The sequence below is a fragment of the Oncorhynchus mykiss genome, chromosome 5 (assembly GCF_057628025.1).
Source record: "Oncorhynchus mykiss isolate SJ-2025 chromosome 5, ASM5762802v1, whole genome shotgun sequence".
Lineage (NCBI taxonomy): Eukaryota > Metazoa > Chordata > Actinopteri > Salmoniformes > Salmonidae > Oncorhynchus > Oncorhynchus mykiss.
Window position 1 is genome coordinate 29070845 of NC_143026.1, and position 144179 is coordinate 29215023.

Below are 144179 nucleotides of genomic sequence, written 5' to 3' on the forward strand. Positions count from 1 at the left end.
TATTCAATTGTTTAGTAGCTACTATCTTGTATCATTGCTACAACTCCCGTACGGGCTCGGGAGAGACGAAGGTTGAAAGTCATGCATCCTCCGATACACAACCCAACCAAGCCGCACTGCTTCTTAACACAGCGCGCATCCAACCCAGCCAATGTGTCGGAGGAAACACTGTGCACCTGGCGTGCACTGCGCCCGGCCCGCCACAGGAGTCGCTGGTGCGTGATGAGACAAGGATACCGGCCAACCCCTCCCTAACGCTAGGCCAATTGTGCGTCGCCCCACGGACCTCCCGGTCACGGACAGTTACGACAGAGCCTGGGCGCGAACCCAGAGTCTCTGGTGGCACAGCTGGTGCTGCAGTACAGCGCCCTTGATCACTGCGCCACCCGGGAGGCCTTCTTTCCTTTAACTGGAACTGTCAGCTAAGTGGTGATGGATAATGGTGAGTGGTCAAGAGTTAATTCAGTTATATTGTGTGTCATGTGTGTGCGCTAGTAGGTCGGAATGAACTTTTGAACCTGCTTTGTCTTGGTTGAGAGGAGGAGATTCATTCTAGAACCAATGACGTCATATTTTGTATATAAACTGTTGCTTGTGGTTACATGGCAGCGCGCTCTGAGAATAAATACTACTATCTATTTTATGCAAATAGGAATCTTAAAATTCTTATAAAATAGACTGAGTGATTTAATGAATGTGTAATTAATAGTAATTATGAAATTCCAATGACACGAGCCTACCAGACGAGCTAAACTACTTCTATGCTCGCTTCGAGGCCAATAACACTGAAACATGCATGAGAGCACCAGCTGTTCCCGGAAGACTGTGTGATCACACTCTCCGCAGCTGATGTGAGTAAGACCTTAAAACACGTCAACATTCACAAAGCCGCAGGGCCAGACAGATTACCAGGATGTGTACTGCGAGCATACACTGACCAACTGGCAAGTGTCTTCACTGACATTTTCAACCTCTACCTGTCCGAGTCTGTCCGAGTCTGTATTTTCATGTCCGGATGAAAAGCATGCCAAAATTCAACTGCCTGCTACTCTTCCCCAGAAGATAAGATATGCATATTATTATTCGTGAGCACAACCAGCCGTTTCTCTACAGAGACATCTAATCATTCACAAGATAAATAAACTCAAGAACTAAACTCAGCAAAAAAAGAAATGTCCATTTTTCAGGACCCTGTCTTTCAAAGATAATTTGTAAAAATCCAAATGATCTTCACTGATCTTCATTGTAAAGGGTTTAAACACTGTTTCCCATGCTTGTTCAATGAACCATAAACAATTAATGAACATGCACCTGTGGAACGGTCGTTAAGACACTAACAACTTGCAGACGGTAGGCAATTAAGGTCACAGTTATGAAAACTTAGCACACTAAAGAGGCCTTTCTACTGACTCTGAAAAACACCAAAATAAAGATGCCCAGGGTCCCTGCCCATCTGTGTGAACGTGCATTAGGCATGCTGCAAGGAGGCATGAGGACTGCAGATGTGGCCAGGGTAATAAATTGCAATGTCTGTACTGTGAGACGCCTACGACAGCGCTACAGGAAGACAGGACGGACAGCTGATCATCCTCGCAGTGGCAGACCACGTCTGCACAGGATCGGTACATCCGAATATCACAAATGCCGGACAGGTACAGGATGGCAGCAACAACTGCCCGAGTTACACCAGGAACACACAATCCCTCCACCAGTGCTCAGACTGTCCGCAATAGGCTGAGAGAGGCTGGACCGAGGGCTTGTAGGCAGGCCTGTTGTAAGGCAGGTCCTCACCAGACATCACCGGCAACAACGTCATCTATGGGCACAAACCCATCATTGCTGGACCAGACAGGACTGGCAAAAAGTGCTATTCACTGAGTCACGGTTTTGTCTCACCAGGGGTGATGGTCGGGTTCGCATTTATCGTCGAATGAATGAGCGTTACACTGAGGCCTGTAATCTGGAGCGGGATCGATTTGGAGGTGGAGGGTCCGTCAAGGTCTGGGGCGGTGTGTCACAGCATCATCAAACTGAGCTTGTTGTCATTGCAGGCAATCTCAATGCTGTGCGTTACAGGAAGACATCCTCCTCCCTCATGTGGTACCCTTCCTGCAGGCTCATCCTGACATGACCCTCCAACATGACAATGCCACCAGCCATACATCTCGGTCTGTGTGTGATTTCCTGCAAGACAGGAATGTCAGTGTTCTGCCATGGCCAGCGAAGAGCCCGGATCTCAATCCCATTGAGCACATCTGGGACCTGTTGGATTGGAGGGTGAGGGCTAGGGCCATTCCCCCCAGAAATGTCCGGGAACTTGCAGGTGCCTTGGTGGAAGAGTGGGGTAATATCTCACAGAAAGAATTGGCAAATCTGGTGCAGTCCATGAGGAGATGCACTGCAGTACTTAATGCAGCTGGTGGCCACACCAGATACTGACTGTTACTTTTGATTTTGACCCCACCCCCCTTTGTTAAGGGACACCTTATTCCATTTCTGTTAGTCACATGTCTGAGGAACTTGTTCAGTTTGTCTCAGTTGTTGAATCTTGATATGTTCATACAAATATTTACACATGTTAAGTTTGCTGAAAATAAACGCAGTTGACAGTGAGAGGACATTTCTGTTTTTGCTGCGTTTATGTAGGACGCTGGGCTGAAGGGAGTTGTAGTTTTATTAAGCAAATATTCAACCTAGTTTGCACATAAAGTGGTAATTACCTACAATTACCATAATCAATTGCGACAGTTTTTTCCGGCTCAGGCAGAGATGGATACATTTTTATGCCTCGATACACACAGACCACATAGACCTGAGAGAGGAATGTACACAGTGGTTGTTTTAGTATGTAAATCTTGGTGGGGCAAAGTGTAATTGTTTTATGCATGACAGCAAAGCCACTACACTACATAACACATTAATTGAACTATAACGGAGACAACAGAACAAAAAAGAACCCTTGCAAAGTAAACTAAAATTACATGGGTCTATTACTGAAACAAAACAAATATTTGAATGGGTAGAGACTGTCACTGGCAAACATGGTTACAGACCCATCAACATTAAATAGTATCCTGTCCTGGTGAAGAAAAGCACATGCGCTCATTTATGCAGCAGCTTACAAAACATTTTTGGACTCACCGTTGTTGTGCTGTGCTCACTTGAACAGGAAGGTGGTGCGGCGGTCCTTCTTGTGGGCAAATTTTGTCATCAAAGGTGCTTTCAAGACAACTGGGAACTCTAAAAAAACAAGGTTGAATCAAAACGTCAGCAATCTTCAGGTCAGATCTCTAGAAAGAGGCCTGAGTTCCGGGTTTGGAATTCTGAGTTGGATTCCCAAACGTATTTTCCCAGTCGAAGCTAGTATTTTTCAGAGTTCCCAGTTGTCAGTATGGCCAAGTCTGAGATTTCCCAGGTCCGAGTTTCCAGTTGTTTTGAATGCGGTAGAAGTCATGCTGGATTGACAGCATGGCCAATGTATTCAACCTTTTCTGGCCCATGGTGTTGCGAGTGAATTTTTATCCTTTTAAGCTTGGAAAAGAGACCCTTTCAGACATATGTTTTACATCCTTAAATCCAGACTTGGACCATCGAATAGCAGGCAGGAGAAGCAAAACAGTGATTGCTTTGCAATGCTTGCATTTAGCCACTGATTCCTTCCAAACCACCCATTGTTGAATTTGCGATTACCGACTGTGTAATGTGTATGTCCAATGGCCAATGAGCCCCGATACCTTTATCTATAATTTATCTTCATATGTCAAGGATTGAAAAGGATTTGCCAGTAGATTGTCAACGTGATTCATGATGATGACTGCTTGCCTAGCTAAGATTTTGAAAGTAACATGATCAGTCCAATCAAAACTATGGTAGATTTGACGCCATTTTATCTGTGGCCAATGACCTTGAGCCTTCTTGGTTGGGCACTTCTAATGTAAATCTATGGCAGCGACCAAGGGGGCTTTAACTGCCTAGCTCTCCCTGTAGATTTTGCGGTGATGTAGTGTCCCCACTAAACGGTAAACAGTTTCGTGAGTGACAGAACCATGAGCCAATCAAAGCGCAAATAAAGATTACCAACGCCTACGCTCTGTACACTCAGAGGAAGGCCCAAAAAATTGTCAAAGACTCCAGTCACCCAAGTCATAGACTGTTCTCTCTGCTACTGCATGGCAAGCGGTACCGGAGCGCCAAGTCTAGCTCCAAAATGCTCCTTAAGCTCCTTAACAGCTTCTACCCCCAAGCCATAAGACTGCTGAACGATAAATCAAATGGCCACCCGGACTATTTGCATTGACCCCCCCCCCCCCCCTTAGTGCTCAAGGTAAGTGTTGCATTCGGCGCATGTGACAAATTTGATTTGATTAGTATTTCGCTGTCTGCCCCATGACCACAGAAAGCAATGAGCTTGGCTGAAACACCTGCATTTTGGACCTGCCTTACTCAAGAAAGAGAACATGTTTGTATGCGGCTTTATGAATTATTAATAACATTTATATATTTTTTACATTGTTTGCAAACTGATATGTGACATGAATTAATGCAAAAATAACATGCAAAACAGGTGATTTACATTAATTTATTAATTTTTGCTGAACTGGTGGGGCTCAAAACAGGTGACAGTGAAAGCATGCCATATCTTTGTCAGACAGTCCTGCAGCAGCATGACTAAATACAGAACAGTATGGGGAGTAGGCTATAGAGATAACGTTGTCTGGCTGTTTGGCTCCTACTGCCTGAGCAGAGATGAGATGATGACTAAGGAATTCTAAATAATTGTATTATTTACTATTTTTCTATTGATGTTTACTCAACGTGGACCTGACAGTTACAATAGAATATTTTCAACGTTTTGGCAATTCAATTTTCACTATTTTTGGCTTTTGAATTACCATTAAAAAATGTATGTCATTATTTCATTTAACTAGGTTAGTCAGTTATTAAGAACAAATTCTTATTTACAATGAAGGCCAAAAAACAGTGCCTTGTTCAGGAGCAGAACGACAGATTTCTACCTTGTCTACTCGGGGATTCGATATAGCAACCTTTCGGTTACTGGCCCAACGAAAATACTCGAAACCGAAATAGTAAACCGTGATGTTTGTTTTAATCGAACCGAAACAACTTAAAAAGGACTAATCGCTCAGTACTACTGCAAAGGTGTCAATTTCCTCAACTTGATTTTAATAGCGAGAAGGTGGGGAAAATATGCATACTTTACGCCCATTCTGCTGCAAAACGTTTCTTAAACGGAAGCAAATAGAATGAAACGGGGAGGGATCTACCTGAATTTGTCCAATAGAAATATGTTTTGCTCTGTTTGCTTCAAGTTTGGTTCTTAAACGGTAAACGGTTTCGTAATGATTACAGCCCTGGGGTGAAAAACAGACTGCTTTAAAAAAATATATATATATTTATTTTTTTAAATGTATTTATTTTATTAACAACAAATTAATACAGGAAGTACATGTGGGAACACAAGTATATATAAATAATATACAATGGACAATAGGGCTAGGGGGTACAATATCACATTATACAAGGACCTTAAGGGACATGCATATACTTACAATTCTAACAGCTTTTTTGTTAGTAGATCATTTAGCCGTCTTAATAATTAAATACAGTTCAATTTATTTTTGTAGGGTACGAAAATGTGGTTTTCTGTTTGTAAATTTACATTTGTCAATATGAAATTTGGCAAAAAGAATAATGAAATTAATTACATAAAAATGTTTCCGCTTATTTCTATTGTATGTAAAGAATCCAAACAGTACATCTCTCCACAATATTGTAAGATCTTCATAAATGTGTTCAATTATAAACCTACTGATGTCATATAGTGGTTGGCAGGATAATATTTATGAATAATTTTAAAGGAAACTTTCTTAATTTTGTTAACAAGTAGGTATGTGTGTGGCAACATCCAAACTTTTTTCCAACAGATATTATCAATAAATCCATTCCAATAAGGCATGACATAAGGTATACAACATCCTGCTGAAACAAGGTTCGTATCGCTCTGTTGTTGAATGGATCAAAAGAGAAACAAATCTTTCCTACTGATGAGTCAACAGGGTCAATAGAAGGTAGGCTCTGAGGGTCAGGTCTTGACACGTTCCTGAATAACATAGCAACACCTGAGGGAATGGCATCTAAAACAATTGCAAAATCTTTAGGTGTTACAGGGACCTTGTAAAGAGATAATAATTCTTTATAACTGAGTAAAAGACCCTCTGCATTTACCAGTTGGCTCACCAATAGGATATTATTTCGGAACCAATATTCTAAAAACAGAGAGGTATTTTTATACAATATATCCCGATTATTCCATATATAATATCTGTGTGGAGAAAAATTGTGTTTATAAATTAAGGACCATGACAAGAAAACCTGCCGATGAAAAGCAGAAAGTTTCACTGGAACTTTGTCAATATTATAATTGCAAAACAACATGAAGTTAAGGCCACCAAAAGAAGAGAAGACATGATGAGGAATAACATTCCAGATAGAAGTGGGTCTTCTTAGGAATTGTTTTATCCAATTGATCTTAAAAGTATTATTTAAAGTAGTAAAGTCCAGAAAATTCAGTCCACCATTCTCATGAGTGTTCATTACAACAGTTTTCCTAATGTAATGGGTACGGTTTCTCCAAAGAAAGTTGAAAAGCATCTGGTCTATGTCCTTGCTTATTTTACTGTCAAGATATAAAGATAGAGCACCATATGTTAGTCTAGAGATACCTTCAGCCTTGGTTATTAGGACTCTACCTTTTAAAGATAAGTCCCTCTGTAGCCATTGATTTAATTTCTTCTGTTTTTTTTTAATAAGAGGGTTAAAATTTTGTAAGCCTCTAGACTTCTGATCCTTTGTAATGGTTATGCCTAAATATGTAAGTTCTTCTTTTACTGGAATACCATAATATGAAGGTGTCACACAATCTTTGACAACTATGAGTTCACATTTATTAATGTTAAGATATAGACCAGACGCTTTGGAAAAGGATTGTATCACATTGATCGATATGGGAATTTGGTTAGCGTCTTTCAGAAAAAGTGTAGTATCGTCAGCCAGCTGGCTTATAATAATTTCTTTACCGGCTTGTACAGGACTATTATTTAAAGAATTTGCAAGAAGTTGGGTGATTAATGAAAACAGGTACGGAGAGATAGGACATCCTTGCCTAATTCCTCTCTTTAACTCAAATCTAGGTGAGGTGCCATATTTCAATTTGATAGAGCTGTTACCATTTGCATAGAGAGTCTTAATAGCCTTACAGAAAAAATCCCCAAAGCCAAGTCTCTCAAGGGAGTGGAAGAGAAACTGATGCTCTACTGTGTCAAATGCTTTATAAAAATCTAAAAATAATATGAAGCTATCCTCAGTTATTAGGTCTGAGTAGTCAAGTACGTCTAATACTAGTCTGACATTGTTAGAAATATGTCTGTTCCTCATGAAGCCAGACTGTGTTTCATCAAATAGGAAGGGAGCTACTTGTTCAGAAAATAATTTGTAAAATTCTGATGTAATTCCATCAACACCTGGTGATTTATTGTTCTTTAGATGTTTGATAGACTCTATAATCTCTTCCACTTTGATGGGTTCATCACACTGTTTAGATTATATATCACTGATAGAGTGAACATTATTCAGTGAGTTAAAAACCATATCTGTGGATTCCTGACAATACGTTGAGCTATACAATTTTCTGTAAAAATTGCTACAGTATTTAGCGATACATTTTTGGTCATCTGTAATAACACCATCAATGTTTAACTTATGGATAATGTTATTTTTAGAGTGAAGAAATAGGATGAATTCTGTTCTCCCTCCTCAATCCATTTTTTCCTAGATCTAATAAAGGCTCCTTCTGCTTTTAATTTATATATATTATCCAGTTTATTTTGTAACTCAATTAGTTCCATCTTCTCCTCCCCCAAGAGGTCGGCTGGGGACCTCTGAGAAAGGGAAGTTATCTTAATGATCACCTTTTCCTCCTCAGCTCTTCTGGTCTTAGCAAGATTACTACCATATTTTCTAAGATATTTGGACACCTCAAATTTAAAGAGCTCCCAGTTCTTGCAATAAGATTTTTCTTCACAAGCCATTTCCCAAAAGTGTGAGAGCAGATTTTTAACGTCAAATTTAACTATATCATTATTTAATAATGAGCAATTTAGCTTCCAGTAGGATGCTCTACCAAAGTTCGTATCAGGGGTAAATATTTTGATATCAATGTAAATAGCCCTAAGGTCTGTGAGGGGAGTAGTACCAATATTTGTAGTAACACACTCACTATCAATACATTTGGATATCAGCCCAAAATCTATTCTGGATTGTCTGGAACCTGTTTTGTTACTCCAAGTGAATGATCTTTTGGCCGGAAACCTCTCTCTCCATATATCAGTAAGATCAAACTTTTCCATAATAAGTATTAAACCCAAATTCTGATTGGTTGGCCTACCTGGGGGCCATCTATCAGTTATCTATTGTAATGTTAAAGTCCCCTCCTATCAATAATAATGAATTGGGAAATGTACATTTAGATAACCAATGAAGTATATGTTTCTCTATAGATTCAAGCAACTCATCATTCTCATGTTTGGTGTTGTACCCGTAGAAGTTTACAGTAATGAGCGTAATGTCATTGTAACTGATCACAAGACAAATAAAGTGACCAAAGGGGTCACATTCAGAGTGTAGAATATTACCACCAAAGGTATTTTTCATTGTAGTGACACCGGCGGAGCGTTCAGATCCATGGGAAAGCCAAATATCGTTGCCCCACTGTGACCTCCAGAAGTTGGCATCAGCCAAAATTGAGTGAGACTCTTGAAAAAAGCAAAAATCTGTTCGAAATTGTTTAGCAAATAAAAATAAGGCCTTGCGCTTCACATTGTTTCGTAACCCCCTAGCATTAAGAGATAATATAGACAAAGACAAAACAACAAAGATTATATAAAAGTATAAACTGTAGTAGGATGAGTCAAAGACGTAGTAGCAGTGAACGTAAACGATAAGGAACCGAGATCTGCACCATTTATGTCAATTTAAAGTGAAAATAGCTTATTCCATAACCTTTGAGCTAGACGTTATCTGGCTTTGAAATTCAACTCAACTGGAAATTATGTTCAAGACCAAACCAAGGGTTCTTGTAGTAAGAGAGACTAAAAACCCTCTTTAGTGTAATCAGGAGCTATTCTGAGAAATAAAACAACAAATAATAATTTAGATGAAAGGGTACCTACTATTTTAAGTACATATGAAAACTGAAAAACAGACTGCTTCAACCCGATTGACTGAATGCTACACGCAACATCCGGGACTAGCAAGCCAAAATATTTTTTTTGCATCGACCTATCACTTCTGAAATTTGTTGGTATTTTGGTCCATTAGTATTAGTATTTTGAAAAGGTAAACATAAAAATGTCAAACTTGATGAAAGTGTTTATTTTCTGTAGTTTATCATACTACCATCATCCACATTTGAATGAATTTTTACCACTTTAAAATGAACATACATCAATCATTTCAAAGCTCACTATATTCATGGGTGTACTTCAGTGTACTTGTCTTTAACTGCCATTTCCCGAAAGTCAAACTCTTCCCACACGCCATCTCATCTTCCTCAGCTGCAGAAGCATATGCATTCACTTATCTTTTGTGTGGTTAAGCCATACAAAATTGATTCACTGTGTAATGGATTTTCCCCCCAGAAAAGTGAGGCGAGCGAGCAAAAAAAATACAATTATATAAAAATAAAAAAATCATTCAGTAGGTGGAATAATGGTACTTTACCACATTGTCCTAGGCTATATGGACATGAACAATAGGCGAAATGTTCAATTGTAGACTGATTTTCAGATTATTAATATTAATACACAAATTAACATTATTCACATAGAATATTGCATTCTATTATACATCCTATCATATTCATAAATGATTTTTTTTAAAGTGATTAATGTATTTATCAGTTCATTAATCTACTTAATTGTATAGCCTAACAAATTCAAGAATGATTGACAATAAATAATTGTAATCAAATTGAAACGTTGATGCATAATAATGAGTTAATTACCTGAATGCATCTCTATAGCCTAGGCGTTAACAAAATATCCATACAAATATGATTAGGACTCTCACAGACTAGGCTATAGACTATAAATACATAGACTATAAATACAAAAAATACATCAATCCAGCCATAGACTATAACCTTTAATCGTCCAAAAACGTTTATACTGTTTATAACATGTACAATTAGAAGCATCAATCTATATTGAGCAAACGTGACTAAATTCGAGCCCAGTAACTTTGCTCACCGCATCCTCCTTCGATTGTCTCGTCTGGCTGCCACGTAAAGCACCCACCTGCTGATCTGCACGAAGTGTGTGCGTTCATAAGTTATGAATCGCAATCATTTTGAGTTCAATTTGATTGTCCAAAATACTATCAGCTTACACTGCGTCTTTGCTGATGAATGTCCTGATCTCTGGCCCTTCAATTTGTTAAATTACATTATTGTTTTGTCTATTAATCGCTTCTAATAGTTCTGAAAATGATGCAATAACTATGAATTTAACCAACTGTTTGTTTATAATGAGGGACGTCCCACGTTTAACCTGGTAAATAAATAGTAGGAATCTGGCTTCAACCATGACTGCACACACGCTCGCCTGCATGTGCGAGCGTGTGTGTTTCATTGTCCAATTCGAGGCTCGAAAATGATCTGAGCGCGTGTCGGAGGTTGTTTAATCTTTTGGGCATCAACATGGGAAATCCTCAAGGGACAGTGCATTATAAACAAAGAGTCGCACATTCTGACCCACAAATAACACATCTGATTATTTTTTCCGGTGTGTGGAGAAAAGTGATGCGGGGCACCAGTTAAACAGTAATTCAACTTTGTCCTGCCTTATCCTTAGAAACAGTATGTTCTCCATATTTGCCCAGAGGGAATTGTTGATATGTTGTAATTATTTGATTCTAGATGCATTGTATGTATGTCTTAAGTATTTTACAGATAGAAAAATTAAAAAGTATATATCCACAATCTGCTCTGGACAAGTCTGGTCCTGTTGTGCCTTAACAAAATGGAACTACCATTTTTATTCTAAACTTCTAACTTCTAAATTTAGACCTTGGAGACACCCTATGATCAGTGGGCCAGACTCCTGTTCCTGCTGAACTGAGCCAGTGTTTTAGTAGAACTGTTATCAGCTCAGAAGGTAAAGGAGACCAGGTCCTGGACTTCTGGACATCACACTAGAAAGAGGAATCAAAGTCGAACAGCCTGTAATGCACAGCACAGGGTAAGTTAAGGACAAATGCAATACTCTGTTAAACTGCATGACATAGATTCAACTTAGAAATGTTGCATCATTCTTAGCAGCTCATAGAATTACGTTTTGATTGCTTAGTTGACTAATTTGTTCCATGATAACCTATTTGTTTTTACAATGACAGTTATTTACATTCCTCCCATTCAAAACTGACCTGTTTTTACTCAGCATCAGTTATCATATTTAACTCAATCCTACAAAGAAGAAATGTTATTTCCCCAGCAATTTCCATGTGATACATCACAAACATTTCAGAGTAATTTCTGTTATATTTTACTCAGTCTCTGATCAGGTAAAGAACTTAGCAACTGTGAACAAATTGAAAACACTCCCTGTTCACGAGTCAACTAAACTCAGCACCTGGCCAGAAAGAGTAGCTAAACACACACACACAGCTTGGAAATTTCTTGTGTTAGTTGAGTCTCCTCCAGCTACTGTCACAGACGTCAAGTCCATGGCATTGTGGTAATCCCTGGCAATGTGATTTTCATCTTCAGTCACAAATCAACATGCCAGAGACCCTCACAGCCACAATAAAGGAGAACTCCACACTGCTTTAACATCAGAAAAACCTTACTCTCCTCTTTTGCTTCTGTCCTTCCTCTCCTTCTATATCTTCTTCCTCTCTCACATTCCTTTTCCCTTGCCTCCCTTCACTCTCCCGGTTTAACTTGAGGTATCTCCCTCATTAACTGCTACGCTTATATCAGGAACTCTCAAGAGCTCGGAGGAAGTTTTGGTCTGAAATATAAAAATATTATATGCTACCAATATCGGATGTTAATGATTAGCCTGTGGTTTTATGTCAAAGACCCTGTAATCTCACAGCAGGTGTGAGGAAAATCAACTGCAGGTTATAAAAGTGTTGATTAGTCTAAGAAACAACTCAGAACACACAGTACACACACATCTCTCAACGTCAGCAAGACAAAGGAGCTGATCGTGGACTACACGAAATGGAAGGCCGAGCACACCCCCATTCACATCGGCGGGGCTGTAGTGGAGCGGATTGAGAGCTTCAAGTTCCTCAGTGTCCACATCACTAAGGATCTATCATGGTTCAAACACACCAACACATTCGTGAAGAGGGCACAACAATGCTTCCTCCCCTTCAGGAGGCTGAAAAGATTTGGCATGGGCCGTCAGATCCTCAAAAAGTTATTCAGCTGCACCATTGAAAGCATCTTGACTGGCTGCATCACCGCGTGGTATGGCAACTTCTTGGCATCCGACCGCAAGGCGCTACAGAGGGTAGTGTGATCGGCCCAATACATTACTGGGGCCAAGCTCCCTGCCATGCAGGACCTCTATACCAGGCAGTGTCAGAGGAAGACTGTTCTCTCTGCTACCGGACAGCAAGCCGTACCGATGCAATAAGTCTGTAACCAACAGGATCCTGAACAGCTTCTACCCCCAAGCCATAAGATTGTTAAATAGTTAGTTAAATAGTTAACCAAATAGCTACCCGGACTATCTGCACTGACTCATTTTGCACTAACTTTTTTGACTCATCACATAAGCTGCTGCTACTGTTTACTATCTGTCACTTTATTCCTAGTTATACAGTGCCTTGCGAAAGTATTCGGCCCCCTTGAACTTTGCGACCTTTTGCCACATTTCAGGCTTCAAACACAAAGACATAAAACTGTATTTTTTTTGTGAAGAATCAACAACAAGTGGGACACAATCATGAAGTGGAACGACATTTATTGGATATTTCTAACATTTTTAACAAATCAAAAACTGAAAAATTGGGCGTGCAAAATTATTCAGCCCCTTTACTTTCAGTGCAGCAAACTCTCTCCAGAAGTTCAGTGAGGATCTCTGAATGATCCAATGTTGACCTAAATGACTAATGATGATAAATACAATCCACCTGTGTGTAATCAAGTCTCCGTATAAATGCACCTGCACTGTGATAGTCTCAGAGGTCCGTTAAAAGCGCAGAGAGCATCATGAAGAACAAGGAACACACCAGGCAGGTCCGAGATACTGTTGTGAAGAAGTTTAAAGCCGGATTTGGATACAAAAAGATTTCCCAAGCTTTAAACATCCCAAGGAGCACTGTGCAAGCGATAATATTGAAATGGAAGGAGTATCAGACCACTGCAAATCTACCAAGACCTGGCCGTCCCTCTAAACTTTCAGCTCATACAAGGAGAAGACTGATCAGAGATGCAGCCAAGAGGCCCATGATCACTCTGGATGAACTGCAGAGATCTACAGCTGAGGTGGGAGACTGTCCATAGGACAACAATCAGTCGTAAATTGCACAAATCTGGCCTTTATGGAAGAGTGGCAAGAAGAAAGCCATTTCTTAAAGATATCCATAAAAAGTGTTGTTTAAAGTTTGCCACAAGCCACCTGGGAGACACACCAAACATGTGGAAGAAGGTGCTCTGGTCAGATGAAACCAAAATTGAACTTTTTGGCAACAATGCAAAATGTTATGTTTGGCGTAAAAGCAACACAGCTGAACACACCATCCCCACTGTCAAACATGGTGGTGGCAGCATCATGGTTTGGGCCTGCTTTTCTTCAGCAGGGACAGGGAAGATGGTTAAAATTGATGGGAAGATGGATGGAGCCAAATACAGGACCATTCTGGAAGAAAACCTGATGGAGTCTGCAAAAGACCTGAGACTGGGACGGAGATTTGTCTTCCAACAAGACAATGATCCAAAACATAAAGCAAAATCTACAATGGAATGGTTCAAAATTAAACATATCCAGGTGTTAGAATGGCCAAGTCAAAGTCCAGACCTGAATCCAATCAAGAATCTGTGGAAAGAACTGAAAACTGCTGTTCACAAATGCTCTCCATCCAACCTCACTGAGCTCGAGCTGTTTTGCAAGGAGGAATGGGAAAAAATGTCAGTCTCTCGATGTGCAAAACTGGTAGAGGCATACCCCAAGCGACTTACAGCTGTAATCGCAGCAAAAGGTGGCGCTACAAAGTATTAACTTAAGGGGGCTGAATAATTTTGCACGCCCAATTTTTCAGTTTTTGATTTGTTAAAAAAGTTTGAAATATCCAATAAATGTCGTTCACTTCATGATTGTGTCCCACTTGTTGTTGATTCTTCACAAAAAAATACAGTTTTATATCTTTATGTTTGAAGCCTGAAATGTGGCAAAAGGTCGCAAAGTTCAAGGGGGCCGAATACTTTCGCAAGTTACTGTATGTCCCTACAGTTGAAGTCGAAAGTTTACATACACTTAGGTTGGAGTCATAAAAACTTGTTTTTCAACCACTCCACAAATTTCTTGTTAACAAACTATGGTTTTAGCAAGTCGGTTAGGACATCTACTTTGTGCATGACACAAGTCATTTTTCCAACAATTGTTTACAGACAGATTATTTCACTTACAATTCACTGTATCACAATTCCAGTGGGTCAGAAGTTTACATACACTAAGTTGACTAAGCAAAGGACCTTGTGAAGATGCTGGAGGAAACAGGTACAAAAGTATCTATATCCACAGTAAAACAAGTCCTATATCGACATAACCTGAAAGGACGCTCAGCAAGGAAGAATCCACTGCTCCAAAATTGGCATAAAAAAGCCAGACTACGGTTTGCAACTGCACATGGGGACAAAGATTGTACTTTTTGGAGAAATGTCACCATCCCAACTGTGAAGCACGGGGGTGGCAGCATCATGTTGTAGGGGGTGCTTTGGAGCAGGAGGGACTGGTGACTTCACAAAATAGATGGCATCATGAGGTAGGAAAATTATGTGGATATATTGAAGCAACATCTCAAAACATCAGTTAAAGTTAAAGCTTGGTCGCAAATGGGTCTTCCAAATGGACAATGACCCCAAGCATACTTCCAAAGTTGTGGCAAAATGGCTTAAGGACGACAAAGTCAAGGTATTGGAGTGGCCATCACAAAGCGCTGACCTCAATCCTATAGAAATTTGTGGGCAGAACTAAAAAAGCGTGTGCGAGCAAGGAGGCCTACTAACCTGACTCAGTTACACCAGCTCAGTCAGGAGAAATGGGCCAAAATTCACCCAACTTATTGTGGGAAGCTTGTGGAAGGCTACCCGAAACGTTTGACCCAAGTTAAACAAATTAAAGGCAATGCTACCAAATACTAATTGAGTGTATGTAAACTTCTGACCCACTGGGAATGTGATGAAAGAAATAAAAGCTGAAATAAATCATTCTCTCTACTATTATTTTTACATTTAACATTCTTAAAATAAAGTGGTGATCCTAACTGACCTAAGACAGGGAATTTCTACTAGGATTGTATGTCAGGAATTGTGAAAAACGGAGTTTAAATTTGGCTAAGGTGTATGTAAACTTCCGATTTCAACTGTATCTATCTCAATTAACTCATACCACTGCACATCTGATATCCCTTGTATATAGCCAAGTTATCGTTACTCATTATGTATTTATTACTACTTTTATTATTAGGTGTTTTACTTTTCTATTATTTCTCTATTTTATTTGTCTCTACATTGTTGGGAAGGGCCCGTAAGTAAGCATTTCACTGTTAGTCCATACCTGTTTTTTACGAAGCATGTGACTAATACAATGTAATTTTATTTGACATACTAGTCCAGAAATAGTGTTGTTCAAAACATCAAAACGTACCAGCAATATCTCCAGAATTGTATCCAGCCAAACCCCCATGTGCCTATCTCAATTCCCATGTGAGCCGAGATGCTGCATGACCTGTCAGAGCAGCCGTAGGCAGAGACCCTGGCTCTCTCCTTGCACTTTTATTGGTCCTGAAGGAGGACTCTGTGCCACCTCCAGAATGTAATAACAAGCATACACCCCTCGTGATAACGCATGTCCCCAGCAGGAGGTCATATAGCTGCTGGAGAGGGGGGGGGGGGGGGGGTAGAGAGAGAAGAGCAGTAAAGGCAGGTTTGACAATGTAAAGGTGTACACACATACACAAACACACACACATGCGCAAACACACTTTTTTAGAATGGTTATTCTGATGAGAACAGTGCAGAGGCTTTGGTGGCACATCACCATGTGGGTTAGGTCTGATAGAAATCTCAATGGGTGTAATCATGTCATTATTTGTCTGGGCCTCAAACTGATTAGGAATACATTTCAAACACTCCTTCCGTGCTTTACAGGCTAGTGTCCGGACAATTATACGCTGGAAACACAGTTGTGTATATGTAACACAGGAAGTTGGTGGCAACTTAATTGGGGAGGACGGGCTCTTGGTAATGGCTGGAGCGTATTTTCACCTTTCATTCAGAACCTAAAATGAACCTAACTTCAAAAGCCTGGAAAATAATACATATTTTCAAAGTAATTTTGCTTACTGGGTACATGTTGCATTTGGATATCGAATAGTTTCAAGCTGTCTCACTTTTATAAAACATCTGAAAGGGATTCATATTGGAGTTGGAAAAAAGTCATTTTTGTTGTTCATCTATGAACATCAACAATAACTGGTGCCAACAGTGAATAAATAAACTCAGCAGCCAATCTGAGGATTTATGTTCTGTGACAGCACACTCCACAGCTGCCTAGCAAACCTGTCACTCATCCCAGCTGCTCATGTCACGTAAATAATATGCCTCATAAATTCACAGCTCTCACTAACTTAGTCTAATTGAGCAACCTACATGAAATAATACTATAGTAAACCATGGTATAAATACTATAGTACTCACTGTAGTGTTTTTGTATAAATACTATAGTAAAAGAAAACTGTAGTATACACTATAGTAACTAATGTAGTGTTTTTGCAGATCGTAGTATACTGTAGTATTTACAGTAGTGTTTTTGCGGACTGTACTGTATTGTAGTGTTTACTACGTTTGATCCCAAAGTCTTGAATAATTAACTTATTTTTGACACAATTGTCTGGAAAACCTCAATGCTTCAGGAAGCTTTGTTTCCCTATCACTAGTATTTATTGTAGTGTTTTTGTGGACTGTAGTATACTGTAGTATTTACTATAATGTTTTGTTTTATTATCTTTCACATAGGTGTGTAGGCTTTCTCCTTGAGAAAACCTACTGGAGGGTCCAGTCAGAGCTGCACTGGGGGCAGGGAGATCGAGCCACCAAGGCAACGTGAGGGGGAGTGTGATCAGAGAGATTACAGTAATACCACCCCTCTCTCAATCTCTCTCTCTTGTTGGAACACTAACCCTTATTCTCCAACTGTCACGACTTCCACCAAAGGTGGCTCGTCTCCCTGTTCTGGCGGCGCTCGGCGGTCATCGTCGCGGGCCTACTAGCTGCCACCGATCCCTTTTCTTTTTCGTTTGGCTTTGTCTGTCTTGTGTTCACCTGTGTCTAGTTTAGGATAATTGGTGGGGTATTTAATCTCGCCCTACCCGCTAGGTTTTGTGCGGGATTGTATGTGTTACTGTCGTTGGCTTGGGTTGCGGTTTTCCCTGTTATGTAGGTTTATTTCACGGGACTGTTTTTCCCGCACGTTAGTTTAGTCAGAGGAATGTGTTCCTCCATTTTTGACTAGACTGCGTTCCTGTTTTCTAGTGGCTGCTTTTTGTGGTCCTGTACCTCTTTTGTTGGTGGACCAGTAAATAAAATGCCCTTCTTGAAATTCTTGCTCTCCTGCGCCTGACTCCACACCCACCTCTCCTAGGGAGATATTGACAGAATCCAGCACCAAAAAATCATGGAGTCAGCAGGAGCGGATGCGCCCTCCCCGTCCATGGAGGAGCGTGTCCTCCAGCATACCGCCGTTTTACAGTCTGGGGACGGCTATGGATCAAGTGATGGCGAGAATGGAGAGATGGGAGAGGAGCGGCCTCCCTACCCTGTCTTCGGCCACTCTCCAACCTGCACCACCACCATCTCCGGCGGCGTCTGGACCCAGCGGGATTCGGCTTGCGCTCCTGAGGGAGTACGATGGGATGGCTGCCGGGTGCAAGGGGTTCCTGCTCCAGCTGGAGCTTTACCTGGCAACCGTTCACCCGACTCCCTCGGGAGGGGAGAGTGTCAACGTCCTCGTCTGCTGCCTTTCGGGCAAAGCCCTGGAGTGGGCCAACGCGATCTGGGAGGGTCCAGACTCGGTGAGGGACCATTAAAGGAGGTGCAGCGTTTTTTAGGGTTTGCCAATTACTACCGGAGGTAGTAGGGGGGGGGGGGGGGGTACTGTCACGACTTCCACCGAAGGTGGCTCCTCTCCCTGTTCGGGCGTTGCTCGGCGGTCATCGTCGCCGGCCTACTAGCTGCCACCGATCCCTTTTCTTTTTCATTTAGTTTTGTCTGTCTTGTGTTCACCTGTGTCTAGTTTAGACTAATCAATGGGGTATTTAATCTCGCCCTACCTTCTAGGTTTTGTGCGGGATTGTATGTGTTACTGTCGTTGGCTTGGGTTGCGTTTTTCCCTGTTATGCAGGTTTCTTTCACGGGACTGTTTTTCCCGCACGTTAGTTTAGTCAGAGGTGTGTTTTCTAGTGGCTGCTTTTTGTGGTCCTGTACCTGTTTTGTTGGTGGACCAGTAAATAAAACGCCCTTCTTGAAATTCTTGCTCTCCTGCGCCTGACTCCACACCCACCTCTCCTAGGGAGATTTTGACACCAACCCTTCCTCCTCTATCCATCCAATCATACATAATCAAGGAATACCACTTCTCTCCTTCCAAATCTACATAATTTTGTCCTCAGATCTCGACCCCTTCCACTTGAACAGCACACTACGATCTGTGTTTCTCCCTTTGCCTCAACACAGAAAATCACTCTGTAGCATGAACCGCTCTCAAACAGACAGGCAGACAGACGCATGTACACATACACCGTTTTAGCACAAAAGCTTGTGTGGCCCCTCTGACTCTGTGCTGAGCCATTGATTATTGTAAAAGCACAAACGGGGACCTATTCAGTTCCTGTGAGGCTGACTCACTGAATTAATCGATTTTCTGTGTTTTCAACTGACTGCATGGAATCTGACAATCTCCACCCCCACCTAAAGAGAGTCAAGATTGAGAAGTGAACAGAATCTAAATACATCACTGAAGTTGATGATGACTTACTCTACAAGGAACACATTCATACCTTTTGGGGACTTTTCTCTCCCCAATACATTTTCTGGAAAAAAAATTCTTAAATAAAATAAGCAAACAATACTCACCTTCAGAATCACATCCATAAGACTTGCACATAGAGAGATGGAGATAGAGACGGAGACCGAGAGAAAACCTAATTGTAAATCAAATACAGTCACCAGAGGTGGAGCCAAGTCAATCCAGTTCACAGTTTAACTCCAGGGAGACATCATTGCCTAATGATCTGATATTTTCCCACTCCTCAAAAAAATATATACTGTACCAGTCAAAAGTTTGGAGACACCTACTCATTCAAGGCTTTATCTTTATTTTTGACTATTTTCTACATTGTAGAATAATAGTAAAGACATCAAATCTATGAAATAACACATGTGGAATCATGTATATTTGAGATTCTTTAAAGTTGCCACCCTCTGCCTTGATTACAGCTTTGCACACTCGTGGCATTCTCTCAACCAGCTTCATTAGGTAGTCACCTGGAATGCATTTCAATTACCAGGTGTGCCTAATATGTGGAATTTCTTTCCTTAATGCGTTTGAGCCAATCAGTTGTTTTGTGACAAGGTAGGGTTGGTATACAGAAGATAGCCCTATTTGGTAAAAGACCATGTCCATATTATGGCAAGAACAGCTCAAACAAGCAAAGAGAAACAACAGTCCAGCATTACTTTAAGACATGAAGGTCAGTCAATTCGGAAAATTTCAAGAACTTTTAAAGTTTCTTCAAGTGCAGTTGCAAAAACCGTCAAGCGCAATATTGAAACTGGCTCTCATGAGGACCGCCACAGGAAAGGAAGACCCAGACTTACCTCTGCTGCAAAGGATAAGTTCATTAGAGTTAACTGCACCTCAGATTGCAGCCCAAATAAATGCTTCACAGAGTTCAAGTAACAGACACATGTCAACATCAACTGTTCAGATGAGACTGCGTGAATCAGGCTTTCATGGTTGAATTGCTGCAAAGAAACCACTACTAAAGGACACCAATAAGAAAAAGAGACTTGCATGGGCCAAGAAACACGAGCAATGGACATTACACCGGTGGAAATCTGTCATTTGGTCTGTTGAGTCCAAATTTGAGATTTTTGGTTCCAACCGCTGCGTCTTTGTGAAACGCAGAGTAGGTGAACGGATGATCTCTGCATGTGTGGTTCCCATCATCCATCGTGCTTTGCTGGTGACACTGTCAATGATTTATTTAGAATTCAAGGCACACTTAACCTGCATGGCTACCACAGCATTCTGCAGCGATATGCCATCCCATCTGGTTTGTGCTTAATAGGACTATAATTTGCTTTTCAACAGGACAATGACCCAAAACACACCTCCAGGCTGTGTAAGGGCTATTTGACCAAGAATGAGAGTGATGGAGTGCTGCATCAGATGACCTGGCCTCCACAATTACCCGACCTCAACCAATTCAGATGGTTTGGGACAAGTTGGACCACAGAGTGAAGGAAAAGCAGCCAACAACTACTCAGCATATTTGGGAACTCCTTCAAGACTGTTGGAAAAAGCATTCCTCATGAAGCTGGATGAGAGAATGCCAAGAGTGTGCAAAGCTGTCATCAAGGCAAAAGGTGGCTACTTTGAAGAATCTCAAATATATATACGATATACGTATATATTTTGATTTAGAACATTGGTTACTACTGATTCCATATGTGTTATGTCATAGTTTTGATGTCTTCACTATTATTCTACAACATAGAAAATAGTAAAAATAAAGAAAAACCGTTGAATGAGTAGGTGTGTCCAAACGTTTGACTGGTGCTGTATATATACACTGCCATTCAAAAGTTTGGAGTCACTTAGAAATGTCCTTGTTTTTGAAAGACAAGCACATTTTTTGTTCATTTAAAATAACATCAAAATGATCAGAAATACAGTGTAGACATTGTTAATGTTGTAAATGACTATTGTAGCTAGAAATGGCAAATTTTTTATGGAATATCTACATAGGTGTATAGAGGCCTATTATCAGCAACCATCACTCATGTGTTCCAATGGCACGTTGTGTTAGCTAATCCAAATTTATAATTTTACTGTACAAATGCATGATATTAGAGTAGGTTTGTTTCATCTCATCTTTTTCCCAGTATAAGTTTGTCTCGTCTAATAGCCCACTGTGGTCCACTAAGAGTCCGATCCTATTCCTTAGTGTAGCATGTAGTGTAACCTGGTCACTCTCCCTCACAACTGTAATATGAGCCTGTCCATAATCAGAGCACTTTCTCCCAGCAGCTCCATTCCCTGCCGTCTGCCCCCTTGGATCCTACCGTTTATCCAATAATCACACAATCACATTGACTTATCAAAACCATTGGCGTCTTTCCTGATTGATGTCACTGCATGTGGCAGCGGAGAAAAGACCATGCTGAATTGTTATACTCAGAAAATAATTCTAGACTTACCCTTGATTTGTCTATTAGCACTTTGTCTCCTGATAATTATTCCCTTATAGTAAATAACATCTGGATTGCATGTTCACTGTTTCCGTCTGCAGCCGAATGCCACAGAAAGAAGGGGTGGTAAGAGACTGAATCGTTCTATCCTCTATAAATCAGGTTTTATGAGTTGACATTGTGTAATTTCTGTGTTACTCTTACTTCACAACAATTCAAAGAGCGGTTTGTTGGTCTGTCCCCCAGTGACACAAAGCAGCTCTTCAGCACTGCTGTGTGTGTGGGAAGCAATGTTCTCTCTCTCTCAGGTGTAACATTTAAAAGGTTTTCATACAATCTTTTGAGCTTTAAAATGCTCGAAATCAGAAATATCCAAACTGTCAAGTCCTTTAAGTACAGTCTTTTATTCTCTCACCAGATCTTAAATTTACAACACCTACTATGACACACTTCTTAGGCGTCAGTATGCAAATTAAATACTGTAGTATTTACTATAGTTAAAAAGTGTCGTGTTTTTGCAGATTGTATTGTTTTTGCAGACATTACTTTAGTATTTACTACAGTGTTGTTTTGCAGATTATACTGTAGTATTTACTACAGTATTCTACAACATTCTATATAGTAAGTACTACACATGTTAGAGATTTACAGTGTGTAGTATAGTATTCTATAGTATACTACAGAATTTTATAGTAAGTAGCCAACTGTCATATTATATTGTAAAATGTATACTTTCTCACGTGGGGATGCTGAGCGTCAGAGTATAGTAGGCCTAGGTTATTATGATTCTGAACCAATTGCACCCCCTACTGACTAGGCTACACCTATACAACTCACAGTTCTGAACAAAAAATGATAATGGTTTATGGCTAATTATAGGCTACAGTCATCTCCCTGTCATAACCAACACAAAAAAATATATAGTAGTCTAATATTTAACACTTTTGTTTTGTGCATTTACTAAATAACAACTCATAATATGCCTATTGGTTGCAGGCTATTTGACTTCAATTCCATGGGAGTACCGGAATGCATTTAACTATAGGTTAAGTGTTTCAATTGATTTGTTCATTAGAGAACAGCTTCGAATATGTAGGCACCAACCTCCGGGTTGTAGGCCTAGGCTACTTAAAGGTACGTGACAGTAGGCGGAGAATGGCACGGAAGCACCGAGGATGCTCGCACGTCACTGATTACCACAAGCCTTCAGACGAGCCAGAAACGATGAAGCCTGGTTGCAAAGTTACTTGTCTTTTCATTTAAACACGGCGATAATATTCAAGGTAAGGACAAACATATTTTATAAGCGAAAAGACTGTGTTGTCTTGTCAACAATTACTTTTGCCAACTTGTCACCACCTGAAGATGTCGGTCATATTGTTGGTGCCGCCACCTGCCGACGTTTTGGGCGTCAATGGAATACGTTAACTTTTTTTTGTTTCATAAAACAACTTTTCTTGACAGTCGAAGTTCGCACTCAATCACTTCTCTTTGGCAGTTGTTGGTAAAGCCTATTCAAGCAGTCTTAGTAGGATTTTACTTGATCTTTGTAACGCAAACTATTGATGATGACACAAGACGCTGACTTGCTAACTTGCCGCGTTCAAAACAACTGAACTCGGAAATCTCCGAATGCCGACTTCAGTTTGCTCAAGACAACTGAACTCTGAAAAAACGAGCTCCGACTGGTAAAAGTCGAACATGGCCCTCTTTCTAGAGCTCCGACCTGAAGATCACTGACGTAATGATTTCACCTCGTTTTCTTTCAGAGTTCCCAGTTGTCTTGAAAGCACCATTGGCCGTAACAACAGGAGGAAATACATCTGGTTTGTCACTTCCCCATAACCTGACAGAAGGAACTAACTACACGTTGTAGAAGAACATAGGCTACCTACAATTGTTCACCTGTTCATGCATCATTATGACAGTTATGAATATGATTAGCCTGTGATAAAAGTATACACAATTCAGTAACCGGAGTTGTTGACCTGCACATGATATCATGTAATAACAGAACATGATGCCTGTACTATTTTGGCTCTGACTGCATTTCAGCATTCAGGCATAAGATACACAGTAAACCAGATATTTCTATGAACTTCTACTTGATTAGAATAGTCCCCATGGACCGCTCTTAATAGGCTTGCTTTCAGAGATTTCTTTGTTCAAATTTGGCAGGGTTCCTCCCTCTGATTAATCTGCTCTCCTGCCACCTATCCTACAATTCTTCCAGTCCATTGTTTGCTTAGGTGATCTCGTGCCTTATTTGCGTAATTTATTTTGTCCTCGCCCTCTCCACACACCAAATATTAACTTTGGAAAATGTTTATTGCATCCCCTCTCCGTCACTCATAAAGAGACATTGTCCCACGTGGCTGACTTGGTAGAGCATGGTGCTTGCAATGCCAGGGTTGTGGGTTTGATTCCCATGTGGGACCAGTATGAAAATGTATGCACTCAATACTGTAAGTCGCTCTGGATAAGAGCTTCTGCTGAATGTGTGTACCATATTTGTCTACAGCATGGTCAACGAATCTTCAGCTCACATAACAGAGAACCCTAGTACTAGCATTACACATCAACTCCTGAATGGCATTCAATCTAGCCTGACCAAGCACCACTTTTCTTTGCATCATTGTTTTTGATGGGGAGAGCCTTTCACGACTGGTCAACTCTGGACACTCAACTTATTCTAAGTAGAATAGCAATGACTACTCAAAAGTTGCTTGTGTTTACTCACGTTATGTTGTACATAATGTAATCCAGAGACAGGGTTATGAAGAGTAATTTGAGGGCAGAACAGGAAAACTACCACACTATAACTGATGCCCTTACCATAACCCCAACACTCAAATCCTAAATCTGACTATAGGTTCCACTGTAGTCCTGCTTCTGCATTGACATGATTTGGTTCTGGCGCATTATTTTATGCATTTAACAAGTTAACCAGTTTGAACTGAAACCCCATCATAATGAAGTGTTACCATTCACAGTACGTGAGCCCAGTACAGTGACAAACAAGCAGGGAACGTGAGCTATAATAAACCCATACCCACTAGGCAAAGGCATCTATTCAACATCGGTTTAGCGTAATTTCATTGAAATGACATCGCAACAACATTGATTCAACCAGTGTGTGCCCAGTGGGTATGAAACCGTCTGCTTTAGCTCTGATCACAATGATTGAGAATACAATGATTGTATTCTCAATCTCATCAGACCTCTCCAAAGAATAAAACACTGCGAACACAGTTTTGCACTTTGAAGCAGGTCCATTAGATGCATATTTGATGATGGGCCCCAGTCAACTTTATGAACATGGAGATGCTTGCCTGAGGCAGTCACTTATGTCAGCTCCTTGAGAATGTGAGTGGTTCATGGGTTGGTATGAGGCTAGCAGATGAATTGCATTCACATTGAAAACATGATAAAGCAGCACAATAAAATAAAAATTGTCATTTTTCTCAACACAATGTGGGTGTGTAAAATAATTATTTTCCAAGATAGGTGCGTATGGCTCTCAATCTGGGTAGTGCTGTGTTGTGAGGAACTGTGGGGCAGAAAGGGTCTATAACTCTACTCTGCTGACTGGACCCCTCAACACAACCCTTGATCCCAATTAAGGAGGGTTGAAAAACCAGTGGAAGCTAAATCTCCCCCAGGGACATTCCAAGAAGTCTGAAATTCAAAGCTCTTTCAATTAGGCTACCTCTGCCCAAAGAACCAAAACAACAAGTAGCTCCAGAGGTAAAGTTGCTTAGTGAAGTGGACATTGTTATATGGGCCTAATCATGATTTTAAGGTTATAGTTGTCAACATATAGGCAGAGACTTTAAATAATGAATTTCAGAATTCTTGGAATGTTCCTGGGGGAGATTTAGCCTCCACTGGTTTTTCAATCCTCCTTAATTGGGATCAAGGGTTGTGTTGAAGGGTCCAGTCAGCAGAGTAGAGTTATAGACCCTTTCTGCCCCACAGTTCCTCACAGCACAGCACAGCACTACCCAGAGAGGTGTGTATGTCTCTCTCTCATTCTAGACTACAAGATGCCATAGGTATTGGACATTATCAGAAACTATGGAACATACGCAGAAGAGTTTGGAGTATACTGTGTGGCTGGGAATGGAAGATTGTTTGTTATGGAAAAAGCCTTTTTCAGAGCTGAATAATATTCTCACAGTGAAGCCTCAGATGGATTTAGTTCTGGTGTACTTCTTTTGACTATTGATGTTGGCGTTAGGAGATATTTCAGATTTTTGGTCACCTGAATACTCTTGACTTTGTTTATATTTGCTACAGTACAATGTGTTTTCAGCAAGCTGATTGCAGAAACCTTCATTTTGTCAATGGTGTTTAGAAGATAAACTTCATGGCGAGTGGGATAGTAGATACAAACATCTGTATGGTGGTATACAGTGCTCAGAATGTTCTGGACTTGACTATCTCCTCTAGGAAGTGTGTAACTGGGATATGCAGTAATTGCAAAATATTTGCTGTAGATTCAACCCTCATATCACACAATTTTATTGTGTCATGGAATAGGAACTCTCCTGTTTCTTGTTTTTATGCTTAACAAAAGAACCAGAATGATTGCCTAGGGAGTTTTTCCTAGCCACTGTGCAATTGCCTCTTAGGTGGCATTGCTTGCGCTTTTAGAATTTTAGTCTGGATATCTGGAAAGCAATTTGACAACTTCTGAATAAAATAATTCGATTTTTATCATACATTTGATTGATGGTTAATAATGATATACCAGAACCATGATTATAATACATCTATTAGTACATCATGTTAAAGGGTGAAAAGGTGTATACTTGAACTTGCTTCTAAATTAATTGATGTTCTTTCTATCCAAAGGATGGCAACAACAACCACTGAAAGTGGAGGAACCAGTGGGTCAAAAGATTACAAAAAGGTATGGAGTCTTTGGGACCTGATAGTTTATTTATACTGCATAGCACATGTACAAATCCTGTATAAAGACCTTCTGAGAATGAACATGGTCCTATTGGTGAACTGAGCTCCAAGAAGAATAACTGCTATTCCTCTGAAATATTGGTCAATTCTTTGTCCTCACGAGACTAGAGTTGGTGGAGTGTTATAACGGTGCTCAGTCTGTTTGTGCTTGAAATCAAATGTTATTTGTCACGTGCTTTGTAAACAGCGTGTCAACTAACTGTGAAATGCTTACTTCGGGCCCTTCCCAACAGTGCAGAGAAATAATATTAAAGTTAATAACGAGGAATAAATGGACAATGAGTAACTAACTTTGTTATATACACAGGGTACCAGTACCAAGTCGATCTGCAGAGGTAGATATGTATAGTACAAGGGTAGGGATAAAGTGGCTAGGAAACAGGATAGATAATAAGCAGCAGTGTATGTGATGAGTCAGAACAGTTGGTGCAATGGGGGGGTCAATGCAGATAGTCCAGTCCAGGTAGCTATTTAGATAACTATTTAGCAATCGTATGGCTAGATGCTGTCCAGGGTCCTGTTGGATCCAGAGCAGCCAATGACGTGACTAGGTAGATCATCCACTGTGAGGATTTTTTTTTGGAATTTCCATCAGTTCAGGATTAACAACTCCGTGGCCTTGTGGTTAATGTCCACCCTGAGATTGGAAGTTGGGTTATAATGGTTAAGGTTCCAGAGGAAACATCATTTCTGTACATCTGATATGTCGGGACCACCTTCAGCTTTAACTGATTTGGGCTTTTCCATCCTATACCAATGTAGGTAGCCAAACACCTTTTGTAGCGTGAAGCAGCTTGAAGTACAAGTACACCCCCTGGACAGTACGCTAATCTATCGCAGGGCCTTACTTACTCCATCCCCCTAACGCGGAGTGCCAAGCAGATATGCAACAGGTCCCATTTTTACAGTCTTTGGTATGACTCTGCCAGGGATCATACTTCCAATCACATGGTGGACACTAACCACAAAGCCACTGAGTTGGTGATCCTGAACTGATGGAAAGGCAGAAACAATCTTCAGGGCAGTCAGCGTGCCTTGTGTGACTGAATGTAATCATGTTATCCGCCGCTCTAGAACCAACAAAACCCTGAACAGCTAGAGAACCACACAACTTTACCAAGTTTGTATTTTTATCTGTTTTAAAACAGAAACGGAAAAAAGTTCCAAAATAAATCTGCAACGGCAGCCATAAGACTGCTACATAGTCCAGGTAGCTATTTGGTTAACTATCTACATTAACTCTCCCTTCCATTGCACCAACTCTTTTGACTCATCACACACTCTGCTGCTACTGCTTATTATCTATCCTGGTTTATATGTACTGTATCTACCTCAATTACCTCTGCACATTGGACTTTTCACTGGTACCCTGTGAGAACATGTCTGTGTGGTCCCAGCCCACAGCGGCTGCCCTGAAAGGAGCCATCCAGCTGGGCATTGGGTACGCAGTGGGGAACCTGACATCCAAGCCTGACAGAGATGTACTCATGCAGGACTTCTACATGGTGGAGAGTGTCTTCCTACCCAGGTATAGTACACAGCACACAGCACACAGCACACATCACTAGTTAGTGACACTAATACAGCACAAACCCTCCCTGTAAAAGAAGCATATCTAAACCGCATTGGTCAAATTTTCCCATTGACACAGAAGTCCCTTTCACTACAAGTGTTAACTACAACATTTAGCGTGACCCTCTAAGCGTCACTGAAAGACGCACATCTGTTGTGGCATCTGTTAGGCACTGCGTGTCACCCAACTGATGCTTAGTGTACACTTCAATAACTTCCTTGCATCACTCAGTCAATATTCTCTGTTGCAAATATACATATTTTCAGTCCTAAATTAGTGTTTGTATATAGGTGTTGTACTAACACTAATCTGTTTGTGTCGTCAGTGAGGGGAGCAACATGACACCAGCACACCACTTCCCAGACTTCCGTCTCAAAACCTACGCCCCTCTCGCCTTCCGCTACTTCCGAGAGCTCTTTGGCATCAAAGCAGATGACTACCTGGTTAGTGTGGAAAGCCCTTCACAGAAAACACTCCTACATACCATGTTCACTGATAATGCAGCATACAATCGTGTAGTAATTCACCCTGTTGTCCATGATGTATCAATAAGAGCACAATTTAGTTTTGTTTGTTTGATACATCCTTGTTGCATTCCTGTCTATATGAATGTGTGATAATAGCTCATCCTGTATGAATTCCAGTACTCCATCTGTAACGAACCTCTGATTGAGCTGTCCAACCCCGGGGCCAGCAGTTCCTGGTTCTACCTGACCAGCGACGATGAGTTCATCATTAAGACTGTGCAACATAAAGAAGCTGAATTCCTGCAGAAACTCCTTCCTGGTTACTACATGGTGAGCCTCTCCCTTTACACAAACACCATTCCTGGCTCCATAAATGGGGCAATTCTTTATCTTTAGTACTTTCAGAAAATTCCAATTCATAGATTGTAAAGTATAATTTAAAGAGACATTTCGGAACATCTTTTTTAAACCTCCCTCTTTGGGCAATTTGTAGTTCATGCATGCATAATATGAGAATTACTGTCTTACTTCAATTAGCCATGAAATCCCTAGTTTGAAAGCAACTGTTTTCTGGAAGTTGTGTGGTGCTATTTTGAGTACTGCAAGTTTGGCCCACATGGGCCAGCTCCTTAGCAATTCGATTTCCAGCCAATGAGCTTCAGCCCCTCGCCATTTGAGTGACAGCTAGCAAGATGCACATCGAGCAGTCGCACAGTGAAAGGAGGCTGGCTCAGGCCTGCCGAGTGTTATCCAAAGAGGTTGCAGGGCAGGCTCAATGGCTTAGTGACACAGCAAATAGCAAGAGCAGTGACGTACTGCACATAGTGCCTTCAGAAAGTATTCAGACCCCTTTTCCACATGTTGTTAGGTTACAGCCTTATTCTAAAATGAATTAAATAAAAAAACATCTACACCACACAATCTACACAATACCCCATAATGACAAAGCAAAAACAGGTTTTGAATTTTTTGCTAATTTATTAAAATAAACAGATCACATTTACATAAGTATTCAGACCCTTTACTCAGTACTTTGAAACATCTTTGGCAGTGATTACAGCCTTGAGTCTTCTTGGGTATGACGCAACAAGCTTGGCACACCTGTATTTGGGGAGTTTCTCCCTTCTCTGCAGATCCCCTCAAGCTCTGTTTGGTTGGATGGGGAGCGTTGTGCAGCAACTATTTTCAGGTCTCTCCCGAGATGTTCGATCGGGTTCAAGTCCGGGCTCTGGCTGGGCCACTCAAGGACATTGAAACTTGTCCCTAAGCCAATCCTGCATTGTTTTTGCTCTGTACTGTTGGAAGATGAACCATCGCCCCATTCTGAGGTCCTGAGCGCTCTGGAGCAGGTTTTCAACAAGGATCTCTAGTTTGCTCTGTTCATCTTTGCTTCAATCCTGACTAGTCTCCCAGTCTTTGCCACTGAAAGATGCTTTGCATTCAGGCCACAAAGTTCAATCTTGGTTACATCAGACCAGAGAGTCTTGTTTTTATGGTCTGAGATTCCTCAGGTGCCTTTTGGCAAACTCCAAATGGACTGACTCCTCTGCCTTTTATTGAGGAGTGGCTTCCGTCTGGCCACTCTACCATAAAGGCCTGATTGGTGGAGTGCTGCAGAGATGGTTGTCCTTCTGGTTCTCCCATCTCCACAGAGGAACTCTGTCAGAGTGACCATCGGGATCTTGGTCACCTCCCTGACCGAGGCCCTTCTCCACTGATTGCTCAGTTTGGCCGGCAGCCTGCTCTAGGAAGAGTCTTGGTGGTTCCAAACGTCTTCCATTGAGTGATTAAATAGGCTGTGTTCTTGGGGACCTACAATGCTGTATACATTTTTTTGGTACCCTTCCCCAGATCTGTGCCTCAACACAATCCTGTCTCGGAGCTCTAAGGACAATTCCTTCGACCTCATGGCTTGGTTTTTGCTCAGACACTGTCAACTGTGGGACCTTATATAGACAGGTGTGTGCCTTTCCAAATCATGTCCAATCAATTGAATTTATCACAGGTGGACTCCAAGCTGTAGAAACTTCTAAAGGATGATCAATGGAAACAGGATTCACCTGAGCTCAATTTGCAGTCTCATAGTAAAGGGTCTGAATACTTATGTAAATAAGGTATTCATATGCAAAAAATGTCTAAACTGTTTTCGCTTTGTCATTATGGGGTATTGTGTGTAGATTGCTGATGTTATTTTTATTTAATTCATTTTAGAATAAGTCTGTAACAAAATGTGGAAAAAGTAAAGGGGTCTGAATACTTTCTGAAGGCACTGTATATGAGAGACCTGTTTTTGCTCGTTACTTTCAGAACTACTTGCTAAAGATTATGCAAATCTTCCAGAAAGTCTATTTTATTTAAGTGTTAGTAACACACTTGATCATATTCTCAAATATGACCGTTTATCTGTTTTTCCCTCTGTCAGAATCTGAATCAGAACCCGAGGACACTGCTACCTAAGTTCTATGGCCTTTACTGCATCCAGTGTGCCGGGGTCAACATCCGTCTGGTGGTGATGAACAACGTGTTGCCCAGGGCCCTTAAGATGCACTACAAATATGACCTGAAAGGCTCCACCTACAAACGACACGCCTCGCGCAAGGAGCGTGCCAAGTCCTCGCCCACTTTCAAGGACCTGGACTTCCAGGAGATGCTCGAGGGCCTGCACTTTGATGGCGACACGTACAGTGCCTTGATGAAGACTCTGCAGAGGGATTGCAGGGTGAGGCCACTCACAGTAGATTCCCTTACATATTGGTATTGCATATTCAAAACAAGAAGGCTAGTCAAATTGGTGTGACAGGAAAATAGTAGTTCCTTCAGTAGCATTTGGTTGGCTATATCGCTGATGTCACTGAACTTTGAACCCTCATTGTCGATTAATATTATGAAAGGATGACGGGCCTCTCCTCCACCTTAAGCTCTTCTGAATGATCTCATTAGTACTGTATGTTTGATTACTGGGAAAGCACAGTAGACCCCTCAACAGGGATTACTTTCAAGAACAGCCCAGAGCAGAACACCTGACTCATTACAAGGCTTAGGGACTGGACTGCGGCAGAATAACAGTCACCCAACCCAATGTGGTATGTAGGCAGCAACACAGTATAAGCCTACAGTAAATGTGCACTGAAAAGGCCTTTGTTTAGAGGAGTTACAGCTTCACATCAGTGTTTGGTCAGAAGACTGGAGGTTTGAGTATGTTTGGTTTGATAATCCAGCTCTTCCTTTTACAGCTTTCAGCATGGGTGGTTTTCAAAGGTCACGTGGAGATGCCAATTAAGAGGATTGTTTATTAAGTGGGAACAAAATGTGGTCATGTTTGTGCTTTGTTCACATGTAGGACCAGGAGTCCTTGACCAGAAGCATGTTGCGGCCCTTTTATGTTCCTGACATATTAATGTGTGTGGTTATGTCTCGGTCAGGTCCTGGAGAGCTTTAAGATCATGGACTACAGTCTCCTGCTAGGGGTGCATGTTCTGGACAAGAGTCTGGAAAGGGGGGCCAGGGGGGACAGTAAGCGCCTCAACAGCCAGAGGGTCCTCTACTCCACCGCCCTGGAGTCCATCCAAGGGGAAGGCGATGGCAAGGTTGCAGAGCCAGTGGCAGACGATGACACGTGAGCGAAGATTCCCCTTAAGGCCCTTAAACCAATGACATATCACTGAATACACAATGAGTCATTGTAAACGTTAGTACATTGCATTATTCACAACATGATTCAGTCATACACTGCATAACAAATGTGTTTTTGATATTATCAGAATGGGTGGAATTCCAGCAAAACACAAAGATGAGAAGTTGTTGATCTTCTTGGGGATCATTGATATCCTACAGTCCTACAGGTAAGAGCTTTTCGTGGAACCACTGTTGGCACTGCCATCAAGAAAAACACATCTATGTCACGTAACATCTGAGCTTCTTTTCAAGGTTAATTAAGAAAATGGAGCACTCCTGGAAGGCCCTTGTACACGATGGGGTAGGTTAGTATGCATGTGTGATTGTGTTCATATTCCATTTGTCATAGTGGCCTGACACCTGTTTGTGTTTCAGGACACCGTGTCAGTTCACAGGCCCGGTTTCTATGCAGACAGATTTCTTAATTTCATGGGTGGCACTGTATTCAAAAAGATCCATCGTAAGTGACTGACTCACACACGCACTCAACTGGTTGCCTAATGTCCTTTATCATATTTTCTCATTCATTTGCTTAGTCATTTCACTAATGCTCCCTTTCCCTCAGCTCTAAGAGGAGCATCCTCTAAGAGGAAGAGGAGCTCCATCCATGCGATGAGGTCAGCCTCCCAAGAGGTGCTGTCCCCCCAAAAGGAGGAGAAGGATGAGAGGAAGGCCCAAAGCATGGAGTGCCTGGACAGACCATGTAGTCACCCTTTATAAACTACACAATCTATTGGGCCTGTACACAAACACACTTCTCACATCATGCAATCTCTGCTTTATCTGTTCTTTATTTCTCTGTTTTGTTCAACAGTAAGTTCCTCCAAGCACCCTGACCTAGTCACTCTCCCTAAAAGTATAAAGCAGGCTGTTTCCTTCTCCTCCTCCGCTCTTCAGACTATCAAGAAAGACCTTGAGGAGCACCTGGAGAATAGGTACAATGTCAACTGTTCATATAATGTTTACACTTCAACACCCTGATTGTACACTGCCCCACTTTATATACACCTCATCCCTTCCTTAACCACCTTAGCACCCATACACAGTACCTTTCAAGGCTCATCCCTTGCTGGAATCAACTGTTTTTTCTGTAAGACCGTGATGGAGTTATTGTTTCTCTTCCCACTGTCTTCCCAGTGCCTCTTGTATGACTGTGGCCCTGGATGACACTGTCCCCTTTCCCCCTACCCAGGGCAGCCCAGACTCTGTACATGATGTCTACTTGGTGGGTGTACAAGATACAATATGTATTTAGTTAGTCAGAAATTGCTTAATAGAATATGTATTTTTCCATTCTCTATAACCACCGCTTGTTTTCTCTATCATAAATATTCCATGCCCTTTGAAGTCACTCATAGGGCCCAGTCGGTATTAGATACTACGTCATGACCTTGTTTACCTACGCGGTTACCTAGGTTATCGCATTGGCTCACAGCAAAAACACAATTTTCTTGTCTGTTTTAGTCAATTACAAAACTACATTTAAGAAAAATACAACATGTCTAAAGATTATTTTTCAACATTTTGCCTGCTCCCTAGCGTTCTCACTACTTAGAGAAAATGTAATATTGTAAGGCTTCCCTCATGCCCCTTTTCATGACGATGCTATCAGCCACTTGAGTGAGTGCTAGCTTACTACCGACCGGAACATTAAGCTAGCCAAGACCAACAACAAACAAACAGACTATACAACTTTGCGGCATGCTTTGTCAAGTTCTTACCCAAAATCTCATCTGACGCAAGCTAAATTGCATTTCGCTACACTCGCATTAACATCTGCTAACCATGTGTATGTGACAAATAAAATTTGATTTGATTAGCTATCTGAAAATACATGATCAATTGATGTTTACTGATCATGAAAAGCATGCAGTGACTTGCTGTATAACTCTGATAGAGGTAAATCTGCTCAATTGGAATAACAAATGTGTAGTTCAATAGGTAGCTAAAACCAAAAATTAAACGGCACATGGTTGTCAATGGTTTTAGCGAAGCTGGGGGTCTCCTATAACCTATTCCTGAAAATATATATATATATTTTTTTTTTGTGTCACTGACATCAGCATCACTTTTGTTCTTCTCTGCCCAATCCTGTGTGAAATCACTACCAAACAAATAATCAATGAAGTCATCCAACAATGCTCCTCTGTTACATCACTGATACTCAACCTCTGCATTCTAGTGAAGACTGGTGGCAGAAGATGACAAGTCCCATCCAACAGCACCACAAAATAGACGATGACCTCTAAGCATCAACTGCACAACAAATGCTATCATGACAGCACTCCTCTACAAACTGTATTGCCTTTTAATGTTGTGACCTGCACTATGAAGCTGCTTTCTCCTGCTACAGTACACTTTGCTGCTACTGTAACATCAGAGACAGCCCTAAGGTTTTGAGATGGAGACTAAGGCTGTTACAAAGGCAGCCCAATTCTAATATTTTTTTCACTAATTGGTCTTTTGACCAATCAGGTCAGCTCTGAACAATATCTGATGTGATTGCTCGAAAAACGAATTAGTAGAAAAAATATCAGAGTTGGTCTTTTTGTGTAAACGCAGCCCTTGAGGAGCATGTCAAATCACTTCTATTCATTGCTTCTCTAACAGAGATCTGTATTTGTATGCACATCCATGTGATTATTTTCTATTGACATCACTAATAATATAGTTCAATTCTCTGAGGCTGGATCCCTGGAAGATACATTTCATCAGGTTTTTATTTGAAGCATACTAAAAAAAAGTATATACATGCACAGAGACACTTTTTTTTTTGCAGAAATGAAGATAAATAATCTAAAGTAGGACCAGAAAATATTGCATTGGGCAAATGCTTCATTTACATGACATACCTCTGAGTCCTCAAATCAACCCATCAAGTCACTTCACAATCAGTGCAGCAGACCTTGGACACCAGGGGACACAAAGTAGAGGACATACAGGAGTTGCCAATCAATGTTCAATGACTTGGTCAAGATTTTAAAACAATGCCATGGTGAAGGAATACCATCCAAGGCGTATGTCATGTAGCTAACGCTTTGTGAATATACCATATCAATTGTCTTCCTTTCATGATCACACAGTTCATTATATATTTCATGTAGCTGTTGTCCTATTAATGATCAGTCATGATTATACATTTTCTTTGTAAAATTATGTATTTAAGATAATTAAATGTACAGTTGGCCTAGTGTATGTTATATTTATAGAAAATACTAATTGGCTCAGTTTATACAGGAAGCTTAATTTTGTTTCTGATGCTAAATTATTGACAAAATACCTAATCTGATTGATGAAAAGACCAGTTATTGGGCAAGAATCTGAATTGGACAGCCTGTCTGGATGATGCCAAAATAAAATCAGATTTTATGCAATAACGTGTTTTCATCTCTAAATTCTTCAGCCCTAAAAGGGCAGCGTAATCATTTCCATAAATGATCCGTAGGTGGCATAATGTGAATAGAATTACTAATCTTTCATTCATCTTCCAGGATTGTTATGAGTAGATGCAAATGCTATCAAAATTCCATATAGAAGAGGCTTTTTCAGTAAAAACTGAACGTAGAAAGTAACTTGAGTTTTTAAAAGGAGAACTGCTTTTGCAGTAAATCGATCAACTGTTTACAGCCTCAATCTGATTACTTATTTGAAATAATCATAAATCTTTGATTGGAAAACTGTTGGTGGAAGTCAATTGAGTGTTGTGCAATATCACCCATAGGGTAGTATTTTCCAAATGGTGAGTGAGATGGTGGTCAAGACCCCTGGTGATTCACACCCAAGTCCTCCTGGGTCACGGCTTAAGACTGGGCTGTTGTGGCTTAAAACATTGTTTTGATTATCTGGAGATGTATAGGCAAATTCAAAAGGTTTTAGGTGGATCACAGTTTGGAGCCCACTAAACCTACACATCAGGTAATCTCGCTATTACTCTCCTATGGATATTGTCGGACATAGTGCTGTCAATGTACCCTGTTTAAATACAATCAAGCCATGCATGCAGTGGTGTCATGCCCAAAGGGGGGCACAAGGGTACATGCCCCCTCAGATTTTCAATGTTAAATTAATTACTAAACTACAGTATATTTAAGGCCATGTTTTATCATAATTATTGATAGAAATTTGTGCAGTATTTTGTGGTTGGGTAGTAAATAGGATGCTATGATATATGCCTGTATTATGATCCCATGGACTGTTGCAATTTGGATGCTGTATCCTAAATATGTTAGTGCAGTAGTAGCGGTGTGTGAGTAAAGTCAATGGGGAAGCCAAGCCAAGAAAAAAGCCAAATTACGTAAGTTTACAAGTCGGAAGTTTACATACACTTAGGTTGGAGTCATTAACTCGCTTTTCAACCTTGTTAACAATGTTTTTGGCAAGTCGGTTAGGACATCTAGTTGTGCATGACACAAGTAATTTTTCCAACAATTGTTTACAGACATTATTTCACTTACAATTCACTGTATCACAATTCCAGTGGGTCAGAAGTTTACATACACTAAGTTGACTGCCTTTTCTGGAATTTTCCAAGCTCTTTTAGTTATGGTTTTAGAAGTTTCCGATAGGCTGATTGACATCATTTGAGTCAATTGGAGGTGTACCTGTGGATGTATTTCAAGGCCTACCTTCAAACTCAGTGCCTCTTTGCTTGACATCATGAGAAAATCAAAAGAAATCAGCCAAGACCTCAGAAAAAAAATGGTCTACCTCCACAAGTCTGGTTCATCCTTGGGAGCAATTTCTAAATGCCTAAAAGTACCACGTTCATCTGTACAAACAGTAGTACTCAAGTATAAACACCATGGGACCACGCAGCCATCATACCACTCAAGAAGGAGACGTGTTCTGTCTCCTAGAGGTGAAGAAGCCACTGCTTCTTCCTTGCTGAAAATTATGTGGATATATTGAAGCAACATCTCAAGACATCAGTCAGGAAGTTAAAGCTTGGTTGTAAATGGGTCTTCCAAATGGACAATGACCCCAAGCATACTTCCAAAGTTGTGGCAAAATGGCTTAAGGACAACAAAGTCAAGGTATTGGAGTGGCCATCACAAAGCGCTGACCTCAATCCTATAGAAATTTGTGGGCAGAACTGAAAAAGCGTGTGTGAGCAAGGAGGCCTACAAACCTGACTCAGTTACACCACCAGCTCTGTCAAGCGGAATGGGCCAAAATTCACCCAACTTATTGTGGGAAGCTTGTGGAAGGCTACCCAAAACATTTGACCCAAGTTAAACAATTTAAAGGCAATGCTCCCAAATACTAATTGAGTGTATGTAAACTTCTGACCCACTGGGAATGTGATGAAAGAAATAAAATCAGAAATAAATCACTCTACTATTTTTCTGACATTTCACATTCCCAAGGTCGAGACAATAAGATGGTGTCAGAATAAATTTAACCACACCTTTGTTTAATCACAAAACTGCAGAGCAACATTGTCCGGTGGAGTCTACAAAGCATATTGCAATTAAGAAACAGTTACATGACCTAAGGCATGGTCAATCAAGTTAATATTTACAACATTTTGGACTACAAAACAACTATTGATTTAGAACACCGTAGAGTTAACGCAAGAAACCAATAAAAATAAGCTGCCTCCACTATTCCAGCACCATTTAAACATCAAATCACCTATGCTTACTCTAATACAGGGACAAAATATTCCAAAAACTATTTAGTCCAACGTATGCTAAATATCGTGTGGCTGTCCATGGTACTGATTTATGTGCGTGTAAGTAGAAAACACATGTAGAAAAAGTAGAAAAAACACTCCCCCTACTCGTCGAGAAACACCAATGCCATCCTGCTCTCTGTCATGTTGCCGAAACGGTCTATGACTCTGTCATACAGTACAAGCTTTTAGTTTTTGTTGTCCTAGGCTACCTGGCTAAAATGCTTGCTCGCTAGCCTAACTTCCTTTCATGGGCAACGATTAGCCAGCTAGTTAACATTAGCCTACTACATCTATCTACATTTTGAACTTCCATCCTTTCTGGTCAGAGGCTATGAATATGGTTGGATCAGAATCACTGTTATAATCTTTGGCCAGTATGGAGAATTAAGTAAAAGTCCAAATCCCCATTTCCACCCATGGCTAATTTAGGAAAGGGCTCATTTTAGCTAGCTAGCCACCGGGGGACAACAACACAACAAGATGCAACAATTCAACTATCTTTTTCTGTCAATGAAGAGTGGCTTGATGTGAAGCCAAATCAAAACTTTTTTGACACTTTTCACAGTTGATCACTCAGTTTAGCTCAACACTGATTGGCTATTATTGTATAATTATTTATTATCAAGGGAGGCCAAATGCTCACTGGCTTCCCTTACATTCAATGCTACGGACGGCAATAATATAATTATATTTTTGTCCAGACAGCATCAAATAGATGGGCTACACATATTGAAGACAGTGGGGTGCTGTTTTAGGGGTGCTGTTTTGTTCGCTTGGATGCTTTCTCTGGTGAGATACATTCAGCCTCTTGCTAAAAGAGGCAAAATTGTATATTTTTTTCCTGGTAAATTGTTTGGGGAAGCCTGGCTTCTCTTAGCATCCTTGAATACACACCATTGTAGTACAGTATATTGAGATGTGTGATTTACAAAAGTCAGAATGACACCCTTAACAAAATGACAATTTAACAGGTAAAGAGGTATGCTTAGATAACATATGCAGAAAATATACACTTTTTTTGTATATAGAATTACAGTAGGCACAATGTTTATGGCTCTAGATTGCAGGAAAAAGCTGTTTCATCCTTACATACTTTGTGTCCCCTCTAAAATAATGGGTGCATTACAACCCCGAGTGCATGATTTTTATATGCAAAAAAACAAAAGCTGACATCTTGGGAACATAGCGTGCTGTATGCATTGTTTCAACTTTCCTGTGCATTACTTGATTCTCAACAACCCAAGTCAATGACTCGAGTAACAAAATAATAGTACAAGTCCTAACACATCCAGCTCAGGATGTGATTCAATTGAAGCCCTTATAACAATTGTCATGCTCATTTAGCACACTGAACTGGGTGCTATTTAAGCCATACATAGGTCTTCTGTCTGATAGACATTGGATATGCCACAGGGTCCTCCTCTTACATGACAAGTCAAACCAACTAGGCAGGTATTCAAATTGTAGCCTATTGATAAAAGGTAGGGGTTGGAGTGTGCTCATGGTTAAGTATAATTGGTTGTAGAGGATGTTTCCTTTCATGTTCCACTTCCCAGGTATGATTCATACAGTTTAAGTGTGGATTACTTTGAATTCAAAGGAGTGAGTAGTAGAGATGAGCGAATAGGCTTTCCCCCACCTCACAAATATGTATGAGCTGACATTCAGTTTCTGTACAATTCACTGGAGAGTGGACATCAAACGGAAAGTGGGCCATAAGTAAACATTTGTGGTGTGACTCATGACCTTAGTCGAAACTAGGGTGAAATCTTTACTCCAAACACAAAAACAAGCGTTTATATTGGTCATGTTCAGCAAACAGGGCGGGACCTACCTGAATCTGTCAAATAGAAACGTTAGTTTTCGTTTGGTGTAAGGATTACACCCCTGAACTCACCCACCTACGCTCATGTGGAAGTTTACGGCAGCGTGTGCGACTCACCTTCAGTTTCAACGCCACGCCCATACCTGCAGAAACCAGGAAATATACAGCTTTGATGGAAGACGAACTGCTTATTTTGTTACTTCAAAACTCACATTCTGTTGGTGGACTATCATATTCGGTATTTAATTGTGCATTTCCATAATAAACTATAAAATATCCAGAACTTCCAGTAGGTAAGTCAAACTTCGAAACTGACATGTCCTTTTGTAACCTAGCCTACTGTCTGCTTGCTTCTTTTGCCTTATTTGGGCATTGACCATTCTTTGCAGTAGCCTCTGTTGCTCTTATTTAGTAGACCTCTCATGCGCTTAATTCATAAGAAAAACAAAGTTTCTGAAAATAGAGTACAGTTATAACTGACCAGGCTTGGGCGGCTTCAAAGTTTGTCCTTTGTAGCCCACAGCGAAGTGCTATTCTGTTACAATAACGTTACGATTTGTCCTACATTCTGAGGTCTCAATGTTGTTGACCCTTCCCGCTCTAATAGTTGATGTATTTATCCACTCTGGCTTTTCTGTTTGGGCAACCAAAACCTATTTAATCTTTAAATAATGTATAACTTATGACCTTTTGGGGTTCACAACAAAGCTGTGAAACATTTTTGTTGTTGTTGACATAGTCAAATAACTCAAGCATAGATTGATAACTTTAAAAAAAAAATAACTACAGGACATGAGTAACTTTGGTAAAAAATATTGCCACTGCTATAGGTGGCGCTGTTTATAGGCAGACTTGCTTAAACCCTCAACTTGAAACTTTTGTATTTCAGTGTCTTTCCTCATGCGGAACAAATTTGCCAAATAATTTCCCCATAAGGTCTGTCAGGAAAGATTTTCCTCCATCTTGGAAAACGTTTGAAAACCTTATCATTAACCATTAGCCTAAATAACAACAAATTAGGTATTGATAAATCAAAAATCTGATTTCAGACATTACCATGATGAACCATGTTAAGTGTAGCATTGATATCTTAAAAAAACAAGGAAACTATCAACAATTCACTTTTTTGCCAATGTAAAACCTAATGCTTAATAAAAAATAAAAAAAGTATTCATATTTTTTGTTGGAGTAAAATTCACTCCAAATGTGTCAGATTCACTCCAGATGTGGTTTTTGGGCTCATCACAATAGTCCCTAAAGATTTTCCAAAAAATAAAGTTGATGCATTCAAAGATGGCAATGCTGTGCAGCGATGCTCCCCATCCATCCTGGCAAACATTTCTAAAAAACTGTTTTTGCTTTGTCCATTCTGAGTTATGTGTAGATTTATGAAGGGAGACATGTCAAAGGAAAAATTATGACCCCCCCTTAGAATCCCGAACTATCCCTAGCATTGTTGCTAATTAGGCCATGTTGGCCTATGTGAAAGCATTTTAGACCATGGTCTAAGCAAAAGTCATAAGCACAAGTATAGGCCCATGATTTCATTCTGGTACCATCATTCTGTTACCGGGTGTTGATTCACTTCACTTACTGTAGTTCAATAACCAAAATAGATTTTTTTCTAACTCAGTATCATTATAGCTGATGCCCCATTCTTTCTGCAGACATCTTTTAATTTTAATTCGGGGGTAATGTATTGTGTCATTTAGGAGTCACTTTTATTGTAAATAAGAAAATATGTTTCTAAAGCCTTCTATATTGATGTGGATACTACCATGATTACGGTAATATCTTGAATGAATCATGAATAATAATGAGTGGCAAAGTTCCAAGACATGCTAACCTTACCTTTATTGGTAATGGTTAGAGGTTAGCATGTCTTTGGGTTATGATCTTTGACCCTTTGACTTTCTCATTCATCATTATTGATGAGTTAAGGATTATCCAAATCATGTTAGCATCCACATTAATGTAAACATTTTTAGAAACCTTCTGTTCTTATTTACAATAAGTGACTCCAAAATTACACAATACATTATTTACCTTAAATATCTATTGGGCAGAAAATAATCAGAAACGCAACCAAAACAAACTGCAAATGCATTCAAGTTTGTAGTCAAAAGCTTGATGTAGTCATTACGTGCTAGGAGTATGGGACCAAACCAACTTTTAACTATTTTATTTCTAAGAATCATTGCGGGTGTCAGTAATGTTGACTACATTTTTTTTTTTTATCCGCAAAAAGGATGTCTTTATTGAACACACTGTGTAAACCTAAACAGTGCAGGTTGGGAAAAGTATGTGATCCCTTGGATTTAATAACAGGTTGACCCTCCTTTGGCAGCAATACACTCAACCAAATGTTTTCTGTAGTTGCGGATCAGACCTGCACAACAGTCAGGAGGAATTTTGGACCATTCCTCTTTATAAAACTGTTTTAGTTCCACAATATTCTTGGGATATCTGGTGTGAACTGTCTCTTGAGGTCATGCCACAGCATCTCAAATCGGGATGAGGTCAGGACTCTGACTGGGCCACTCCAGAAGGCGCATTTTCAGCTGTTGAAGCCATTTTATTGTTTATTTACTTCTGTGTTTTGGGTCGTTATCCTGTTGCATCACATAACTTCTGGTGCGCTTCAATAGGAGGACAAATAGCCTTACATTCTCCTGAAAAATGTCTTGATAAACTTGGGAATTCATTTTTCCGTTGAGGATAGCAAGCTCTCTAGACCGTGAGGCAGCAAAGAAGCCCCAAACCATGATGCTCCCTCCACCATAGTTTACAGTTGGGTTGAGGTTTTGATGTTGTGCTGTGCCTTTTTTTTCTCCACACATAGTGTTGTTTTGTGTTCCTTCCAAACAACACAACTTTAGTTTCATCTGTCCACAGAATATTTTGTCAGTAGTGCTGTGGAACATGCAGGTGTTCTTTTGCAAACTTAAAAAATGCAGCAACGCGCTTTTTTTGGACAGCAGGGGCTTCTTCCATGGTGTCCCCTCATGAACACCATTCTTGTTTAGTGTTTTACGTGCTGTAGACTCATCAACAGAGATGTTAGCATGTTCCAGAGATTTCTGTATGTCTTTAGCTGACACTAGGATTCTTCTTAACCTCATTGAGCATTATGCGCTGCGCTCTTGCAGTCATCTTTGCAGGACGGCCACTACTTGGGAGCAACAGTGCTGAACTTTCTCCATTTATAGAAAATTTGTCTTACCATGGACAGACTTTTTTTTAGAGATACTTTTGTAACCCTTTCCAACTTTATGCAAGGCAACAATTCTTCTTGTTTGAGGCATGGTTCACATTAGCAATGGTTCTTGTGAATAGTAAAGTCAAATTGAGTGTTTTTTTATTGGGCAGGGCAGCTCTAACCAACATCTCCAATCTCGTCTCAATGATTGTACTCCAGATTAGCTGACTCCTGAATCCAATTAGCTTTTGGAGAAGTAATTCGCTTAGGGGTGCACATACTTTTTCCAACCTACACTGTGAATGTTTTTATGATGTACTCAATATAGACAAACTGTGTTTGTCTATTGTTGTGACTTAGATGAAGACCAGATCAAATTTGGTCAAATTCATGCAGAAATCCAGGTAATTCCAAAGGATTCATATACTTTTTCTTTGCACTGTGTGTATATGTAGGTACACAGTACCAGTCAAAAGTTTGGATACACCTACTTGATAGAATGCAAAGGGTGGCTACTTTGAAGAATGTCAAATCTAAAATATATTTTGATTTCTTTAACTTTTTTTGGGGTTACTACATGATATCATGTGTTATTTCATAGTTTTGATATCTTCACTATTCTTTTATAATATGTAAAATAAAAACCCTTGAATGAGTAGGTGTCAACTTTTGACTGGTAATGTATAGAAGACAGAAGTTTTAAGGGGGGAAATGTCCACCAAAGCTGTTTCCAGAGAATTGAATGTTCATTTATCTAACATAATTCTTTGAGAATTTGGCAGAGCGTCCAAGACAACATGTAACCACTCCAGCCCAGGACCTCCATCTGGCTTCTTCACCTGCGGGATCATCTGAGACCAGCCACCTGGACAGCTGATGAAACTGTGGGTTTGCACAACCGAAGAATTTCTGCACAAACTGTCAAAAACTGTCCTGGGAAGCTCATCTGCGTGCTCGTCGTCCTCACCAGTCTCTTGACCTACTTCAGTAGACATGCTCCCCTTCGATGGCCACTGGCACACTGGAGAAGTGTGCTCTTCACAGATGAAACCGGGAAGATGGCAGACAGTGTGTATGGTGTCGTCTGGGTGTGCAGTTTGATGTCAACGTTGTGAAGAAGAGTGCCCCATGGTGGAGGTGTGGTTATGGTATGGGCAGGCATAAGCTATGGACAAAGAAAACAATTGCATTTTATCAATGGCAATTTGAATGCACAGAGATACCGTGACGAGATCCTGAGGCCCATTGTTGTGCCATTAATCTGCCGCCATCACCTCATGTTTCAGCATGATAATGCACGGCCCCATGTCACAAGGCTCTGTACACAATTCCTGGAAGCAGAAAATGACCCAGTTCTTCCATGGCCTGCATACTCACCAGACATGTCACCCATTGAGCATGTTTGGAATGCTCTGGAACAATGTGTATGCCAGCGTGCTTCTGCCAATATCCAGCAACTTTGCACAGACATTGAAGAGGAGTGAGACAACATTCCACAGCCCGATCAACTCTATGCGAAGGAGCTGCATCGCGCTGCATTAGGCAAATGGTGGTCACACCAAATACTGACTGGTTTTCTGATCCATGCCCCTACACTTTTTAAGGTACAGCATCTCTGACCAACAGGTGCATATATGTATTCCCAGTCATGTGAAATCCATAGATTAGGGCTTGATTAATTTATTTCAGTTGACTGATTTCCTTCTATAAACCATACCTCAGTAAAATCTTTGACATTGTTGCATGCTGCGTCTTATATTTTTGTTCAGTATTTTCATACTGAAGTTGGAATAATATTGTGAAATGTATGATATTTTTTTTTTAATGGAAGACATTTTTTAAAGGACAGCCTGAAGATTCAGACTGTTTTGGTGGGATTTAATTTTGGCCTGCCTACTAAATTTGTTAATAGACCAATAAGAAAGATACAGTATTTCCAAACCTGCCAATAACAGCTAGTGTTCAGTTTCCCCCTCCCCACTCAGACCATTCCCAAACAGTCCTACCAAACAGTCTGTTCTTGCTTGAGAAATTGCTCTTTGCTAAGAAGCTATTTCTGAACATTTTAATTTAAAACAATCACCGTAAGGTACTTAATTGTTACCCAGAAATTATTTGATATTGAGATTTAAAAATATAACCATATCCGCATTGGAGTAGGGTCCTAGAAAATCTGCGTTGTGGCAAAAGAGGATGGAATCATGGAATCCAGATATTTAAACGGAATTCAACAGTATTCAAAAATGTATTGAACTTATTAGGAAATCAAATAAATGTATTAAACTTATTTGTGAGTGACATGGCTCTTCGTCTGGCATACTGTATGCATTCCATAGGGACAATGCATAATCAAGTGAAAGCCGATTGAGAAAAACACAACAATAATACTGAAAGTGGTAATTGGTGAGAGACAAGGTCGCAATAAAAACAGACTACTTACGTAAAGCCATAAAGAACATGCAGAATAGGCACTGTGACTAAAACGTTAACTAGTATAAATAAATGTAGCAACCCAAACACCCATCACCACAAGAGACTTTGCATCACAATCCTCTAGTCAAATTGCATCACTTTGCAGCTTAGGAGATGCTGTTTTGATTTGAGGGAAATGTTATTTGATGTAAAAACATATTCTCATTCCCCCTGTTGTGGTGTCACTGCTTTTCAGATGCCCATAAAGGCTTATCTTAAACCAGTTTAATGCTGAATTCAGTGATTACATCACGTAGAAGACATATTGTGATATTTGGGACAGCATGGTGGAGGGGTGAGTGTGTGTGTGTGTTGTAATGTGCCATGACACGGGTCCAGCTGGTGAGATTTACAGTAAAAGACTGAACGAGGCCACAGGATTAATGCTTTTGTTCTGCTGACATCCACGCTCAACAAGAGAGAAGTGAGACACTTGTGTGCATGTGCCACTGACTACATGGATTAATACTAGAAATGTATTTTATGAGATGTTTTTGATTCTATGGGACCATGCCTTATTTATTAAGATGTTGTTCTGGGAGGTAGTGAGGGTTTTAGATTATAATCCTAGTCATCAATCAGCACAGTGGAAGCATCCTACATGCTCTTTGTCCCTATGTCCCTAATGCCCTTTAGGCGGTGCCTGCTGCCTGGATGATGCACAATGCATAGCCATTAAAGTTATTCCATTCTGTAGTGTTTTTGTTACCTAACTGGGTATAAATAGTCTGTTATTTATGGGTTTGCTGCTGGTTTGGGGCCCTTAGAGTTTTAAGGGATTTCTGTGCCCTGCTCTTTCACAGTAAAATCTCCTGCTCTCATGGCCCAGCCATATAGAGAGCAGTAATCCAGACATGCGAACTGCTGGGATATAATTCCTATCCAGAGGTTTGTATTGGCTGGCAGCTCTCCAGCTGCATTTATTTATTTCCCCCCTCACGGGACATGGCTGCATGCTGTCAGAGGGTGAGAGGTAATGTGGATGTTGAAGTGAATGGTCTGCTAGATGGAGAATATTTTTTTGGGGGATGGAAGAGGGTATGGTGTGATGATGGAAAGTTGAGTGTGTGAGATGATGATGGAGGCTCTGGGTTTTAATGGGGACTAAACCTACATAGGGATTTTGGGAAAATGGGGTGGTGTACATACATGATCTGTCAGGGCTTCGTACCACAATTATCCCGACGGCAGCAGCAGTGTTTTCATTAGTGTAATGTTTAGAGATCTCCAGAGTTATGTAACAGTGACGCGCTGTCATCCCCTCTGGGCCTGCCCACCGCCAGTAGCATGACTGTTGTCCATTTAGTTTCTCTGAGGGGAAAAAAAACATCTGTCAGAGCCGACGGTAGGGGACACAGGGCTCGTGATTGAGAACGTAGTAGCAAGTAGGCAGGGCTCAGTGGGTTCAGTGTAGTGTGTATGATGGCAGTGAGCACAGTGGTGGCAGAGAGGATTAGAAGTCAGGGCTGATTTTCAGAATATTGCGGAGGGAAGTGAGATGGTAGTGGAGCCGTTGTGAGTAGCATGGGGTTTATGTAATGCAGTTGCAAGTGGAGAAACAGCCGAGGGTTCAAATATGAAGTTTAAGAAGTTCATTACCATCATGCAGGCGGCCATGGGGATCGTCCCCCTCAACAAACGAGAGCTCCTACCACCTGGGAGGAAACTTTGGAGACCCCCAGGGTGAGTTAAGCTGAGGTGTGCATATGAGCTTGTATGCATGAAATGAATGTTTGTCTGTCTGTATGTAGCTGTTGGTCTATTCAAGTACAAGCATCTACTGTACCTCTACAATATTTGAATCCTATGCACAAGTATTCAAAATGTTGCCAATATCGCTAGGCGACTCAAACATTATTTGGAATGTATGTTTCTGCTTTGCTCACCAGATGGTACTAGCCTACATGCTACAGCATGAGCATGTTTGTTGCCATTATTTACTGCTCAGGTCATAGATGCTGCATTTTGATTGTGACTCTGCTATTGGAGCACAGCAGATGAATGAATGTAGCAGAGGTCCTTCCTGTGAGTAGCATGGCTCTCCTTTGCTGGACCAATCCAGCACACAATCACTATTGAACCATTCTTTAGTCCATGGCCGCTACTGTATTTATCGTTGCAAATAAAATTTGCAATGTATTGCCACTCAAGCGGTTACTAAGTTGTCAAGGAAGGTTATTTTGTTTGCGTGTGTATATTTATGTGACCCCCCCCCCCCCCACACTCACTGAGGTTGATGTTGTGGATCAATTATTCAGTGTACACAACATTGCTCTTAGTAATTCTCCCAAGGTACAGGAATTCCACTTTGTACATGAATGTGTTCTCAGTTTGAAGATGTCCTAATTGTGTGGGTCTCATGCTGACAGAAGCTTGTCAAGAAGCTTGACAAGATGTGTCTTGTCTATCACTTCCCTGCTCAGCTATAACACGGCTAGGGCAGGGGAATGGGGAGTTCGTTGGGAAGGATAAGTCAAACAACACAAGCTGAGCATTTGGTCAAAGATCACAGCAAGGTCAATCACTTTATTTATTACTATTCTGACATGAGGTCAAATGGCTGCAGAGCAAATGTTTGGCTCAAGCGCAAACAGATTACAGCTGTGTTGAGGCCTTAAGTTTGTGTGTGCGCATGCCTGTGCATCAGACTGCCTTTGCATGTGTGAGTGTTTGTTTGTGTGGTTGTGACCAGGGCAAGGCTTTGTTTTGTTATGGATTGGTATTTGAACCAATAACTTTCACTGTGTTAATGTTTCACTTCAATGGCCCGTCAGCGTTTTAATTCTCTAATGTGGAATGAAATTCATTTCATACAGTTTCTACTCATTTCAGCTGACATTTTACCAATAACAATAATTTATATGAAGTTGAACTCTATTCCTAATGTCGAGTAATGGTTATCTAAAGCCCTGCTGTCTTTCCCAATAGGGACACACCCAGTACTGACCAGTCCAACACTGATCTGTTCAGGTCCAGCTGCTCCTGGGATAGGTTCTACTGGACCAAGGAAGCCCAGTACCTGTGTCTCCGTCGACTCTCTACACCCAGCTACTCTGCTATTCTGAGGGTACCTCATCCTTTCTGCCTACTTTGTATTCTTTACCCATCCTATTCTGCCCTAACACTGTGAGCGTGTGTGGTTGGACATATGATTAACAGTGGGGCAAAAAAGTATTTAGTCAGCCACCAATTGTGCAAGTTCTCCCACTTAAAAAGATGAGAGGCCTGTAATTTTCATCATAGGTACACTTCAAAAAAAAAAAAAAAATCCAGAAAATCACTTTGTAGGATTTTTAATGAATTTATTTGCAAATTATGGTGGAAAATAAGTATTTGGTCACCTACAAACAAGCACGATTTCTGGCTCTCATAGACCTGTAACTTCTTCTTTAAGAGGCTCATCTGTCCTCTACTCGTTACCTGTATTAATGGCACCTGTTTGAACTTGTTATCAGTATAAAAGACACCTGTCCACAACCTCAAACAGTCACACTCCAAACTCCACTATGGCCAAGACCAAAGAGCTGTCAAAGGACACCAGAAACTAAATTGTAGACCTGCACCAGTCTGAGAAGACTGAATCTGCAATAGGTAAGCAGCTTGGTTTGAAGAAATCAACTGTGGGAGCAATTATTATGAAATAGAAGACATACAAGACCACTGATAATCTCCCTCTGGGGCTCCACGCAAGATCTAACCCCGTGGGGTCAAAATGATCACAAGAACTGTGAACAAAAATCCCAAAACCACACAGGGGGACTTAGTGAATGACCTGCACAGAGCTGGGACCAAAGTAACAAAGCCTACCATCAGTAACACACTACGCCGCCAGGGACTCAAATCCTGCAGTGCCAGACGTGTCCCCCTGCTTAAGCCAGTACATGTCCAGGCCCGTCTGAAGTTTGCTAGAGAGCATTTGGATGATCCAGAAGAAGATTGGGAGAATGTTATATGGTCAGATGAAACCAAAATATAACTTTTTGGTAAAAACTCAAATCGTCGTGTTTGGAGGACCAAGAATGCTGAGTTGCATCCAAAGAACACCATACCTACTGTGAAGCATGGGGGTGGAAACATCATGCTTTGGGGCTGTTTTTCTGCAAAGGGACCAGGACGAATGATCCGTGTAAAGGAAAGAATGAATGGAGCCATATATTTTGAGATTTTGAGTGAAAACCTCCTTCCATCAGCAAGGGCATTGAAGATGAAACGTGGCTGGGTCTTTCAGCATGACAATGATCCCAAACACACCGCCCGGGCAACGAAGGAGTGGCTTCGTAAGAAGCATTTCAATGTCCTGGAGTGGCCTAGCCAGTCTCCAGATCGCAACCCCATAGAAAATCTTTGGAGGGAGTTGAAAGTCTGTGTTGCCCAGCAACAGCCCCAAAACATCACTGCTCTAGAGGAGATCTGCATGGAGGAATGGGCCAAAATACCAGTAACAGTGTGTGAAAACCTTGTGAAGACTTACAGAAAACATTTGACCTCTGTCATTGCCAACAAAGGGTATATAACAAAGTATTGAGAAACTTTTGTTATTGACCAAATACTTATTTTCCACCATAATTTTGCAAATAAATTCATTAAAAATCCTACAATGTGATTTTTCTGGATTTTTTTTCTCTCATTTTGTCTGTCATAGTTGAAGTGTACCTATGATGAAAATTACAGGCCTCTCATCTTTTTAAGTGGGAGAACTTGCACAATTGGTGGCTGACTAAATACTTTTTTTTGCCCCACTGTATATGGTGCCATGTGATCTAGTCTAAACAGGAAATCCAGAATGGTTTTGCGTCAGTTGGAAAAGCTCTGAAGGATATCTATTGCCTTAGATCTTCCTTCAGTTATTCATGTTCCCCATTCACAAAGTGTATGTATCCAAGGCCTTTGTCCCATTGCCCTATTTGGTAGTTGCTGGTTCTCTCCCCTCCCCCAATGCAAATTTAACCAGGAAGACAGGACTCATCCATAGAAGCGGTTCAAAGAGAACTCCGTGTGAGAGATTCAGGCCAACCATCACAACACGTATTGTTGTGCTACACTGAATAAAAATATAAACGCAACATGTAAAGTGTTGGTCCCATGTTTCATGAGCTGAAATATACGTCCAAGAGATGTTCCATACACACAAAAAGCTTATTTCTCTCAAATTGTGTGCCTAAATTTGTTTACATCCCTGTTAGTGAGCATTTCTCCTTTGCCAATATAATCCATCCACCTGACAGGTGTAACGTATCAAGAAGCTGATTAAACAGCGTGATCATTTCACAGGTGCACCAACTGGGGAGCCAGGCCCAGCCAATCAGAATGAGTTTTTTCCCCCACAAAAGGGCTTTATTATAGACAGAAAAACTCCTCAGCATCCCTCCCACCTCTCATCAGACAATCCTGCAGGTGAAGAAGCTGGATGTGGAGGTTCTGGGCTGGCGTGGTTACACGTGGTCTGTGGTTGTTAAGCTGGTTGGACGTAATGCCAAATTCTCTAAAATAGAAGTTGGAGGCAGCTTATGGTAGAGAAATTAACACAATTCTCTGGCAACAGCTCTGGTGGACTTTCCTGCAGTCAACATGCCAATTGCACGCTCCCTCAACTTGAGACATCTGTGGCATTGTGGTGTGTGACAAAACAGCACATTTTAGTGGCCTTTTGTTGTCCCCAGCACACACACAAGGTGCACCTGTGTAATGATCATGCTGTTTAATCAATTTCTTGACATATGCCACACCTGTCGGGTGGATGGATTATCTTGGCAAAGGAGAAAAGCTTACTTGGTAAAATATCCCTTACACAGCCTGGAGGTGTGTTGGGTCATTGTCCTGTTGAAAAACAAATGATAGACCCACTAGTCCGAACCAGATCGTATGGCGTATTGCTGCAGAATGCATTGGGAGCCGTGCTGGTTAAGTGTGCCTTGAATTCTAACTAAATCAGTGTCACCAGCAAAGCACCCCCACACATTAAACACCTTCTCCATGGTTTATCACACACACAGAGATCATCCGTTCACCCACACTGCCTCTCACAAAGACACGGCGGTTGGAACCAAATATCCAATTTGGACTCCAGACCAAAGGACAAATTTCCACCGGTCTAATGTCCATTGCTTGTGTTTCTAGGCCCAAGCAAGTCTCTTTTTATTGCTGTCTTTTTTAGTAGTATTTTCTTTGCAGCAATTCAACCATGAAGGTCTGATGTATCTGTTACTTGAACTCTGCGACGCATTTATTTGGCCTGCAATTTCTGAGGCTGGTAACTCTAATGAACTAATGTAACTCCTGGGTCTTCCTTTCCTGTGGCGGTCCTCATAGCGCCTGATGATTTTTGCGACTGCACTTGAAGAAATGTTCAAAGTTCTTTATTTTTCAGATTGACTGACCTTCATGTATTAAAGTAATGATGGACTGTCATTTCTCTTTGCTTATTCGAGCTGTTCTTGCCATAATATGGACTTAGTTCTATTTGGTAAAAGACCATCATCTGTATACGATCCCTACACAACTGATTGGCTCAAACGCATTAAGGAAAGAAATTCCACAAATTAACTTTTAACGAGGCACACCTGTAAATTCAAATACTTTCCAGGTGACTACCTCCATGAAGCTGGTTTAGAGAATGCCGAGTGTGCAAAGCTGTCATCAAGGCAAAGGGTGGCTACTTTGAAGAATCTCAAATATAAAATAGACTTTTATTTGTTTAGCACTTTTTTGGTTACTACATGATGATTCCATATGTGTTATTTCATAGTTTGTATGCCTTCACTGTTATTCTACAATGTAGAAAATAGCAAAAAACAAAGAGAAACCATGGAATGATTAGGTGTTCCCAAACTTTTGTGTGTGTGTGATGCAGAAATCGCTCCGCCATTTCCTGGTTGCTAAAATTTGAATAGTTCACCTAATTTCAGTTTGTGACAAAACAAGCAGCAAGTATAGTGTAGAGCAGCCAAACTCAACTGGCGGTCCAGTCCTGGCCCAGAGAATAGTCAATCCGGATGGGATAACATATTGCATTTTGTTATATAAAAGTCAATACATTATTTTTTGACAGCATTAAAAAAAATCTACCGGGCGCAGCGGCCTCTTCAACCTCTCACTCTCTCTCTGTTGCCAACTCTCCAGTAAGGAAAGTAGCTATTGACTGTCCTAAAAGTTGCTTGAAGTTGCTAAATGACGCCATCACCTAATTTGCATAATTGGCCATGTGCATGAAATTGTGATGGACGCTGTTAGGCGAGAGGAATAATGTTGTGGGAGAGACAAAAAATGAGTAAAAAAACACCCTAAATATGTTTAGAACTACAAATGAACTTTCTTCTGTTGATTCTTGTTCTTTTTTTATGTCACAATTCCACCCCTCCTCCTTTATCTGGGCTTGGGACCGGCAAAAGTGACCCAAAAGAGACACTTTGGCGGAGTTACTTAGTTTATTTTATTTTTTATTTTTCTTAATTTGGTTTTTAACCTTATGGTCCACTTAGGAGCCTACAACAAGTCACAGTAAAACATGACATTTTTTTATATATTTTTTGTATACAATCTAAATGGACCAAAAAGAGACAATAGAAAAAAATGGCAATGGCAATGTGAGAAAATGATGGTAAGTAACTAGTCTGGCCCTGATTCAGGTTAATTTTTAAATTTTTTATGTAAGCCAGAGTGGGATCAGCCAGCGGCGGCTTCTCCCATGCGCGATTCATTTGCAGTCTGGACGCGGAGGGGTGAACATCTCCTGCTCTGACTGCAGCTGGGAGGGACTGCTGCGTGAGGACTGGGCCGCCTGTGAGTGCTTTGGGACGGGGGTGGGGCCCACTGCAGCACCCGCTGCTTGTTGAGAAGAGTAAGAACGATACGTGCTTTCAAGTCAGTCTCCAATAACACCAGAAAAAGTCGCTAGATTTGTCGCTAGTCGCTTTTCTGAAAATGTGCCCGCTAGTGGTCTGAATAGTCGCTAAATATAGAGACAGTCGCTAAGTTGGCAACACTGCTCTCTCGATTGAAGCAACGCCCACCTCTACTAGTGCCGACTAATCCAATCGCGTGGCCACGTTTTACACAATCACATGAATTCAAATATCCTTTGTGTAACCTTGGGACAAGCAGGCAGAAAGAAGCAGATTTGACCGCAGTTCAACTGTAAATATGACATAAGGAGCTTTGTTACCAGTATCTTTGTTTAATATGGCTTGTTAAATAAAAAATTAAGTTAAACCATATTCAAAGACGAGTGGACGGAATAGTATTCATTCATTCTCCCTGCAACTAGCACAAAACCAATGTGTCCGTAGCTCTTGTGAAAAGTGTCAATGTTAACAGATTACCAGAGTAATTTACTCAAATCCCACACCAAAGTCCTTGTCCCTGACAGCCCAACAACATGCAATGGAGTGTTCACTGAGGATAGCTTGGGTTTTGGGAGAAAAACAACTTTTCCAGATGCTGAGATGGTAAAAGAATGCATGTGTGAAGTTGCTGACACTTTGCTTGAAGGTAAACTAAAAGATGAGCTCATGGAAAAGATCAAACTGATCCCAATGTCAGATTCCACAACAATGCGGAGAACAGAAATTTTACCTGAAGATTTAATTTAACAACTTGAGGCCATTCAGAGTTAAATGCATGGTGCATTCTGAATGCCCTCCTGTCGTGTAATCTGACAGTGGGATCTGTTTGATCTTTTCCATGAGTTTATCTTTTAGTTTACCTTCAAGCAAATGTTTTTGCATAGACAAATATGCAACCACTTTTGTTCTTCGGCATGTTTACATTCTAAATGAGTTGCAATTCAAATTCTTAGTCTCATTTAATGTACAGACCTGTTTGTTGCTATGCTGTACCACAGCGCCAATAAAGGACGATATCCATCAAGACCTTTGCCACCAAGGAAATTTGTCACTGGACCTTCTGAAATAGGAGTTGAGTACCCCTGGTGTAAAGCATCATTGTACTATCTAAACCATTGTGAAATTACTTTTCCATAACTACAAATATTGTATTTTCAGCTGTTTGACGCTTGTGTACAAAACTGATAGTAAAAAACAAAACTTAAACATGCGAACATTGAAGAGATGCCACTTCTTAGACTTGCTTTCTGTAATGACAGATCTATACCTCATATTTCTATGTGAATGTGGTTGCTTTCAGTAATCTGGAAGGATCCATTTTGCCAGAAAATGTACAGCATTCCAAGCAAAAATTAATGCGTGTTTACATTTTTTTTTGTAAAAGTAAAATGCACATTTGAGCATTGCATCAGTTATTTGATTCTTTGTTCAAGCAATGGACTGCAATTGCTCTACATATTTGTCGAGATGAAAATATCGAGACCACTTAGATTACCCCATCTTGAATTGGTACATCCTAATACGGTCTTCCCTTGCAGCGCTCTCAGACTCACTCAATTTGCTGGGTTGTTTTACTGATAATTTAAAAAAAACATGGGAAAAAATGTTAAATATGATATTGGATAGGCTGCATGTTACTTTTAACAATAGTCGTTGTCGAATTTCCTTTGTTTGAATCACAAGAAAAGTGGTCTCTGGTTTGAAAGTGCATGATGCCCGTAAATGGAGGGAGACTCTTCAGTCTTAGCAGATATGAGACACATTATTTCAAAGTAAGTAAAACTAGCGATTCTAAGGTCCATTATAAATGATTCCTTATTGTTTAATGATCTTGTTGCGATGTTAATTTCGCTGACACACACTAGAGAACAAATGTTTTACAAAGTTTCAAGTCTGTCACGGGACCCTTACTGGAACGTTTCCACCTGCTGCTGCTAACGTTACATAGTATCACGAAGGAATGAGTTCACTCGTCGCAACCATCAAAAGACTGCCTGTCAACTTTTGCATGCCAAGCCATGTTGTGATATTCCGTATGAAATGAAGATATTACTTAATATGGTGTTTGAAGTCATTGCACAATGGGAAATCAAAGGAATAATTTAGTAAAAAAATAATTAATGATTGCGTCTGAGCAAGGGTGGCAATATTTGGGAGTAAATATCCCCCCCCCAAAAAAATAAATCCTACTAGTGGTTTTAATGGATTGCTGTTGGTAGAAGTTACCTACCCTGAGGTGATATACAGCGTAGTTATGATCCTTTTTTAATGTTCCCGTGTATTTAATAGACAGTGCGTAGTCACTCCATGTAATGTGGCTGTACTGCAAGTAGAGGGCGTACTACAACCAAACAATCTAGAGTGGATTAGACTGATGGCTAGGATGGCTACCCTTCAGATAAAACCACAGTACTTCTCGGCCATAATGGGAACTATAGATTTTCATTGCCCGACTTCTAGCTGTCGTGTGTAGATTCGTTTTTTTTAGTATGGTTGGTTCCCTTGCTTGTGCTCTCTTTGCAGTTATGTGTCTGTGTTTATGATTGACAGCGCTGCATGCACTTTTTTGTTTTTGTCTGAGTGAGATTAAAGGATCTGTTCTTCTAAGCCACATCCTATGAGGGTAGCTCAGTGTTATTTCAGCCATTTCAATGTAGAAATGCTCATTCTCATCAGAGAAACTGTGTTCTCGTGTAATTCTCTCAGGAAGCCAAGACTCAGCCAGCTGACCTGCCAGTGAACTAAATGACATCACACAGCAGAAAAAGCCAATTTGACTCACTGTGCCACTGGGCTTGCCTGTACCCTGTTCTCATCACTGTTCAGGAGAGACAGATGTACAGTAGGAGCAAGCATATTATACACACTTGGTTCTCTCTCTGCCTCAATACTCAATACCACTGTCCTACCACTAGGATGTAGCACCACTCTCACCGACAGCTGGTCAGGAAGGATTTGTTAGGAGTGGTTTTAAGATGCTGTACTGTGGGAGATGGAATACGTGTGTGGTAAATGTTGGTATTTTTGGTGAGCTCCTGTCCTGTAAAATGTTCCCTCGCTGATCCAGAAGCTGGATACATTTTTCATAATGCTGGCTACTTCAAATATTTGGGAATGCACTGTTGCACTGCCCAACATTCCATCTCTCTGCCTGGAGGTATACATACTACAGACCCCCAGACTCCCACGCTCTGGTCTGCTAACTAGTATCCACACTGATTCCAATTATCTTGTCTCTTTTTTTTATCATGGTGGATTTTGCAATATCCTCCATCACGTGTGTGGCTATATCCTAATTCCTCACACTCAATCACAAGTGATTTACAATGTAGTTCTACTAGTCTGTAGAATACCTGTGTGTCAATCAATATATGCTCATTCTATATTGAGTCATAGCAATAGTCAAGGGGTTTATTCACTAGGAACCAAACACAGAGGACTAGCCTGTACTTTCCCAATAGGAAACGTTAATTTTCGCTGCAAAAGGTTTTCTGTTGCACAACGTTTTGCCACAGTTTGCTAGTGTGCACTAATGAATACACCCCAGTCCTCCCTTACCACTCCTTATCTGTCCTGTGAGTCCAAACTTCTAAAAGTGGATTATGATCTGTCCCATCCTCTGTCAGCCAGAGTGATGCCCCCATTTCCAAAAGCCTGGGCTGGAGATGTCAGCAGCACAGGGATTCGGCTCCACTTAATTTTAAGTAAAAAAAAAAAAAAAGTTATTCAAACCTGCGCTCTCAGATTGGCTGTGTGTGCCCCCGTGTGTTTTTTAAAGTATGTGGTAAAAGCGTTTGTTTTTCTGTATGTGTGAGTATTTGGGTTAAATGCTTACACACACAATTGCATACTCATTTGTATGTGTGTGCGATTTAGGTCGGTGCATTATTTTGTGTGTGTATTTTAATCATCAGCATGGTTGTGCGATTGTGTAAACACAGTCTGTGGATGGTGGGATTTGCGCTGAATGTAGGCCAGCAGAATCCAGCTTATGTCAAAGCTAGGCAGGCCAAAGCAGGGTGTTGCAGTTACCGCTGGTGCTGCTGTGGAAATGGAGGAGGTAGAGTCGTAGCAGCGCATCAGAGGAGGTAGAGGAGCAGAGGAGAAACCATGAAGACGGTCCTTCACCAGCACAGGAAATGGATCCACACCTACAAGGCCACTCCCATCCTCAAGGGGCTTGTGAGTGACTCCAGCTTGGCTCTAGATAGTTAGACAGGTGGTCTTTGGGTGGAAAGGTAAGAAGGTAGACAGGCAGTTGTGACAAGTGTTTTATGAAGGGTGTAGTAGTTTCAGTGAGTGAAGTTGGTAAAAATGTGCGTCAGTGGTTATTTTGGTAGAGTTCTGTTTTCAACTGGTGGTATGGGGTCTGTGTTGTAAGGCTGACGGTGTGTGGAATAAGTAGTCCATGTGTGATGCTGGTTAGTAGACTGATAACTCACACAATTCTTCCACTGCTCTGTCGTTTGCTACATACAGTGCCTTGCGAAAGTATTCGGCCCCCTTTAACTTTGCGACCTTTTGCCACATTTCAGGCTTCAAACATAAATATATAAAACTGTATTTTTTTGTGAAGAATCAACAACAAGTGGGACACAATCATGAAGTGGAACGACATTTATTGGATATTTCAAACTTTTTTAACAAATCAAAAACTGAAAAATTGGACGTGCAAAATTATTCAGCCCCCTTAAGTTAATACTTTGTAGAGCCACCTTTTGCTGCGATTACAGCTGTAAGTCGCTTGGGGTATGTCTCTATCAGTTTTGCACATCGAGAGACTGAAATGTTTTCCCATTCCTCCTTGCAAAACAGCTCGAGCTCAGTGAGGTTGGATGGAGAGCCTTTGTGAACAGCAGTTTTCAGTTCTTTCCACAGATTCTCGATTGGATTCAGGTCTGGACTTTGACTTGGCCATTCTAACACCTGGATATGTTTATTTTTGAACCATTCCATTGTAGATTTTGCTTTATGTTTTGGATCATTGTCTTGTTGGAAGACAAATCTCCGTCCCAGTCTCAGGTCTTTTGCAGACTCCATCAGGTTTTCTTCCAGAATGGTCCTGTATTTGGCTCCATCCATCTTCCCATCAATTTTAACCATCTTCCCTGTCCTTGCTGAAGAAAAGCAGGCCCAAACCATGATGCTGCCACCACCATGTTTGACAGTGTTCAGGGTGATGAGCTGTGTTGCTTTTACGCCAAACATAACGTTTTGCATTGTTGCCAAAAAGTTCAATTTTGGTTTCATCTGACCAGAGCACCTTCTTCCACATGTTTGGTGTGTCTCCCAGGTGGCTTGTGGCAAACTTTAAATGACACTTTTATGGATATCTTTAAGAAATGGCTTTCTTCTTGCCACTCTTCCATAAAGGCCAGATTTGTGCAATATACAACTGATTGTTGTCCTATGGACAGAGTCTCCCACCTCAGCTGTAGATCTCTGCAGTTCATCCAGAGTGATCATGGGCCTCTTGGCTGCATCTCTGATCAGTCTTCTCCTTGTATGAGCTGAAAGTTTAGAGGGACGGCCAGGTCTTGGTAGATTTGCAGTGGTCTGATACTCCTTCCATTTCAATATTATCGCTTGCACAGTGCTCCTTGGGATGCTTGGGAAATCTTTTTGTATCCAAATCCGGCTTTCTTCACAACAGTATCTCGGACCTGCCTGGTGTGTTCCTTGTTCTTCATGATGCTCTCTGCGCTTTTAACGGACCTCTGAGACTATCACAGTGAAGGTGTATTTATACGGAGACTTGATTACACACAGGTGGATTGTATTTATCATCATTAGTCATTTAGGTCAACATTGGATCATTCAGAAATCCTCACTGAACTTCTGGAGAGAGTTTGCTGCACTGAAAGTAAAGGGGCTGAATAATTTTGCACGCCCAATTTTTCAGTTTTTGATTTGTTAAAAAAGTTTGAAATATCCAATAAATGTTCTACTTCATGATTGTGTCCCACTTGTTGTTGATTCTTCACAAAAAAATACAGTTTTATATCTTTATGTTTGAAGCCTGAAATGTGGCAAAAGGTCGCAAAGTTAAAGGGGGCCGAATACTTTCGCAAGGCACTGTATTTTAGTCAGAGACTGCCATCATTGAAGTTGTTTGTGGCATGGGGGGGGGGGGGGCCTTGTACAAAAGTAATCAGTGATCGGATTGTCTCTAACCAAGTATCAAAGCCAATGACACATTTTCAAACTGCCACTTTACCCACGTGTGTTCTGGCTCTGGCCCAACCCCTCGGTTTCGGGACCAATCGGACGGCTCCTTATGTGTTCACATTCTGTGACGGGTCGGGGAGGTATTCCGATCTAGACTCATTATGGAGAAGGAACTCTTCCGTGGGCGTGGCGTAGCGTTTGGCGGGTGCAAGGAGTCTGGTTAGCCAGGCAAAGTGATTAGTTGGTGTGTACTGTACTATGTGCTCAGAGAGCATGTGTTGGAAACATAAGAGTTTGTTTGTGCCAGGTATAGTACTGTTATCTTTTGTGTTGGCTATATGAGATTTGGAGTACGATGTTTTGATGTATTCTATTGGCATGGTCATTCAAGATTAATCTGACTCTGTATGTCTTGTTGAAATGAGAAACAAATGGTTAATATATCCTGTTCTAACCCTTATTATGGAATGTGCCCTTCTCCCAAAGAGCCCAGTCATGGAGGAAACCATGTGGGAGCAGTATACTGTGACACTGCAGAGGGTGAGTCTAGTTTTGCAATACACACACCGTACTGGATTACTACACAATACAATATATTGCTTGCCATTACTGCAACCATAACACCCTTTACTCCAACCATATCACATTTCAGTGCATAACATTACCCTTCTTGTAGGGTTATAGCCAAACCAGATATTAATTATAATTTCCATCTACAGCTACACCACCAGATTACAATGCAATATACTGTAGATCCTTTTAAGCTCTGTTTCTTTCAAAACATGTGCTATAATATCAACCCCAGGGGTACGTAGAGTGCCGTCGAGGGTACGCCAAATAAAAATGTGATCCACATAAAATTAAAATCTTCACATTTTGAAACAGTCCATTTATGTTTTCCAACGGGGCTAAACATTTGGGTGAGGTTTTTTTCTCGCCTGAATAGCCTCGTTTCACTGCCCAAAATTAAACCATCTAGTGTTCAGCAAAATCACAACACAATGTCAAATACAGGTAGCCTAGTCAAATAATTAACATCCAATCATATCAACTGTTAAATGCTGACCACACCTGTTGAGTCGTGTGCGCAAGCGTTGCAAAATAAATGTAAACATGCATGTTATTCAATTATTGCACCTACACTGCTTGCACGCCAACAAGCGTCTGCGTTGCCAAGCGCTAATACAGTCAGTTCTATTTGTGACCCTGAACGGGGTGCAAGTTCTGCCTCTCCTATCTCCTCATTGGTTTATAGAAGCAGATACCCAGATGCCATCTCCTTGTTGGTTATAACCACGTGGTTGATTGAAAGATGAACTGAGTTTGGTCGGTTGTCGTGATAACTATGAAAGTTCAATGCCAATCGCCATAGAAAGTCCAATGAAGAAATAGCCTGGAAGGAGAAGAGATGACTAGAAATGATTCAGTTGACTGTTTTTATGTGTGGATTAATTGTCGGAGTAGAGGACCTTGTGCATTTCAGGTAAAATAACAACTCAATGTTTATATCCCAGAACAAATTAGCTAGAAACAGCAAGCTAGCTAAATAGGATAAATTAGCTAGCAACTGCAAGCTAGCTAGCTAAATTGCCATAAATATTTAATACTTTTTGCCCTGTCCCCAAATTAATATATTTGGTTCAGAGTTTGTTTTTGAAATTTCAACCTGCATGTCGTGATTTCGTTTGGTGTGGGGGGGACAAAATCAATTGGCGCATGCGCAGCTGATTTCGATACGGTGTTACTCTCTCGTGAAAATTCCACTAACGGTCTGTATGTAGCCAAACGTAGCTGCTGCTCATTCCGTTTGCTCGAAAATGGATAAAGGGTAAAAAAAAAAAAAGTAAGGCCCACATCTATAGACGCATACATACCAGCTCTACTGGTAGTACTGCTACTACCAGCAGTGCTACTACACCTGCATCTGTCTGACAGATGCTTCCACGAGCACATCCAATGCCAGCATCAGTAATTCTACAATTGTTGTTAGCCCAGCTAGCATGGACACTGACAGTTGTGAATCTGATGCAGCTGAAGAGCTACTGCCCCCTTACCCAGGGAAAGCACCGAACCAGACATTGGCCCATCAAAGAGGCGCAAATATGATGAACTACATTGATTTGGGGTTCACTTATATTGGGAGTAGTGCCTTTCCTCAGCCACAGTGTGTTATATGTGTAAAAGTCTCACAACTCGATGAAACCTTCACTCTTGCACAGACATTTTAGAAACAAAACATGCCAATTTGAACAATAAGCCGCAGGAGTTTTTTGAGCGAGAATTCAGACTTTCGAGTAGTAAGACCTATAAAAGCAACAGATACCATTAATAAGAAGGGGCTAAAAGCATCTAGAATGGTGAGCTACCGAGTGGCTAGGACAGGCAAGCCCCATACATTGTACTGGACATGTTTGTGACATTAAATGGACTTTGGTGATCAAGATGTTTTGGTATCTGTACTGATGGCACAAAAGCCATGCCAGGGAAACATAGTGGAGTGTTAACGGGCGTGCAAGCAGTTGCTCCTGAAACCACTTGGGTACACTGTAGCATCCACCGAGAGGCTCTTGCTGCCTAGGGAATGCTTGACAGCTTGAAAGACGTTTTGGACACTGCAGTGAAAATGGTTAACTTTGTTAAATCAAGGCCCCTGAACACTCGTGTATTTTCTGCACTATGCAATGATATTGGCAGCGACCATGTAACACTTTTACAACATACAGAAGTGCGCTGGTTATCAAGGGGCAAAGTATTGACATTTTTTTTTTTAATTGAGAGACGAGCTTAAAGTTATTTACTGATCATCATTTTCACTTGCCTGACCACTTGCATGAGTTTCTCACATGACTGGCCTATCTGGGTGATGTTTTTTTCTCATCTGAATGATCTGAGTCTAGGATTACAGGGACTCAACTATATACAATGTGTGGGACAAAATTGAGGCTATGATTAAGAAGTTGGAGTTCTCTGTTTGCATAAACAAGGACAACACACAGGTCTTGCCATCATTGTATGATTTTTTTTTTTGTGTGTGTGCAAATGAACTCAAGCTTATGGACAATGTCAAATGTGATATGGCAAAGCACCTAAGTGAGTTGGGTGCACAATTACACAGGTACTTTCCTGAAACGGATGACCCAAACAACTGGATTCATTATCCCTTTCATGCCCTGCCTCCAGTCCACTTACCAATATCTGAACAAGAGCCTCATTAAAATTGCAACAAGCGGTTCTGTGAAAATGTAATTTAATCAGAAGCCACTGCCAGATTTCAGGATTAGGAGTATCCTGCCTTGGCAAAAAAATGTGCTGTTAAGACACTGATGCCCTTTGCAACCACGTACCTATGTGAGAGTGGATTCTCGGCCCTCACTAGCATGAAAATGAAATACAGGCACAGACTGTGTGGAAAATGATTTAAGACTGAGACTCTCCAATACAACCCAACATTCCAGAGTTATGTGCATCCTTTCAAGCACATCCTTCTCATAAACCTGTGGTGAGTTATTCACAATTTTGATGAACAAATAAGGTTTTATATGTAAGATGGTTAAATAAAGAGCAAAATTATTAATTATTATTATTTGTACCCTTGTCCTATAAGAGTTCTTTGTCACTGTCACAATCTGGCTCGTGGGAAAACTCATACTCATTCTTATGTTTTTAATAAATGTATTGTGTAGTGTGTGTGTGGCAGGCTTACAATGATGGCAAAAAAACATTTGAGAGTGCGCTGACCCTGGTGCTAGAGAGGATACGCAGCCTGAGGTTGAATGTTTGAAGGGGTATGGGACTGTAATAAGTTTGGGAACCACTGATCTAGAACATGTTCATTCATCTACAGCACACATTCCATGCATGCAGCACATCTGCCCAGCACTGTTAATCGTGTGTAGCTCACACTCATTGTCTCATAGCCTCACTCTATGCTCTGGATATGAAGCTGCTTTTAACAAATAGATTTTGTTGACCACCACATCACTGACCCTTCCACATCCAGCTGTCATATGCGCTCTCTAGACTCTCTTTCTTCATCCATCCTTCTACATCCCCTTAGTCCCAGTTTCTTTCATAATCCTCGTTCCAATTTACCCTTCCTCCCTTCCTCTTTCTTTAGCTTACCATATCACTCGCTCTCTAACAATCCATTGCCTCCATTGTCCCTGTCTCTCTCTGGTATTGAAAGACATTGGAGTGGAGCAATTTTATTTAAAATGAATTGTACAGATGGGAGAGGGTGGGGTGGGGTGGAGTCTTGGAGGACCATCAAATCTTTGCTCCAATCTCATCTTGGCAGCGCAGGGGCAGGTACACCACACAGACAACAAGGACAGGGACAGAAGGGTACACCCCCCCCCCCACACACACACACACACACACACACACACACACACACACACAAAGTAAACTTAGACTTACTTAAAATAATTAGATATATTCACTCCGAAACTAACCTGAACAGACACAGGCGCTTGCACGCACAGAAATCTAATCTAAACACCCATACAAACACATCTCTAATACATGTCTTCTCCACTTCAGGACCCCAAGATGGGTTTTGGTATTGCAGTGTCCGGGGGGCGGGACAACCCCAATGAGGAAAGCGGGGAGATGTCCATAGTAGTGTCTGACGTGCTTCAGGGAGGGCCCGCCGATGGCCTGCTATTGTACGTACCTCCTGTCTATCAATCATAATGATGCATCATGTGTTCTGTCATTTTAATCTGCAGTTTGAATATCTCACAGTGGATTTGTTTTCCCTCGCATGTTAATTGTGTTTTGTAGTGAGAATGACCGGGTGGTGCAGGTGAACGCTATTCCCATGGATGGTGTGCCACACTCCTTCGCTGTACAGACCCTCAGAAAGTGTGGGAAAGTAGCCAAAATTGTGAGTATAATATTTGACATCTGTTTTATTATGGTTGCAACAAAAAAAAAAGATGCTTGTGATTTTACATTTAGGACTCAAGTATAGGAGTTTTGGATCTGAGGGTTGGATAAGTGTCAATGATTCCTGACTGTTCAGTCAGTGCCTGATGTGGTCTTTGGTTTTGACAGACAGTCAAGAGGCCCAGGAAGGTTTCGGTCAACCTGCTGAAACACGGCCCTTCCCCTGACGACCGTGTCTTCAACAACAATGACTATGACCAGGACCGCCACAGTGTGTACAGTGGACGCAGTGGTCATCAAGATCGTGACCACAGCCAGGAGAGGGGAGGTTACACAGACGCTGGCTACCAGGGACAGGGCTTTGACCGGGATTACGGTCGAGATGACCGGGGCAGGAGTATGGAGAGGGACATTGATCCAGAGAGGCAGTACAGACGAGACGGCAGCAAAGGTCGGACTCTGGACCGCGAACGTAGCCCTGACCGCCGCTACAAAAGTGACCGCACTCTTGACCGTGACCACAGCCCCAATCTGCGTTACCGTAGTGATCTCACTCTTGACCGCGACCCCAGCCCTGACAGGCGTTTCCGTAGCGAACGTACTCTGGACCGGACTAACAGCCCTGACTTGCGATACAGAGCTGGTCACAGTCCTTCCCGCAGTCACGGTCGCGACCACAGCTTTGAGCGGAACCGCAAACGTGTTCCTAGTGACCGCGACCAGAAGAAGGAGCAGATGAAGAGGAGTGGGAGCAGGGAACGTTTGGACCGTTCACCCTCCCCCGTATCCATGCCAATCCCCATGTCCCGCCCTCCTTGGGAGCCGGAGCCCCTGGAGAAACCCGTTAGTGTGCTGCTACTGAAGAACAGGCCCAACGAAGGTCAGTATAGGTCTATACGAAATATTACATTATATTGATCTTGCTCCTCCATTTCTGTTTACTCTACCTACCCTCTCCAAGACTGCCTTTTTTTAAATGTTTGCTTAGTTTTTATGTTGACGTGTGTTTGTTATAGAGTATGGTCTGCATCTGGGTAGTCAGCTGTTCATTAAGGAGATGACCAGCACAGGTCTGGCCTGCAGGGATGGCAACCTCCAGGAGGGAGACATCATACTGAAGGTAGGAAGGGCCTCACACAGACACACCACTGTTTTATCTCTGCCCTGGGGGAAGTATTGTTTCACTGCTGCCTCTTCAATAATGATGTGTAGAGTTGGCCAAAAGCATGACAGCACTCTCTTAGACAGGTGGCTACAGATGTGAATGTGCTTTGACATCTCACCCTGTGTCAGATCAATGGTACGGTGACAGAGAACCTGTCTCTGAGTGATGCAGGGAAGCTGATCGAGAAGTCTCGTGGGAAGCTGCAGCTGGTGGTGCAGAGAGACAGAAGACAGGTCCTCATCAGGATTCCTCCCCTGGTAGACAGTGACTCTGAGCTCGATGGTGAGAGACCCGCCACTCTGTCTCTGTTGCAGCAGCTCCTTTCCTTTTTAAGGAAAACACTTTTTATGTGGACAGATTCAGAACTGTCCCCGTGCTTTTTTCTTTCATTGACCTTCTGTATAATCTGCTGATTTGAACATGTACGTTTTCTGCTGTTCATTGTTCTGTCCCTGTCTGGTTTATTGAAATGTCTGTTTAGTTTTTGTTTGATTCTCGCAGAAAGCACTTTCCACCTTTTTGGGATAATCCTTTATTTTATTTTACTTTACTCACCCTCCACATGATCATTGGTATAGAGATGTCACATGACCCAGAGGCTTCTCACCCACAATGTTCCATTCAGGGATGTGGTGTGTGAGCACTTACCTCGGGAATATAATACCCCTCATAGTCCACCTATTGAATATGACAGAGTTGTATTATCTTATGGTCTGAAATGTAGCATATGTGCTGTCTAAGATTGGAACTGCAGCTAAGTTATTGAGTACAGGAGTGCATGTCTGTGTATCACTGCCACAGTGTAATAACTGTGTGAGGTTTGCTGTGTCTGTTTCACTCTACTTATAATATGTTTCATGTTTCTTGGGTAAAAAGTTGAGTTGGTGTTTCACTGAGGCTGTATGTATGAATCATGACTTGGGTGATCTGTCTGAAGATGAACTAGATGTTGGTGATATTTTGTGTTCCAGATATCTCAGAGATCGGGTCGTACCGCTCCTACTCGCCACAGGATGACCGACGGGCCCCCACCTCAGACCTGTCTTCCCATTCCTCCAATGAGAGGCTCAGAGACAAACCCAGGTAACCTGTCACCCTCTGGTCCCACCTGCACTATGGATCACTCTTATGTACCGGTAACAAGTTCAGATATTTACAGAATTACTGTTTTTACTCCATCACTATGAGAAAAGTCTACTTTGACTGTAGCTGTGCTGTAGAGTTTGAGAATCATAGGATTCTGTGTGCGTTAACATCAGGGAGGACCCACCAAGCAGGCTGGCTAAGATGGGCGCCATGCCGACACCGTTCGCCATGCCAGCACGAGTATCGGATAGAGTTATGGAGGACACGCCCCCTCTGCAAGCAGAGAGGGAGGAGTCCCGCCCAGAAACGCCCCCAGGTAACTACAATGCCTTGAAACAAATGAATACGATAGATACTAATTTTTTCCTGTTATTATATAACCAGCATCGGGTAAATTACACCTAGGGCTGTACCTTATTACCGGCAGTTATGTCATAAACACAGTCAAATTCCACGTGACCATTGCATTTGATTTGATACCTGCATTTGATGGTAATGGTGCTTTTAAGACACCTGTTCGGGATGTTCAAGTCCGAAAATCGGAGCTCTAGAAAGGTGCCAGAGTTTCCGTCTTGGAATTCTGATTTGGACGACTGCTCAAAACGGTTTTTCCCAGGCAATCCAATTTTTTTCAGAGTTCCCAGTTGTCTTGAATATACTAAAGTCGGGAGATGTCTGAGTTTCCAGTTGTTTTGAACATGGCATTAGTCTCTGCGGAGGGAGGGAGAGAGCAGCAAAGGGTCAGCCTCTCAAAGTCCCTGCTCTCTCATTCCTTTCCTCTGGTGAGACTGACCAGAGAGAGGGGACACAGTCTTCCACCTTATGACGTAACTTGAGTCGTACCGCATCATCAAGCACAAATTCATGTTCCTATGACCAGAGAAAGTGAAATATTCCTTGATATTAAAATAGACACGACGAGCTGCTAATAATAATACAAACGCAGGGCTATCGATACACTTGGCTACTCATTCATTGCTGTTGCGGAGCAAGTGGGAGGGAGAAGGCCTTTTATTTTTTGTAATAAAGACTGTTGACAGTGCCAAGTAAAACATTTAACATTAACTCACTCATGAAAACAGCAGCTCTTTGCTGTATTCTTTGACGTCTCTCTCTGGTCATGGTTTTAAGTTATGAAATCTCACATAGGCTAGTATCAAACTTGTAGGTGCTGTGATTTGAGCTTGTTTGCTTCCGACAAATAAAATGGTTCAAAATGGGAACACTCAGGGCTTCTGAATCAAGTGCACCTACCGCTAACAGTACAACGCAAACAATAAAGGAGCGCAAGCATTTATCGTTGGCTTTTCAACAGCAATGTTTGGCGATCGACTAGGAATGCCTTGAAGATCCACCAGGTCTGTGCAGGGCAACAGTTAGCCTACAATTATAGTGTATTTGATTTGGAGTAGCCTAGTAATAGGGCATTTTTTTATATTTTCATAATTAAATGAATAATGACATTTTTAGCTACAGAATATCTCACCACTGTGCGTTAACATCGCTCTCTTTAATTCCTTTCTCCAGCGCAGAGTTGAATTATGTTTTATTGTGGAAACATGTTAGACCTACTAGAGGGATACCTAGTCAGTTGTACAACTGAATGCCTTCAACTGAAATGTGTCTTCCGCATTTAACCCAACCCCTCTGAATCAGAGAGGTGCGGGGGGGGGGGGGGGGGGTCTGCCTAATCGACATCTGTTTTCGGCGCCTGGGGAACAGTGGGTTAACTGCCTTGCTCAGGGGCAGAATGACAAATCCCAGCTCAGGGTTTCGATCCGGCAACCTTTCGGTTACTGGCCCAACGCTCTAACTACTAGGCTACCTGCCAACACTACTATTGATGTTCCCGAACATATTTAATTTGGTTTCCCAAATTAAGCACTGGGTAGCTGCAGGAACGGGGTTGGAGAGCCAATAGCATACAGAGTTTGGGTGGAATATTACCTGTCACGCAGCAAGAGGCTGCATGCTTCTCAAACAGGAGTTGATGCATGGAGTGAAATAAATGGAGTAACCTACCTGCATGATTGAACGAACCGGTGGGAAAGCAGCCTCCGTTGGCTATTGACTGCATTAAATGTCATTTTTCCCCCTGCCCATTTGATAATGGGCTGTTCTATATCAAAACTAATTTTACAAGACAAGATTAAATTGAGAATAGTCTGATGGGTAAAAATGTGACCTCTTGATGTGAGAACAGCATGTGCAGCCTGAAGCAAGAAACCGAGTGCAATTTCTTAATTTTTTTATGATATCAAATCATCAATAGCTTGTAGTTGCGTTATGCAGCCCATATGTTTTGATTTCTAAGACATTAAGGTTTGTATCCGTCACAACTAAATGAGCAAAATAACTATAAATCTAGAGTATAGGACCTGTTTCAAATGATCACTTTTACGCTTCAATGCTCACTCGCTCCAGAATGGGAAAAATATCCTTTATATTTTATTCAGCATAGTTTAATTATATTCTTCTTACTATAAAATCATATAAAATAATCACACTGGACTGATAGGCTTGTTCATTTAGCAGACAAGATATGCTATGGCATAGTGCATAGCCAGATAACATTCAGTAGGCCAACTCATATTCTGTTCTTCTGAAATACATGTTCATCATATCATAATGTTTCTTCATTCCTGCATAAAATAAGTAATGGATTTGTGATAGTGTATATTACTTTTTATTATTTAGATTTTTTTTATGTAGATGTTCAAAAAGCACACCCGTGGCTTGTATTTTTTTATTTTTTTATTTTACCTTTATTTAACCAGGCAAGTCAGTTAAGAACAAATTCTTATTTTCAATGACGGCCTGGGAACAGTGGGTTAACTGCCTGTTCAGGGGCAGAACGACAGATTTGTACCTTGTCAGCTCGGGGGTTTGAACTCACAACCTTCCGGTTACTAGTCCAACGCTCTAACCACTAGGCTACCCTGCCGTATGGGTGGAGGCTTGGCGATGCTCAACATCTTTATGTTAATTACCGGTGAATTACAGAGAAACTGGCTGGCAGTCTTTTGCATGACAATAACCAGCAGACAAAACTTCATGACTGTCACAGCCCTACTTACACCTCCATCATAGTAATGCTAAAAGAAGCACACAATCACTGATCTGTCTCACTAGGATTTTCTTTTTACAGCATCGGTAGTCAATGTTGCCCCAAAAGTCCACGCTTCCCCAAAGCTGCCGCTGAGGCCAAGCATAGAGGACCAGGACATATACGGGTGAGTCATCGACTTTACATGCACAGTATGTGTTGGTTCCTCATCTACAGAGAATTTGTCTAGGGTGCCGATTCTGTTAACTCATCAGTGTAGTATACTCTAAAGTAGATTATGTATAGAAATGTACAAATGTTATTAACTTGTCATTAGTCTTAAATGTATTATGTGTTGTCCAGCCCCAGCACGGGGATGGTGCGTTTCCAGAAGGGAGATAGCGTGGGGCTGAGGCTGGCGGGAGGAAACGATGTGGGAATCTTCATTGCAGGCGTTCAGGAGGACAGCCCTGCAGAACAGGAGGGCCTTCGCACCGGGGACCAGATCATGAAGGTAGGGGAAGGGTTAACTCTTAGTCTAATGTCATTGTTTGATCTGTGTCATTATATGAATATTTGTCTGATTATGTTTGTGTGTCTCCTGTGTTTTTAATGTGTGTCATATTTGAAACCCCTTAGGTCTGTTCATGAGTGCTTTACGTGATAGATCTAATGTTATGTCTTTGTCTGTTTGTCCAGGTGAATAACATGGACTTCAGGGGCATAGTGCGTGAGGATGCTGTCCTGTACTTGCTGGAGATTCCAAAGGGAGATGATGTCACCATCCTGGCTCAGAGCAAACCTGATGGTGAGCAATGCCTTCACTCTATAGATTTTAAGGCAAGTCATATTCATATAGTCATATTATTTCAGGTCATGTTGCAGGTCAAGTAATTTGAAGTTTGTGGTGTGTGTTGTCTGTTCTAGTCTATAAGGACATCCTGGCATCGGGTAGGGGGGACTCTTTCTTCATCAGGACCCACTTTGAGTATGAGAAAGAGGTTCCCCAGAGCCTGCCCTTCTTCCGGGGGGAGATCTTCAAGGTGACGGACACACTCTATGACGGCAAGCTTGGCAACTGGCTGGCCAGCCGCACTGACAAAGACAACCAGCTGCTGGAGAAGGGTATCATCCCCAATAAGAGCAGGTATGTGTGTGTGCTGGTATGTGTGTCAAGGATTATGTGTGTGTCTGTGCGTGCAATGATTGGTAGTTGGTGCCAATTTATGATGCATGTTGTTCTCTTCTTCTCAGGGCTGAACAAATGTCAAATGTGCAGAACGCCCAGAGAGGAACAGCCAATGACAGAGGAGACTTCTGGAGGTTGAGAGGTCAAAGAGCGGTGAAGAAGAAGGACCTCCGTAAGAGCAGAGAGGACCTGACTGCCATCTCTGTCACCACACGCTTCCCTGCCTATGAGAGGGTGGTCTTACGAGAAGGTAGGTCACCCAAGGCAGAAGACTCCTATCTCATGTTGTGGTGTGGTCTAAGAGCCACTTGACTGCAAAGAACAGAGTAAGATCAAAAAGGACATATCAAAACACTAAACCTTTGTTTGAACTTCATAACTTCAACTGAATGTTTCTGAAATTATTATTTATTTTCCCATAATGGTCTGCACTAGACCGCAAGTAGGAAGTCCATTCCAGATGTGAGATACTGTGTGTCTGTGTTGATCCTCAGCTGGCTTCAGGAGACCAGTGGTTGTGTTTGGGCCCATCGCAGACGCAGTCAATGAGAAACTGGGAAACGACCTGCCTGAAGAGTTTGTCATAGCCAGTAAGTATGGTGCTCCTAACTAATGCTTGTGAATGAATTTGCATCATGTACAGTGCCTTGCGAAAGTATTCGGCCCCCTTGAACTTTGCGACCTTTTGCCACATTTCAGGCTTCAAACATAAAGATATAAAACTGTATTTTTTTGTGAAGAATCAACAACAAGTGGGACACAATCATGAAGTGGAACGACATTTATTGGATATTTCAAACTTTTTTAACAAATCAAAAACTGAAAAATTGGGCGTGCAAAATTATTCAGCCCCTTTACTTTCAGTGCAGCAAACTCTCTCCAGAAGTTCAGTGAGGATCTCTGAATGATCCAATGTTGACCTAAATGACTAATGATGATAAATACAATCACGCAAAATTATTCAGCCCCCTTAAGTTAATACTTTGTAGCGCCACCTTTTGCTGCGATTACAGCTGTAAGTCGCTTGGGGTATGTCTCTATCAGTTTTGCACATCGAGAGACTGACATTTTTTCCCATTCCTCCTTGCAAAACAGCTCGAGCTCAGTGAGGTTGGATGGAGAGCATTTGTGAACAGCAGTTTTCAGTTCTTTCCACAGATTCTCGATTGGATTCAGGTCTGGACTTTGACTTGGCCATTCTAACACCTGGATATGTTTATTTTTGAACCATTCCATTGTAGATTTTGCTTTATATTTTGGATCATTGTCTTGTTGGAAGACAAATCTCCGTCCCAGTCTCAGGTCTTTTGCAGACTCCATCAGGTTTTCTTCCAGAATGGTCCTGTATTTGGCTCCATCCATCTTCCCATCAATTTTAACCATCTTCCCTGTCCCTGCTGAAGAAAAGCAGGCCCAAACCATGATGCTGCCACCACCATGTTTGACAGTGGGGATGGTGTGTTCAGCTGTGTTGCTTTTACGCCAAACATAACGTTTTGCATTGTTGCCAAAAAGTTCCATTTTGGTTTCATCTGACCACCTTCTTCCACATGTTTGGTGTGTCTCCCAGGTGGCTTGTGGCAAACTTTAAACAACACTTTTATGGATATCTTTAAGAAATGGCTTTCTTCTTGCCACTCTTCCATAAAGGCCAGATTTGTGCAATATACAACTGATTGTTGTCCTATGGACAGAGTCTCCCACCTCAGCTGTAGATCTCTGCAGTTCATCCAGAGCGATCATGGGCCTCTTGGCTGCATCTCTGATCAGTCTTCTCCTTGTATGAGCTGAAAGTTTAGAGGGACGGCCAGGTTTTGGTAGATTTGCAGTGGTCTAATACTCCTTCCATTTCAATATTATCGCTTGCACAGTGCTCCTTGGGATGTTTAAAGCTTGGGAAATATTTTTGTATCCAAATCCGGCTTTAAACTTCTTCACAACAGTATCTCGGACCTGCCTGGTGTGTTCCTTGTTCTGCATGATGCTCTCTGCGCTTTTAACGGACCTCTGAGACTATCACAGTGCAGGTGCATTTATACGACTTGATTACACACAGGTGGATTGTATTTATCATCATTAGTCATTTAGGTCAACATTGGATCATTCAGAGATCCTCACTGAACTTCTGGAGAGAGTTTGCTGCACTGAAAGTAAAGGGGCTGAATAATTTTGCACGCCCAATTTTTCAGTTTTTGATTTGTTAAAAAAGTTTGAAAAATCCAAGAAATGTCGTTCCACTTCATGATTGTGTCCCACTTGTTGTTGATTCTTCACAAAAAAATACAGTTTTATATCTTTATGTTTGAATCCTGAAATGTGGCAAAAGGTCGCAAAGTTCAAGAGGGCCGAATACTTTCGCAAGGCACTGTATTTATGTTAGGTGCGCTCTATTTTAGCATTTTTAATTTCAATGCAAATTTCTCACCCTTTGCTGACCAGGCAAGCTAAATTGAGCTCTGCCTTATTGCTTCTATGAGCGTGTGTGTTTGTGTGTGTCTGTGGCTTTGGTGAGAAGCTGATGTGTTTTTGTTTGCCCACACAGAGACTGAGCCCAAGGATGCAGGCACTGAGAAGTCCTCCGGTGTGGTGAGACTCAATACCATTCGACAGATCATAGAACAGGTAAAGACAACCACTGATCATTACCATCCTCTTCATCACCATAGTAATATTCCTCATTCTTTTGAACACTGCATTCCTCATTTTCAATTCCATCATACTCCACCTCACCTTACTCTTCTTTCACTGTCATCATCTTTTCCAGCCTCCCCTCACATTGACACTCTTCCCTGTCTCCCCAGGACCGCCATGCCCTGCTGGATGTAACTCCCAAGGCGGTGGACACCCTAAATTATACCCAGTGGTACCCCATCGTGGTGTTCCTCAACCCGGACAGCAAGGGTGGCGTCAAGACCATGAGGAACCGCCTGGTGCCCGGCTCCAACCGCAGTGCCCGCAAACTCTACGAGCAGGCGGTCAAACTGAGGAAGACCTGTTCTCACCTCTTCACCGGTCAGTCACACACACTCACACACCAGTGGCAGTCGGTGCCGTTTGAGATTAGGGAGGATTTTTAAAAAATTATGAGTGTGGTGTTATTTCTTTTACAGCATATTAGATGATTGGCATTCATATTCCATTCACCCAGCTCAATGTAACAGCGATAGGTTTAGGCTGCTACATGATACTCAGATTTACCCTATACCCATCATGAGGTTGCTACAACCTAGCCTATGAATGAAGTTTACAACGACAACAGGTCGAGAGAAAATTGGAGGAATCAAGGTGACAGACAGTGAAACATTCAATACCGCTTTGCGCACTCCATACCGCTTTGCACACTCTTGCCTTCATCTAACTGATCAGGGGTGTCATCATTAGTCCAAACAGTTGCAAAACGAGTTTCTATTTGACAAATTCAGGTAGGTCCCTCCGTTTTTTTCCTGTATGCTTCCATTTAAAATTTGCAACAGAATTGGTGGAATGAATAAACCCACACACAGTTCACTTTCATAGCAACAACATACAGCATCATCACTTTGCTAGTTGTATAATTCCTTCTTGCATATACGCGCTCTCCTCCTCTCACATTTTCCCTTCGCTTGTGGACTTCAGTCCACACCACAACAGCTGAATGTGACCAGGCACAAAAACCTCTTCAAGCCAAACCCTCATACCATAACCGTTACACTGCCTACATCGTTGTCACCATATTAACGTTTTTGTCAACAAACTATAACTAATGCGTTAGTAAACCCACAATCCAATTCATGTGTTCAATTATAGAGTACAGTGTACAGCAAGCAGTATTGCAGTTAGAGGTCGACCGATTAATCGGAATGGTCGATTAATTAGGGCCGATTTCAAGTTGCTAACATGAATTTCTTTTAACTAGGGCAATTGTGTCACTTCTCTTGCAACAGAGTCAGGGTGCATGCAGCAGTTTGGGCCGCCTGGCTCATGGCAAAATAATTTGCCAGAATTTTACGTAATTTATGACATAACATTGAAGGTTGTGCAATGTAACAGGAATATTTAACTTATGGATGCCACCCGTTAGATAAAATACGGAACCGCTCCGTATTTCACTGAAAGAATAAAAGTTTTGTTTTTGAGACAATAGTTTCCAGATTCAACCATATAAATAACCTAAGGCTCGTATTTCTGTGTGTTATTGTGTTATAATTAAGTCTATGATTTGATAGAGCAGTCTGACTGCGTGATGGTAGGCAGCAGCAGGCTCGTAAGCATTCATTCAAAAAGCACTTTCGAGCGTTTTGCCAGCAGCTCTTCGCTGTGCTTCAAGCAATGTGCAGTTTTTGACTTCAAGCTTAGGCTGGTGTAACTGATGTGAAATGGCTAGCTAATTAGCGGGGTGCTTGCTAATAGCGTTTCAAACGTCACTCGCTCTGAGACTTGGAGTGGTTGTTCCCCTTGCTCTGCATGGGTAAAGCTGCTTCGAGGGTGGCTGTTGTCGATGTGTTCCTGGTTCGAGCCCAGGTAGGAGCGAGGAGAGGGACGGAAGCTATACTGTTACACTGGCAATACTAAAGTGCCTATAAGAACATCCAATAGTCAAAGGTATATGAAATAAGAATGGTATAGTGAGAAATAGTCCTTTAATTCTTATAATAACTACAACCTAGAACTTCTTGGCACATATTGCACTGAAAAAATACTGTACCCCTTAGTAGCTACTAAAAACAATTGGATACCACAAAATTGGGGAGAAAAAGGGGTACATTATTTTGTCTCATCGCTACAGAGGGTCATGCGTCCTCCGATACGCAACCCAACCAAGCCGCACTGCAGCCAACCCGGAAGCCAGCCGCACCAATGTGTCGGAGGAAACACCTTGGTTAGCGTGCACTGCGCCCGGCCCGCCACAGGAGTCGCTGGTGCACGATGAGACAAGGATATCCCTACCGGCCCTAACCCGGACGACGCTAGGCCAATTGTGCGTCGTCCCACGCGGCCGTCCCACGCGGCCGGTTGCGACACCCGAGCCTGGGCGCGAACCCAGGGTCTCTGGTGGCACAGCTGCAGTAAGCGCCCTTAACCACTGCGCCACCCGGGAGGCCCTACATATTGCACTTTTACTTTCTTCTCCAACACTTTGTTTTTGCATTATTTAAACCAAGTTGGACATGTTTCATTATTTGAGGCTAAATTGATTTTATTGATGTATTATATTAAGTGAAAATAAGTGTTCATTCAGTATTGTTGTAATTGTCATTATTACAAATTAATTTTAAAAATCTGCTTTTTTTGGTCCTCCAATAATCGGTATCGGCGTTGAAAAATCATAATCGGTCGACCTCTAATTGCAGTTACACTGGCGGTCCCCGGTGGCAGTGTTGGATAGCCAGGGTGGCAGTGTTGGATAGCCAGGGTGGCAGTGTTGGAAAGCCAGGGTGGCTATTGCGCCAATCTTTCTGCTTTGTTTCCATGCACAGCGACCGTTGACCTGAACTCAGCCAATGATGGGTGGTACGGGAGTGTGAAGGACTCTATCCGGGCACAGCAGGAGCGGGCCGTGTGGGTCTGTGAGGGCAAGGTAAGCTCTGGTTGTGCATAATACATGTATACAGTATAAACAGTGCATTTGGAAAGTATTCAGACTCCTTTTTCCACATTTTGTTACGATAGTCTTATTCAAAAATTGGTTGAATGATTTTTTTTTTCTCATAAATATACACACAATACCCCATAATGTTGAAGTGAAAAATGCTTTTTAGACATTTTTGCCAATGTATTAAAAATAAAAAACAGATTATTTACATAAGTATTCAAACCCTATGCAATGAGACTCGAAATTGCGCGCCGGTGCATCCTGTTTCCATTAACATTTCTAGGGCAGCGTTTCGCTAACGCAACCCCTCTATAACATTCCGCTGAAAAGGCAGTGCGCGAATTTCTAAAATATTTTTTTGAAATATGTCACTTTCACATATTTAACAATTCCAATACAGCAAATGAAAGATGCACATCTTGTTAATCTACCCGTCGTGTCCGATTTCAAAAATGCTTTACAGCGAAAGCACAATATATGATTATGTTAGATCATAGCCAAGTCCAAAAAACACAGACATTTTTCTAGCCAAAGAGAGGAGTCACAAAAGGCAGAAATATGGATAAAATGAATCACTAACCTTTGATGATCTTCATCAGATGACACTGATAGGACATCATGTTATACAATACATGTATGTTTTGTTCCATAATGTGCGTATTTATATCCAAAAATCTCAGTTTACATTGGCGCCTTACATGCAGTAATGTTTTGATTCCAGAACATCTGGTGATTTTGCAGAAATACTCATAAAAAACATTGATAAAAGATACAAGTGTTATTCACAGAATTAAAGATAGACTTCTCCTGAATGCAACCGCTGTCAGATTTAAAAAAAACTTTACGGAAAAAGCATAATCTGAGAACGATGCTCAGAACCCAAAACAGCCAGAGGAATGTCCGCCATTTTGGAATCAACAAAGTTAGAAATTACACCATAAATATTCACTTACCTTTGATCTTCACCAGAAGGCACTCCCAGGAATCCCAGTTCGACAATAAATGACTGATTTGTTCCATAAAGTCCATCATGTATGTCCAAATAGCCACTTGTTGTTAGCGTGTTCAGCCCAGTAATCCATCTTCATGAGGCGTGAGCATTTCGTTCAGAAAAAAAACTCAAAAAGTTCCGTTACAGGTTGTAGAAACAAGCCAAACGATGTATGGAATCAATCTTTAGGATGTTTTTAACATAAAACATCAATGTTCCAACCGGAGAATTCCTTTGTCTTCAGAAAAGCACTGGAACGAGAGAACTCTGTCAGGAGCGCACGTCATGAGACCAAGGCACTCTGCCAGACCACTGACTCAGAGGTCTCATGAGCCCCTCTTTTATAGTAAGTTTCTAAAGATGGTTGACATCTAGTGGAAGCCGTAGGAAGTGCAACTTGACTCCATAGACACTGTATTCGGTAGGCCAAGCTTTGAAAAACTACAAACCTCAGATGTCCCACTTCCTGGTTGGATTTTTCTCAGGTTTTCGCCTGCCATATAAGTTCTGTTATACTCACAGACATCATTCAAATAGTTTTAGAAACTTCAGAGTTTTCTATCAACTACTACTAATAATATGCATATATTAGCATCTGGGACAGAGTAGGAGGCAGTTCACTCTGGGCATGCTATTCATCAAAAAGTGAAAATGCTGCCCCCTATCCCAAAAAGGTTTTAATCATCCTTGAGATATTTCTACATCTTGATTGGACCTGATTTGGAAAGGCACACACCTGTCTATATGTCCCAGTTGGCAGTGCATGTCAAAGCAAAAATCAAGCCATGAGGTTCAAGGAATTGTCCTTAGAGATAGGATTGTGTTGATCTGGGTAAGGGTACCAAACCATTTCTGCAGCATTGAAGGTCCCCAAGAACACAGTGGCTGCCATCATTCTTAAATGGAAGACGTTTGGAACCACCAAGACTTTCTAGAGCTGGCCACCCGGCCAGGTGACCAAGAACCCGATGGTCACTCTAACAGAGTTCATCTGTGGAGATGGGATAACCTTGCAGAAGGACAACCATATTTGCAGCACTCTGCCAATCAGGACTTTATGGTAGAGTGGTCAGACAGAAGCCACTCCTCAGTAAAAGGCACATGACAACCTGCTTGGAGTTTGCCAAAAGGCACTATAATGACTCAGACCATGAGAAACAAGATTCTCTGGTCTGATGAAGCCAAGGTTTAACTCTTTGACCTGAATGCCAAGGCGTCACGTCTGGAGGAAACCGAGCACCCTTCTTACAGTGAAGCATAGTGGTGGCAGCATCGTGCTGTGGGGGATGTTTTTTCAGCGGGGGGGACTGGGAGACTAGTCAGGATCGAGGGAAAGATGAACAGAGCGAAGTACAGAGATCCTTAATGAAAACCTGCTCAGGACATCAGACTGGGGTGAAGGTTCATCTTCCAACAGGACAACGACCTTAAGCACACAGCCAAGACAACGCCGGAGTGGGTTCTGGACTGGTCTCTGAATGTCCTTGAGTGGCCCAGCCAGAGCCCAGACTTGAACCTGAAAATAGCTGTGCAGCGACGCTCCCCATCCAACCTGACAGAGCTTAAGATCTGCAGAGAAGAATGGGAGAAACTCCCCAAATACAGTTGTGCCAAGCTTGTAGCATCACACCCAAGAAGACTCGAGGCTGTAATCACTACCAAAGGTGCTTCTTCAAAGTACTGAGTAAAGGGTCTGACTACTTATATAAATGTGATATTTCAGTTTAAATTAGCAAAAATGTAAAAAATAAAAAACTGTTTGTTTTGACATTGAGGCAGGAGGGGTCGGGAGACACTGGCCCAGTCCAACGATACCCCCGGACAGGGCAAACCAGTAGGATATAACCTAATCCACTTTGCCAAAGTACAACCCCCACACCACTAGAGGGTTATCTTCAAACCACCAACTTACTACCCTGAGACAAGGCTGAGTATAGCCCACAAAGATCTCCCCCACGGCACGAACCCAAGGGGGGCGCCAAACCTGGATAGGAAGATCATGTCAGTGACTCAACCCACTCAAGTGACGCACCCCTCCTAGGAACGGGATAGAAGAGCACTAGTAAGCCAGTGACAGCCCCTGTAATAGGGTTAGAGGCAGAGAATCCTTGTGGAGAGAAGGGAACCGGCCAGACAGAGACGCAAGGGCAGTTCGCTGCTCCAGAGCCTTTCCGTTCACCTTCAAACGCCTGGGCCAGACTACACTCAATCATAGGACCTACTGAAGAGATGAGTCTTCAGTAAAGACTTAAAAGTTGAGACCGAGTCTGCATCTCTCACATGGATAGGCAGACATTTCATAAAAATGGAGCTCTATCGGAGAAAGCCGTGCCTCCAGCTATTTACTTAGAAATTTTAGGGACAATAAGGAGGCCTGCGCCCATGTAAGGCTTTGTAGGTTAGCAGTAAAACCTTGAAATCAGCCCTAGTCTTTACAGGAAGCCAGTGTAGAGAGGCTAGCACTGGAATAATATGATCAAATGTATTGGTTCTTGTCAAGATTCTAGCAGCTGTGTTTAGCACTAACTAACGTTACTTTAGTGCTTTCTCCGGGTAGCCGGAAAGTAGAGCACTGCAGTAGTTTAATCTAGAAGTGACAAAAGCATGGATGCATTTTTGGGCAAAGTTTCAGATTTTTGCAATGTTACGAAGATAGAAAAAGCTGTCCTTGAAACAGTCTTGATATGTTCGTCAAAAGAGAGATCATGGTCCAGAGTATCGCCGAGGTCCTTCAGTTTTATTTGAGACTTCTGTACAACCATCAAGAATCATTGTCAGATAAACAGAAGTTAATCTTTGTTTCTTGGGACCTAGAACTAGCATCTCTGTTTTGTCCAAGTTTAAAAGTGAAACATTTCCCACCGTCCACTTCCTTATGTCTGAAACGCAAGCTTCTGAAACACCAACCTGCATCTCTCTGTCTCTGTGTTTCTCAGTTGGACGGCTCGGAGGAGGACCTGGATATCCATGACGACCGCATGTCATACCTGTCAGCGATGAGCGCTGACTACCTGAGCATGGACAGCCGGCTGACCAGTGACTACGACGACACGGCCGATGAGGGCGGGGCTTACACCGACAACGAGCTGGACGAGCCAATGGACGAGCCCCATCAGCCGGTGTCGGCAATCAGCCGCTCCTCAGAGCCCGTACTGACAGAGGTGGGCTTTACTACTGTCAATCACTATCACGCTCATTCAGTGTCCGAGATAGACTGGCATTTCTCTGTCCATCAACCTCCCTGTTAAAGGTGCACTGTACAGAAATTGCTCTGCCATTTCCTGGTTGCTAAAATTCTAATAGTTGGCCTAATTTGTGTGTGACATAAGTACCATCAAAAATGCTGGGAATCTTATTCATAACCAAAACGTTGCATTTTCAACTGTTTGAAGCTGGTGTACAAAACTGAAAGTAAAAGATGAAAAAACTAAAGACTTGAAAGCATAGAAATAGCACACAAAGAAAAGATCTACCGCTTTGTACTTGTTTTTAATAATGACAGATCTATAACTGATATTTCTATGTGAGTTTGGATCGCCCCAAACATTCCATATTGCAGCTTTAAGTATACTCCAATAATCTGTGAATCTCCCATTGTCAGTCAAATATCTTGACTAGTTGTGTTGAACTAGTCTGGTTTTTGTTGACATGCGCATGTATGTCTGTTGACACATGTATATGTACATCCCTCCCCTCTCTAGAGACCCCATCTTGCCCCCATACTGCATATGAGGAGATCAGGGAGCAGAGAGGGGCTGAGAGACCCCAGTCCACCCCCCTCCTTCGTCCCTGAGCCCCCCAAGGTGAGACCCCTTGAAGCCCACCATCACCTCTCAATCCCCTGAACCCTGACTCTGACCCACATCTTGCACTTATAAGACTTACTAAGGTTACTATCCTCTTCTATTGCAGCAGGTGAGGGTGCAGTCTCGCGGGGGCTACGACTCCCACTCCAGTAGCACCATTAGCAGCGACACTGCCGGGGGGACCAAGCCAGCCCCACCTCCAGTTGCCCTCAAGCCCACCGTGGCCCTTAAGCCTACTCTGAGGGCACTCAACCAGTCATCTGAGGACCACGCTGTCCCGGAGGGAGAGGACCCGGCCAACCGCTCCTTCATCGGCAAGGTGAAGGCCTTTGAAAAGATGGACCACCTGGCCAGAGCCCAGAGGATGCTGGAGCTCCAGGAGGCTGAGCACGCACGGGTCAGTACTACTGATAGTGGAAACTAAGTATAGATGGTAATGCTTCATAAACAAACTAATAGAGCTACAGCACCATGCATTCTGAGTGTAATCATGTCATATTCTGGTCAACTTTGCATTGCATATACCCAAAGGTATATTCAAGTGCGGATGTTGCCTTATTAGTTTAATGTATGTGCTTTGACTTAACTGGGCTTCCTCCTGATCTCTGACTGTAGCTGGAAATAGCCCAGAAGCACCCAGACATCTATGCAGTCCCAGTGAAACTACCAAAGCCCAACCACAACCGCCCACAGCCAATAGGGTAAGTTTGTATATTAACCTTGTCTGTCACCACACAAATTAGCCTTTTTACTGAACTTTCCACTGCCTGTCATAGGTTGGGTTCAGGATGTGTTAATGTTTTTTTTACAGACTTGATGCATAACAATCAGAATTCATGAAAATGTCTCTCTCTCGCTCTCCTGTGTCAAGCTCCAGCTCCAACCCGGAGCCCCAGACCCCATCCTCCAGGCCACCGTACTCTGAGAGCAGGGGTCATTTCGACGATGATGAGGAAGAGTACCGCAGACAGCTGGCTGACCAGACCAGACGAGGCTACTACAGTAACCCCCAGAAATACAAAGACACTGAGCTGTAGGACAGACAGACCCACCTATCGCACCCTTTCGTTCTCACCCAATCAGCGAGGCCCTCACTGTGCTCACTCAAACAGCCTAGTGTTACGGTTGCCTATCCGAATCTTTGGCCCGACCTAGTGGCAGGAGGATATATCCCGTTCCTTGTGACCACTAACCAAGTATGTGTCCTTACCTTGACTGTTTGTTTGCCTCACTATGTGGATGGTGAATCTGCATTTTTAACCTCCCAACCTCATGTGTACCCTGATGGGTAGTGTTTGATCTTCACCCTCAACCCCTCAGTCATATCTGCCCAGACCAATGGAGTCTGAGTACCCTGTCTTTTAAAAGAAATGTAAATCTTACATTTGTGTATATATTTATCTTTATACATGTTATACATCGCATTCTTTGTTACATTAATAGAAATGTATTTGGACGGACAGAATATTTTGTCTACTGCTGCTCTATGGTCTGCTAGTGGTGGAGAATCTAGCCTGTATCCTTTTAAATCATGCATTGTATACCCTTTTGATTTACTCTACACTTGGACATTTTGTCTCCTTAAATACTAGAGATCAGCACATACAAAGTGCCTTTAGCTCTGAAAGTGTAACAGTGTCAGATCACTGAAAGAACAAACAAGCAGTCAACACTTGGCTCTCAGAGGTGATGGGCAAAACATGCCAGTTTACTTCTGTATTAGCTGCATCCATACAACCTGAGACGATCACATTTTTATGGCATATACAGTATATACGTTTTTGTTTTTTTTACCAGTGACTCTTACTGTCTTTAACATGTCTGTTGCTTTGCTCTACATGTCTGTATTCCTCTACTATTTTTTATTCATGTTCCTCAGGCTGCTGAAATCGACTGTAGGGAGTTTTACTTTCTCAAACAAATACACAAATAAATAACTTAACTTTCACTTGTGTCTTAGTTCATTCTATAAATAAAGGTGACAGTGCTGTGTGTATTTCTAATGCTGGCTCAAGCAGGATGGCTTCTGGGAGTTTATTCAACTCGGTGCAAATTATAGCATAGCTGCAACATCTAAGGACATTGCCTTTGCGTTGCAGTTACATATTTGTACATGCAAGCCTTAATTTAAGTGTTGTTTTTTTGTTGTTTTGTCCAATGGCAAGCTCACATTTTGGTTTCCATGCCCCCATGGCAACTGTTTGCATGTGTAGTATTATAGTACATTCATAGGACCCTGAAAGACCAAATGTATTCCTTGCTCGTTGTTTTTCTTAAATATGCACATTAAATTCAGTTCTTTGGTTATTGATCAAACGCATCACATTTATACTGGTAAATTAATTTGTGCCTTCAGCGATGCACTTGTCATTCATATGTATAATGAAAATGGATTCAGATTAAGGCAAGTCAGTGCTGAGAAATGGGGAAGAACAAAAACATTTCAAGCATTTCAGTGAGAGTGAAAATCAATGAATACATGGTTAATAAATAAATGCATGTAATTAAATACAATGGAAGTAAATCCTCTTAATGTGGACAGCATTTTCAGATGTAGACTGGCTGTTCCTGGGCAGTCAGCAGACGGTACATGGCTGCAGGCATAGTCTTCATGTGGATCTGCAGCACAAAGAAACAACACAGGTTGCATGATCAGACACATGCTACACAGCCGGACATAAGGCTTCCTACCGTTCTCAACTCAATAAAATCCCAGAAATTAATTGTCTGAGTTCAAATAGATTGACTCAACCCTGGACTGTAGTACATTCTAGCTGTTAAGTGTCTTCTCATACCTCTCCCACTGCATTAGACAGGATGTCAACAATCTTCTCATGAGGCGTGGCCACCACACTCTGGCTGTTGATCTCAATGATGCGATGACCGACGCGGACCCCCCCTCTCTCAGCAATGCCCCCCCTCATCAGGCTGCAGATCTGTAGAGGGAGGAGAGAGGGACAAACGGCTGATAAAGAACTACAATTATGTAAAAAAAAATATAAGGGGACATCTGTATTGGTTTCTATTGTCATGGTACCCACAATCCCATTCTGTACGCTGAAGCCCAGCTGGTATCTGAGGTCTGGTCTGCGGATCAGCACCATGGTGACGGGGGGACACCTGACGATGTTCAACTTGATCCTGCACTGGGCCTTCAGACCCTGGAGAGTAGAGATGGATATTTAGGGGAGGATTGTAACAGGAGTTAACAGCCAAGACGAGGGAAAGACATGCAGATGCTTTCAGAACTGCCTGGTCAAGGAGTCAGTCAATTGTTTTCAATGTGTGCTGGCTTGCAGAGGGGCAGACTAGATTAAGGTTGACAACCATGTATCTGATTTTCAGCAGAAATGCCCAGTTGGGCTCCAGTGACACAGAAAGGGAGAGGATACCGTGGAAAAAGACTTAAGGAAACACAAAAAGAGAAAGAAAAACACTGACCTTAATGATACTCTGGCAGGTGGAGAGGGGCAGTCCAACCAGACTTGTTCCATTGATGGTCATAATCTGGTCACCAATGTTGAGTCGACCAGACTTCTCTGCTGGCCCAGAATGCATCATGCTAGCAATGATGACGGTGGGCAGGATAGAGCCCCAGCCTGATTCCACTATGACCACCCCCAGCATCTCTCCCTTCTGCTTCTCGATGTTAACCTGAGGTAGGATACACAGAACAGTATGATATACCACTACTTACGCAATTATGGTCAATGCAACTATGTTCACTTGAATGCCTTCATGGTTCTAGTTAGCTTTCTGACTGCAATAAGGATGAAATTTGTGCATCTATTTGTTACATTAACAAGAAAGGTTGCGTGTATTATAGGTCTACCTCGTACTGTATTAAAAGTAATTGACATATCCACTATAGATCGAAAATCCCATATCAATCAAGCACAACACTGGCCTGCCCCCTAGTGGTTGACTCACGTCTCTGCAGTTCTCTGACTTGGAGAAGTGGATGAGGTCATCGTTGTACATGTCCTGAGTGTTGAGCAGGTCGCTGTACTCCCTCTGACTCAAGTCCTCTGGGTCGATTCCATTGGCCCGCAGGAACTCCTGATATGCCACACTGAATGCCTGGCCAATGGACTGGGCTATGAGCTGGGCCTGGACAGAGAGAAGGAGAGGCATCATACATGACTGATGAATACAAAAATATGTACATATCACATTGGTCACACAATTCCTACATCGACACACTTGTGTCTGAGTCAAACAGATAATTTGTAAACACACACATACACACACACACACTTACATCCTCTGACTCAAACACGTGGCAGACCATCCTGTACTGGGGAAGGTCGTCACGGGCAGGGCTGTTGGTGTGGTCAGAGTGGTCAGTGGTTTGGTTCAAGTTTTCCTGAGCGCTCCTGGAGCGCACCATCTTCCCCCTGGCCATCAGCACCACCATGTTGCCTATGTCAGCAATGTAGGAGATGGTCCTCAGGGGCAGGTCCATCATGGACTCCTGCTAGGAACACAGGATAAGGACATGGTTATGTGGCTGCAGAGGGAAAGAGAGGTGTTTGGCAGTATAGTATGTGGGTGTAGTTTAGGTGTGTGTGGTAGCAGTGACTACTGGTGAGAGGTAAGTTTGATAACTTGTAGTGTTGGATTTACTAATATTATAGATTGTTTGGTACCTGCAACATAGTGTTTGCTATCCTTGAGTCGATGTAAAGGTGAATAGTATACAGTATTTACCTGAGTGTCTGCGTTCAGCACTTTGATCCTCTGTGTAGACATGAAGAGATCCACTTCAGTGGAGGAAGGAACCTCATCCTCAGTCTGCACATTTAGGGAGAGAGGAGAGCCGCATTTAAACAACATGAGACTTTATTCACAACAATAACAGACAAGACTTAGTTATAATAATAAAAAGACACAGGACAAACAGCCGTAACAATGTCACTGTACCTTCTTTCTGTGTTTAGCTTGCTTTTGGGCGGTCTGCCGTATGGAATAGCAAAAGCAATAGATCGAGAGAGAGATAGAGAACCAGAGAGAGCGATAAAAATAGTGCTTAGTAAAGAACAGTAAGATGGGGCATGTGTGATGTCAGCTGTCTATCACATCTGACAAAAGTTACTGGTCCAGAGGTTATAAGGCAAACATCCTCAAAAGTTGCCCCTTTATCAATGTGATATGAGCATCCCTCAAGAAACAGACTGCATGTGTTAACAACATACACTAACTGACAGATGGCCTTGGCATTCTTCAATGCTTGTTTATGGACATTAAATAATGTTATTTGGCAGATCTATCAATAACTATTCAGTAAAAATGTAATGCACATAATTATATGAATCTAAGGACATGAGAATTGTTATCTATGAAATTCTTACCTCCTTGTTAGTGGTCATTTAAAAGATTGAAAAAGGAAAAGGAAAATTAGGGAAGAGAATTGGGTCCTAGTTGATTTGACCCCCATGTGACTCTCACCCTGACACGGCTCATAGCCTCCTGGGCCTGCTGCATGCGGGCACTCTTAGTGGGTGTCCTCTCTGACAGCAGGTGGGTGGAGCCCAGGTAGCTGGCTGCAAAGATGATGCCATCGATCAGGTCCTCTGGGTCACATGGCCCTGGGACTATAGACAAGACGGTCATTGAGGCTGGGTACAATCAATAGTCATCAGAAATTACAATGTCTGTACATCAGATTTGAGTGAAAACATACCACTGCTCCTGACTTGTTCCATAATGTCATTTGAATTCCTTTATACCACAGCAAAGCTTTGTCTCCAAGAACTGAGACACTCACCTTCCACATATGAGGGAAAGAAGGGCATACTCCTCCGGATCTGAAATTGGAATATTACTGTTATACATCAGTAATGGTGTTGACAGTAACTATAGAATAGAACTTCCTTAAACCTCAGTCATCTCTTTTCAGAGTAGTGTGTTCATCATGAATCATGTAGAGGCAGCTCTGCAGAGTGGTCACTAGCTGGCACAGCCACAAAGTCATAAAATCTGATTTAAACCTAACCCTAACCTTAACCACACTGCTAACCCCAATGTCCAACCTTAAAGGGATACTTTGGGATTTTGGCAATGAAGCCTTTAATCTACTTCCCCAGAGTCAGATGAACTCGTGGATACCATTTTTATGTCTCTGTGTCCAGTACGAAGCAGAATTAGCTCGATGACTGGAAGTCTATGGGTATCTGAGAGCACACAGACTTGCAGCCATTGCGCTAATTCTGCTTCGAAATTGCACTAGCGCTAGTTAGCAACTTCCTTCAAACTGCACACAGAGACATAAAAATGGTATCCACGAGTTCATCTAACTCTGGGGAAGTAGATAAAGGGCCTCATTGCCAACATCCCAAAGTATCCCTTCAACCTTAAATTAAGAACAAAAAGTGATTTTTGTTCTCATGACTTTTTACAATATAGCCAATTTTGACTTTGCAGCTGGCCTAAGGAGAAATCGCTCGGTTCTGCCTCCAGTACAAGACTCATGATAAAACGTCAACCGCATTTGAAACAGTGCACGGCAGTCACTTACCTCCTCAATCGATGGAGGCCGAGGCGGTTCCTTCTGCTCTCTATGCTCCCTGTGCTGTACCTGGTGTGTTCTGGAGGACTCTGCCCTCACAGGACAGATGGGCTCTGGGACTTGCGCCAGAACTTGGGCTGGGGATGGGACTGTGTCGCGAGCTGGAACTTGGGTATAGTGTGAAGGTGACTGAGAGACAGGCTGTAGGAAAGATTAAGAAATACATATAGAAAACTTCAGTTAATGATATTATTGATGTTTTCTGGTGGCACATTTAAACAGATCAGAGTAAATAACATTATTGCCACTGAGTTGTTCACTATAATTTTTTTGTTGTAAGATTTTATTTTAAACAATACAAAACATACACATACAAACGACATCACACAAACAACTATATCACACCTGGCCAGACCCCATTCTCACACACCCATAGAGTTGTTCACTATTATCAATGATGCAACTTAACTATGTAAACACTTCAAACAAATATGTAAACAACTATGTAAACACTTCAAACCAATGATTTCCATAGTGATCCAGAGCTGCCTCATACTCACACTCACGTTGCCTCCCGGTGGCTGCTGTGGGGAATACTCCTCTTCAGTAGGACTGACTTCCTGTCTCATCACCCACACAGGCTCTGTGGGCTGGTCAGGAGTGTAGGGCGATCTCACCGTCTTAGTCTTCACCTCCTCTATGGCCTCTCGGATGTCCCTGATGGCCAGAGAAATGGCATTCCCTAATCCTCTGACACTGTCCTCTGAAAGGCCTTCCGCTGGAAGCCTGAGCTCCATCCTGGCCTGCTCATCCTGTAACTTGCCTGAACTAGGCTGCCCAGAGCTGGGATACTCTGCCTGGGTTTCACCCTGCACGTACCTGGGAGGTGGCCCCAGGCTTTGAGAGCTGGAGCTTTCTTTAAGGCTGTCACCCTCCCCATCAGACGTAGTGTCATCGTAGTGGTGCAGTCTTGCGCCAACTGAGCGACCCTGCCAAGGGGGGCTGGTCTGTGGTAACCCTACCTCCCTACGTGGCCAGGAGGCATGTGGTTGTGGATTAGTGGGTGGCTCAGTGTCTGTAGCTCCCTTATAAACATGCTCCCTCTGTCTACAACTATAGGGCTCTGGGTAGGGTTCTGCATATGGCTCATCAAGGTCGGCCTCAGATCTCATGTGGAGCTCTCTATCTAAGTCTGGATAATTAATTAATTTCAAGGGTTCGGGGAAAGACTGGGGGTAAGATTTTGCGTAGGGCTCTGTGTAGGATTCTGTGATAGATTCTGACTGTGGGTAGGACTCATAATAAAATTCTGCATAGGTCTTTGGATACGAGTCTGTAAAGGTGAAAGATTCGGAATGGGACAGTGGAGAATCAGTGCAGCTCTCATCGTCAGGCATTATGTCAGTGTCGTGAGTGGGGCTTGGGCTAAACTCATCACTACATTGGTCCGAGAGCTCAGACTGAAGTGGAGGGGGCGAGAATGGAGATGGAGAGGTAGGTGGTGATTGGCGAGGAGGTGGGCTCAGGGACGGAGCCTCCATGCTTAGAGAGGCAGCACTATCAGTGTCAGAACAGTGGCCATTTGTTCCATCTTCCTGGTTGTCCTCTCCCAAATCCCTCTCTCTTTTGTCCTCTTCTCCAAGACTCGTCTCTTTTAGGTCCCCTTCTCCATGGCCCCCCTGCTCCTGGTTCCACTCTAGGTCTGTCTGGATGTCAAATCCACTCTGAGCACTAACATACTGAGTTATGGATGAGCTGCACCCTTCCTCCTCCTTCTCCTCATCCTCCTGAGGCTGGGGAGAATCTCTGTTGGTAAGGGGTGGTAGCAGCTCTTGAGGGGGTATATCAGGTGCAGGGGGACATGGTGTGTGGTGTGTTGGCGTAAGAGTACCAGCATTAAGGTCAGGTGCTCCACTGTCCTGTGTGTGGTGGGGTTGAGGGGAGTGCATGAGGTGCTGCTGCTTCATTGTTGCTGGACCAGTCATGTCACTCTGCTCAGTCAGAGAAGCGTCAGATGACCAATGATGTGGAATCGGCGGGTCGTGGATCTCTTGGATGTCTCTCGCCGGCTGTCTCTGTCTGTGAACTCTGACCCTGGGCTCCCCCTGGCGGCGGTAGCGGGCCACGCCAGGGCGGGGCGGCTGGGTGTGGCGAGGAGGCTCCATAGCCACTCCCTCCCCCTGCCTGGACAGGCCCTGCCCTGAGGGTGAACGCCTATGGTGCCGTGGGGGGCCGCGGCCCGAACCTTGGTGCGGAATAGAGGGATGATGATGGTGGTGGTGATGAAGATAAGGTTCCTGCCCGTCCTGACCGAGCATTTGGCAGGGTCTCCAACTTCTCCGGACAGGGACACCCTCTCCCCCGCCTCCTCCTGCTGTGCCATTGGGATGCCTGTTTCTGGGAGCAGCTGGAGACTTCTGCTCCTCCCCCACAGCATCACCTAGCCGCTCCCCCTGCTGCTTGTGGATCATCACTCTGCTGTAATCTTTTTACATATAGAACATGGTCCTTCCGTCTCCAAAGAAACACCACTCACAGCACTGCCTGAAGGGAGACAGGAAATTCATGAGAACAGATAGATCATAGTTCAGGGGTCTGGATGAAACAGCAGGGTCAGGAAGGCATGTCTACAAACAGGAGAATGGGATTGTGTTTTGAGTGATAGAGTGATAGAGCACCACTGTGGTTATGAAGTATGTCTCACTCACCCAAAATCCATTTTAATGTAAATTCTATCCTCAATTTCGGTCAAATAAAAATATTGAGATTGAGATTTGCCAATAGCACACACATCTACATAGTACAACACACACACACACACACACACACACACACACACACACACACACACACACACACACACACACACACACACACACACACACAGAGAGAGACACAGACACACACACAAACACAGACACAGACACAGACACAGAATGTACACTGACAGATAAGAAGCTGCAGGTCTCCCTATTCTCCAGGGAAAAACCAAATCTCATCCGATTCATCTGGGTGTGTTTAATCTCAGGTATATTCTCCCTGCCCCAGCAGCAGCACCACACCACACCACCACAGCACAGCAGCTGGCATTAAAGAGTAGGAAGGACAAAGCCCCAACACCACCGACCTGAAAGAGAGGAGGCTGGGCTGAATCCTGAACTGTATGCTCAATGTACAGAATATTGATGTCTGGACTCTGGATAGATTATGCAGTATACTCAGCAGCAGTATATTGATTTCAAAGTATAGTATACAGTGCCTTGCGAAAGTATTCGGCCCCCTTGAACTTTGCGACCTTTTGCCACATTTCAGGCTTCAAACATAAAGATATAAAACTGTATTTTTTTGTGAAGAATCAACAACAAGTGGGACACAATCATGAAGTGGAACGACATTTATTGGATATTTCAAACTTTTTTAACAAGTCAAAAACTGAAATATTGGGCGTGCAAAATTATTCAGCCCCTTTACTTTCAGTGCAGCAAACTCTCTCCAGAAGTTCAGTGAGGATCTCTGAATGATCCAATGTTGACCTAAATGACTAATGATGATAAATACAATCCACCTGTGTGTAATCAAGTCTCCGTATAAATGCACCTGCACTGTGATAATCTCAGAGGTCTGTTAAAAGCGCAGAGAGCATCATGAAGAACAAGGAACACACCAGGCAGGTCCGAGATACTGTTGTGAAGAAGTTTAAAGCCGGATTTGGATACAAAAAGATTTCCCAAGCTTTAAACATCCCAAGGAGCACTGTGCAAGCGATAATATTGAAATGGAAGGAGTATCAGACCACTGCAAATCTACCAAGACCTGGCCGTCCCTCTAAACTTTCAGCTCATACAAGGAGAAGACTGATCAGAGATGCAGCCAAGAGGCCCATGATCGCTCTGGATGAACTGCAGAGATCTACAGCTGAGGTGGGAGACTCTGTCCATAGGACAACAATCAGTCGTATATTGCACAAATCTGGCCTTTATGGAAGAGTGGCAAGAAGAAAGCCATTTCTTAAAGATATCCATAAAAAGTGTCATTTAAAGTTTGCCACAAGCCACCTGGGAGACACACCAAACATGTGGAAGAAGGTGCTCTAGTCAGATGAAACCAAAATTGAACTTTTTGGCAACAATGCAAAACGTTATGTTTGGCGTAAAAGCAACACAGCTGAACACACCATCCCCACTGTCAAACATGGTGGTGGCAGCATCATGGTTTGGGCCTGCTTTTCTTCAGCAGGGACAGGGAAGATGGTTAAAATTGATGGGAAGATGGATGGAGCCAAATACAGGACCATTCTGGAAGAAAACCTGATGGAGTCTGCAAAAGACCTGAGACTGGGACGGAGATTTGTCTTCCAACAAGACAATGATCCAAAACATAAAGCAAAATCTACAATGGAATGGTTCAAAAATAAACATATCCAGGTGTTAGAATGGCCAAGTCAAAGTCCAGACCTGAATCCAATCGAGAATCTGTGGAAAGAACTGAAAACTGCTGTTCACAAATGCTCTCCATCCAACCTCACTGAGCTCGAGCTGTTTTGCAAGGAGGAATGGGAAAACATTTCAGTCTCTCGATGTGCAAAACTGATAGAGACATACCCCAAGCGACTTACAGCTGTAATCGCAGCAAAAGGTGGCGCTACAAAGTATTAACTTAAGGGCGCTGAATAATTTTGCACGCCCAATTTTTCAGTTTTTGATTTGTTAAAAAAGTTTGAAATATCCAATAAATGTCGTTCCACTTCATGATTGTGTCCCACTTGTTGTTGATTCTTCACAAAAAAATACAGTTTTATATCTTTATGTTTGAAGCCTGAAATGTGGCAAAAGATCGCAAAGTTCAAGGGGGCCGAATACTTTCGCAAGGCACTGTAGGATTAGCTTTCACAATTTTGCAGGTACAGTATTCTGTAGTTTTAAGAGCTATAGGCTTCTATACTTTATGAATTAATGAGAGTAGCTCAAATGCAAATTGGATGGATACAGAAAGCAGAGAATGTACAGATTTAATAACGGCTGGATAGCTGAGTGGAGACTAGGGGCAGAGGTTAATGCAGAACCTCAGGATGAAAAGTAATCTTAGTGCAGGCAGAAACAGACAGAGAGGAGGACAGAGTGCAGATGATATGTTTGATTTATGCCCTTTCCCCGGTGCTTGGTGCTGCTGACTGGGCGGGCACCTGGGGGGCAGTGCCCGGGTCACAGATGGTCTGGCTGTGGGCAACATGGGCCAGGCAGCCGGGCCGACGGAGGGAGCTGTGACCTGTGTACTGCTCGTCCATCTGTCAGGGCTCCAGTGAAAGCCCCAGGGAGGGGATTAACCAAGCCATTAACTCACTGATTTTACACTAGCCTAACACACACACAAACACACACACACACACACGAGACAAGGCCAATGTTAAAACAGTGTTTACATGTAGCATCAATAGGTCTACTGGTTACATTTTGATGACATGTTTGTTGTTTCAGCAGGATGGGATTAATGTATAAGCAAGGTGGTGTGATGACTGACTAAAGCTTATCCAAGTCCCACGTTTCATGGCCGCAGGCAGGACATTTTTAAAAAGATGCCTGAACGTGAGGAAATTGAGGAGTATTTATGTCTGTAATAAAGCCCCTTTGTGGCGAAAACCTCATTATGATTGCTGACTGTGTAGGAGCGCAGCAATGAGTGGGCCTGGGAGGGCATAGGCCCACCCACTGGGGAGCCAGGCCCACCCATTGCTGCGCTCCTGCACAGTCATGTGAAATCCATAGATTAGGGCCTCATGCATTTATTTCAATTTACTGACTTCCTTATATGAACTGTAACTCAGTAAAATATTTGAAATTGTTGCATGTTACGTTCATATTTTGTTCAGTATTAGTTATAGGCCTATGTGCAATAAAGTGGCTTTTCAACCGCGATATGTCCGGAGTCCGGACAGAACAGTCACTATTCTATGGGATGAGAAAGCGCTTTCCCGATTCTGTCATCCTGTGTCACAGCCCAAAAGGAAAGCAAGCAATTTATGCGCTCGATCCTGTGGTTGAATAATACATTTTTGTTATTGACAACTGCACTACGAATGGACTGTCGTCATATTTAAAAAACAGGCACCTGTCTGAATGTCCGACGACGATGAAAGGCTGTACAATGTGACACATCTAATGAAATTATCCATCTGCCAGCTGCTTTTCGTGGTCAAATAATCGGCGCAACCGGCTACCTTCATTCATTCCATTCCATTCTATATACTACCGACGGAATGCGGTCGACATGCCAGTCGCTGTCATGTTAATCGTTGCCCTATATGCTGGATGATAAATATAATCTTACCTGTTCGTCAGTATGAATGGGTTGGTCGCGTAACAATTCGTTTCACCATTTTTGCTGGTCCCTCTGTACCTTCAGACAATTTGCATGGATTAGGCCTGAGCGGTCAACTCCTCCTGATCGTGACATCAGAGCGGATTACCGACGCACAAAGCGCCTTTAAAAGACTGCTGTGTTTCAACATAATATTTACGGAGCTGCACCCGCCGTATTCCGCCTCTTCGTAGGCAACACTGCTGTGTGCTCTGCACCACTTTTTCGTGAGCACAGTGAGATATCAGAGCCCGCCAATTCTACCCCTGGGTCTGAGAAACACCTGTGTAAACTAAGCAAAATATCCACACCACGTTGTCAACCACACAAAACAAGCTATTCAAGGACACTCTCTCCCTGCTCTTATCAGAATATACTAGGCTATATATAGGCTGTGGGCTACGTTATCTAGGGAGAACATTATTCCCTAGAACGCACTCCCACCTCAGTCACATGACTCTCTTCACCGTAACAGAGCTGTCGTTACCGTGACAACATGTGACTGAAGATACTGATGTGAGTAGTAACCATGGTAATGGTATCCAATCTTTGATCACCACCCCTCCCCCAGTAGCAGTGTGTGGGTAAAATCACTGGCTTCCCAAGCCAGGAAAAATGTGCCATATTACAACCTATGTGTTGTGATCATTGTATGTTTGCTCTATAACCTGTTAGTTCATATGCCTTGACACTGTGATATTTAGGGCTAAGGCTGAGAGACATTAAGAAGACACAGTAGCAGAATAAATTCAACCACATCTGTGTTTCATGTTTCAAGCAAAATATGGTGTGGCTGTCCATGCCACTGATTTCTGTGTGTGTGTATGTGTGCGTGCCGAAAAACATGCTGACTCACCCTAACTGTAGAGAAACACCAATGCCATCCTCCTCTCTTTCATGTTGCCTAAACGGTCTATCACTCTGTCATACAGTACACACTTTTCGTTTTTGTTGTCCTACGCTACCTGGCTAAAAGGCTTGATCGCTAGCCTAACTTCCTTTGATGGGCAACGATGAGCCTGCAAGTTAACATTAGCCTTCTACATTAGCTACATATTGAACTTCCATCCTCTCAGGCAAAGGGCACAATGTATGAAATAATGGTTGGATCAGAATCGCCATTATAATCATTGGCCAGTACTGAGAATTAAGTCAAACCACAAGTCCAAATCCCTATCTCCATCCATGGCTAATTTAGGAAAGGGACCATTTTAGCTACCTAGCTAGCCACTGGAGGAGAAAAACAATGAGATGCAACAATAATATTTTAGGCTTAGGCTTTTGATATGTTAGGCTTTTGATATGATGTGATTAGTGTGAAGCCAAATCCAAACTGCCTTCCCTTGACACTATTTTTGGGGGGGTGTGCCAGGACCATTGAAATGTGTGCTCACTCAGCTGATTGGTTATTATTTAATTGTAAAACAAATTCAAGGGAGGCAACAACATCATACTCTTTTTGACCAGACAGCATCAGAAGACCCTCAATATTTATTGGAGAGGAGCATCAAGCTCATCATCTTGCATATTCACCCCCCTGTGAAGTTCATCAAAAAAAAAGCTGTAAATGAGAATCTGTAGCCTAATAAATTGCATTGTTTTCTGAATCGTAGTGGGAGGACCACACAACATATCATGTCGTGTGACTCCAAATTTGCTTTGATGTGATGGTTATAATAATCCTCAGTTTACAATTGGCTCATTCATCCCCCTCCTCTCCCCTGTAACTATTACAGTCGTTGCTGTAAATGAGAACGTGTTCTCAGTCAACTAACCTGGTAAAATAATGGATAATAATAATCATTATTATATCAATATTTGCTCATAAAGGCATTTCCACCATCATTTCTCACATCGTTCATTTTACCGACACAAGATTATCCCACCATGTCAAACGAACAAATTGTCTGTCGGCATTTATACAACTGTCCAGGCATTTCATGTTTTTCAGCCCAGTCATCACTTTTTTCATGTGTCAGGTAATTCATCTGCATGAATGGTTAGATGGAAACTTGGGCTTCCGAGTGGCACATCGGTCTAAGGCACTGCTTCTCAGTGCTAGAGGTGTCACTACAGACCCATGTTTCCGTGAAGCAAAGAACGTTACAGTCTCTGACTGGCTAAGAGCATGCTTAAAACCCATCTCTGAAAATACCATTCATAAATGTTTGATCAGGCTCATTACAGTGTTGTCACGCAAAACCCATGGGCCACATGCAATACCTCCAGAATTGTTCATGCAGTAGCCTTTTTCCAGGCTTAAACTACACTGAAGAAAGCAAGGGATGGATGGTGTAGTATTGCCTGGGCTGGGCTGCAGGTGGCACTGTCCAATAGCTGAACTGTTCTTAATCTTCTGATATGAGTTGACCAACCACATGGTATCTCCTGTGTTTATAGAATATATACTGCATGGCTTAAACCATTTCCATAACAGTCCACTCCCATAAGCAATGTGTGACATTTGAATATATATTAAAGGTTAATGTCCTATCTCTTGCATTATTACAGTAATAATATTATTACTTTGATGATCTTTGGTGCAGTTCAAAAACAGGGAGTTCATACAAACTCACACTGGTAACTTCTGGTTGAGAGACAAATGATTTTGGGATTCTGTCGTTGATGATTGTTCTGAAAGGGGGGAAAGGGGGGACTAGCTATTATCCATCTGGGCTGGGCAGACCCCGCGGATAGGTGGGGCCCAGAAGGACCAGTCCTCTGGCACCTTGCCACATTCTGAACAGAACACGTCAGGGTATCAGCTTACACACAAATGCACTGTGTGGACCCAAACTAGGCTACAGATGTCGTATTTTTAAACCACACGTGGGTGTTAATGAAACCATTGTCCCAAGGTGCTTGAGAAATGGCATGCTGTTATTTATACTGTTTTTGTTGATTGGCATTTCATGACGATTGGGGTAGTTTCCGTAAAAATGGATTTCTGTGTAGCATGCTGGTTCAGTTCTCTCAATGCTTGGCCTTACATTAGAAATGACCCCACTCTTCTCTCTTAGCAAATGAAATGGATTGATTGCTCAAGTCTGGCCCTCCTTCACATTATCAAGTGTATATACTGTAATATTTCACCCAGAATGGACTCCATCTGTTTTTCTCTCATAGCATTTCCCTGCACCTTCATGAAAGAGGGAAAGACAGACCAGGCAGTTAAAGTACATATGGAGAACAAATGTGGGATAACATGTGTCTTATGACTAGCATCAGACCCTCTCTGCACAATCCATCACCCTGAAGCCTGTTTACTTTTACCTCCCTCTGACATTAATTTGCTTCAGTTCTGAAGAAGATGACAAAATATAACAGAGAACCATCTTATTATAAAAGCCACTCTAAAGCTGGCTGTCCTCTTGTGATTTACTTCGGATACTTTTTACACATAATTCCTTCCAATCAGGCCACTTTTTCAGCTACAAAGTTTCCGTGTGTGTGTGTGTGTGTGTTTTAACAGCAAGGAATTAAGGTCTAGTTCGTGATGTTCATTTTTGCATGTCATGGACATGTACACAAACCTACAACATGCATCACAGACCGGCCAGGCAAAAGGAATTGCAGCTTACAAACGTTTCAGCTTTTATTGGTAGCATGTCTTACTTGCTGACATTTTTTGTGTTTTGTATTATTATTATTTTGTTTCCTGTAGACAAGTTGCGAGCCATAACTGAACATCATATTCTTGTGAACTGAGAGCCAGTGATTAACGTTCTGGAGAACCCAGCCAAGAACAGCTGGAGTCCAGGTTACTTGGGGACTGACTGGTCAAGAAATACCCTGGGGTAAACACACCGATTTTTTGTTATTCATCAATACAATTGCAGTGATGACCAGCATTATTAGACACAAATAAAAAATAGAAAATAAAAAGAATTGCCATTATACTGAACAAAAATATAAACGCAACATGTAAAGTTTCATGAGCTGAAATAAAAGATCCCAGAAATGTTCCATTCACACAAAAAGCTTATTTCTCTCAAATGTGGTGCACACATTTGTTTACATTTCTCCTTTGCCAAGATAATCCAGCCACCTGACAGGTGTGGCATATCAAGAAGCTGATTAAACAGCATGATAATTGCACATGTGCACCTTGTGCTTGGGACAATAATAGGCCACACTAAAATGTGCATTTTTGACACAACACAATGCCACAGATGTCTCAAATCTTGAGGGAACATGCAACTGGCATGCTGACTGCAGGAATGTCCAACAGAGCTGTTGCCAGAGAATTAAATGTTAATTTCTCTACAATAAGCCGCCTGCAACATCGTTTTAGAGAATTTGCCAGAACATCCACCCGGCCTCACAACCACAGACCACGTGTAACCATGCCAGCTCAGGATCTCCACATCCGGCTTCTTCGCCTGCGGGATCCTCTGAGGAGGGGTGGTGCTGAGGAGTATTTCTGTCTGTGATAAAGCACTTTTGTGGGGAAAAACACATTGTTATTGGCTGGGCCTGGCTCCCAAGTGGGTGGGCCTATGACCTCCCAGGCCCACCCATTTCTGCGCTCCTGCCCAGTCATGTGAAATCAATAGATTAGGGCCTAATGAATTTATTTAAATTGATTGATTTGTTTCTATGAATTGTAAAAGTAAAATCTTTGAAAGTGTTGCATTTATGTTTTTGTTCAGTATAAATACAAAAGCAGTATACCTCAAAGGCTCCTTCCCACAATGTAAATGAAGACAAAATCTTGGGGAATCTGAGGTGAGGGAAGTGAGAGAGAGTTCTGGAGCTCTGTAAGAGTCTGGTTCAGATTATTACCAGAGTCTCCCTCCTTCCTTCCCTCCCTCTCTCTCTCCTCCTCACAGCACTGCTGTCTGGACAGAGTCTTCTTATCTGAGACTGTACAGTGTGCTGGCAGTTTGTGAGCTTGAGATATTGATATTGATTGACAGACACAGACACAGACACACAGGACCAGACAGAGAAATACTGACAGTGTGGACCTCGAGCTGGCTTTGATTTTGGTTGGGACACACAATCGCTCGTGCATTAGTTTGAAGGTACTTCCGCTTGTCTCCTGTTTTTGGATTTTTTTTAAAATTTAAGACTGCAATGCTTCCATTCTACCTCTTCACCCTGTTTGGTGAGTATAGAAAACAAATCTACAGTGAATATGTGCATGTTTTTATACATGCAGTGGTGCTTGTTTTAGTGTCTGTATGATTCATCCATCTTCTCTCTTCTTCCAGCCACAGTCCAAGCCCAGATCCAGCATTTGCCAGGCTCCTGTAGCTTTGAGTCCAGCACCTGTGGATACACGTCAGACCCAAACTTTTTAAGCTGGACGCTCAACAAAGATGGTAGGAGACTTTGAAAAAGGTTGAAGACTATCCCCTTTAATAACACTGACAAGTGCCTATAATACAGTAGCTTCCCACTGCACACAGACATCAATTCAACGTCTATTCCACATTGGTTCAACTAAATTTGATTGAAATTACATGGAAACTACGTTGATTCAACCAGCATGTGCCCTGTGGGTTATCCCCCTTAAAGTGCTTGAAATATATGGCAACTTGTTGCTTATTGAAAACATGAGAAGACTGTCCTCTCTTCTATACAGCAGAGATGATAGGGGCTTATTACAAGGATTTTAAGTTTCTAGTAGTGTCTGTGGTAGTGTCTGTGGTAGTGTCTGTAGTAGTGTCTTTAGTGGTGTCTGTGGTAGTGTCTGTAGTAGTGTCTGTGGTGGTGTCTGTAGTGGTGTCTGTGGTAGTGTCTGTAGTTGTGTCTGTGGTAGTGTCTGTAGTAGTGTCTGTAGTGGTGTCTGTAGTAGTGTCTGCAGTAGTATATGTGGTAGTGTCTGTGGTAGTGTCTGTAGTAGTGTCTGTAGTAGTGTCTGTAGTGGTGTCTGTAGTAGTGTCTGCAGTAGTATATGTGGTAGTGTCTGTGGTAGTGTATGTGGTAGTGTCTGTAGTAGTGTCTGTAGTAGTATATGTGGTAGTGTCTGTGGTAGTGTATGTGGTAGTGTCTGTAGTAGTGTCTGTAGTAGTGTCTGTAGTAGTGCCTGTACTAGTGTCTGTAGTAGTGTCTGTAGTAGTGTCTGTAGTGGTGTCTGTGGTAGTATATGTGGTAGTGTCTGTGGTAGTGTCTGTAGTAGTGTCTGTAGTAGTGTCTGTAGTGGTGTCTGTAGTAGTGTCTGCAGTAGTATATGTGGTAGTGTCTGTAGTAGTGTCTGTAGTAGTGCCTGTAGTAGTGTCTGTAGTAGTGCCTGTAGTAGTGCCTGTAGTAGTGTCTGTAGTAGTGTCTGTAGTAGTGTCTGTAGTGGTGTCTGTGGTAGTATATGTGGTAGTGTCTGTAGTAGTGTCTGTAGTAGTGTCTGTAGTGGTGTCTGTAGTAGTGTCTGCAGTAGTATATGTGGTAGTGTCTGTAGTAGTGTCTGTAGTAGTGCCTGTAGTAGTGTCTGTAGTAGTGTCTGTAGTAGTGTCTGTAGTGGTGTCTGTGGTAGTATATGTGGTAGTGTCTGTGGTAGTGTCTGTAGTAGTATATGTGGTAGTGTCTGTGGTAGTGTCTGTAGTAGTGTCTGTAGTAGTGTCTGTAGTGGTGTCTGTAGTAGTGTCTGCAGTAGTATATGTGGTAGTGTCTGTAGTAGTGTCTGTAGTAGTGCCTGTAGTAGTGTCTGTAGTAGTGCCTGTAGTAGTGTCTGTAGTAGTGTCTGTAGTAGTGTCTGTAGTGGTGTCTGTGGTAGGCCTAGCTGTACTAGTTGTTGTACTTGTTGATGTGGTTTATGCAGTTGTTGCTCTGATGGAGAGAAAGTGGGGAGAGAGAGCCATCTGGACTGTGTTTCCAGCACACATCTGGAAACAGTGAAATAACAGATTTAGGCATTCAACGCTCTCAGATTTGGTACTTAGTAGTACTATTATATCCCAGAATGATCAAAGGACACATAAGAATGCAGATTTGATTTTTTATGACAACTACTATATGTAATCATTATGTTTGCCTTAAGACGGGGACTACTATATTTAAACTGTAAGAAGAATGTGTCTCTTCCTGTTTTTGTCTATTACTTGTGTCCTGTTGTGGCAGACCGTCCACCCTCCTTCATCTTCATCATCTGTTTCCTCTCTTCCTTTTTCATCCATCCTTCCCTGCCACTGTCACCCTAGGCATCCTTAGAAAAAAAGCCTAATGACAATGGATTAAGTAGGTCCTGTTATACTCTCTTCCTCTCTTGCTCTTTTCATAGAACCTCTATTCAAACTGTTTCTCTGTTCTCAGGGTCTTTCATCTCAGTGGACCCAGGCCTAGAGGACCAGGATGGGCAGGATGAGAGGTCGGAGGGAGAGGAGAGGTCAGAGGGGGAGGGCAGGGCAGTTCTGCTGGGCCCATCCATGGAGCAGGAGGACTGGAGCTGTCTGAGGCTGGTGTACCAACTTTCCGGGTCGGGCTTTCTACAGGTCCAACAGCGCAGAGAGGGCGAGAGCTTCGACCGGGCCCTGTGGAGCACCCAGACGGCCTCCGACAGCTGGCTCATCTCCAGCATTGACCTCCAGAACAGCACCGAGCCGTACAGGGTAAACAACACACCCTCAGGAACATGGGAGGCACATACACACTGTTAAAATGTATGGGCTAATATAAACACTGCCATACTTAGGTGGAGGAATGTGGCCTGGAAAATATTCTAAAGACCCCCCCAAAAGATAAACATTGATAAGTCCAAACATGAAATTACATGCATGTACTGTATCTGCTGCTCAATCTCAGGTCTGGTCTGATAACTGCTGCTATGTTTTGCATGTGACATCTTAATGGTGCTTCCTGCTGCACTCAACCTGACTGGTTTGATAGAAATAAGGGAGCATGATAGAAACATGCACTGCACACAGGCAGTCAGGCACGAGCATTACAGTAACTAACCATGCACTTGACCTTCAACCTGCCTGGGGGGACCTGCCTTAGCAACACTCACCTGGGAGCTGGGAACTGTACCATTAGCCTATGGTGGTATAGTCTATATGTCGTACATTCCCACCCAACATAATGGGGCACAGACATACTGTCCAATACCTCCATATCCCCTCCTCATTCATTACCTATTGAGGGCTATTACTGAACATCTGTTTCCCATCAGATTGCCATTGACGGCAGACCTGGTGAGAGCAAAGGTAGTAGTGTGGCCATCTTTGAGATACGCATCAACCCTGGATACTGCTTAGGTCAGTGAGTCACACCCATATCATATACCCTTGAGATTTGTAAGACTTTGAAAGTGACTGATATCATGCACAAACACACAGGTACGCATGAATGCACACACACGCGCGTGCGCAATGACAACACAATGACTGATTCCGTATCACTTTTCATCCAACAAAACATGTTCATTATGTGACAATAACATTACAATAGTCACATTTATATTTGATCTAGTGTATATGAAATGTTAATGATATATAATGTATGTGCTTTCCTCTTTTACTCCTTTTATCATCTGCCTGTTTAACTTGCTCTATTTACTATAATAAAATATAACAAGAAGGTTTTAATGAGAGAGGCCCCTCGGTCCGCTTCCTCACAGGGAAGCGTTGTATTAATGGTTTACTGTCCTGTTGTCTCAAGAGTGTGACTACGAGGAGTCGCACCTTTGTGGCTACAGAAACCAGTGGAACACCAATGTCAACTGGTACAGGGGAGGAGGAGCTGCCCGGGACACTCAGAGCAACATACCTTACGTCCACACGCACAACGGAGCAGGTGAAGCCTTAGCAACTCACACATTTAAATGCTAGTAGATGTATAGCAGATATCGCAGCTCAACACTCAAAAAGAATATACCACTGCTCAACACAGGCCACAAGCAAATGACACAGTCAAAATGAACAAGAACCAAAACAAATAACTCAATAAAGTATTAACACTCAACAGAACAAGGGCATTTCGTACGTTCAGCAGGGGACACTCAACTGGCCTCCTGCTAAGTTCACAATATATATATATTTTTTTTCATATGGCAGCAGAATGCCAAAATATTGTAGCTTGAGGTAGTACAATGGACAATAGAATCTAGGGAGTTTGGTTGGTATCATCCATAATGGCTTCAAGTTGAAAATCAAAGCTGCCATTGCCCTCCCAGGTCACTACATGTATGTGGATTCTGTGCACGCCAAGACATTCCAGGAGGTAGCCAAACTGGTGTCCGCTATGACAACGGTGCCCATGTCGGGCTGCCTAAGCTTCCAGTACCAGCGGGGTGAGGAGCGAGGGAACCTGTTCTCTGTCTACACCAGGGACCAGGCAGGCCAGTACCAGGAGCTGTGGAGAGCAGACCCAGAGGACCAGAGCCTTAATGACTGGACTGCTACCACCTTGGAGTGGATACCTGTGCAGGTGGACATCAAGGCCCCTTTCCCTCTGCAGGTCAGTGGGGTGCAGATGTTTTCACAAGGAGTGCACATTGGATTTACATTCTGATTGAATACTGAGTACAGTGAGCAGCATGTTCACTTCTTCATGTGTTTGCCTGATCTGCGGATGTTCGATGAGTGTGATTGTATGTGTACACCGGCTCTCTACAGGTGGTGTTTGAAGTCACCTTCAACAGCCCCAGAGGGGGTCACGTGGCACTCGATGATATCGCCTTCTCTCCTGAGTTCTGTAGTGCAGAGACAGGTGGGTCTGTTTGGTCTCTCTCCTCCTGTTTCCATCACACAGTAGATTTACATTTGACTTTACATTAACTCTCATGACTGATATGAATGGAGTTGAAAGGTAAAAGAGGAGAAAAGCATTATGTTAAAGAGTATTTGGCTGCAGCGTCCTAATGTGTCCCATCTGTGCTACAGAGCCAACATTTGATCCCTCCATCGCCAACTGTGACTTTGAGGTGGGTTTCTGCCACTACACCCAGGATCAGATGGAAAGATCCCCATGGAAGAGAGTGTCAGTCAAGCCCAACATCTACAGGACTGGGGACCACACAACAGGGGCAGGTCAGAAATTATACAATGTTGATCACACAAAGATCACACAAAGATACAAGAAGCAATGAGTAAACAACAGATTGTTTCTCTAGCTGCTCCTGCTGACCATTTGCAATGCATTCAATTTGACTTTGGTAAAAACCTGAAGCGTTTTAAGTGTCAGAAAGACCAGTGCCTGGTGCAAAGTGAAAATGTTCCATGGCAAAACGATAGACAGGAAACAGAGCTGCCAAAGACAATATTAAGAGTTCTTTCTCTCCCCACAGGGTCCTTTCTTCTAGCTCACTCTCGGCTGAGTCCACGTGCTGGCTATATTAGCCGCCTGCTCGGGCCTCCTCTGCCCGGCAACATGAAGTACTGTCTGAGGTTCCACTACTCTCTCCGTGGATTCCTACAGACAGACCAGGCGCTCACCGTTTACCTTCAGGGTCAGAGTGGAATCATACAGGACAGGATATGGACCCAGAACGACAAGTCCAGAGGTGTCTGGATAGCAACGGACATCACCTTCCAGAGTCCACAGGCTGCAAAGGTAAAATGTATTAAAATATATTAACCCTCTAATGCACACATTTTGGTTTAAAAAATATATAACCCCCCCCCCCCCCCCCCCTACTTTCACTGATAGAATGTGTCCATTGCCTGTGAATATCAGTATGTTCAAAAACTATCAAATAGCATATGACAATAAAACATATGTCCTTGTGTAGGGACCTCTAAATTAGCATCATTTAGAGGTCCCTACACAAGGACATATTTTTTATTGTCAAGTTCTCTCTATTTAAACATGCAAAATAATGAAATAAATGCATTGCTCACACCATGCACTCACATCGCTCTGCTTCCTGAAAGAAGGCCCCTGCCCCAATTCATACATCATACCAACTTCTGCATCTCATTGGAACTTTTGGAGACATGATATCACATATTGTCATGAATTTCAAAATAATGCCTGATGGCAATGATGTGCCATAGAGGGTTAAGCAACCCCAGTAGAGGGTTAAGTAACCCCAGTAGAGGGTTAAGTAACCCCAGTAGAGGGTTAAGTAACCCCAGTAGAGGGTTAAGTAACTCCAGTAGAGGGTTAATTCCCTCTTTAGTTCGTCAGTTGTTTTCCTTCCTCGTCACAATTGATATCCTGTGTATGCCCTGCCTATAATGTTTTATATGTAACTGAAACTGTTGTGTTGGGGGCTTTGAAGTTTGTTCAGCCTTACATAGCTCATATCTTTGACATATCTTTTTAATTCTCAGTCCTTTGGTTTGGCTCCAGCTTTGTAAGCAGCAGCAGTTAGACGACCAGGTTTAATACGTTTGACATAAAATGAAACAGGATGCCGAAGTCAGTAGTCAGAGATTCTCCTCACTGGATTTTCTTTGTAAACTCTTTTGCCCTGATAAAACAAGCATTATTTGTTCAAAATCTAAACATTACCCTATCACAGTTAATTACTGTAAATAGGTGTAACTCTGTCTGCAAATGCATTATGCAGTTAAATTTTTTCAGAAGCTATATCCTCTGAGAATGTATGTTGTTGAAGGCTTTGCTCCTGCAAAAAGTTTGCTAATTGCTCCTGCTGTCCAGGTGGTGTTTGTCAGCACATGTACAAACTTCTGGGACTGTGGTTCAGTTGCTCTGGATGACATCAGTGTGAGCCTCGGGGACTGTGATCTTACAGCAGGTAACTTCATCCTCACTGATGCCCACAGGATCTCTGGGAGTTATAGTGTCTCTATGATAAACACATTGTCCCTTGAGAGTCATTTTGGGTGTCCATCTGCAGGTTTACTCCTGTCTGTCCCTGGGCATTGTAACTTTGAGATGGGTCACTGTGGGTATATTCAAGACAAGGAGGATGATAAGGGTGACTGGGTACTGGTGAGAGGACCTACCCCTACCTCCTACACCGGGCCGAAGGGGGATCACACCACAGGAGTCGGTGAGTATCCAATGCCCTATAACATTCCTTAAAAAGAGTAATTGTGACATTGTAGTCTGTTTCCATGTTATACTGTGATAGTTGGAATTTGACCCTGTGAAACTCTGTTAGGGTACTACATGCACATTGAGGCATCTAACATGCTGCCTGGTCAGAATGCCCGGTTACTCTCCAGTCCTCTGAGGGGGTCCAGTGGTCCTCAGTGCCTACGTTTCTTCTACCAGATGTACGGCTCAGGCACAGGTGAGCTTAGCATCCATCTGAGACAGGATGGAAAGGATGTGTTGCTATGGAAACACACTGGAGAGCAGAGCATCACCTGGCTGAAAGCAACTGTGGAATACCAGAGTGACCAACAGCATCAGGCAAGTGGTGAAAAACGTCACTTCTCCTCCACACACCACCCCCAAATTACAACAATATATTCAGGCAACGATTTGAAGAATTAAAGCACCCAGTCTTATTCACATGTGCTCAGGCTAAATACTTTCTTTACTGAGCATTACATTTGTTGTCCTTTTTCTCCTATTGTTCTAGGTTGTTTTTGAGGCCATCAGGGGTTCCTCAATAAGGAGTGACATAGCCATCGATGACATTGTGTTTGAAAGTGGACCATGCCCAGGTATCTGTTGCTCGATTAATGTTATACAACCTCTACAAACAAGGATTGTGTTGAATTGTTTTGCTTTGTGCAATCTTTTAACTCATGGCTCATTTTATTTTTCATCCACAGATATTGAAGTCAAAATGACCCATTCCCCAGGAAACTCAAATGACATTGAGTGAAGGAGCAGAGGACAGGAAGAGTGCTGAATAAGATGCATGCATCAATACTATGTTGCACATACGGACAAAAATGTACACAAACATTTTATTTTTGCAACTGTACTAATAGCACTGAATCGTTTTGCACATATTGAGGTCATACAAAAAATGCCTTGAATTGAGTAAAAGAGATTCTGCATTTACAACCAATCAAATTATATCACTGTACACGTTTTTAATTATCAGTCACACCTGACCCTACTTGCTCTTTGTAGAGAAATTGGTAGTAGTCAGTCAACATTTTCCCAGTAATAGAGGCTGTGTTGTATTCAAAATAATATGCATTAGATTAATGCTGAAATAAAGAGGGATGCTTATTCAACATGTGTGTCCTTGTCAGTTAGGCAAGTCAGTTAAGAACACATTCGGTATTACAATGATGGCCTACCAAAAGGCAAAAGGACAGGGGCTAGGATAAACATTTTTTTAAATAAAATATAAATATAGGACAAAACACACATCATGACAAAAGAGACAACACTACATAAAGAGAGACCTAATAAAACAACATAGCATACAGCAACACATGACAACACAGCATGGTAGCAACACAACATGCCAACAACATGGTAGCAACACAACATGAGCAGCAATAACAAAGCATGCCTTTGTCTTATGACTTTGTCTTCATTTTAAAGGTCTACAAGAGTAGTGGCACATATTTTCTGGAACTATAGCTAATATTTTAAGAATATTTGGTATTGGTGCACCTCTTACTGTATATGACTGACACTATCTGGCAGACATACTTCATTACTGTAATAAACTATCTTTGCTGTAGGCATGAAACATAGGGCGTTACTGACACCTAGTGGACATGAGCTGCATGTTGTTGGTGAACTACGCTACACGTGACCCACTTTCTCCAATCATCAATCGACAACCGTCCATACTGGGCGCGCGAATTCCACTGAAAGACTGCTAGCACATCTTCGAAGTTTTAAGTCAGCATCATGGCTTCTGCGGGCAAGAAAAAACGAATAAGTAACGTAACGAACACACAACCTTCAAATAATGGAGCAGGTTCGTCCTCTGGTACCGTTGGAGATGGCCAGGTGTCTGGATTTGTCGAAGGATCCATAATTCGCATCACAATGCAAAACTTCCTGTAAGTCAACTCAACTGTAACATGTTTCTAAACACTCTAGCTAGCTAGAAAAAAGCTAGCTAGCTATTACGGCGTGATAGCAATTTACCTAACGTTAGATAGTACCCCCATTCATAGACGCTGCTATATGCTAACTAACGTTACCTTTAGCGCCAATTGACTCGTATCTTCTGGCCGTGAGAGTCGTAGAGCCCCGACGCCTGCGCTAATTAAACGCGTTGACATGCATTGCTTGCGGTGTGGTTTTGTAAACATCTGGGACGTATGTTTTATATCGTCGAGAAATCATTTCCCCCAAAAAAAGTTACCTCACCTTTTAACATTACAGGGTTAGGGTTCCGACACGGCCATGTTAAAGCTCCTGTTTACGGAAAATAGGTCGGAAGATATTTGACAACCTGTTTGACGCGACGATGGTGTTGTCAAATTCACATCTCTAACGTTAATATCCTATCTAAACCGATATGACACCAATGTCGATACATTCGTAAATCAACTTGTAGTGAGTGACACAACACACTTTTTCGACATGAGCCGTCCTTTACCGAGAACCTCATACCGGATTTTAACAGGGTCGTTAACAATTTAATTTTTAAATCGGGTATTTTTTTGCGCCTTCCTAGCTCAAATTCTAGACGTCCGATTAAAAGGAGACTAGAGTAGGCTGGCCACATGACATTTTTAACAAAGCTTTTTTATACTAGTTAATTGCATCTGCCATGGAACCTTGTTTCATAATATTGCCGTATGTTCCAACTGCTTGCCGTAGTTTCGAAGTAATCGCGAAAAAGCAGGCCTTATTTTATGATATTTTTCATCCTGTCAACAACTACTTAGTTATATTGAGCACGGTGGCACCAACACTCATTCCGAAAATTATATTCCGAGCAAATGGTTCTGTTTCGCTAATGCCGCTTTCGCTATTGTTAGCAATTAGAATTACCCACATAAACCTTTAATGTTTACCTCAGGTAAACTCACAGCGTTTTGCAGTTCTTAATCTTAAAATCTCTTCATATACTCCCCCAGGAAGAAAATTACACTTTAAAAAGCGACAGTCATTTTCATACATTTTTGGAATGTTTGGTAAATATGTATACTAAGGCATTTGTGAAAATTCTATAGCAATATAGAGTGGGAAAGTGACCTTGAGTTTGGCCAATTAATAGGCACTGCCATAAATACAAATGTCTGTCTTGACCAGGACCAGTCAGATCAGAGCTGCAGTAGGCCTTTATGCAAACAAGCTATTTGCTACACAGGCCTGCCATCATTCACTTTCAAGTGGACTGTGTGTTTACAGGCAGTTGTGACTTTAGATCATTAGAAAGCATCCACCAAACTACACCTCAATGGATTTCTGTCAATACCATGGGAGTCCTCTTACATTTGAACTTTAGTCCTATTGATCAAACAACCATGAAAAGGTAGGCTCTCTCCCTTATTTATGCACATCAACAAGATAAGCAACTAATGCTAGCCAGAGCAAGATGTGATGATTAAATCTCATGAAGGAACATTAGAGAAACTTCTAAATCTTTTGCAGCTAGTTGGCCATCAACATTTCACTGATAAACTATGGGGAATTCTAGCCTACTCGTCCTGCAGCTTGCCTGCCAATGCATCCTTGTCCCAACCAACCACCGAAGCTGACTGGTTAAAGTTCAAGCTAGCCACTTCCAAACATAAATGAGCAAACCCCTCACTCTGACCATTTTACATTCCCTAGGAGTGCTTGTTAGCTAGGCTGTTTACAACTTATCTAGGGCGTTCATGACTAACTTTTTTTTGTGCCTACGTTTACAAACACCAGTAATATTCAGCGGGTGTTGCATGTTTGTAAATTCATCAGTTATTCTGCTCTCTGGCACAATGACGAGTGCTCTGAAATCGGAGTAGATAGCCAGAGTGAATTTGTGAAGGCAAGAGATGCTAACTGGATAATGTTCAAGTTCTTGCTTGCTAACCAAATGACACCTGCATCTAGCTGTGTTTAGCCACCAAAAAAATGAGGGGGAAAAATTCTGTCACTCACTCCACTCCTCCAATTACATGACATCCTCGTAGCAGCTAGCTATCTAGCTAACGTTAGGCTCTGTGTTTTTAGCTTGCTACATAAATGGATACGCTAGCCTATTAGCAACGTTATGACTGACTTGTGATCATTACCCTTGCTAGTTTGATTGTATTGCCATTCCCAGCCTTAGTTATATTTATCAGTTGTTGTCCAAAATATCGAGTCATTGACACTGAAATGGTGCATCCCGAATGGAGGCAGTAAACAATGTACCAGGCCAGCTGTGATATACAACCTGTTAGTAATATTTTCTTTGACTACCAACAAATGTATTTGAGTTAAACTACGTTGCAAACTGGATGCATGTTTTGGATTAAAAAATATATATTGTACTGGCTTCTCTTTTCAATCTGCCATTTAGGTTAGTATTGTGGAGTAGCTACAATGTTGAGCCATCCTCAGTGTTCTTCTATCACATCCATTGAACTCTGTAACTGTTTTAAAGCCACCATTGATCTCGTAGTGAAATCCCTGAACCGTTTCCTTCCTCTCTGGCAACTGAGTTAGGAACGATGCCTGCATCTTTGTAGTGACTGGGTGTATTGATACACCATCCAAAGTGTAATTAATAACTTTACCATGCTCAAAGGGATATTCAATGTCTGCTTTTATATTTATTTTACCCATCTACCAATAGGTGCCCTTCCTTACGATGCTTTGGAAAACCTTCCTGGTCTTTGGTTTAATCTGTGTTTGTAATTCACTGCTCGGCGGAGGGACCTTGCAGATATTTGTCTTTGTGGTACAGAGATGAGGTAGTCATTCATGTCAAGCACTATTATTTCACACACTTATGTGACTTGTTAAGCACATTTTCATTCCTGAACTTATTTAGGCTTGCCATAAAAGGGGTTGAATACTTATTGACTCAACATTTTGTTTTTAAATCATTAAAAACAATTCCACTTTGACATTATGGGGTTTTGTGTGTAGGCCAGTGACACTAAATCTACATTTTAAATTGGTTGAACACAACAAAATGTGTGAATACTTTCTGAAGGTGCTGTGTGTGTATACTTTTGGTCACGTAGTGTATGTGGAGACCTGCTCATCAGACATCTTATTCTAAAATCATGTGCAATCATATGGAGTTGCCCCCTCCCCTCTGCTATAACAGTCTTCCAAGAAGAGTGGAGGCTTTCTTTCCACTGGATGTTGGAACATTGCTGCTTGGACTTGCTTCCATTCAGCCACAAGCGTTAGTGAGGTTGGGTGATTAGGGACATTGGCATGTTTAAACAGGAAAGGGCCTTCCCCAAACTGTTGCCACAGTTGGAAGCACATAATTGTCTATAATGTCATTGTATGCTGTAGCGTTAAGATTTCACTTCACTGGAACTAAGGGGCCTATACCGAACCATGAAAAACAGTCTTCGATCATTATTCCTCCTCCACCAAACTTTACAGTTGGCACTATGCATTGGGGCAGGTAGCGTTCTCCTGACATCCACCAAATCCAGATTAGTCCGTTGGACTGCCAGATGGTTAAGCGTGATTCATCATGCTAAAGAACGTGTTTCCACTGCTCCAGAGTCCAATGGCGGTGAGCTTTACACCACTCCAGCCGACGCTTAGCATTCCGCATGTTGGTCTTAGTCTTGTGCGGCTGCTCGGCAATGGAAACCCATTTCATGAAGCTCCCAACGAACAGTTCTTGTGCTGTCGTTGCTTCCAGAGAAAGGTTGAAACTCTGTAGTATTCCAATTATTACTTAAAGAACACTTAACGCAAGGAACTTAAGTGTTTTAAGTAAAATCTTAAAATAAAATATTCAATACTCAATTGTTAAATTAAAGTGCAATATGAGGCACGAAACCTTCTTCCGAACAATAATGAATGAAAAAATTGCCTGTCAACATCATAAAAAAAAGTAAAGTAAGCAAAGCAGACCTGAGCTTATAACTTTAAATTATTTTTCAAAAAGATGAGGATGTCTACATTGTCTGGGGAGAGGTGTAGAGCCCCTTTGCAGTCACTATGTCCCCTGCCCTCTCGCAAGTACCTGAAGTGCCAGGCTCAGCCAGGTAGCGTCTTGCCATCATGGCAATGTGAGGGTATTTACACTCATTGCTTTCCACCATGCCAGTGGATCACCATCCACTAGAATGCCGCTTGCTGCCTTGTAGGATGCCTCTGCATCTTTGATGTAGTTGGCAAACGTCTTGCCTGTGTCCTTGTTCGCAGAGGTCTCCCCGAAAAGCCCCTTCATGGCCAAATTATTTTGTGGATATGATGCCTCTTGAGTCTGCTCCTGTGTGCTCTGTGGCTTGACCCTGCAGAAAAAATGACGATCTAATAAATAATTAGTTTAATTTCATAGAACTATAATTGTGGCAATAACATTTAATAAAAAGCCATTATTCCAAATAAAAAATGGATGATTCTAATAGCAATAGCATAGACTAAGATTAGACTGCAGTATATTTATTAAGGTATTCACTTTTATTTTTTTACCTCCTCAGTGGCCACAATCTCAGTGGTGAGATCACTATGTTCTCTGGTGTAGGACAGGGACTTGAACCTTGGATCCAGTGCAGGTGATTTATGAAGGTAGTCCTGTACGTTAGGGGGTTATCTGGGGTTCAGGTCCTCTCTAATGGCAGCCTTGACATCTCTAGTGTTGGTGCTGTCTTCCTCACTTGGGCCCATGGATTGTAGAATCCTTGTTTTCAGAGATTAGGATCATGGACACAGGCGGTGGTGCAGTTTCAGTGCTCAATTTGGATATTTTCCTGTCCGTAAAGATCTGGCATGATACTGAAGTGGGTGTGCGATGGGATTTCCTGGCGTGGCTCAGCACTTTCACCATATTTTTAAACCCTTTGTTTTCCACAACAGAGTATTGCCTCATGTCTGCAGCGATAAACATCCCAATAGATTTGGAGATGGCTTTAGTCCGGTCTGATTCTGCAGCAAAGGGCTTCTTAAATTCTGCGGTGAGAAGTTGTCTCTTGGCTGAGTTGCCTCCCGTCACTGACACAACGGGGTGATGATGCTTTAAATGGGTGTCCATGCTCGATGTATTTCCATGATTTATGCGGCTTTCTTGTGGCGCAATGCCTACACACCTTAATGGTGTTGTCTACCACCCTTCTGTCATGTTTGACAGGGAAGCCAAAATGCTCCCATATGAGACTTAAATCCGGCAGGAGGCTTTTCCAGTTCTTCAGCTCCTCCTCCTTTTTTCCTTTGCTTTTTGCAACGTGAGCATCCAGGATTGATTCGGTGGGATTCAACATGCCCCGTTCACGTGAACAGTACACAACTGTTTTTTAAAAACAATCAAATCAGGCTAGGTATACTGGCCATATACCACACCTCCTCGGGCCTTATTGCTTAATTATCCCTCTGAAGAGTATGAATTAGGCTGTTTTGAGAAGGGTTTGAATCCTAAGCAACTACACATAGTTAGAAGTCCAATACCAACATAGCTAGTAGGTCAATTATTAAACTCTAAAAGGTATTTTACCTATCACATCTATAAACAGTCAACTTATTAATCATAACCTTGTATCATATCATTCTGAACAGTCGTAACCTCCTTGCAGCTGTAAAAAACGTAGCCTTACGATTCAGTACTACACATTGGTTTAATTATTTATTTATTTATTAGCTAACCTAAATGGAAACACAAGATTAACCTACACACTTAATACGTTAATAGGTCCCTAGCGGACTGATAACAATATGGCTGCTTGTTACAAAAGACAGAGGGCGAGACACTTAACGTTGGTACATTTTAGAAACTACTCTCACTTACAGCACTCCTTTACTTTACACACAAACCGCCGCCCGCTTGGAGTAAGAAATCATGAATGTATTTACGTGAAAATGCCTTGGTTCGCTGTGTATCTCTGAACCGTGCCACCTCTCTGAACCGGGCCTTTTCATAGCATGCTTCATGCTTGTAAGGCTCTTGATTGTCCAAAAGGGGTCCCCACCCGTCTTCTACTGTTTTTCTCTGCAGTCGTCCGGTACCGGGGATTTGTCGTGTAGTCCTGAACAGAACTAGTTTATTCTACTTTGAAAAGAGTAGTAGAATGGTCCCTGTGGGTGGTTTGAAAAGAGTAGTAGAATGGTCCCCGTGGGTGAGGGGGTCTGGTTGAAGTTACTTATTGCAAAGCTGATCGGATCTATTTGGATCCTCACTGGACAGTCATGACATTGTGAATGTCCTTTTCTTGGCTTCAGACCAATTCCTATTCTCACTTTAGCTATCTGCCTGTGACTGTGTAAACGGAAGACTGACACCACAAACCTGTTGTCACTACAAAATCGGTCTGTGCTATCTGGAAACCCTTGACGTATGTCCAATATTACTTTACCTTTGTGCAGAACTACTGGCTCTCTAAAGTCGGGTAAACAATAGTTTCCTGTTGATGTTTTGTCTCATTTCGAGCAGCTTATTCAACGTTCGGACTTGTAAGGAACATATACACGATTTTGCAGACATTCGTTTCAGGCTGTATAAACCAATTCATTATATATTGCAGCCTGATTAATCAGACTAGCTAGCTGTGAGATGTTGCTGTTTTGCAGACGCCTGCTTGGACATGGAAAACCGAGTCAAAGATTATAATAATCTGTGACCGAGTCTTGTAACCATCTAGCTAGGTAGCTAAATGTTGCTGAATTTGCATGTGTCCGACAGAGGTTGTTTTATTGTAGCCAAGGCTAGTTACAAATCTTGGTTGTGAGGTGTCCTGTTCTTTCGACCAATCGATTGGTCAAAATGTTTAACCTTATTCTCCATATATAGTTTGAATAAAATCAACTGCAGATGCAGTCTGATGCTTTAAGCACACTGTTTGATTAAGTAATTACGACACAAAAATGACTAAAGAACCCGATGGTTACACTGTTTTAAAATAAATGACAGCACGTGCCTGTGTGACTGGTGCAAGTTCTCTCCTTCCTACTGCAATGAAAAGGCACCACACCACAGCAAGTGTTTATTGCCCGTGCTGAAGCAACATAATTTCAGCCATTTAGTTTCTTACTTATTTCTGACTAAAGTTCTCATACCGAAATCCCTATTTTGTTTAGGAAAACCTTCCCAGCCCTTGCTCTCTTTACATGAAACATGTGAGCATCGCATGCATGTGACCAATAGGGCCTGACCTATAGCCTATCATAATCACATCAATAAATTGGTTATAACAAACTCCGAACACAGTAACACGTGACAGCAAAATGGATACGGCGGATGTGGAAACTTGAAACTGGCAAATGTTTACTGGTTGCTCAAGAGGAAAAGGACAAGTCAGATCTGTGGAAGACATTTGCCTTAGTTGCGGAAACTACTGGAAACCAAGAAAAAGGAGGGTATATGAGCAAGCAATGCGTGAGTATTGTGTGCCAAACAGTTGCTGTTAGATTACAGTATAATTTTGGGGGGGACCATTTGGAACAGTAAACAACACCAAATAAGTGTACCAGGGAGTCTGTTCTAACGGGGGAAAATATATAAAAATCCTTTATTACAGCAGACTAAAAATGGTTGCATGCATTCGTGAATTGCAGTTTATTTGTTTAGGCTAATTATTCAAAGTTACCTTTGAAATAAAACACTTGATTGCATTTCAAAGCATGAATGTGTCGTATGCTGTGTGATGGCATGAACAAATGATTTAATGATATAGTAGCCTATATATATTGAAATATAGGCTTAAGACTAAACCGGTTGCGCTCTTAGTGGTTATACAAGGCTACAATACAAAGCCTACTGATGATAACATTACTTATTATAATCACTATCATAATTGTAATAATGAGCTCAATAAAATGGAGGGTATAGGAGCGAGAGCTGTGGTACATGTTTTTGTTATTTTATTAGAATCGCTGTTGCAAAAGCAGCAGCTACTTTTCCTCTGGTCCACATGTGACAAACAGGTGCTGTTAGATTACAATATTATTTTTCTGCCTGTTTGGATCAGTGTAAACAACACTAAGTAATACCAGTCTGTTCGAATGAGAAATTGTGAAGCCTTTATCACAGCATAGCAAAGATTAAAAACAGACTAAAATGGCTTTATCCAACATTTTGCCGTTGCATGAGGCTCGGCGCACATGGAATCAGTAGGTTATTCAACAGGCACCCAAAGCAAGATCTGTCTTATTTCTGTAGATACAGTACCAGTCAAAAGTTTGGACACCTACTCATTCGTGTTTTTCATTTTTACTACTTTCAACATTGTAGAATAATAGTGAAGACATCAAAACTATGAAATAACACACATGGAATCAGGTAGTAACCAAAAAATTGCTAAACAAATAAAATATTTTATATTTGAGATTCTTCACCCTTTGCCTTGATGACAGCTTTGCACACTCTTGGCATTCTATCAACCAGCTTCATGAGGTAGTCACTTGGAATCCATTTCAATTAACACGTGTGCCTTGTTAATCTGTGGAATTTCTTTCCTTAATGTGTTTGAGCCAATCAGTAGTGTTGTGACAAGGTAGGGTTGGTATACAGAAGAAAGCCCTATTTGGTAAAATACCAAGTCCATGTTATGTCAAGAGCAGCTCAAATAAGCAAAGAGAAATGACAGTCCATCATTACTTGAAGGTCAGTCAATCCGGAAAATGTCAAGAACTTGGAAAGTTTCTTCAAGTGCAGACGCAAAAACCCTCAAAAGCTATGATGAAACTGGCTGTCATGAGGACTGCCACAGGAAAGGAGGACCCAGAGTTACCTCTGCCGCAGAGGATAAGAGGATTCATTAGAGTTACCAGCCTCAGAAATTGCAGCCCAAATAAGTGCTTCAGAGTTCAAGTAGCACACATCTCAACATCAACTGTTCACAGTAGACTGCGTGAATCAGGCCATCATGGTTGAATTGCTGCAAAAAAATCACTACTAAAGGACACCAATAAGAAGAAGAGACTTGCTTGGGTCAAGAAACACGAGCAATGGGTATTATACTGGTGGAAATCTGTCCTTTTGGTCCAAGTCCAAATTTGAGATTTTGGGTTCTAACTGCCATGTCTTTGTGAGATGCAGAGTAGGTGAATGGATGATCTCTGCATGTGTGGTTCCCACTGTGAAGCATGGAGGTATGGGGGTGCTTTGCTGGTTACACTGTCAGTGATTTTTATTTAGAATTCACGGGCACACTTAACCAGCATGGCTACCACAGCATTCTGCAGCGATACGCCATCCCATCTGGTTTGCGCTTATTCCCACTATCATTTGTTTTTCAACAGGACAATAACCCAAGACACACCTCCAGGCTGTGTAAGGGTTATTTGACCAAGAAGGAGAGTGATGTAGTGCTGCATCAGATGACCTGGCCTCCACAATCACCTGACTACAACCCAATTGAGATGGTTTGGGATGAGTTGGACCACAGAGTGAAGGAAAAGCAGCCAACAAGTGCTCAGCATATTTGGGAACTCCTTCAAGACTGTTGGAAAAGCATTCCAGATGAAGCTGGTTGAGGGAATGCGAAGAGTGTGCAAAGCTGTCATCAAGGCAAAGAGTGGCTGCTTTGAAGAATCTATAAAATATTTTGATTTGTTTAATACTTTTTTAGTTACGACATGATTCCATATGTTATTTCATTGTTTTGATGTCTTCAATATTCTACAATGTAGAACATAGTAAAAATAAATAAATACCCTTGAATCAGTAGGTGTCTACTTTTGACTGGTACTGTATATGGATGATTTTATAAAGCCAGGCACATTAATAAGAGTTTTGCTATTGATTATAGACCTAATTAAGTTGGTTTCCTCGTCTCTGCTGCTGTTGCACTACCCCATTGTTCTCAATCCCAATATGCTGGTTAACTTTGCTATTATGCACATGGCAACATAGGGAAAGGTGCTAATTCTACAGTGACCATATCCAATGTGAGAACTTATTTGCTATAAAATAATATCTGATTGATTAGTGTTGTACCATTATTTTTACATAATTTATATATACAATTTCGGTATCCCATGTCTTAGTGATGGACTGTGCCATCCCCGTGGCCTCCGCAATAGATTAATCCACTGAGACGGGTGCGAAATATTGCGACTGCTCAACTAAAGTAATGCTGTTAACTGAATGTGCTAACATTGGCTAATAAAGTTGCTGTACTTAAGTTAAGCTGACACACTCCCCTCTACTTCCCCCACAGGACCTATGACCACTCCATAGTTCACCCTGGACCAAACCTAAACATGATTGTGGGGGCCAATGGAACTGGCAAGTCCAGTATTGTCTGTGCCATATGTCTGGGTCTGGCAGGAAAGACTGCCATCCTGGGCAGAGGGGACAAGGTAGTTGGCTATTTATTATTAACTGTCCTAGCTAGCTACACTTAGGATATGTTGTCAAACTTTCCTTTGAATGATTTTTCATTATTGCATATATGACACTATATTGACTTGTATTTTTATTTATTTAAAAAAAAATATTGGCGAGATTATATTTTAACTTGGATATATTCTGACTAGGTTGGGCTGTATGTGAAGCGTGGGTGCAACAAAGGATCGGTTGAGATTGTACTGTAAGTTTGTTTTAGATTATTCAGAAATGCCAATATGGATTCCCTCTGTCTTTGTATAATAACATTGAGGGAACCCTACCTGTGTTTTCAGGCACAAGGCCAAGGGGAACCTGGTGATCAATAGAGAGATCCATGTGGAGAATAACCAGTCGACGTGGTTGCTTAATGGGAAACATTCCAGCCAGAAGACTGTGGAGGAGGAGGTGAAGGCTCTACAGATCCAAGTGAGCAACCTCTGCCAGTTTCTGCCACAGGTGAGTGTAAACTTGGAGGTTGTCTTTCCTGCTCATTTACTTGTTTTTTTTTTCTTACTCGATCCACTCATGTCAAACTTCAAATTCTCTGACCACCGTTTGTGCCCTGTGACTTTGCAGGAGAAGGTGGGTGAGTTTGCCAAGATGACCAAGATTGAGCTGCTAGAGGCCACAGAGAAGTCAGTGGGACCTCCAGAGATGTATGAGTTCCACTGCGAGCTCAAAACCTTCCGCACCAAAGAGAGGGAACTGGAGGTGAGAACAGTTTTAGTTCTAGCTCTGGATAAATGAAGATTAGTCGTTTTTTCTTTTATAAAGAAGCTTTTGCTGCAGTGTTAATGGCTCAGGGAGAGTAAGTTCTAAGGTAAGCTGTTTTGTTTGGTAGAATGTGTGCAAGGAGAAGGCCAGCGCCCTGGAGAAGTTCAAGCAGAGGAACGAACGGAACAAGCACGATGTGGAGCGCTACTACGAGAAGAAGAGACACCTGGACAACATAAAGATGCTGGAGAAGAAGAAACCCTGGGTGGTGAGTGGTCATAGAGAGATGTGACACCTGGGTCATATTCATTAGTTCACACCAACGTAAACAGTTTATTCACTCTACAACAGGGGTATCAAACCCATTCCATGTAGGGCCTAGTGTCTGCAGGTTTTAGTTTTTTGCTTTCAATTAAACCCTAGACAAACAGGTTAGGGGAGTTCCTTACTAATTAGTGACCTTAGTTCATCGATCAAGTACAAGGGAGGAGCGGAAACCTGCAGACACTCGGCCCTCCGTGGAATAAGTTTAACGCCTGTGCTTTACAATGTGGGGGAAACGGTTTATTGCAAAACATTTTGCTACAGTGTGCACTTACGAATACAACCCTATAGTAATTTATAGCTTGTTAAAAGAGCCTGGACATGGATAGATACTCCTCCATTTAAAAACAAAATGAATATGTAAGTATGTTATGTCAGCATTCATGTTAACAATCTTTGACAACCCTCTGTTCTTTCCAGGAGTATGAGACTGCCCGTAAGGAGCTGGAGGGGGTGAAGAAATCAAGGGAGGACGCCAAGAAGCAGCTGAAAACCGTGAGGGAGTCCCAGGCCCCCATGCTGAAGAAAATCCAGCACATCGACAGTCAGCTGAGGCCCATCGAGAACCAGATGAAGGACAAGGTCAGAGACTGGCTCCCTGGGCTTTGTAGCTGGCCTGGATGGAGGGAGAGGGAGGTCCATTTAGCTCCAGGCTCGCAGCTTATGCCTTTTGAGACTGGGCCTTGGGGAAAGCATGTGTTGTATTTACTTGGTGGGTGATACTGCAAAGACATTTGGGAACCACTGTGTTGTCTAGCCCATAGACAACACAGTGGGGTGGCAGGTAGCCTAGTGGTTAGTGTTGGGCCAGTAACCTAAAGGTTGCTGGATCGAGTCCCTGAGCTGACAAGGTAAAAATGTCTTGCCCCTGAACAAAGCAGTTAGCCTACCAGGGAACAGTGGGTTGTCATTGTGAAAAAATAATGTGTTCTTAACTGTCTTGCCTAGTTAAATTTAGACTGGTGCTGGTGATGCATCCTTGTGTTCCAGACGGTCAGCATCAGGGAGGCCTCTCAGAAGTGTAAACAGAAACAGGACCAGCTGGACCGGAAGCACAGAGAGGTCTGGCACTACTTTTTTTTTTTTTTTCTTAAACACATTTTTATCTATTTCTGCCTTATTGATACCAATGGAAATAGAATGATGTTTTAAATAAGTTTGATCCTCCCCTATCCCTCTAGATTGAGGACATCAAGCAGGCCTTCAGCCTGAAGCAGACCGAGGCAGCGGACCGGCAGAAGCGAATCAGCAACACCCGGCGCATGATTGATGACTTGAGGGCGGAGCTGGCCAACGTAGGCGACCAATCAGACGTGACGCCGCGGATCAATGCAGTGAATGCAGAGCTGAGGCGCATCCAGGAAGAGAAAGCAAAGATGGAGGGAGAAAAGGCTGACATGCGTAGGGAGAAGGACAACTTGAACGGAGAGTGTAGACGTAAGACACATACACACAGGGTCTGGGGAGTTCTGGGTCTCAAACTGTCTTGGCACTGAGGCTCACTGCACCATTTTAACCATGGTGGAGCGTTGCACGTACCATTTGACTTGGTGTAACTCTTCTTGTTTCCTGTAGTGTTGAAGAACAGGCTGAGGAGTCTGGATGACATGATGAAAATCAAGGAGGAGAAGCTGAGAGGGCGCTCCAAGGATACCTACGCTGCCGTCCAGTGGCTGAGGCAGAACAAACACATCTTCAGTGGCAATGTCTATGAACCTATGATGCTAGTGGTGAGGGCACGCTACAGGAATTAAGGCTATATGGGCCTAATTCTCTCCATATACTTTGAAGTGTCATTGTCAAGCGCCCTCCTACTTTTCTTTGTTGGCTGTTTCGTGGAGACCTATCTGAACTTTCAAGTTTTCTTTGATATGTTATCAACTAACGCTTCATTCTACACCCCAATATCCTAAAATGGCCACAGTAGAGTACCACAGTATGAGTCATAATACCCATTAAACCTAGCAGTCCAAGGAAATGGTTCCAATTGTTTTTTCCACAATAAAATCTTTCCCATAGGGTATTTTAGAAACACTTAAAATAAGGCCTGTGTTTCATGCAGGCTTAGCCTGGTGTGATGTTTTGAAAACTGGAAATCTCTCTAGGACAAGGGGACTTGTCCTAATCAATATATTCACCAGTATTTACACCCCCCGAAAATCAAATGCTAATGTGTCTATAATAAAGATCTACAAATGCCATGATGAGCTGGACAAGCCTGCCGAATCGAGGCAACTATAAGAATCTCTAGATGAAGTGTTTGTTGGCTAAATGTAGTAATTAATACATTGGCTACATTTCTTTTAAAATTCCCTAGGTGAAAAATGATTGGAACCATTCCCCATTTGTCTGCATTGTTTTAAGGGTATTATGACACCTCCAATGTGGGGCTCAATTCCTGTTGATCTTTTTATTTTTTTTAACTTGGTTTGAACAGCATGTATGGCTGATATGTAAACATAATTTGAAAGCCCATATGTAGCCTTTGAAAGAAATGTTCTGCTCTTTTCAGATTAGTGTCCGCAACCCTAACCATGCTAAGTACGTGGAGAACCACATTCCATTCAATGACCTGCGAGCCTTTGTCTTCCAGAAGAGGGAAGACATGGAAAAGTTTATGATGGAGGTGAGGCGGGCCTGTTGGTAAAGAATAGAAAAAGTAATGCTCAGTCATTGCACTATGCTATGATATAGGACCCTGAGTTTTTAATATATGACCCACCTAACCCGGCCATTGTTATAGGCTCTAATTAAAGTAATAAGTGCGTCAGTAAGAGTTCTGATGATGGATTTGTCCTCAGGTGCGTGACAGCCAGAACCTGAGGGTGAATTCAGTCTTCGCTCCTGAGGAATCCTGCGCCACCCGCGCTCCCTCCCGACCCATCGAGTCTCTGAAGTGAATAGTCTTCTCGTACTGTCCCAAGATGGAATGTAAAGGTATCAACCCTATACCTAACCCTTTTTGTCTTGTCTGTAGGCGTTTTGGATTCTTTGCGTACCTGCGGGAGCTCTTTGATGCTCCAGAAGAGGTTATGAGCTACCTCTGCAACCAGTACAAGGTGCACGATGTTCCCGTGGGAACGGACCAAACCAAAGCCATGATCAAGACGGTACGTTCCATACCCTAGAGTGCCTGAGAGGATTGAGAGTCCTAAATGTCAATGAATTACTTCATTTTCATAGCTTATTTAATTTCTGAACAGATTGGTATCGAAAGTAAGCTGATCCAAACTCTAATCCTTCGACCATATGTCTCAGGTGATTGAGGAGCCCTACCTGAAGGTGCTTTACACAGCTGAGGAGAAGTACTCCCTGAAGAAGTCCTTTTACTCAGGCAAGACCAGTACCAGTAACTCTGCCGTGCGGCCCTCCCAGTACCTCACCATGGCCGTGGACGCCGAGGAGAAATGCCAGCTGGAGGAGCAGATCAGGGTGAGGCCAGAGACACCTGTCAAGCACCTCCCCCACTTGGATAAAAAAAAATCCAATAAGTGATGAATTTGAAACGACACCTTTACACTAGCAATAAACTACACTTGGCCTTTTACACCAAAGAGGAACTTTTCAAGAGTTTGACTTAACACCTTAGAGATATCAGACACTCATAGATGCATAATGATGTAAGTTGACATGCATAACCTGCAGTGATGTTGTAGTAATAACCAGATGTTTAGCAAAGCACTGATATAGCACTACAGCTTGGAAATTAAGTGTAACTTTTGGCTATGCATAGACTGCTGAAAAGAGCATGCAAGCCATTGATGTCCAGATGAGTGCCATGCAGGAACGTACTGCCAAGCTGGATCACTGTGACAATGAGCTACGGGCCCAGAAAAAGGGGCTCTCGGAGATGAAGGGTAAAAAGAGACAGTTGGAACAGAAGATCAGTACCAAGCAGGACAGGTGGGTGGCACACACACACAGGCCGTGTCCGAATACCCATACTTGTGTCCTAAATAGTAGGTTGTTTGGGTATGGGGAGGGGGTAACATTTAATTAACTTCTTGGGGATGAGATGGGATGAAATCCCATTAACGGGATCGATTAGACAACAGCCAGTGAAAGTGCAAGGCGCCAAATTCAAATTCTCATAGTTCAAATTCCTCAAACATACAAGTGTTATACACCATTTTAAAGGTAGCGTTGTTGTTAATCCCACCACAGTGTCCAATTTCAAAAAGGCTTTACGACGAAAGCATACCATGCGATTATGTTAGGTCAGAGGCTCGTCACAGGAAAAACACAGCCATTTTTCCAGCCAAAGAGAGGAGTCACAAAAAGCAGAAATAGAGAAAATTAATCACTAACCTTTGATCTTCATCTGATGACACTCATAGGACTTCATGTTAGACAATATATATATATATGTATGTTTTGTTCGATAAAGTTCATATTTATATCCAAAAATCTGTTTACATTGGCATGTTATGTTCAGTAATGTTTTGCTTCCAAAACGTGGTGATTTTGTAGAGAGCCACATCAATTTAAAGAAATACTCATCATCAATGTTGATGAAAAGACAAGTGTTATACATGGAATTAAAGATGTACTTCTCCTTAATGCAACCGCGGTGTCAGATTTCAAAAAAACTTTACGGAAAAAGCACACTATGCAATAATCTGAGAACAGCGCTCAGGCACCAAAACAAGCCATACAGATACCCGCCATGTTGTGGAGTCAACAGAAGTCGGAAATAGCATTATAAATATTCACTTTGGTCTTCATCAGAATGCACTCCCAGGAATCCCAGTTCCACATGAAATGTTTGTTTTGTTCGATAAAGTCCATTTGTGTCCAAATACCTCCTTTTTGTTTGCGCATTTAGTTCACAAATCCAAATTCATGAGGCGCAGAAACGCTTAGTCCAGACAAAGTTTTAAAAAAGTTATATTACAGTTCGTAGAAACATGTCAAACAATGTATAGAATCAATCTTTAGGATGTTTTTAACTAATCTTCAATAATGTTTCAACCGGACAATTCCTTTGTCTTTAGAAATGAAAAGCAACGCCGCAGCTAATTGGACAAAAGGTACACTATCTTGGATAGGAAAAGACCTAACCTACAAACCTCAGATTTCCAACTTCCTGGTTGGATTTTTTCTCAGGTTTTTGCCTGCCATATGAGTTCTGTTATACATCATTCAAACAGTTTCATAAACTTCAGTGTTTTCTATCCAAATCTATTAATAGGAGGCAGTTTACTCTGGGCACCTTATTCATCCAAGCTACTAACATTTAATATACTGAACAAAAATATAAATTCAAACTGTCCGAATTTCAATGATTTTACTGAGTTGCAGTTCATATAAGGAAATCAGTCAATTTAAATAAATGAGGCCCTAATGTATGGATTTCACATGACTGGCAGGTGCACAGCCATGGCTAGGCCTGGGAGAGCATAGGCCCACTTGGGAGCCAGGCCCAGCCAATCAGAATTGATTGTTTCAGAATTATGTTTTATTAGACAGATACTCCCAGTTTCATCAGCTGTTGGGTGGCTTGTCTTAGCCGATCCCACAGGTGAAGAAGCTGGATGTGGAAGTCCTGGGCTGGCGTGGTTACATGTGGTCTGCTGTTGTTTTCTCCTCTCACACACCATTTCCTCTTGTGTGTGTGTGTGTGTGTGTAGTCTTCGGCAGATGGAGCAGGGGGGCATTGACCTACAGAAGGCTGAGGAGGAGACCAAGGCCCAGATCTCAGCAGTCAACTCCCAGAAGGTGGCCATTGTGGCTGAGTTCATGGCCCACATGAAGGTATACAGTCACAGGTTAATGCTGAAGGCTCCAGATATACAGAACCTGGGTGGTGTATACTGACTGCCTTAAGTCTCTCTCTCTTTATCATTCTCTTTTCCCTCGTCTCTAGCTGAGGGCTAAGTTGAGTATGGAGAAGGTGTACATGGCTCTTGAGACCGTGGGCATGACAGCAGAGAAGACCAAGCTGGAGACTGACTGCAGGGAGGGCTCGGCCGAGCTCAGGATCCTAGAGGTCAGGTCACGCACTCATACAATTTCACACATTAAGTTGTAATCTGTACTCACTGTGTGTGTGTTTCCTCTTCTCCCCTCTCAGCAAGCGTGTGCCATGCTGGAGCAGCGCAAGGCCCGTCTGTTGGAGATGTGTAAGGGCCTAATGAGGAGGGCCAGGGAGATCTGTAACATGGACCCTGGGGAGAGTGCTGTACCCCCAGACCTACACACGGTCAGTATAGTACTGCACAACTCCACACTGAGTCCTCCATTCATTCTACCAGTTTTAATGCATTCATTAATTTGTGAATTTCTTCATTTGTTTTCTGTAGGCCTTCAGCCAGCTGCCCGACACTATGGATGAGATAGACGCCATGTTGAATGAGGAGAGGTCCAGGGCAGAGTGCTTCACTGGCCTCAGTGAGAATGTAAGTCAGAAGGCTCCTCAAAGCGTGTGCACGTATTGATTCTGCCTCACCATGTAACAACCCCCCCCCCCCCTCCCCAGGTGGTGGATGAGTACAACAGGAGAGAGCAGGAGATCAAGAACCTGGAGAAAGAACTGGATGAGAAGAGCAATGCCCTGAAAACCTACAGACAGAACATATCAGAGGTACTCTAATGACAGATTAGTGACTCAGTCTGTGCCAATTCTATCATTTCAATGCTTTAAAAAAAAATTCCTTCTGAAAATGCCTAGCAAATCAGTGTTGGATAGTGCATGTTTGAATTCATTATGCCAATTCTGTTGCTAAATGGAAGCCAATGGAACCAAGTGGGGAAGGACTTACCTGAATTTATCCAAAAGAAACTCTTGTTTTTAAAACTTTCCGTTTTTCAATTTTTTGGACTAATGATTACACCCTAGGTTTGATGTCATCTACAGAGATGTTTCCCTCCTGAAGACTTCTCTCTGTGTGTTGACAGGCAAAGGAGCGCTGGCTGAATCCTCTGAAGCAACTGGTAGAGCAGATCAATGACAAGTTCAGTGATTTCTTCCGCTCCATGCAGTGTGCCGGGGAGGTGGACCTGCATTCAGAGAACGAGGTAAGGCACGCCAAACACCTGCTGTATCCTCTGTCTGGACTAAGGGGGAGGTGCCCGAGTGTCGTCTTAGATGTTTGTGGGAGCTCTAGTAGCAGTCACATAGGGTTGTCACCATACCAGTGTTAACTCGAAATGACACAACAACAAGGTTCCAGTTTAACAATGTTTACTAAAATGTATTAGCACACTACGTGGTTGCGATTGCACTCAGGCCAGGTTCATCAACAACGAGAACCCTACGCAGGCGCACTAATAACAGAGTGATAGCCCCGTAATAACAGAAATATAGGGATACTTAAAACATCAACTTAACAATCTTCCACTTTTCTTTAAAGACAACATCAACAACATAATTAAATGTCCAAGTATTATTCAAGTCCCCCATTACAAATGGGTTGTGTGACAGTTATTATTTGTATTACTCAAGCTGCCACTTTCCATTACGGAGTGCCTGTAGGCGCACAAGACTGCTGGATGCGCCCTTTTTAGTCAGTCAGCAAGCTGTTTCTTTTATGGTCGACCACAGAATCCACTGGATTCTCTGTGTAAATTCCTTGATGTGGCTAATCTCAAGACAAAGTCTTTTCTCTGTGACAGACTTGGTTGACTTCACAGCATCAACTAAGGAGTAGTTGTCAGTGACACAAACTACAGGTAGAATGTGCCGTTTTGTCTCACCAGTGGTGAGCTCTGAGAACAGAGTTGCAAGAAAGATCGCATTGTCAATTCCATCCGCAAGAGTAAGTGTTTCTCCAGCCAGTGTGTTTCAGACAACCCTTCTGATCCTTTTTGACTGCCAACGGATGGGTGAGAATCTTCCTCCTTCACCCATTAACACGATTAGATGTCCACCTTGTGTGCCTCCAGTGATGCTTCCCTAGGGCACCTTACAGATGAAGACAACTAGTTTCAGTGTTATCTTTTCCAACATGCTGAAACTTGAGTTACATGTTCATAAACTGTAATCACAACAACTGTTTGCTTCATGAATGATTTGTACAGTGGCGTGTTGTTGGATGCCAAGTTGCAGCCATCAAACATTACATCAGGTCTACTCTGTCTAATAACCCATAGAATTTGACCTATCTTTGACATCAATTGATCAGCTTCAATTCCACAGAGAGGGGAATTCCTTTGTACGGCTCTTGAAGAATCCATGTGGCTAGGTTAAATTCTTGATTTTGCTCTCCTGTTATATCAGTATCGTTCCATCAACTGTAATAAACTCTATGCCAACATAACAATTATCATGCTCCTCACGGCCGACATGGAAAACAGCTTTGAGGTGTGGAATCACAGTTGTAGCAAAGGTCTTTGAGCCACCCCAGATGAAGTCATCAACATGACAAGCAAGTACTCCAGTCACATTGCAGTCTTGATCAAGCCAATAGAAGACTGCAGGATCCACTTGTGACATGTTTCCACCTGTACTCAGAATTGTTGCCTTGACTTTGTTGTACCGGTAGAGTGATGCATCTGCGAGACCATGCATACACTTTTCTAATTTCCACAATGTTCCTTTGCGCTTAGCTTCAGACGGTGGCCGGATGTGAATGTCCCCTGACAGCTGTTCCCTGCAAAAATGCAGATTTGATATCTATGGAATGACGGTTCCATTTTTTTCTGGCAGATCACTGTCATCATCATGACTGAGGCAAATGTCTAAGTCTTTTGGGAGTTGTTTAGCAGCCAGCTCCTCAAAACCTCTAACCACTAGCCATGCTTTTGCCACTATTCCAGTTAAGGACTCTTTTAAGGGTACACACCCACCTTGATGAGACACATTTTTGGCCAATATCTTTGACTTCCTCAAACACATTTTTGTTCCTCCAATTACTGAGCTCATCAAGCTTAGCTGAGTCAAATGACACGTCCTTTGTTTCAAGTACATAATTTTCAATGTCATTCTGTTTTTTGTGTATGTTTTTTTTCTTCCATTGGTTCAATTCTGAGATCTACAAGTGACAGGTCAGCTGACCCTGTTGTACCAGAAAGTGTAGCTGGTTCAGAGTACTGCAAGTTGTACCAGTTCTGCTGTTTTCCTTTGGCTTATCCTGCTCGTCCAATGACGGTTGCTGTATGCGGAGTACCACTTTCTCTGTCCATGGATTTAAGTTTGTCCAGTTTTCAGATTGGAACAACCATGTTGTCTTAACACATGTGGCTGTTGAATGTTTTCCTCATTTGAACGCGCAACAGTATTACCTGTGGCATGGTTGAAGGTGTCTGCTCCATTTCCTGTGTCAGTTTGTGTCCATATCATTGGATGTGACATCTGGTAGGTTTGTGTCTGTTAATGTGTCCTTTGTGTCATTTTTCATTAGCAGGCTGATTCTCAGCAACAGACCTCTTGTTGATCGTTTACTTTCCTTGAGTGACGCACCCTGACACTGGTGCCTCACAAATATCACCACACCATCTTGGCCAATGACTACTCCCGGTCCTTTCCACTCTTGACAGTCAACTCGTTTGTTGTACACTCCATGTGCTCCGTGTCTGTCAGAATCTAATTTTTACATGGACTCTGATGTCTTTTGTCTAAAATGTTTACACAATAGTTGCCTGAGGTAGTAAGTTTAAGGGTCACTGGTTGTTTAAACATCACTGCCTTGTCATTTTTTATTCCTAGTACATCCCCTGCCTTCTTGAGGGAAGCTTTACTTAATAGTAAGGGGATATCTGTAGGGACCACCTCTGTTTCAATGTGACACTTAGTCTGACCAATTTTGCTGGTATTGACTCTTGGTAGAATGGACGATTCTCCCATCTCCAAATTTGAAAGCTCTATAGCTTAGTGTGCCAATCATGTTTTGTACTACTTTCATGTTTAGGTCACTGACATGGCGATCAAGCCATTTTGCACCACACACTGTGTGTGCACATGTAGTATCAATCACAACAGATCGTAAGGATTCAACTATAAAGATCTCCGTATCAGAAGCAGATTTGTTTGAAAACAGTGTAATGTTACACTGCTCTCTCTGTTTACATTTTCCTGTTAGTTTAAATTGTTAATTTTTTTAGGGCAGTCTTTAACCCAATGGTAAGTGCTTTGACAAATAGCACATTTTGATCTCCTTCCATATTTGTCTAGTGGATTTGTGCTGGGAAATGGTGCCCTCTTCTGGTTGTCTTGAGTATGTGACTTGTTGGTGTCTTTACTCTGCTGCTCAGTGTAATATGCTGCGTCACTCACTTGCATTCTATCTGTTATTGGCGTGACAGACGTCTTTTCACCCAAAAATATTTTTAGTGCCGACTTCATTGACTCAAGTCAGCACAGTACAAGCAGTCAAAGCCAACTGTTTCTCCCTACCATCCAGACAGGCAGTATCTAGCAACTTGAAAGCTAACACTGCATCCGGGAGAACCATGTCGTACTTGCGCATCCTATTGTACCTCTGTTCAAAATCAATGAGGTAGTTCGTCATTGCAAACAAAATATCTCTAACACTGTCCGTTTGAATATGCCTCGTAGGCACAGTCTTTCTCTTTAAGAAACACCTAATCCAGTGCTCTAATCAAAGTTTGCATACCGTCATCCTTGTTCAAATCCTCAAGGGATATTTCCAGTTCTGTCTCTCTCGCTCTTCCATCGAGCGATAATACCACAAGTGCTGCCTTTTCCCGTTCAGATTAGTAACCCGTGTCTAGATTCCATGTTAATTTTTCTTCTTGTCAAACCGAGGTGGCAATCGAAATGACACAACGTTAAACTGGAACCTTGTCAATGTTTACTAAACCGTATTAGCACACTACGTGGTTGCCTTTGCACTCAGGCCAGGTTCATCAACCACAAGACTCCTGCGCAGGTGCACTAATTAACAGAGCGATAGCCCCGTAATAACAGAAATAGAAGGATACTTAACATGAACTTTAACAACCAGTATCGTGATATTCAGGGGTATTGTGGCAAAGAAACAACATGAAGTGGATTGAATTTCATGAGGAAAACAGTCCTAATGCTGGAAACAAAAAGCCTTATGTTGTCACCCAGAATCACGTATCTTTTCCAAGCTATAGCACACAATATTTTACATACAGTAGTTTTTTTATTTTTTTTTATTTTTTTTTAGGACCAAATAGTTTGTCTCCTTTCTTTTCCTTTTTGCCAAGGAAAATCCAGTATCGTGACAACCCTAAATGTAGTAAGTCTGTCTGTCTTACTGGTGTCTGCTCCCTGCAGGAGGAGTATGATAAATATGGGATCCGTATCCGGGTGAAGTTCCGTAGCAGCACGCAGCTCCACGAGCTCACAGCACACCACCAGAGTGGAGGGGAGCGCAGTGTCTCCACAATGCTCTACCTCATGGCCCTGCAAGAGCTCAACCGCTGTCCCTTCCGAGTGGTGGATGAGATCAACCAGGTATGTAACAGACACCAACTGCTGCCTGCTTAAGTGGTAAAATCACTTGCGCATCCAGACTGTATTCACACAGGCTTTGTTTCTTCCTATTCTACCCAGGGTATGGATCCAGTCAATGAAAGGAGAGTCTTTGACATTGTTGTACGGACAGCCTGCAAGGAGACAACCTCCCAGTACTTCTTCATCACACCCAAGGTAAGTGTCACTGCAGAGGTGGTGACTTACTAGTGATTGTTGTGAATTAATGTTTGTGTTTTTCTCCAGCTCCTTCAGAACCTCCAGTATGCAGATGAGATGACTGTCCTGTGTGTCCATAACGGACCTCACATGCTGCCCCCCAACAAGTGGGACGAGAAGGCCTTCACGAGACGCTGCCTCCGCCGCAAGGGCAAATAGTGAAATGACCAGTTCATGATTTTCTGAGCTCTCATTTTTGGTTTGACAGAAAAGATTTGTTGACACAATCATTATTTTTTTTTATACACTGTTTAAATAGATACTTTGTAAATACTGTTCGATATGCATTGTTCAAATGTTATCTTTGAGATTGGAATAACTCCTTTTCACGGAGTCATTCCAATCTCAAAGATAACATGCTAATTGTAAAGATTCAAGTGCTGTTCTATTTTGGGTTGAGCAAATTAATAGTGGATTAAATGTTCTTGATGTGAAGCAGTCAGCAGGGCATGAGATTTGTTTGTTTTTTAATCTAATGGTCTTTGCCTAGTTCTTAGGACATCATCAGTGTGAAATCAACAAGTTTCACCCCCCTCCCTCCCATTCTATCAATGGTCCTTTGATCAAATTAGATACCTTTAGACAATCAAAGACCATTGAGGGAAACAAAATACTTTTTTGCTCATCACCTCAAAATGTGATCACACAATTGTACTAGAGTTGACAACTTCCTATGCAAATGGGCCACGGTGTAACAGAGTACCATTTGATTTGTTTAACCCTTATCTTTAATATTGTAATGTTTCTGTGCTTTTCATTTCTTTTTTTTTTCAACATTTCAGAATAATGATCAATGACAGGAGTGATATTCAGTCTGCATAGATGACACTTTTTTTGTTTATGCTACCCAAGATTACTTCTATTATTTAAGGGTGTTCTAGTAAACTATTGTGCAAAGTAAACAAGTTATTACTCAAGTGACTTAATTTACTCCTGTTGTGTGTTGTTGGGGCACCATGTCCAAGCCTACGAATGATGACAGTTGTTTGTTTGAGGTGTTTACTACTCAAATTCACAGCTTTCCAAAACATCCGCAATAATTATTCAAAATGGTTACATTGTAGCTAATACTTCGGGTATGTGTTGCATACTGGTTACATATCAGCGACGACCGAAACTAGGTGCCCCCTACACTCCTGTCTTCCAATCAGAGGGTCGCTATTTTCCATGACGTGTGTTACCACTCGTACTAAAGAAGGCAAAAAAAAAATAAAACAGAAGCGGAAAACAGTCAGGAGCTTCTCTAGCGGGCGTACTTTTAGACGGAGCCCTTAGTATCTCAGGAAGGGGAACGGAGAGTCTGCCAGGACTTTTTGTACAGCGAACGACCAACTAACGTTACAGTGCAAAAACACTAGTTCTGACGGTAAGTTAAACTCCTTTACAAAATATTTTCCAGCGAACTAGCTTGCGCGTTATGAAAAGCAAAGTATTGTTGATGTTTAACGAACGTTACTGGCTGTTGTGTGGCTTTGAAAGGGCATCGATAACGGTAGCTAACGAGCTAGTTTTACCGTTAAAATACAACTTAAATTTGTTTAACTAGCTATTTAAACCTAGTTTCATTACTTTACGATTACACAATGAGGGTCAATAGCTAGCTAAATACAGATATGTACTTTTTTCCCAATAAATGATGGGTTAAGTTACGCTAGTTAACGTTAGCTGGCTGTTTATTTGGGGGGGGTCAAACAATTCTGTTTTTTTTATTACACCGCGGAAAACAATTGTTAGAAAGTAGGACTTATCGTCCAAAGGCTTCTCGTGAGCCAGCGCCGACCTAAAACGGCAACTATCTGATTCCGTATGCGTCGTCGTTAGCTAAGCTAGCTTGACTGTGATGTGGATCAACTCGAGGCCACCTGCTCAACCTTCGAATATTTTACATGATTAACGTCCCTAAAGTCTGTTTAAATTGACATCCGTTTTATTTGACTGTCGCTACAGATGTTTTGGTATACATCAATTACTGGAAGAACTACATTTGTTCATGTTGAATTGACAAAACGGGAACAAAAGGAAAAGACAAAGCGCTAACCTTCGCTAGCTAACGGTAATCGTCGTGACTTGTATGAACCACATTTCACTAGTTATCTTGCTGGATCATAGTAATTACTGCTGTATGATCATTTGTAGTTAGCTGAACATCTATCACGACGTTGTTTGGTAGTACAGTGATGGTAGGCTAACTTAGATGTCGGAATTACAATCTTCACTAGCTACGTAGCCTAGCGTGACTCAGTGGATTTAAAGAGCAATCGAGGCCTCTACTCCATCTGTACTGGTATTGCAGCGTCTGATTCGTTCCCCGGAACTGTTGTCCCAACTAGCTTGCCAGTCTGTGTGGGGGATTTATTAAATGTATAATTTTAGATCCATTGTAGTTTTGTATAACATTGTTAGTTGATTAATGGGGGGGGGCTCATCGGTATTGCAGACATCAAAATAAATGTGTTAAGAAGTGGGACTGTTGGCTTATAATGTAGCTACCTAGCAACACACGGGTTATTATATATGTGTAAGGCAAAGCCACCGCTCTTGTCAATACAATTCATGGCGTGTGTGTGGCATTGCAGCTTGTATGTAAACATTTACCATATCTCAGTCAAACCGTGAGCGCCCTACATACGTTTCTGTAGAAACAAATTACGAACGGACCCGTCTCACTGTGAGCAGGCGCTACGGTTTGGTGACGTAACCAAACTTTAGTGGGGCTTCCAGGGTTACCTATAAATAGCGTAGCGAGGTCGTGTGGGTGCGTTTTTGAGATCAGCCTGTCACATTGCACCCTTGTGACAGGCGAAAGCTAATACCCCGTCCATGCGAGTTTGGGGCAGCAAAGAGCACTGCAGTCAGCAGGCATACACGTGATGCGGCGATTGAAGTGCCTTTCTGGGGGAAACCTCTGACGCATTTCGCTAGAAAGCGTGGCATGGGCTTGTGAGTCTCCCCACCCCTGCGCGGCACTCCTCGGTTCCTAGAAGACTGATACAAGTGCCTCAACTTGCTTTTCGTTTTCTTCCATGAACAGACTAGTTGGCTACGGTTAAGCTAATGGAAACTGGCTACTTAATTTGGGGTATTTATCAACCTGCCTTAAGACTGTTACTGTACCACTATCTATCCCAGTTGTTTGTAGCTGATCAGAACGCTCTGGGTTGGGGAAAGGTTCACACACCACTGTTCATCTCTGGACATGATAGTGAGTGAAGCAACCAGAAGGACTGGTTGCTTCTTGCCAATGATTGAACACTGTTTTCACATCCCGCCATCTGTTTAGACCCCTGTCTTGTCTGTTGACGATAACCATGCAGGCAGCCACACATTTACTGTGATGAACTCACCGGTGATGCTATCAAGGTTTAAATTCTAACTGGGTCTAAACCCCAACTGATAAACATAGTGCTGAAAGAGTGACTGACAGATGGTGCTGAAATGAATGTTGTAAAAAATATATATATATATATATATAAAAACTGCCTACAGACAGCGAGGCTATTAAAACCCTGGGATTATCAAATCTCTGTTTAGAGAACATTCAATGTGCCTCCAAATAAACCCACTGTGAGCGAGTTGAGTTGAACCCGTAGATGGAGGACCCTAGTGCCCAGAAGCCTGCTTTAGCATGGGCAGCGCCATTGAGGACTCATCATTTTAAGTAATTAACTGAAGGAAATGACACTGAATTATACTCATGAGGAAACCTTCCATAACTACAGATTGCGGTAAATCGCCATCCTTTACTTACTACAATGTAATTGGAGATCAACAATGTCTGAAGTCGTGATGTGACGGAAGCAAGTAGAATTTTTAACAGACGCTAGTTTAGCTTGTTTTAACTTGGCTGGTACAGCTGGAGTCGGGCAGCACTCAACAGGAAACATACCAAATGACCTACCTATTCTTATTTGCCATAGTCTATTTTAATGAATGTATATGGTGCCAAAAGCTGTGCAGAATGTCTGACCATTTCTCTCACCTCTTCAATGTCGGATGATCATGGGCCTTTTGCAGCGGACACTCCATTGTCTGGCTTGTTTTAAAAGCTTACTTTCCCTTTTTCCCCCAATCATCATTCTATTTGAATGTGACTTGTTGGCTTAAGCATATAGCCTACTCTTTCATGATCAACCTTCAAATGAATGTAAGAAGCCATTAACTGAGTCAAAGTTTTATGTTTGTGAATAGCCTAAATAAAAACATGGTACAGTAATATTGACAGAGCGAGAACCATCTATTACAAAATTGATTAATCAAATGAGAAGTTTAAGCAAACATGCATTTCTGGCCTTCACCTGACCAAAGCTTTAGGAAAAACTAATTGTGTGCTGCTGGAAAATCCCTCCTTGCAAACCAAACAGTCAATTATATAGGCCTACACCAGGCTGTCAATAGCACTTCCAGTGCACGTTACTTGTACAAGTTAAACATATAAACAAATGTTTCTAATATTGTCGAAGGGTTTATTCATAGCCTTGAATTGAGCAAAGGGCATTGCATAAGCTCCTACAGCAGCGCTTTCGATAAGTGGTAATAAAACCCTTCTGCCTATTATTTTAGCCATATCTTGCTAAAAGGTTTCTGACAAGGAACACAAGCATTTTATATTTTTCTGGCTTTAACCACCTAGAGTCGATTGACGCACCGGTACGGACTACCAAATTCTCTGAAATTACATTGGAGGCAGCTTATGGTAGAGATGGACATTCAATTCTCTGGCAACAGCTCTGGTTGACATTCCTGCAGTCAGTATCCCAATTGCACGTTCCCTCAACTTGAGACATCGGTGGCATTGTGTTATGACACAACTGCACATTTTAGTGTGGCCTTTTATTGTCCCCAGCAAAAGGTGCACCTGTGTAATGATCATGCTGTTTAATCAGCTTCTTGATATGCCACACCTGTCAAGTGGATGGATTATCTTGAAACAAGGGACCAACACTTTACATGTTGCATTTTATATTTTTGTTTAGTGTGTCTCTGTCTAGAACTTTCTTGTATCTCCTAGATGTAAGCTAAACACTTAAACCTGGTTTCTTATGATTTGTTTTTGACTGTTTTGCCATTTATGAATGTGTCATGCAATGCATTTCTCTGGGCTATAGTAGTAGGCCAAATTCAATATTTTATTTATACCCAAAGGGGTCCTAAAAATCTAATTGCCAAACGATCCATAATATGACCATCTTAAAACAATAATTAATAGAGTTTGATTGGGGAGTGTTGAGTGAGTCTGAGCTCATCACGCAGTTCTCTTCTCGGCTAGCTTTTTGGAGAACACACCATTGATAGCTCGACGGACACCAAATGCTCTGTCAGTGTTGGCCTTTTCCTGCTTAAGAGAATTGTTTGTTTTCCTGCTTGAGAATGTGGCCGAAACAGTTCAGCCATGGCCATTCCAACAACGTTAGCGCCATTATCAGTTGTGATGCAGGATTCCAGACATCGCCCAACCCTACTTTATATCTGTTCAAACAAGACTCTAGGTGGCAGTGTGCATGCACCCTTTCAGGTTGTTTGCCAACGTAGTCTTAGTCTTAGTAGTGGTCGTAGTAGTAGTCTTAGTTCAAAGTCAAAAGGAAGATGGCCTCACTGGCGACGCTGTGCTCTGACGCCGTAATGGGACAATGGTCGGGTATATATGGTTACCTGAATTAAGTGGCAGGGATTTTTTTTTAATGGTGGCAAGCAGCTCAATGCTGCAGTGATTACAGGACTGCCCTGAGAATGCTGGAGTAGGCATATTGCTTCTTAGGTTGTGGGTTCAGTATCTTCTAATGGCAGAGGTCACATTAGCGTTCAGAAATCTGCATTTTCAAAACTCAAAAGCATAAAAAAAAACTTTTGACCAGCGTTTTTATATTGAAAGTGTTATTAAAAAATGTATTCCCATTTTCTAAGGAATCTCTATTTTAATTATGTCCAGGACAATTCAATCAGCAGAGATGGCACAGGAGACCAATCAGAGCCAAGCGCCCATGCTTTGTGCCACCGGCTGTGGTTTCTTTGGAAACCCCAGGACCAGTGGCATGTGCTCTGTCTGCTATAAGGACCACCTGACCAGACAGAACAATGGAGTGAGCCCCCTGAGTGCAATGGGTAAGATCTGCCTTTCCTCCATAATTGGTTTTGTTAATCTTTATCTGTTTGAGAAGCAGATGCCTTACAACTCCATGTTTTTGCAGTCAGTGTATTTTCTCTTAGTTAATCTAATCATGTATTGTTTCATTTAGGTGGCAGTGTGTCCAGTAGCCCCACAATGGAGACCTCGACCATCCAGAGAATTGAGGCATCCTTGAATAATGCTGCTGCTGCTGAAGCGGAGGCCGAAGCTGCCAGGTGAGGGTCTGTTGCTACTCTGAAATGACCATGGAAACCATTCTTTAAGACCAAGTATCACCAAATGACTCACTTCTCTCGCACCACGTTTGTTATATTGTTACATCTGAATGAGGTTGCTAGTATGAAGTGGATGATTTTTTTTAGCCTAATACACCTGTTCGCTTTCTCTCACTGTAGTGGGGCAGCAGCTCTTCCTGTTACCCAACAGATGACCGAGATGAGCATTTCCTGTGAAGAGGAAGGAGCGTCGCCTAGAGCAGAGCTTGCAGAACCTGGTGCGTGTCTGATTCATATGGGTGTTCAGTGCCTCATTGGGTGGGGGTCACGTGAGTGGTTACAGGCCTGTGATGGGAGGTGGTTGTGAATAGTCTCTGGGCTCTGTTGTTTTGATGTCTTATTTTTCTGGTCTTTCCAGTGGTCACTCAGCCCACCGCCTCAGCTTCCCCTCCTAGTGCTGCCGGCAGTGATGAATCCAAATCACCCGACTCCGCCAAACCGAAAAAGAACAGGTGCTTCATGTGCCGCAAGAAGGTTGGCCTTACAGGTGAGGACAAACAATCCAGTACTGCCTAACATTGTTGCTTATTCAGTCAGACCTCAGTCAAGACTATGGCTTATGTGCCTCTCTGTGATTGAGTATAGGATACACTGCGCAGAGGTGATATGAGCTGGGTCTATTAGTGTGACTGACTCACTGTGCCTTTTTGCTCTGTCAGGTTTTGACTGCCGCTGTGGGAACCTGTTCTGTGGACTCCACCGTTATTCAGACAAGCACAACTGCCCGTATGACTACAAAGCCGACGCCGCCGCCAAGATCCGCAAGGAGAACCCTGTGGTGGTGGCTGACAAGATCCAGAGAATATAAGACCTTCTCTCACTTTGACCTTGAACACTTGGAGTGATTGGCAAAAAAAAGGACTCGCGCTTGACCTGCGTTCTAAAGGACTAGTTTTTTTTGTTTTTTTTTACAGTATGGGGGGAATCCAGTTGTCTGCAATGCATGAACGATCACATTTTTCTTCTGTTTTCTGTCTGAGCTTACGATTTTACAAAAAATTAAAGACAAAAGAAGAACTAAAAAAAATCAGCAGACTAGGACACTCTTTTCCAGGGACGCCTGGACCTGGCTTAATTCTTAGTGTTTTTTGGGAATCTGATTGTTGTCAAGTAGGCGGTCTGATGTGTTGTGGTTGTCATGAGTTTACTACTTTGACTCTGTATTTATGAGATTTTTCTGAGGAGATGGGGGACGTTGTAGCCTATAAGACTGTTACAGCCCCGACCGGATCAGTCCATTTATATGTACTACCAGACATGTTTGTGTCTGTGCTGTATGGGGCCTCAATTCAGGGGAGACCCCCAAGCACATTCTCTATTGTGAGATCAGATGTGAAGAAGTGACTTTAACAAATGAAGTCTTTTATTTTTTTTATCACCTAAAGAACAACCTGTTCAAGATGCTTATGAAATGATCATCCAGTATGAATGGTGAAAGCGGCACTGACACTTGGAGGATGGATGTGTTCTGTTCCAGCCCTATAGGTTCTCATCAGATTCATCTGAATCAAACAGAATATCAGTGTACTCATACAAGCCTGCTCCACTGGTTCATTCTTCCTGCAATGTGTGCTGCACTAAAAACCATTGCTTAGGTTTACTTGTATCCGTTAAAGATGGGGTTTCTAAAAAGTATTTAGGTCTGATGCTGTGATGTAATGTGTATTTGAAGGGGAAACTTGGCGCTGCCTTTGTCTGGCTGGATGGGAGACTGGCGGAAGACCGTTCACTTCCTGCAATTGAGATCGGGTCATGTGACCCCAAACTGTTGTCATGTGACAGTGCTGATGCACATTCTGTGATCTTATTTGAGGATATGGGATGTTTTGCTTGGGTTGTTGTATCAATGACAAATAGCCTAAATTAACCAGATTGCTGAGGTTGGAAGGGTTAGGTCCACTAATCTTTTGATCAATATTTCCCAGAAAATGTGTGAATAATCAGAAATATATATTGTGTAGTGCGAATCACATGCTATGTATTAAACACATGTCTAATGTATGCCATTTGATGGATGGATGGTGGCTGAGTATTGTGTGCAAGTACCTGTGTTCCTCAGTAGTCAGAACTGATCCAGTGGACTTTTTTTGTGTGTCTGGCTGCTCAGCTCTAGTCTCTCGGTAGGGCTGTGAGATTTCACCTTTTTCATTTTAACCCTTTTTAGTTATGCAAGTTTGTACAAACCATCTTTATATTTATGTACCGCACATATAATCTTGTTACCCAACATTACAGCAAAATTGTACCATGTAAATAAAATTATGTACAGAGATATAGAATCATGTACTCTGGCAATTTATTTCACTCATATCGTGGCTTGAGAGTTACCTGTCTAACAGAACGCAGGGTGTTCTTTTAACTTCCTGTTGAATTGAGGGAAAGCTCGGTTTGTTTTGAGTCTCAACTGTTCTATTGAAAAAGTTTCTAGCTAGCTACCTTTTTTTGGGGTCCCGCGATGCGGTTTGTGTCAGCAGCGGTCTCAGCAACTAACTGTCCATGGATCCTGCCAACCAAGGATCTGGGGAACTGCTTGGCATAGCAGCTGGCCTAGCTGCCTATCAAGCTAGAGGGGTTTTCTTGACTTGAATGCCGCCTGCGACGGGATTATCCCTTGTAGCTGGGATAACGGATTGTCCCGGGTTTGTGTCTCTCTAGATCCCTGCTGTTTCAATCTTCCTTGTGACCTGCCCTTTCTGGAACTGCGAGGAGTAACAGTGTAGCCTACGTTGCTATATGACAAAGACCAAAGCCAGTGGGAGTACAGTTGAGGACTGTGATGTCTATCACCGGTGAATGATCTTTTAAACTAACAAAAATTGTTCTACAACCAGTTGTTACAACAAGAAAATGGCTTCAAGTGTTGTCTAAATACTGGTGGATTCAACTAATAAAAGAATGAACTACCTGAGGGGTACAGGACCCGAAGAGCAGTTTGCAGTTATCCCAGGGTCAGCTCAATGAGTTTAAACAAAACTGCAAGGTGACAGCAATCTGTAAGTCATTGAGAGAGGACTTCATTTCTGTATGTGAATCCATGATTACAATGACTGAGAAATCAGATTCTCGAGGGACAATCAAGGTGGAACAACATTGTTGGGGAAGGAATTGCAGAATCTCGACATAAGACCTGAATGGCGTCTAAAGACAAAGTGAGGGAAGTTATCTCAAAGAAACTGAAGATTGATCACAGGAAGATTTGAGGTTGAGCGCACCCACAGGACTGGAAAACCCATCACCAGCCCAGGTGACGGGCCCAGGTCGATAGTGGTCAAGTTCCTGAGGTTAAAGGACAAGACAGCTGTTCTGGAAAGTGCCAAGAACTTGAGAGGAACTTATATCTTCCTCAACGAGGACTATCCTGCAGCTGTGCGCCAGAAGAGGAAAGAACTTATCCCAGCCATGAAAGCTGCTAGAGCACTTGGTGACATTGCTTACATCCGCTATGACAGGCTCATTGTCCTCCCTCCCAAAAGCCTGGAATGGATGAGGGAGCCAAGCCTATAGGTTAGTAGCTTCAACCCAGCAGCACACGAACAAACTTACCAACACCAACTGATTAATCGACTGCTGAATGTTTCATTGCTTTGCTCTTTTCCATGTTATGTCTATCACTGGTAAGCTACCCAGGAAAGGGCTGAAAATAGCCCATATTGACAATAGATGTAGCCTTAGAAATAAGGTTCATGAAATCAATAACTTGCTAACATCAGATAACATTCATATATTAGCCATTTCTGAGATTAATTTAGATAATTCCTTTGTAGCAATCAATACAAGGATATAACATATATAAAAGATACAGGAATTCCTATGGGGAAGGCGTTGGTGTATATATTCAGAGCCATATCCCTGTAATGCTTACAGTATATCTCATGTCAATTGTTTTTGAAGTGTTGTGGCTGCAGGTTCACTTGCCTCATCTAAAGCCTATTCTTTTGGGGTCTTGCTATAGACCACAAAGTGCTAACAGTCAGTATATAAATCATGTGTGAAATGCTTGATAGTGTATGTGATGTAAACAGAGAGGTCTACTTTCTTGGGGAGCTGAATATTGACAGGTTTTCATCATGATGTCTGCTCAAGTGGAAGCTTTTCACTGTAACCAGTGACTGTAATCTGGTTCCGGTTATTAATCAACCTACCAGGGTGTTTACAAACACTACAGGAACAAGATCATCCACATGTATCAATCACATGTTTACTATTACTGTAGAACTTTGTTCTAAAGCTGTATCCGTACCCATTGGATGCAGTGATCACAATATAGTGGCTAAGTCCAGGAAAGCCAAAGTTCCAAAAGCCATTAATAAAATAGTGTGTAAGAGATCATACAAAAGATTTTGCTGTGACTCTTATGTGATGATGTTAAAATATTTGTAGGTCTGATGTGATTAATAAGGAGCATCCAGACACTGCACTTGAAGAATTTATGAAATTACTTCTTCCAATTATTGGTAAACATGCACCTGTTAAGAAACTGACTGTTAAAATTGTTAAGGCTGAAAGACGTGGCCAACGGAGTGGCTAATACGGCTGGCTGCACATCTGACTGGCTGACTTACTGCAAATTGACAAATCATGTGACTAAAGTCAACACAAAGAAGAAGAAACTGTATTAAGAAGCCAATATATATGATATAAAGAAAGATGGAAAAACACATTGGAATACTTTAAATGACATTATGAGCAGAAAGAGAAATTCAGCTCTGACTTTCATCAAATCAGGTGGCTTATTTATCACAAACCAACTTGATGTTGCCAATTATTTGAATGATTACTTCATTGGCAAAGTGTGCCAACTTAGGTAGGAAATGCCACCAACGAATAGTGTGCCATCGTACTCATGCATAAATAAACAAATAATTAAATAAAAGCATTGTAAGTTAGAATTTTTTAAGTTAGTGTGGTAAAGGTGGAAAAATTGTTATCGATCAATCATGACAAACCTCTTGGCATTGACAACTTAGGTGGAAAGCTACCGAGGAGGGAAGCTGACTCTATAGCCACTCCTATCTGTCATTCTTTAATCTGAGAAGGAAGTCAAATTCATTCCGCTACCCAAGAGTGGTAAAGCTGCCTTTGTTGGTTCTAAAAGCAGACCTATCAGCTTGCTGCCAACTCTTAGCAAACTGTTGGGGGAAAAATGGTGTTTAACCAAATACAATGCTATTTCTCTGTAAACAAATTAACAATAGACTTTCAGCATGCTAATAGAAAAGGGCATTCAACATGTACTGCACTGACACAAATGACATGATTGATTGAAAGAAATTGCTGAGAGGATTTCAGTGCAGCCTTTGATATTATTGACCACAACCTGTTGTTGAGAAAATGTATGTGTTATGGCTTTTCAACCTGGATTCAGAGCTATCTAATAGAACTGAGGGTTTTCTTTAATGGAAGCTTCTCTAATGTCAAACATGTAAAGTGTGGTGTACCGAAGAGCAGCGCTCTAGGTACTCTACTCTTTTCTATTTTTACCAATGACCTGCCACTAGAATTAAACAAAGCATGTGTGTCCTGAGGATTCAACCATATACATGTCAGCAACCACAGCTAACGAAGTCACTGACACCCGTAACAAGGAGTTACAGTCAATTTTGGAATGGGTGGCCAGTAATATACTCATCATGCACATATCTAAAAATTAAAAGCATTGTATTTGGTACAAACAGTTCTAGACCTCAGCTGAATCTGGTAATGAATGGTTGAACAAGTTGACGAGACAAAATTCATTGGTATTACCTTAGATTGTAAACTGTCATGGTCAGAACGTATAGATTCAATAGCTGTAAACATGGGGAGAGGTCTGACACCACACTACACAAAGCAAGTCCTGTAGGCTCTAGTTTTTATCTTATCTTGATTATTGTCCAGTCATATAGTCAAGTGCTGCAAAGAAAGACCTAGTTAAAATGCACCTGGCCCAGAACAGGATTTATTTTTTAATTTCCTAGGCAAGTCAGTTAAGAATTCTTATTTACAATGACAGCCTAGGAACAGTGGGTTAACTGCCTTGTTCAGAGGCAGAACGACAGATTTTTACCTTGTCAGCTCAGGGATTCAATCTAGCAACCTTTCGGGTTACAGGCCCAACGCTCTAACCACTAGGCCGCCCCAAATTGTTCTTGCTCTTCACAATCAGAGGGCTAATATTAATACTATGCATGCCACCCCCCCAACAGACATGCCACCAGGGGTCTTTTCACAGTCCCCAAGTCCAGAACAAATTTAAGGAAACATACAGTATTATATAGAGCCATGAGTGCATGGGACTCCCATCGCATATAGCGCCACTGAACAGCAAACCTGGTTTTAAAAAAACAATTAAAGCAACACCGCAAGGCACAAAGGCTCTGCCCCATGTGACCTGCTTGTTGTGTGTACGTACTGACATGTATGTGTAACGGATAGATGCGTGCACACATGCTGACACTACATGTTCATGTTTTAAATTGTAAAGTCTTTTATCTGTAATGTCTTTTTCGTTATGTGTCGGACCCCAGTAAGACTAGCTTTCGCCATTAGCGTCGGCTACTGGGGATGCAAAAAATATACAAAATGCCATCATCAGCTATTGTAACCCGTTTTCACATTGTGAGTCTTTAATACATGTTGTTGCAACATTGAAGGTGATTTATTTCCCTATGTCTCT

General features: G+C 42.1%; 6 protein-coding genes across 12 annotated transcripts; 5 read left to right on the forward strand and 1 right to left on the reverse strand.

The window, feature by feature from the left end:
• Positions 1-22620: 22620 nt before the first annotated feature.
• pip5k1ba (phosphatidylinositol-4-phosphate 5-kinase, type I, beta a) lies at positions 22621-35847 on the forward strand. Of its 3 annotated transcripts, XM_090234390.1 has the most exons (15): positions 22968-23064; positions 23551-23607; positions 26639-26696; positions 28156-28286; positions 28657-28774; positions 28976-29128; positions 31221-31517; positions 32221-32414; positions 32560-32640; positions 32726-32774; positions 32849-32933; positions 33039-33176; positions 33288-33408; positions 33611-33698; positions 34656-35847. In XM_090234390.1, exons 3-15 carry the CDS (start codon positions 26640-26642, stop codon positions 34656-34658), a joined length of 1515 nt encoding a protein of 504 aa, XP_090090516.1. In that variant the 5' UTR covers positions 22968-23064; positions 23551-23607; position 26639; the 3' UTR covers positions 34659-35847. The 3 variants fall into 3 exon arrangements, with proteins under 3 accessions (XP_021458020.1, XP_021458019.1, XP_090090516.1); XM_021602345.3 differs by lacking the exon at positions 23551-23607 and having other exon boundaries at positions 22621-23064; XM_021602344.3 differs by lacking the exon at positions 23551-23607 and having other exon boundaries at positions 22621-23064; positions 34661-35847.
• Positions 35848-40019: 4172 nt separating this feature from the next.
• Positions 40020-83348, forward strand: LOC110523554 (tight junction protein 2). 3 transcript variants are annotated; one of them, XM_021602350.3, is made up of 24 exons: positions 40020-40268; positions 48575-48713; positions 60142-60195; positions 64198-64322; positions 64441-64543; positions 64714-65425; positions 65562-65665; positions 65839-65992; positions 66682-66793; positions 66970-67112; positions 69945-70029; positions 70206-70356; positions 70542-70650; positions 70770-70989; positions 71097-71281; positions 71526-71621; positions 73574-73653; positions 73833-74043; positions 76488-76588; positions 80531-80755; positions 81296-81397; positions 81507-81797; positions 82016-82101; positions 82272-83348. In XM_021602350.3, exons 3-24 carry the CDS (start codon positions 60151-60153, stop codon positions 82435-82437), a joined length of 3606 nt encoding a protein of 1201 aa, XP_021458025.2. In that variant the 5' UTR covers positions 40020-40268; positions 48575-48713; positions 60142-60150; the 3' UTR covers positions 82438-83348. The 3 variants fall into 3 exon arrangements, with proteins under 3 accessions (XP_021458025.2, XP_021458024.2, XP_021458021.2); XM_021602346.3 differs by lacking the exons at positions 40020-40268; positions 48575-48713 and adding exons at positions 55033-55259; positions 56194-57669; XM_021602349.3 differs by lacking the exons at positions 40020-40268; positions 48575-48713 and adding an exon at positions 54991-55259.
• apba1b (amyloid beta (A4) precursor protein-binding, family A, member 1b) lies at positions 83079-94809 on the reverse strand. 2 transcript variants are annotated; one of them, XM_021602352.3, is made up of 13 exons: positions 94233-94809; positions 88469-90452; positions 87918-88109; positions 87168-87207; positions 86849-86994; positions 86324-86356; positions 86111-86194; positions 85662-85874; positions 85331-85510; positions 84842-85054; positions 84442-84561; positions 84196-84336; positions 83079-84019 (listed from the first exon to the last, which is right to left on the reverse strand). In XM_021602352.3, the coding sequence occupies exons 2-13, from the start codon at positions 90377-90379 to the stop codon at positions 83948-83950; spliced, it is 3345 nt and encodes a 1114-aa protein (XP_021458027.2). In that variant the 5' UTR covers positions 90380-90452; positions 94233-94809; the 3' UTR covers positions 83079-83947. The 2 variants fall into 2 exon arrangements, with proteins under 2 accessions (XP_021458027.2, XP_021458026.2); XM_021602351.3 differs by having other exon boundaries at positions 85662-85877.
• A 3968-nt stretch (positions 94810-98777) lies between these two features.
• Positions 98778-107305, forward strand: LOC110523556 (MAM domain-containing protein 2). The gene is made up of 14 exons (XM_021602354.3): positions 98778-99372; positions 99479-99589; positions 101514-101809; positions 102370-102454; positions 102858-102992; positions 103372-103655; positions 103814-103907; positions 104081-104227; positions 104485-104750; positions 105804-105900; positions 106003-106158; positions 106270-106523; positions 106696-106780; positions 106892-107305. Exons 1-14 carry the CDS (start codon positions 99342-99344, stop codon positions 106942-106944), a joined length of 2094 nt encoding a protein of 697 aa, XP_021458029.2. The 5' UTR covers positions 98778-99341; the 3' UTR covers positions 106945-107305.
• A 497-nt stretch (positions 107306-107802) lies between these two features.
• smc5 (structural maintenance of chromosomes 5) lies at positions 107803-132046 on the forward strand. Of its 2 annotated transcripts, none has more exons than XM_021602355.3 (24): positions 107803-108091; positions 118298-118439; positions 118617-118669; positions 118761-118923; positions 119044-119178; positions 119309-119449; positions 119926-120087; positions 120496-120567; positions 120687-120942; positions 121081-121235; positions 122018-122131; positions 122307-122401; positions 122483-122615; positions 122764-122937; positions 123239-123408; positions 125136-125259; positions 125372-125494; positions 125579-125707; positions 125808-125903; positions 125984-126088; positions 126403-126522; positions 130709-130888; positions 130988-131083; positions 131153-132046. In XM_021602355.3, the coding sequence occupies exons 1-24, from the start codon at positions 107937-107939 to the stop codon at positions 131282-131284; spliced, it is 3225 nt and encodes a 1074-aa protein (XP_021458030.2). In that variant the 5' UTR covers positions 107803-107936; the 3' UTR covers positions 131285-132046. The 2 variants fall into 2 exon arrangements, with proteins under 2 accessions (XP_021458030.2, XP_090090518.1); XM_090234392.1 differs by having other exon boundaries at positions 107877-108091; positions 117378-118439.
• A 207-nt stretch (positions 132047-132253) lies between these two features.
• zfand5b (zinc finger, AN1-type domain 5b) lies at positions 132254-139803 on the forward strand. Its single transcript, XM_021602357.3, has 6 exons — positions 132254-132491; positions 137052-137224; positions 137359-137464; positions 137645-137742; positions 137883-138011; positions 138184-139803. The coding sequence occupies exons 2-6, from the start codon at positions 137071-137073 to the stop codon at positions 138330-138332; spliced, it is 636 nt and encodes a 211-aa protein (XP_021458032.1). The 5' UTR covers positions 132254-132491; positions 137052-137070; the 3' UTR covers positions 138333-139803.
• Positions 139804-144179: the final 4376 nt, after the last annotated feature.

Coding starts and splice junctions, on each gene's coding strand:
- pip5k1ba (XM_021602344.3), top strand. CDS start 26,640: ATGGCAACAACAACCACTGAAAGTGGAGGAACCAGTGGGTCAAAAGAT. Junction 33,177..33,287: donor GGAGTGCCTGGACAGACCAT/GTAGTCACCCTT, acceptor TTTGTTCAACAG/TAAGTTCCTCCAAGCACCCT. Junction 33,409..33,610: donor GAGGAGCACCTGGAGAATAG/GTACAATGTCAA, acceptor CTGTCTTCCCAG/TGCCTCTTGTATGACTGTGG.
- LOC110523554 (XM_021602346.3), top strand. CDS start 57,598: ATGAAGACGGTCCTTCACCAGCACAGGAAATGGATCCACACCTACAAG. Junction 57,670..60,141: donor CTCCCATCCTCAAGGGGCTT/GTGAGTGACTCC, acceptor CTTCTCCCAAAG/AGCCCAGTCATGGAGGAAAC. Junction 80,756..81,295: donor CAGAGCCCGTACTGACAGAG/GTGGGCTTTACT, acceptor TCCCCTCTCTAG/AGACCCCATCTTGCCCCCAT.
- apba1b (XM_021602351.3), bottom strand. CDS start 90,379: ATGATCCACAAGCAGCAGGGGGAGCGGCTAGGTGATGCTGTGGGGGAG. Junction 88,110..88,468: donor CACCGGGAGGCAACGTGAGT/GTGAGTATGAGG, acceptor TCTTTCCTACAG/CCTGTCTCTCAGTCACCTTC. Junction 85,511..85,661: donor ACGTGTTTGAGTCAGAGGAT/GTAAGTGTGTGT, acceptor CTCTCTGTCCAG/GCCCAGCTCATAGCCCAGTC.
- LOC110523556 (XM_021602354.3), top strand. CDS start 99,342: ATGCTTCCATTCTACCTCTTCACCCTGTTTG. Junction 103,656..103,813: donor AGGCCCCTTTCCCTCTGCAG/GTCAGTGGGGTG, acceptor GGCTCTCTACAG/GTGGTGTTTGAAGTCACCTT. Junction 106,781..106,891: donor TGAAAGTGGACCATGCCCAG/GTATCTGTTGCT, acceptor TTTCATCCACAG/ATATTGAAGTCAAAATGACC.
- smc5 (XM_021602355.3), top strand. CDS start 107,937: ATGGCTTCTGCGGGCAAGAAAAAACGAATAAGTAACGTAACGAACACA. Junction 108,092..118,297: donor ATCACAATGCAAAACTTCCT/GTAAGTCAACTC, acceptor CTTCCCCCACAG/GACCTATGACCACTCCATAG. Junction 126,089..126,402: donor ACAGACAGAACATATCAGAG/GTACTCTAATGA, acceptor GTGTGTTGACAG/GCAAAGGAGCGCTGGCTGAA.
- zfand5b (XM_021602357.3), top strand. CDS start 137,071: ATGGCACAGGAGACCAATCAGAGCCAAGCGCCCATGCTTTGTGCCACC. Junction 137,225..137,358: donor GAGCCCCCTGAGTGCAATGG/GTAAGATCTGCC, acceptor TGTTTCATTTAG/GTGGCAGTGTGTCCAGTAGC. Junction 138,012..138,183: donor CAAGAAGGTTGGCCTTACAG/GTGAGGACAAAC, acceptor TTGCTCTGTCAG/GTTTTGACTGCCGCTGTGGG.